Consider the following 121,896-nt stretch of genomic DNA (forward strand, 5'->3'; position numbering starts at 1 on the left):
CGGCTGATATGCTTAACTTTCTAGAGCCTGGCTCCCCGAAATGTGGTCCATGGACCAGTAGCACCGTCTGGGAGCTTGATAGAAATGCAGTCTCAAGCCCCACCCAGACTGCATTGTAACAAGATTTCCCTGGGATTCCTGGGCACGTTAAATTCCGAGGAGCCCTAGTCTAGGCTATTTGAACTCAGCCCAAGAAAGGAGGCCCAGGGGTCTCCTAGGGACACAAGGTGAGAATATACAGGCAGAAGAACAAGGATAGGAGCTGGGGAACGGGCAGTATTTGGAACTTAGCCTGTCTGTGTGTGTGTGTCTCCACACGGGTTACTCTGTCTGTTTCTTTGACTGACTGCTCCTATCCCCGCTTTTTTCTGCCTGTTCATCAGTCTACATGGGCCTCAAACAGCTACTCCAGTCCCTGAGTCTACGGAACCCTCCAGCTTCAGAGACCACTACCAAGTGAAACCCAGGCCTTGGGTGTCTCTCTTTGCTCATTTTCTGCACAGAGATCTTGATTGCTCAGACTCCTGGATCAGGCATCCAGCCAGCTGTGGCCAGGGAGTGAAGGGGTTATGCGGTGCCTACATGGTAGCCGGGGCCACCCTGAAGCTGTGCTCTGTGGGATGGGAGGAGAGGCTAAGCTGGAAGGGAAGGCAGGTGAGGAAAGCAACCAGTAGCTCGGCTATAGTGACTGCCTTTCCTTCATACCTCAAGCTGCGGCCTTAAAAAGTCCCATGTACCGACACAGTGCTTCAAGCAAAATACGTGTCCAATTGTCAGAGGACTGGGGATGGGCAAACACATGCTAAAACCAGAAAACCAGACCTGTTGCTGTTGAGCTGATTCCGACTCATGGCAACCCCACGTGTGCAGAGTAGAACTGTACTCCACAGGGTTTTCATGGCAATGACCTTTTGGAAACTGATTGCCAGGCCTTTTTTCTGAAGTGCCTCTGGGTAGTTTCAAACTGCCAAACTTTTGGTTAGTAGCCAAGCACTTAGCTGTTTGTGCCACTCCAAATACATGCTAAAACACATGAAATGCACACCACAGACACAGGGAGCCTTCCCACACTGGCCCTGCCCTCATGGAGCTTCCCCCCCTGCCATACTCTTGGTCTAAAAACAACAGAAAAAGCAAACCTGTTGCCGTCAAGTCAATTCCAACTGATAGTGACCCTATAGGACAGAGCAGAACTGCCCCATAGAGTTTCCAGGGAGTGCCTGGTGGATTCGAACAGCCAATATTTTGGTTAGCAGCCATAGCACTTAACCACTATGCCACCAGTGTTTCCACTCTTGGTCTAGGTCCCTGAATTTCATCCTTGGAATCTCAGATTGGGAGGAATCTTAGAAAAGACTTCCTTGGTCCAGTGAGTTTGAGAAACCCTGTTTACAACGGCCTCCTTTTAGAGAATCACAAGCTCAGCAGCTCACTAAAGCCTCAAACAAGTCCTGTAGAGAAGCCATCTGTCTCCCTTTGGTTAAGTTAGGGTTGCCCAAAGTTTCCCATGGATTTGTTCCTTTCACACAAATAGTACCGTATCACAAAACCAGTGTCCAGTGGAACCCACTTTGGGAAATGTTTATCTGGTCCAAGCCTTCCTTGGATTTTTTAGATGGGGAAGCTGGGTGCAGTAATTAGAATTAAATTGACTGCATGTAACTGAGAGACAAAGGCTTAAACGACAGGAGTTACTTTCTGTCTTTTGTAAAAGAAGTCCAGAAGTAGACAAAGACTGGTACTGTGACTGTAAGGACTTCTCCGATGAGCCCAGGACAGAGCAGGGAGGCGGGGTCAGGGAGAAGATCAAGGCTTTGCTGAGGAGGAGCTCGCGTGGGTCTGGGGGTCACGGTGAGGCTGGACTAGCTTTCTCCCTCCTCCAGCCTTCCCTGGGAAGCCTGCTCTCTGAACTTGCTTAGATACCCTACACCTGGGAAGAATCGTCGGCACAAAAATTCAATTCAGTTCATCATAAAGAAAACAAAAATCCTCACAACTGGACCAATGAGCAACATCATGATAAATAGAGAAAAGATTGAAGTTGTCAAGGATTTCATTTTACTTGGATCCACAATCAACGGTCATGGAAGCAGCAGTCAAGAAGTCAAAAGACGCATTACATTGGACAAATCTGCTGCAAAGGACCTCTTCAAAGTGTTGAAGAGCAAAGATGTCACCTTGAAGACTAAGGTGCGCCTGACCCAAGCCATGGTATTTTCAATCACATAATATGCATGTGAAAGCTGGACAACGAATAAGGAAGACTGAAGAAGAGTTGACGCCTTTGAATTGTGGTGTTGGCGAAGAATATTGAATGTACCATGGACTGCCCAAAGGACGAACAAATCTGTCATAGAAGAGGTACAACCAGAATGCTTCTTAGAAGCAAGGATGGTGAGACTGCATCTTACATACTTTGGACACGTTGTCAGGAGGGATCAATCCCTGCAGAAGGACATCATGCTTGGCAGAGTACAGGGTCAGTGGAAAAGAGGAAGACCCTCAATAAGGTGGATTGACACAGTGGCTACAACAATGAGTTCAAGCATAGCAATGATTGTAAGGATGGTGCAGGACCAGGCAGTGTTTCGTTCTGCTGTGCACAGGGTCGCTATGAGTCAGAACCGACTCGACGGCACCTAACAACAACAACAACATCACTTAGAGATGACTCAACTGTTGTCTTCTGGCTTCTCTTTCCTTTCCTATCCAATAGAGTGGCTGGGGACCCCATCCCTCGTTCTGTGGGTAGCCCAGCCCCCACCCCTCATCTGCAAGGGCTGATGCTCGGGGCCTGGCTTTTCTCCTGCTCCCTCTCGCTCCCGTCCTTCCTTCCTGCTGGAGATCTCCGCCTGGCAGAATGCCTGTGGCCTGTGTTGAGCTGCTTTGCTGATTCCTTCATTCTGTCCTTCGACACTGACCCCGGGATGGGGTTAGGCTTTGGCTGAGGGTCCGGGGTGGTGCGATGATGTTTAGCATAGAGAGAGAAATGGATGGCAACCACCAATTTCGTATTCGATCTCACTGTCCTGAAAATTAATGGGCTGCTCCCCATCTTACTAAATGAGTCACTTCTTAGGCCCTTGTCTACCCCGTCCTCTCTCTTACTGTTTCCCTTGAGACCCTGCTCTTCCCGTCCCTGTTAATTTCTCATGCAGAGCAATTTCACTCTCTCGTCCTTACCCAACCCAGCTCCTAGGCCACTTACCGCTACCAGGGGCTGTGGAGTTGACTCTGACTCATGGCGACCCAATATATGTTAGAGTAGAACTGAGCTCCATAGGGTTGTCAATGGCTGGTTTTTTGAAAGTAGATCGCAAGGCCTTTCTTCCGAGGCACCTTGGGGGGGACTTGAATCTTCAACCTTTTGCTTAGCAGCCAAATGTGTTTGCACCAGCCAGGGACTTCCCTAGACCATTCAGCAGTGCCCAAACTCTCCAGGTAACAATGAAATACAACTCTAGAGACCTCCCAGGATCCATCAGAGACTCTAAAATTAATTTTTTTCTTTACCATAACCCAGATGGTATTCTTGGGAGCCTCTTATTGACCAAAGCACACCCGGGCTGAGTTGAGGCAAGGTGGGATACTCTCATTCCATATAGAGAGCCTACTATGGGCAGTGCTGGGTTTGGGACTGCATGCAGAGTTGTGTTAGGCAAGACCCCTGGCCTCAAAGAGTCTAGAAGGGAAATTTAGCTCCACTATTAAGAAAATAGGAGCCTTGGCAGCACAGTGGTTAAGAGGTTGGCTGGTAACCAAAAGGTTGGCCGTTCAAATCTACCAGCTGCTCCTTGGAAACCCTATGGAGCAGTTCTACTCTATCCTATAGGGTCACTATGAGTTGGCATCAACTCAACAGCACCTAACAACAATAATTCCTTATTTGGGGGGCCGTCTGGTACATTGCAGGATATTAAGCAGCAACCCTGGCTTCTTCCTGCTAGATGCCTCCAGATATTGTTTTTTTTTTTTGTTTTTATTTTATTAAAAAATAAGGAAGTGCCAAGTAGAGACGCACACGCACAGAGAGAAAGAGAGAGAGGGAAAGAGAAAGAGAGAAGCCTTGGCCACTCCGGGTGGCAGAGCTCTTTGGGTTGGAAGGCGAAGATAGGTTTCTTCTAGGGGGTGGCATTTGAAAGGAGCCAGATCAGACGGCTCAACTTGGGGACAAGCATGGGGGCAGCCAACCAGAGTGATTTTTCTTTAAGTCTCCCAGCTCCACATCTGACAGATTTCACCTAAACCAGCCTTCCTAAATCTCAAGCCCCATGAAACCAGTTTCTGGTATAATCTCTCTCTCTTATCTCCTCCTTGCCTTCATTTCCCATTCTCATCCCCCAAAGGATGGGAAATCTTCAAAGGGAGAGACGTGTCACTGCAAGTATACAGCCCAAGAAATGGGCCAGATAAATTATTAAAACACATAGAAAGACAGCGAGTCGTGGGGCGGGAAGCCCATGGAGGCCGAGTAGCCACCCCAGGTGGAGGGCATGCTGGTGGCTTCTGGGGAGGCCCCTGCTCAGAGGTTTCTCATGCCAGGGCCAGGTGGGGGTCACCATTCCAATAGTGGCCAAGTCCCAAGCGTCTGCGGGGCTGGGAAGGGCCAGGCCAAAGGTGGAGGGGGCCTTTGTGTCTGGGCTGGACTTTTGGGACTTACTTCCTCCAAAACCCAAACTGGTAACTGCAGTGTTTTAGTTGTTGCTTTTATCTCTTTTTGAACTGTAAAAAGAAATTCCCAAGGGGAAAAGGGGATGCTTTTTTTCTCACAAAAGGAGAAAGCAACTACCGGTTTAAGGAAGTAACCAACTTTCTAAGCACTCTGAGAAAGACCTCTCAGGGTGTTGCTTTGATTCAGATGCACCTTGGCACAGGTGGGGGTGGGGGGAAGAAAGACAAACAGCCCCCCTCAACTGAATTCTATTTCCTCTTGAGGGGATTCTGTGGGAAGGCTCCTGAACCTCCACCTCCCTCTCCCTCCTGACCCCCATTAGCCTGTTCTTTTCACTTTCCTGCATCTCTGGGTTTCTCAGCTTCAGCACTGTTGACGTTTTGGGCTGCCTAATTCCTTGTTAAGGAGCCCTGGTGGTAAAACAGGAGCCCTGGTGGCACCGTGGTTAAAATGCTTGGCTGCGAACCCTAAGGTTAGTGGTTTGAACCCACCAGCTATTCAGTGGGAGAAAGATGTGGCAGTTTGCTCCCATGAAGATTACAGCCTTGGAAACACTATGGGGCAGTTCTGCTCTGTCCTATAGGGTCACTATGAGTCAGAATCGATTCAATGGCAGTAGGTTTTGTTGGTGGGTTGGTGGTGCAATGGTTAGGTACTGGGCTGCTAATAGAAGGGTCGGTAGTCCAAACCCATTCAGTCTCCGTTGGAGAAAAGACCTGGAGATCTGCTCCCATAAAGATTCCAACCTAGGAAACCCTATGAGGCAGTTCTACTCTGTCACGTGGGGTCACTATGAGTCAGAATCAACTTGATAACACCTGACAACAATTCCTTGTTCAAGGGGCCGGTCTGGTGCATTGTAGAGTATTAAGAAGCAACTCTGGCCTCTGCCCACTAGACGCTTCCAGATATTGCTAAATGTCCCCTGTGGCAAATCTGCTCTCTAGAGAACCACTCTAGCTGGTGCTGCCTTCTAACTTGCCACACTAGCTACCTGTTCATTGCATTTGTTGTTTTTGCCTATCTCCCCTCCACTGAGCGTGAGCTCCACAAGAATGGGAATCCTTGTCTCTTTTTTACACTGATGTATTTTAAGCTCCTAAAACAGGGCCTGTCACCTAAACCAAAACCAAGCCTGATGCCGTTGGGTCAATTCCGACTCATAGCGACCCTAGAGGACAGAGTAGAACTGCCCCCATAGAGTTTCCAAGGAGCGCCTGGTGGATTTGAACTGCCAACCTTTTGGTCAGTAGGCGTAGGTCTTAACCACTATACCACCTGGGTTTCCATTTGCAGTCCCAGCACTCTTCAAATGAAACCACCCTGCTAACACCATTAATTCAACTGCTCATAACATCAGCCTTGATTTCCATCGAAAAGGATGTGTGAAGAAGGAAGTTTGGAGCATGCAAGTAAAACACTGTTGGATGAAGAGATTTATGTCTCTGGAGGGCATTGCAATCCCGAATTTCTGTTTGGGACCCATAGAAGCTCCAGAGCTGTCCTGTCCAATACAGTAGGCAGTAGCCACCCAGAGATGCCTCAGAACACAGGCCTGGTGATCTGCCTCCGAAAGGTCACCTCCTTGAAAACCCCATGGAGCAGTTCTACAGGCACACAGGGCATCAATATGAGTTGTAATCAACTGGACAGCTACTAACAACAACAACAGCCACATACGAGGTTCCTTGGTGGTGCAAATGGTTTGCTTTTGGCTTCTAACAGAAAGGTTGGTGGTTTGAGTCCACCCAGTGGTGCTGTGGAAGAATGACCTGGCAATTTACTTCTGTAAGGTTACAGCTATTGAGAACCTTATGGTACGAAGTTCTACCCGGGAACATGTGGGGTGGTCATGAGTTGGAATTGACTGGACCTCCATGGGTTTGGTTCTGGTTTTTCGCCACATATGACCATTAAGCACATGCAATGTGGCTAGTTGACATGTGCTCAAGTGTAAAATACACTCCGGATTTCAAACATTTAGTGCAAAGAATATAAAATACCATGTTGAAATTATAGTATTTTGTATCAATTAGGTTAAAAAAAAAAACAAAAACATTGTCATAGAGTTGATTCTGACTTATAGTGACCCTATAAGGCAGAATGGAACTGCCCCATAGGGTTTCCAAGGCACTGGGTTTTAATCTTTATGAAAGCCGACTGCCACGTCTTTCTTCCATGGAGACACCAGTGGGTTCAAACCACTAACCTGTCCGTTAGCAGCCTAGCACTTTAACCATTGTGCCACCAGGGCTCTTTACATATTGGCTTAAACCCAGACCCACTTATGGCTTAGATAGACTATATTATTAAAATTATTATCACTTGTTTCTTTTTACGGAAACCCTGGTGGTGTAGTGGTTAAGCGCTACCGCTACTAACCAAAGGGTCGGCAGTTCAAATCCACCAGGCGTTCCTTGGAAGCTGTATGGGGCAGTTCTACTCTGTCCTATAAGGTCGCTATGCGTCGGAATCGACTCAACGGCAATGGGTTTGGTTTTTGGTTTTGGTTTCTTTTTAACGTGGCTATTTTTTACTAGAATATTTACAATGGCATATGTGTCCCACATGATATTTCTATTGGACAGGGCTGCTCTGGGGGTAGGCAAAAGGAGCAGAATTGAGCCTCCATTTTACAGATCATAAGACGGAGGGTCACAGAGAGCACTCATTCAAGGGGCAGAGCTGGTCCCCCCACTTTGAGCTCGGAGTTTTCTTTTCCCACGTCCAGGGACCCAAAGTGAACCTGACAACAGACCCACGGTGTACCTGGCATTGCAAGCATTCTGTCCGAGAACCACAAAGGTGGGGTGGAGCCCCTTGATGTCGCCCTCCCCTCCGCAGAGACCTCCCCAGACAAAACAAACAAGCCCTTGGGTCTGCCGAATTGCAGCGGGGAGCGGAAACCAAAGAAGATCAAAGACCCAGCGGCTACCCCCTTCAGGGCTGCGCAGCTGGCAGCGTGCCCCAATCCCAGGCGGGCACCCACAGCCCAGGGACCAGGGGATCTGAGCCATTGGCTGACAACTCGGGGATTTTGGACACTTGTCACCAGGAGCGGGCTGTACTCACAACTGGCCCAAGGCGCGGCGAGAGGATGGATTGGGGCCAGAGGAGCTTCCTCTGGGTTTCCAAATGAAAAGCCAGAGAAGGCAGGGGTGGGAGCTGGGGCGGATAATAAGTGAACACTTTCTGCAGAAGGCAGATCATGGAAAGGCTGGGAAGCAGCAATGCAGTAGGCGCGCAGTAGCTCCTGTTTCCTTTCCCAGCCTCAGTTCCCCACCTGTACATTGGGGCCGCGGAGTCCTGCCCTGCTGACTTCCAGGAAATGGAGCGCGGAGGAAAGGCACAGCACTTTTTGGCAGGGGATGTTCTAGGCTCGGCAAGACCCAAGGGGGGGTCTGTCCCAATAACGCCTCCTGGCCAGTGCTTCCCTACCCGGGTCCCCAACCCCCGGCCCCAGCCAGAAGTAGCAGCCTGCGGGGGGGCGCTGTGTTGGCCCCACCACCCTCGCGTTGCGCTGCGCCCCGCCCCTGCCCGCGGCCCCGCCCCGAGCCCGCCCCCTCCGCGGCCCGCCTCGCCTTTGATGCGCCGCGCCCGGCCAATGGGCGCGCGGGGAGGCGCGGGTCTCGGCGGCGGGCTGGGGGTGGGCGCGCCCCGGCGTCAGTAGGGCCGCGGTTACGGCGGCAGGACGCGTCTCGGTGCTGCCTCGGGCTTCGCTCGGCTCGGGGGCTGCTCCGGGAGGAGAGCGAGACCAGGCGCGCCGCCGGGCCCGGGGGCCGGGCGCATGGCTTAGGGGTGCCCCCGGCCGCCGCGCCCCCAGCATGGGGAAACTTCACTCCAAGCCGGGTCAGTGCCCCCGCCGCGCGCGCCTGTTCCCGGGCTCCCGCCTCCCTCGCCAGCGCGATCGCTAACTCTCTCCCTCTCCTTTCTTTCCGGCTCCCGCCGCCGCCGCCGCCGCGCGCGATGTGCCTTCAGCCGCCGTGTGCAAGCGCAGGGAGAGCCCGGAAGGTAGGGGCGCGCTGGGCGCGGACCCGGGGGACGGACTGGGGACGCACCGCAGACGGCGGCGGAACGGCTCAGTCCCCCGGATCTTATTACCAGGGCCATCCCCCTCCTCAACTGCGGCCGCCGGTCCCAGAAACCCGCTGCCGAAGCAGCATCCGTACCCCCTTCTCTGTCCCTCAGACCCTGTCCCCGAGGTCCAGCGCTTCTGACCCGCAATCCCTCCCCCCTCCCGTGGTCCCCTCCCTCGGCGCCCACTGTTCTCGCTCTTCTGACCCCCAAACTCCTCCTCCCTGGGTCCTCCCCCCCGCACTCCTTTCTGGGTCCCTGCTCCTGGAGCTTTCCTGAACCCCCTTTTGATCACCTGCGTGTCCTTCTCTCGGATTCTGCCCCAGTTTTCCAGCCCCCTCCGGGCCCCCGATGTCTTTGCTTTCCTTTGCCGCGCCCACCCTCTCCCTCCCCTCTCGGGTAACTTTCGGCCCGGGGGCCAGACTCAGGGGCTGCGTGTCGTCCTCGCCCCAGGTGACAGCTTCGCGGTGAGCGCCGCCTGGGCTCGGAAAGGCATCGAAGAGTGGATCGGGAGGCAGCGCTGCCCCAGCGTCGGCCCGGGACCCAGACCGCTGCGAGCAGCGGGCACTGTCGGCAGAGGCACCCGGGTACGATCCCTACCCCACCCCATCCCTCCAACCCTCCCAGCTTCAGACCTGGATCTCCATCTCCACCCACCCCAACTTATAAGCACCCTTTCTGGAACAGCTTCTGGGAGCAAAACTCTCTTCTCAGCTGCTGGCTGCCGTGCCGCACTCACAGGGCCCTGTGCCCTCATGCCTCGGGGTTGGCCTGGGCTGGCTCTAGGGGAGGGGCTGGTGCAGGTCCAGCTGATGGAGGAAGCTCGGTGCTGGAGGGATTTGGGGGCCTGTTCAGACTTCTACCTTGATTTCTGTGGCCAACATTCAAAGGTGGGTTTGGAGATGAGCTAGGGAGAGAGGAGGTACCCAAGGGTGGCCCCAGGATCTTGTGGCTGCCTCTGGAATGTGTTCCAGGTGCCTGTGGCATTCATCAGTGCCACCTGCCCAGGAGTTTCAGTAGAGCAAATTGCGATCTAGGTGGCAGGACTCTGGGGGCTCCGGGATCTGGTAGAACCCTTAGCTTGGCTCACAAGGGGAGAGAGAGCCTCATTCCACTATGGCCTGGGCTCACCCCTGAGCCTTCACTCAGTGGGTCTGGCCAGTGGGTCCTTGAGTTGTTCTGGCTGGGGGAAGGGGGGGGAGTAGGTGTGACCCGGAGCCAGCAAGTCCAGCCCCAGCTCCTGGCCTGGCACTGGTGTTCACAGATGTCCTCTGAGCTCTGGAGCTCTGTACAGGGTGGTCTGTGTGGAACTCTAGCAAGCCAAGGATCAAAGGATGAATCAACTATTTGATGTGACACTTAATTTTTACTTCGAGGGGGTTAGAACAGACTGAGTCTCAGGTCTGGTTAGCTCTTTGGTCTTGTCTGTGAGCTCAGGAGGAGCTGGGTGGAGCCTTCAGATGTGTGTATATATTTGGACAGAGGGCTCAGCTGCAGGGGCCGGTAATGGGAGGTGGGCCTGTGGGTAAAGCTGATTCTGGTGCGTGTATGAAATTAGCTTCTATCTCTTTCTCTACTGCCACTCATCCGTGGGGCCTTTCTCTTCTCAGTTCTCTCCATCTGTTGGTTGGGTTGGAACTGGGGCTGCTGTCCTGGATGGGGGCGTGGCATTTGGGGTCCTTTAAAAACAGAACTACAGACTTCTCCTCCCCCACCATTTCTTGTTGTTGTTCTTCTACTTTATTTAAAGCCCAATGAAAATGATCCCATTTAGCTGTATGGACAAACGCGTTTATAGCTCAAGATGGAGGTCAACTGAGTGGATTCCCATTAATCACGTTTCGGGTTTTTTGCAGCCTGTTTATTTTTACAAAGTATTCTTGCAGACTGACATTTATTTGCAGTTCTTTTTTTTTTTCTTTTTTCCTTTCCTAAACTGCCAGGCAGCTCGCTCCATGCTGGAGGGGAAACTTGAAATAGAGCGAGGGCTTACTTCAATTGACTTTTATCTTCAAAGCCATAACAAATGTTACCCGCATGTTTTTGGTGGGTCTCCTTGGCATTCAGTCCGGGAGGATGGGAGGGAGGAGGAAGGAAGGAGAGGAAAACAAAAGTCCTTCGTTTTTAATTAAATAGTAGTGTTCTCAGCAAGAGGAACGTGAGCCAGTAAAAGTTGCCATTGGGAGGATGAGGGAGGGTGGGCAGGGGGCCTCAGCTTAAGTCTGTGGCTTTGGTGAAGTCACGGAATTTTGTTGCCTGGTTTCCCCCAGCTGAGGACACTAGGATAGTGCTTGCCTGTCCCCTCCCTACCTCCCCTCCTCTCTCAGGGAAACACTGAGTGGTCATTAATGTTTGTTCAAAGCACTTTTGAAGATGTGAGGCTCAGAGCCATGGGCGTGACATTTGTTAGGCGGTTGGAGGGTGGGCCTAGCCATCAAAGATGTTGTGTGTGTGGGGGGGGGAGGGCAAACCATGCCTCCTGGAGAGCATCCTTGGTGAGGGGACCCGGACGCCTGGGTTTTCACCAGCCCTGGCCCAAGATGGCCCAGTTACTGAGTTCACAGAGGTGGGGTTGGCAAGGCTGGCCCCAGGTTCCCTCTGAGGGGTGGACAGGGTGAGCTGAAATACAATGGCCTCTCCCAAGGTGCCTTGCAGCACTGCTGAGACCTGCAAGGCCATTTTATGTGGTACCTGGAGGGGTATTTTTAGTCTAAATAGTTCTGTATTTCTTTTGCCAGAAAAAAATAAGTAGGACATCAAACCCATGATTTCACGGGTATTATTGCTGAGGATAAAGCTAAGCTGAAAGAGAGTCAATTTAAAGTCAATTCAGAGAAAAATATGACATAGGCAGTAGCCCAGGTGGGCAGGATTGTGAAGGTGGGAGGTGGGCAGGATTGTGAGGGTGGGAGGTGGGCAGGATTGTGAAGGTGGGAGGTGGTCAGAATGGTGAAGGTGGGAAGTGGGCAGGATTGTGAGGGTGGGAGGTGGTCAGAGTTGTGAAGGTGGGAGCAGAGTGCCCAGTGTTTGGGAAACACCAAGATACCGAACAGGCCAGCAGTGGGCAGCCTTCAGTCTGGCTTAATTTCCTTGATTCCTACCAGGACGGAAAGGGTGGCTGGCAGGTTCTTCTGTTAGATCATCAGTAAGTAGGAGGGTGTGGCCTCCAAAGTCTGCTGGGTTCCAGGGGCTGGCAGAGGTCCCCAACAAGCCCTACATCTGTCTTGCGAATGGCTTCTGTCTCCATTTTTTCATCAAGCCTTCCACCAAAGTAGCTGGGGATAGTTCAGTGGCACATCCAACTTGCATTACTATTGTTGCACTGATTGTTGTTGTTGTTGTTAGCTGCCATCGGGTTGGGCCCGACTCATGGTGACCCCACAGACAACAAAACGAAACACTGCCTGATCCTGCGACATCCCCGTGATTGGTTGCAGATGGGACTGTTGTGGTCCACAGGGTTTTTACTGGCTGATTTTCGGTAGTAGATAGCCAGGCCTTTCTTCCTAGTCTGTCTTAGTCTGGAAGTGCCTCTGAAACCTGTTCGACATCATGGCAACGCCCAAGCCTCCACTGACAGATGGGTGGTGGCCGTGAATGAGGTACATTGGGCAGGAATCAAACCCAGGTCTCCTGCATGAAAGGCAAGCATTCTACCACTGAACCACCAATTGTAGTGATTAAAACAAAAAACAAAAACCAAACAAACCCGTTGCTGTCAAATTGATTCCGACTGCTATTTATTAACTGCCTGTGTGTGCACATTTCGTACATGATCTTAATCCTCCCCATAACCCTCTAAAGTTGCCAGCCAGCTGGTATGGACTATTTTTCTCCTCTTTGGAGCACTTTCCAGGAAGAAAGGAAATCATGTGTGGCAAAGCCTCGTGTCAGTAATTCCCTAGAAGTGGCATGTGGACCAGCTGCGAGCACTTTGGGGTGAGCTGGCTGTGGGGCAGGTAGAATTGGGAGGAGCCCCTGCTTGCCTTCTTCCTCCCTGATGGGGTCTGGAGACCTTGGTAAGTGGTCAGCATGCAGGCCGTAAACGAAACCTGCCCTCCTGCATGCAAAAATAAGTGAGGTCAGGCTCTGCCACAACAGCTGTGTCACTTCCTATAGCATTTTACCTTTGCATGCCTCAGTTACCTCATCTGTAAAATGGGTGCAGTAATATCCTCATCCCTGTCAGGGTTATGCCAGATAACTCTTCAAAAAGAACAGAACCTGGGAAGAGTGGTGCTGGAAGGTTCACTGAAAGGCTGGTAGGGTGACAGTGGGAAGGAAGGCTCTAAGCAGGGAGAGTTAGAGCTCAGGCTAAGGCTTGAGCTGCTACTCTTTCCACGTGCACACGTGCGCTCCAAGGGAATATGAGCCCCCAGGAGAAAAATAGTGAGAAATGTGAGTACTTCGAAAGACAGAAGGAGCCCTGGTAAAGTGTTCGGCTGCTAACTGAAAGGTTGGCGGTTTGAACCCACCCAGCTGCTCCATGGGAGAAAGACCTGGTGATCTATCTGCTCCCATAAAGATTTCAGCCTAGAACTCTATGAGGCAGTTCCAGTGTGTCACATGGGATCGCTATGAGTTGAAATTGACTTGATGCCACCTAACAACAACAGAAACCCTGGTGGCATAGTGGTTGAGTTCAGCTGCTAACCAAAAGGTCAGCAGTTCGAATCCACCAGGCACTCCTTGGAAACCCTATGGGGCAGTTCTACTCTGTCCCCTAGGGCCGCTATGAGTCGGAATCGACTTGAGGGCAATAGGTTGTTTTTTTGTAACGACAACAGCAATGATATGAAAGGCAATAAACTGAACAGTTTATATGCCAGAAAACAATTCACGCTAAACAGAATTAGAAATTAAAACAAGCCTAATAATATCAGCGAGATACAGGGGTACCTTGCGCACATGAAATACCACAGGCAGTTACATAGGAAAACCAGGTGGAAGTGCTGGATATAGAAAACACAATGGGCAAAACAAAAAAGCCTAATGGATTGAGTCGCATAGTGGACACAGATGTTGGACAGGAAAACACTTGGAGAGACAGAAACCTGGGTGCCTGTGTGCACACTCACGTGGCATGTCCATACCTGTGCACATACAAACGTGTACAACCATATTGAAAACAGTCCCCTCCCCGCCCCCCAGCTTGGCCCTTTTGTTCTTTTATAGCAGAGCTGCATGAAGAAATAAGCTGGAAGCCACAGCCAGGCAAGCCTGCCTCTGGATCAAAGGCGGCTGCCAGGCGGTTTGGTAATTTGATTAGGGGGCACCCAGCGCGTTTTGATATTTGGGAGAGATTAGAAAGGTGCAGGCCCGGTTGGAGCCCGCGTGGACTGAGCGTGCTGGGTGATGAGATTGGAAGCTGGCCCAGCTGCTACCCGAGTGCCGGATTCCAGGGGAATTACCCTTGAATGATACCAGTTGGCACAATTAAAAGGCCCCATGTCTTCACCATATGGAAAGTGTTAGACCTCCTTACGTGGTTTCAAAGCTATGTGCCGGGAGGTGGACTTGACATTTGAGGTAAAGCATAAATTAAATATTTGGTGTTTTAGAATTAAAAGATGATTTGCTTTGAGGCTGGTAGAGGACCTGGGGTCGAGGTATTCAGGCCCCTGCTCGCTGGCAGCCTGGAGTTCTCCATGGAGTGTCTTTTCTGCCCACGGGCACCCTGGCCAGCCTCACAGCCCCACCTTGGAGTGTTCTTTATCCCTGGGGAATGGGAAGGAGAGATGGGGAAAGCTGGAGCTGGGCAAAATGCCAGGTGAGACTTCTGGCTTTCATAGGCCCGGTTCCCTAGGATGGTGGGTGGTGGGCAAAATTGTCGTGTTCTGAGTACTTTAATTCCTTTCTGTGATGTGGTCTCTGGCAGAGGCTTCTAGAAGTGTCTTGCCTGCCCTCTGAAGCTTTTCTTCTTTGAGAAGGAGGCTGGTTCCCCCTGAGTCAGGCCCGCATGCATGTTCTCTTCCCTAGATTTCAGGGATAGCTCCGCTACTGTCACATTTCATGAGGATGTCATAAGCCCAGGGAGATGCTAAACCAGGAGGCAATGGCCCTGTGTTCCACAGCGTCATAGAACTTGGGGGCCTTTTCATTCCCTCACCTGGTGAGGATGTCAGGAATGAGGAGACAAGGTAGACAGAGAGAGAGTGGCCTTCCTTTAAGAAGCTCTTTGTACCAGGAACCTCAACCACCACCGAGGGACCAGATTGTCCCTGAGCATTTAAAACATCAAGGCTGGGCCATTGAGCAATAAAAGAGTCATTTCCTGAGTGAACCGTCTTCACTGTGGTATCCCTGGGGCACATGGTAGACCTCATGATGTATTTGCTGAATGAATGAATCAGAGTAGAAGATAGATGAGGCCACCGTTCCTGCCCCTTCCCCCACATCCTCTTCCCCAGCCAGCTTTTCTCCTTTTATTCCTGCTTGTAAATTCCCTCTTCCTCAAGATCCCACTGTCCCAAGTAGAAGTAGGCATTTTTCTTCAGTCACTATTAATTACTAGCTCCCTAACTGTGTTAGGCACAGGGGATGTGGTAGAGAATAAAAGAGACGTGGTCCCTGACTTCTGGTAGCTTCCAGTCTAATAAAGGAGACAAAGATGAAGCAAATGAACAGGCCCATTAATAGACAATGGATGGCACAAACTGTTAAGCCTAAGGGTTGGTGGTTTGAACTCACCCACAGGCATCTTGGAAGACAGGCCTAGCGATGTGCTTCTGAAAGGTCACACTCTTGAAATCCCTACTGAGCAGTTCTACTCTGCACACATGGGGTTGCTGTAAGCTGGAATTGACTCGACGACAACTAATAACAACAACCTTTGTGAGAAGCACCCTGAAGGCAGCAGGCAGGATGTGCTGGAAAAGCAATGGGCAGGAAGAGGTGGTTTTGAAGCAAAGACCTGAAGGACACTGAGGAAGAAAGTGTGGGAAGAGGGAATGGCATTTTGCAGGGAAAGCTGCGTGAGGCTCCAGGCTTGTTCTTGTTCGCGGAAAATTGGTGGTGACTGGGGTTTGCCGGGAGGCCTGTGTGTGGAACCCGGGCCAGGTGGTCGAGAAGGGACTGTGGGCTCCAAGTGGCTGTGCGGCCCTGCGGGCACAGGTGAGGTGGAGACTTGGAATGTGGCAGTCTTCCCTGGTTCTCAGTCTTTCTGAAAAGTCCTTCCCATCAGCTGCTCTTGGCACGTTTGAGCTACCTGTCTCTCTGAGCAGGTGTTTGGAGCAGGGTGGGTGTTCAGTGTGCTGCCTGACTGGTGAGCATGCTCCTGAGAGCTGATGAATGCGGAGAGTCATATTCAGGGATTCGGGGCACTATCCTAGCAGTCTGAATGGGTTGGTGGCCTCGCTGCTTCTGGGAAGAGAAGGGTTGCTGTAGGGCCAGGAAACCAGCCGTTGTGCAGTGTTGGGGGCAGGAGGGATGGACTGGCTGCTCAAGGGCAGAGGGAGGCACCAAGGGCTGGGGAACTAGAGCCAGTGACTCGCCAATCCCAGAGAGGACCCATCCTGCCCCAGAGCTGCTGTGAGCCTATGCCTCAGGGGAGAGGGTCGTTTACCTTTGTTTACCAGATTTGTCTGAGAAAGGTGAGTATGAAGTGACCCTCTGGTCAGGGGGCTAGGGCAGTGGTCCACACAGGAGCTCTGAGGCGCTGGTGAGTCAGGTAGCCCAGAATCCTCCCAGCTCCAGTGTTCTTCTTGTTGCACCTGGATCCCTGGCTGTGGATTCCCAACGTGCTCCAGTTTAGAAACTTCTGGAATTTTTAGGTCGCTGGTTGGATTCCAGAGCAGGCACTTCCGGCTGCCTCCCCAACTTCTCTCTCTCCCTCACTCACACATGTTCTTTTTGTGGCTCTCGTGTCTCACAGACATTCTTTCTGTTCCTCTCTCTCTCTCCCCCTCCCCCCCCCCCCCCGCCGGGAAGGAAAAAATTCAGAGTCTCACAAACAAAATATCTGCCATTCCATCTGAGGGAGAACTGAGGCAGGAGCCCAGAATATCCTGGAAGGAACTCCAGAGAGCTGAAGGCCTCAGTTGTTTAATCTGGAGGGAGGTCTTTGATGTCACCCTGCTCGTTTATCCTGGGAAGCTGCCTGCTTCTTTATGGTCAGCTTCAGACTCTCCGCTTGAAGAATGGCCGAGATCCTTCAGGGGCTGGAGGAAAAGCCTCTTCACTCCCCAAAGGGCAGGACTGGTGACGCCTGCTGCTCCAGCCAAGCCCAGGTGGGGTAGAGAGCCTTTTCCAAACAAGCACTTCCAGAGACATAAGTAATTCTTTGATAACTTCGCAGGAAAGCAGAGGGGGCTGTTTATCCATGTGGGTACCAGTCACTGGGCTCTGCTTCCACTGATGTCATCCTCCTCAGAAAGGCACACGCACACGCCTGGCTGGCACGCTCGGCCCACCGAGGTGTATTCCTGGGTGTGTTTTTTTTATAGGGCTCTGAGGAATTGGTCTGGGCTTCATTCCTCTTGTTGAGCCACACAGGCGGTGGCGTATGTGCTTGGCCGTCCGTGTGGCTGACACCTTCTAGGGGAGCCAGGGGTACTGGGTAGACTTCAAAGTGGTATGGCAGCAGCTGAGGGCTCTCCTTCTCACCTCGGTTTTTCCAGCAGAGCGGTAGGATGAAATTATTCATTATAATTAAGCAGCCTTCTGTTGACTGCATTCTATTTAAGTCTTTCATGCATTTCTGTCACCACATATACCCAGTGCCGTCGCCACATATAGTATCTCCTTAAGGCCAGGCGTGCGTTTGCTCTGTGAACAGGGCACAGGCTTTGTTCTCATGGAGTTTACAGTCTAGTCAGAAAAGATAAGTATTTTTACAATCCAGTTTTACAGTTTCAGTTGTGATATGTGCTTTGAAGGAGTACTGGGTGATTTGAGAGCATATAAAGGGGCTCAGACCTAACCTGGGTGTTATCCATTCCACAAATATTTGAGAGCCCGCTATATGCCAAGCCTTTTGCATAGGGTATTGTGGAAATGATAAGGGCTAGGACATAGGTCCTGCCTCACAGAAGTTAGAGCTTAGTGGGAGGAGTATGAATTGCCTCTCATTTATTTTTCTTATCTTATTGCATTGGTTAGAATCTCTTGTATACTGTTTAGTAACCATTAGGTGTGATGTTTGTTTAGGTAAGAAAACTTTCCTCGACTCCTAACTTGTTAGTATTTTTAAAATCAGGAGTAGTTATTAAATTTTATCAAATGTTGTTGGGGTATCAATTGAGCTGATCAGTCTTTGCTAATACATGATTTCCACGTACGATTTACATGGCTAGATTTCCTGGTGTTCACCTTTCTCTGCACTACTGAACTAAGTATTCCTTTGTTGTGATAGATTACCTTTTTAAAATGCTGCTGGACTTGGCTTGCTAATATTTTATTTTGGACTTTTCACCAATATTCATAAGTAGATTGACTCGTAGTTTGGGAAGACAGATACTGAGAAATGAAGATCATGTGAAGGGAATGTTGGAGGATGTTTTGGGGGCCCTGAGAGTTTACAGCACGTGGTGCCAACTGGTCTAGAGTCAGAGTGGTCTCAGGGGAAATGGAGTTTAAGCTGAGGCCCCAAGGACATATGGGGGAGAGGAGGGTGGTGGTGAGCAGAGCAAGGAGGGGAAATATAATGGAAATATGAGTGTCTGGGCAGAAGGACCAGCAGCATGTGAGAAAGCCCTGCGGGTCGTCTGAACTGCTGATTGAGGTTTGTTTGTAACCTCTGGCTGCTGGAAAAGGATCACTGCGTGGGCCTGGCGGGCTTCTCAGCCTTGTCATGAGGCTTGGTCTTGTCCAGAGGGCTGACAACTGTCAGGCCCTATGTGAGGGGCCAGCAGGATGGAGGTGTACTCCCTGGTCTTGTGGAGTCTCATGTGGGGCAAGGAAGGAGGAGTGTGAAGACAGGCTTTTTGTTATAAAAATACTTGCAGGAAAAAGTGAATTCAGGTAATTGTGTTCTGTGGGCTCAGAAAGGGAATCTGCAATGTCTTCTCTGGGCCAGGCACAGTGCTTGGTTCTTGGGAGTCATCCAGGGGACCCTTAAGGAGACCAAAGGTGGGCGAGGGACCAGGAGAAGTAAAATAGAAGGTAAGACTGTACCAGATGGTGGTTAAAGAGCCAGATGTCCTGGGTTCAAATCCTGCTATCACCATTTTATAACTATGGGATCTTGGGCACGGTGCTGGACTCATCTCAGTCAGGGGCCTGGCAGGAAGCAGATGCACTCCAGGTAGCTTCAATGAAGAGGCTGCAATGAAAGGACGGTTTCCAGAGGTGTGGGCAGGGCAGGGTAACCAGAACTCTCACGGGATGTTGAGGTACCCAGAGACTAGCCACGGTGGCACATTGTTACCACCCCTGGGGCAGAAGGGTCAGGGGAGGAAATGTTACTGGATCCCTGCTGGCAGGGCAGAAACCAAACCAATAGCCAAACCCATTGCCACTGAGTCAGTTCTGACTCATAGTGACCCTATAGGATAAAGTAGAACTGCCACGTAGGGTTTCCAAGGAGCAGCTGGTGGATTCCAACTGCCAACCTTTTGGTTAGTAGCTGAGATCAATCCCTCTATGATGATAGCCTCCAGTTTTCTGCTGGTGCCTCCCATTGGCTGAATCCAGAGTCCAGAGGAAAAGAAAACTCAGTGAATTGGGGCACAGAACAGGACAGAGAAGGGCGGAGAATGGGTGGGGAAAGAGGCAGTAGAATAATCAACTCCATGCCTAAGGTTTTCCCATCTGTAAACCACTATGGGTGGTTATGAGGACTCAGATTGTACAGTTTTATACCTGCCTGGCACATAGTAGGTGCTCTATAAAAGTTATTCAAGTTCTGAACCCGTAATAGAGGCACAGGAGTCTGGAGATCTGGGAAGGACTTTTTGAAGGAGATGGCATGTGAGCAGGACTTGAAAGGATGGGAAGACTGAGATGAGGGTAAGAAATCCAGGGACCTGCAGGGGCCAGAGAGGTCATAGAAGTGAATGCAGCAGACCGGGTGGGAGACAGTTGGGAGGGGTGAAGACTGTGGTGTCCTGGAGAGCAGAGACATCCTGTCTCAAGGGGACCGTGCCACTCCACCCCAGCCAACAGTTGCCACACGAGAGTATGGCTCTGGTGTTGCCACATCTTCTGGTCTTTAACAGAATCCAGCAATGTGGATTTTTATGTGCAATCTTTCCAATTTAAAAACTATTGTCAACCAATTTGAGTAGACCAAGGACAACACTTTAGCGTGCTGCATTTGGCCTGTAGTCCCCGGCTTGTGATTGTCGATTCGTTGTTGGGTGCTGTCGAGTTGATTTTTGACTCATAGCGACCCCATGTGACAGAGTAGAACTGCCCCAGAGGGTGTTCTAGGCTGCAGTCTTTACGAGAGCAGGTTGCCAGGTCTTTTCTTCTGTGGAGCGTCTGGGTTGTTCGAACCGATTAACCGTTGCACCACGCGGTGTTGCTGATCTACACCTGTACAATTTGGGGGAGGGGTATTGGTGTGTTAGTGATAATACATAACCAACCAATCAACCAGTTGCTGTCCAGTCGATCCCAACTCATGGCGACTACGCGTGTGTCACAGTAGAACTGTGTGACTTAGGGTTTTCCTGACTGTGACCTTTTGGAAGCAGATCGCCAGACCTTTCTTCGGAGGCACCCCTGAGTGGATTTGAACCACCGGCCTCTTGGTTGGTAGCTAAGTGTGTCACTATTTGCACCACTCAGGGACTCCACAGTATAGTACATACAAGTGAGCATTGTATGTGCTGAGCATTGTGCCCAGCGCGGTACATACAGTCTGCTGTGGAACCTTGCGGTTGCTATGAGTCGGAATCGACTCAATGGCAGTGAGTTTTGGTTTTTATTGCATAGATGAGGAGCAAAGCTCAGCATTCGCCTGGCCGGGGAGAGGTGGGTAAGGCTGCACTTGAGGCAGAGGGTGCAGTCTGAGCAAAGGCCTGGTGCCGGGAAGTAAGGGCACTGTGTTTTGGTTGACTGGAGAACGGTATGGGAGGGGAAGGCGGTGTAAGCACAGTAAAGATGTGGTTTGGGCCACTTTAAACTGTTGTCGGGTGCCGTTGAGTTGATTTTCAACTCATAGCCACCCATAGGGTTTTCTAGGCTATAATCTTTATGGGAGCAGACCACCAGCTCTTTCTCCGGAGGAGCCCCCTGGCTGGGTTCTAAATGCCAACCTTTTGGTTTGCAGCTGAGCACTTATCTTGTACCACTTTATACTGAGGACCAGCATATGCATACAGTTGGTGCCAGAGGTGTGGTTAGAGCTTCAGAATCAGACTTCCGGGTTCTAAGTCCCAGCTCCACTTCTCTCCAGCTGGGTGGCCTTGAGCCAAGTGGCGGCTCATGTCTGATGCTCAGTCTCCACATCTGTGAAATGGGTAGATAGTTCCCACCTCCTGGGGTAGGTCTAAGGGTGGCACATCCAGGAGGATAAAGCAGGTGTGTCTCCTTTCGCTGCTTTCTGGTGTAGTTTGCCAGTGATCATTTGGCTACCTCTATCATTTTTTTTTTTTTTTTTAATCATTTAATTTTTTTTTTTTTAATTTTTATCGTGTGGTAAGTGGGATGAAGGTAAAAACGCGGTTTGGTGAGGGAGTTTGTGGGGGAGCTTCTATTCAGATTGGGGAGTGATGTTTAAGTTGCTGAGACCCAAAGGATAAATAGGAGGTAGCCAGGTGATGGAAGGTCTGGTAAAGCATCCCAGGCAAAGGCTACGGGAAGTGGAAAGGCCGGAAGGAACGATGGGGGCATAGAGGAAGTCTTCAACCCACTGTGGGCGTCTGACTGGAGACCAGACTCCAGTCTCTGAGCTGTTAGGTCAGAGATCTGTGCTCAGCAGAGAGACGGGGTGCCTGTGTATGTGTGTGGTGGGGGGCGTGCAGCCCTTGCCTGTCCACGGCCCACCTCCTTCCATGAAGTGTCGTTGAGATCTGTGAACTGGGTCCTCGCCTCTCTGTGGGCTGGGGTAGTGGCAGGACCTCTCAAGCACAAAAACATGTCCTCCTGGAGCTGATTGGCTTGCTGCCTGCTTCCCGCCCCCTGGCCCGGCCTTGAGCACAGAGCTGGGTCCCTGGAGAGGGTGGGCAGAATATAAAGAGACCTGTTTGCAAGATGGGCCTGTCCATCCTGAGGCCACAGGTGAGCCCCGGGGAAGGCCACAGCCTTTCAAATGGACTTGGCCAAAGATGTTTTTCCAACTTCAGAGGGCTGCGCAGGCTGGCAGGCACCTGGCAGAGAGGCCTTGGCTTGTGGTGGCTCCACTGAGTGGGTTTGGGGGTGCTAGTTTGGGGGTGTCACGCCCACTCCGAGCCTGGCTTCCAGAGGGATCCTTGTTGTGGGACAGTCTTAGACCTTGACTCCATTGGTTTACCCGTCTTCTCCCAGATTATTTAGACTGATTTCGAAAGCGAAAAAGATGAATGAAGAAAACTACAGAACCAGGAACAAAGTTGCTTTTTCAGTGGGCGCTGGAGCCTTCCTCCTCTCTCTCCTGCCCTGGAGAGTCTGAAGGAGCACGCTGGCTTGCCCAGCCCTTGGCTGGGGCCCCCTCTCTCGCCTGTATGCTCATTTTGTCTACAAAGTGTGCACTGTGTGCTGAGCCTCACACTGAACCGTGAGTGCGGCAGTCGGAGGAGGGGCAGGTAACAACATTGTATTTTCGACTCATAGCAACTCCAGGAGACAGAGCAGAACTGTCCCATGGGGTTTTCTAGGCTGTGATTTTTGTGGGAGCAGATCACCAGGTCTTTCTCTCATGGAGCTACTGGGTGAGTTCGAACCGCCAATCTTTGGGTTAGCAGCCGAACGCTTAGCAGTTGGGCCACCAGTGCTCCTTCATAACAATGTAGTTACTGTTGACCGAGTTTCAAATCTGGGCCAAGAGCTCTCTGTGTGTTACACCACTCAGTTCTCACAACGCCTTGATGAAGCAGGTACTATTTTTACCCCCATTTTATTGATGGAGAAACTGAGGCTTTAAAGGAGTGTACCTCCTTACTCAAAGTCACTTGACTTGGAAGTGATGGAACAGGATTCAAATTCAGATCAGTCTGACTCTAGAGCCATCTTAAAGCAGTATATACATATAAAAAAACCGAACCCATTGCGGTTGAGTTGATTCCGGCTCATAGAGACCCTATAGGACAGAGTAGAACTGCCCCGTAGGGTTTCTGAGAAGCGGCTGGTAGATTCAAACTCCCGGCCTTTTGGTTGGCAGCCAAGCTCTTAGCCATTGCGCCGCCAGAGCTGTTAAATCAGTATAGACAAGCTCTTTTTTAACTGTATGTTACAAACCATTTGTAGCTCATGAGATCAATTTAGTGATCAGCATTAGAAAAAAATGAAATAGGAATAAAAATATGAGAGATTTTGGTGAGGGTATTAAAATATTGTTCATGTAACTTTTTGTTTTAGTTAAAATACATGCACACACAGACACGTAGATCTAAACCTGTGTATACAGAGACCCCTCACAAAATGTAATTCTATTGTGAGTCATCAACATGTTAGAAAAACACTGATGTTTATTTCATCAGGTGCAGGCTCTATGCCTCAATGCCTGGTTTCAAGCCCTAGGTCTACCTCTCACTAGCTGCGTGACCTGGGGCAAGTTCCCTAACCTTTCTGCACCTCTGTTTTCTTTCTTGGCCTCGTGACCTTTTGGTTTGTTGACAATTGTCTGGGGTGTATACTCCCAGGACTACCAGGGTTGCTTTCTTGCTCACCCACTCCCTTTGCTTAGGGGACGAAAGAAATGCGAAGTCCTTTGGGGGCCCTGTGACCTCTTGTCTGAGAAGCCGGTATCTGAGAGTGAACAGCAACAGCTGCATCCTGGGAGGAAGACATGGCAGAATCTTTGGGGTCTGGGCAAAGCACTGTGCTAGGAATTCTGACCCCTGAGGGTGGCCCTGGTTTAGCCACTGGGTAGCTATGGTGACCTGTCTTGGCTTTTGCTTCCTTCTCTCAGAAACGTGCTGCTGAAAAGGAGAATGCATTGGTTATCTGTGGAGCCCTGGTGGTACAGTGGTTAAGAGCTTGGCTGCTAACCAAAATGGTGGTGGTTCGAATCCACCAACCGCTCCTTGGAAACCCTCTGGGACAGTTCTACTCTGTCCTATAGGGTCACTTAGTCAAATTGACTCGATGGCAGCGAGTTTTCTTTTTTTGTTGGTTTTTAGTTATCTATTGCTGCATAACATATTACTCCCAAACTCAGCGATTTAGCCATTTTATTATTTGCTTGAGATTCTGGGCAGGGCTCGGTGAGGGCAGCTTGTCTATGCTGTATTAATATAGTTGGGGTAGCTCAAACAGCCAGGGGTGACTGTAACAGCTCCAGTTGGGCCATATGCCTGGGGCCTCAGTTCTCTTCCGTGTGGCCTCCCCACATGGTTAGTTTGAGCTTCCTCATGGCTTGGTGGTCTTGGGGTAATCAGATTTCTTACATGTTGGCTGGCTTCCCCCAGAGTGTAAAAGTGGAAACTGCCAGGCCTTGTTAAGACTTAGGCCTGGAATTAGCAGAAGCACATTCTCTTAGTTAAAGCAAGTCACAGGTCCAGCCCAGATTTAGGGGAAGGGAGTGCACAAGGGTGTAAATACTGGGAGACAGGATTCATTGCGGCAGTCAGAGCAGTTAGCAAGAGGGGTGTGGTCTCTCGGTAAGAATGTTACTGAAAGGCTGAGTAGAAAAAGAACTGAAAGATGTCCATTGGATTAGGATCCTGGTGGTCATAGTTGAGTTTGGCAGGAGCTGCCTTAGTGGAGTGATAACAGAGGGTCAGGACCCTTTGCTCATTGCCATCAAGTCGATTCCAACTCATCATGACCCTACAAGACAGAGTAGAACTGCCTTGTAGAGTTACCAAGGGACAGCTGGTAGATTCGAACTACTGACCTTTTGGCTAGCAGCCATAGCTCTCAACCACTGCGCCACCAGGGCTCCATGAAGGTCATGAAGAGGCTAGGAAGTACTTTGCACCTGAGCAGAACCACATACTTACAAGAATGTTCATGACTGCATTATTTTTAAGAATGAAAAATGTGTGACAACTCTGATGTCCTTCACTAGGGGACGGGTTCATGAACAGTGGTATGGCCATTTCGTGGGTCACTCTGCAGCTGGTCAGACCAGGCTGAGGGAGGCCTGTGCGTGCCAACAGAGAGGAGGCCCCGAAATACCGTTGACTGACAAAGGCAAGTGCAAAACATAAGTACAACGTGATCCTGTTTTGTGCAATATACCAAAGTCTATTTGGAGCTATGTCTGCATGTATTTGTAGGTGCACAGAGAAAGATCTAGAAGGATACAGTATCAAAGGCTGTTTTACTGAGAGCACAGTGATTAAGAGCTCGGCTGCTAACCAAAAGGTCAGCAGTTCAAATCCACCAGCCGCCCCTTGGAAACCCTATGGGGCAGTTCTACTCTGTCCTCTAGGGTCACTATGAGTCGAAATCAACTCAATGGCAACAGGTTTTTGTTTTTGCTTTTTGTAGAGTGGTGGTGGAGGGGGATGAGGAGGGAGACAATTTCATTTTTTACTTTATTCATTTCTATTTTTTATATTGTTTGGCATTTTTTTTCCCCAATAAGCATGTGCTACTTTTATATTTTTCAAAAAGTCAACATATAGATGTATTTTTTTATTGTGCTTTAAGTGAAAGCTTACAAATTAAGTCAGTCTCTCATACAAAAATTTATATACACCTTGCTATGTACTCCTGGAAACCCTGGTGGCGTAGTGGTTAAGTGCTACGGCTGTTAACCAAAAGGTTGGCAATTCAAATCCACCAGGCACTCGTTGGAAACTCTATAGGGCAGTTCTACTCTGTCCTATAGGGTCACTATGAGTCAGAATTGACTCCACGGCAATGGGTTTGGCTTTTTTTTTTTTAATGTACTCCTAGCTGCTCTCCCCGTAATGAGACAGCACACCCCTCCTCTCTACCCTGTATTCCCCATGTCCATTCAGTCAGCTCCTTCCTGTCCCCCTCTGCCTTCTCATCTCCCCTCCAGACAGGAGCTGCCCACATAGTCTCATGTGTCTACTTGAACCAAGAAGCTCATTCCTCACCAGCATCATTTTCTGTCTTATAGTCTAGTCCAAGCCCTGTCTGAGGAGTTGAAAAAGCCAGTATATTTTAAGGGAGAGTTCATGCATAGGCAACTCTTTGGAGAGAAGCTTTCCAGTAAGAGGTGGAGACAGAAAACAGTACCTGGTGAGGGAGTGTGGGGCTGGGAAGGATTCAGGGTGTGCCCGGAGGACCACTTACATCTGAACCTCCTGGGTGCTTATTAAAATGCAGAGTCCTTGGGTCCCATCTTTGCTGTTAGCTGCTGTCGAGTCTATTCTGACTCGTGGCGACCCCATGTGTGCAGAGTAGAACCGCACTCCATAGGGCTTTCAAGGCCGGAACCTTTTGGAAGCACATCGCCAGGACTTATTTCAAGATGCCCCTGGGTGGGTTTGAATCACCAGTCTTTTGGTCAGAAGTCCAGCACTTAACCACTTGTAGCGCCTGGGAACTCTTTAGGTCTCATCTCCGCCTTCTGAATCAGAATCTCTCTGCTACTGGGTGGGGACTGCTGGCTGGACCGTGTACAAAAGCAGGTGGCGGGAAGGATGTAGGAGAAGGATGGGCTGAGGTGGGGATGGCAGTCCCCACATATGGAATTTTGGGGATTCGATAAGCAGCCCTGTGGAGAAGCCCAGCACGACTCTTGGCCCATGACAAGCTCTCAGTGAGTGTTTCTGTCTCCCTCTTCCCATTTCCCCATGGCTGTGGCTACTTCAACCAGAAAGTGGATTTAGAACTTTCCCGTCAATTATTGATACCTGGGTTGTCTTTAAAGGGCTGCCAGGACCCTCCTTTTATAGCCGGAAGGACGAAGGGGATGTTCAAAGGCCCTCTAGAGCAGAGCTGTCTGATAGAACTTCCGGTGATGATCCACTATCCGATATAGTAACCCTTAGCCACCTGTGGATATTGAGCACTTGAAATCTGGTTAGTGCAACTGAGAAACTGGATTTTAAATTTTATTTTGTTTTAAGGAGTTTGAATGTAAAGTTAAATCGCCTCATGAAACTGGTGGCTAATGCGTTGGGCAACAGAGCTGTGGAGCAGTACAGCACTGCAGGGCTTCGTACTAAACCCCACCTCGAGGGGCGGCTGAAGGAGTTATTTGCGGCAGGTAGTGGTGGAAAGAAAGCTCTCCTCCCCAGGGAATGCTGGTTAAACCCTCCTGGGAGCCTTTCCATCGCCCCCTTCTTGGAGGCATGGTTTTGATCACGCTTGGAGGGAGAGCGGGCTGGCTGGCCATCATGGCAGTCACTGATGAAAAAGATTGTGGGGTTTCTTTTAGGTAGGCGGGTCAGAGCGCCTTTTCCTGGTGTCACAAATTGGGGCTGTCTTAGCCTTTTTAACACTGGAGGCTCTGCATGGCAACTGCTTCAGGGCATCTTGGGTGAGGGCTCACCCCCTTGGCTCTGGTCTGGGGCTCTGGGAGGCAAAAACACACAGTCAAGGCTGGATTTAGCAGCCTGAGGGGACTATCTCTTCTCCAGAAGGAACAGCCAGTATTTGCCCCGGGGCTTGATGGTTCGCGAGGGTCTTGGGTGGCGCAAATTGCTTGTGCTCAGTCGTTAACCTAGAGGTTGGCAGTTTGAGTCTACCCAGCGGCACTGCGGAAGAAAGGCCTGGCAGTCTGCCTCCACAAAACTGGCAGCCAAGAAAACCCTTTGGAGCTTGGTTCTACTCTGTAACACTTGGGGTCACTATGGGTTGGGATTGACTTGACAGCAGTACCCTCCACATCTGCTATTCGCCCAGGTCAATGTTATTACTCTGGGAAAACTGAGGTCAGACTGCAGACCCCATGGGCCAGGCCCTGTGCAGCTCACCAGTGTGTCTGCAGGGACTCCTGCGCTGCTTGGCACATGGTAGATGCTCAGTGAACATTTGCTGAGTGAATGAGGCCCTGAGAGGCTAGCTGCTTGGCCAGGGGTCACCCAGCTGCAGAGGGTGTTGAGTTCAGGTCCTGTCCCTCCAAATCGCTTTTCTCAAAGAGACACTCTGCTATGTGCCTTTGAAGAGAGCCTCTGCTTGCTTCTCCCCACTCTTCAGAAAGGGTTCTCAGTGTTTTCCTTTTGGCAAATTAAGTCATGCACGTGGTAAAAATAAAAAGAAAGCAAATTCTGAACAGTGCTAAAGGGTGTACAATAAGAAGGTAGCCCTACTCTGATGCCTCGTGAGGCCATAAGACCGCTTTGGGAATCTGTGGAATCTAATGGGGGTCTCCTTTCCCAAATAAATATTTTTACATCTTTGACTCCAATTTCAGGGCATGCAGAGCCCCAGACTATTTTTGTTTGTTTTTTATTTCATTATTTAATTTTCTTTTTCCCCACTATGTGAATCTTCTCCCAATTCCAGAGGGCACAGAGCTTCGGACCTGGGTTTCAGACCTGGGCTTATCCTGAACTGTGTTGATGATGGGCCTTAGTTTCTTCACCTGTAAAGTGGGGAAAAGAATACCCACCTCTTGGAGGTATTTCAAGGGTTAAATGAAATAATATGCATAAGCAATGTAAGAGCTTTGCATACAGTAAGCACTCAGTAAACCCACTTGCTGGCCTGGTTAGGCCTCCGGCCTGCTGCTATGTGTTCTAGCACAATCCCAGCAAACCCACCTCCGTCTCTGGGCCTTAAAACAGCACCTGGAAGGGGCTCAGTTGCTGTTTGATGAATGAAGAGATTCAGAGAAAAATCTCATTTGTTCTCTCTGGAGTCTCCATTTACAGATGGGGAAACTGAGGCCTGGAGAGGTTTCAGTGACTTGTCCAGGCATCTTGGGGTCCATGTGGGTGAGTTGTGAGTCCCTTTACACTCTGATCATAGGACACCCACATTTACCTTATAAGCTGCACCTCCACCCCAGCCAAGGACAGGCCATCGGTGACTGCTCACCTGATGACCAGGACAGCCCGAGAGGGTCCCTCGTCTCTGCAGAGTCTTCCCAGCCCCGAGCCCCAGCCAGTGGTGCTACTGCCTGCTGGCTGGCTGGACTCCGGGTCTGGGGTGGTGGGTATTGTTGTAGCAGAAATGCGAACTGGTGCTGTGCTTTGAATGTATTAAGACACAAACTCCCTGTGGTTAACAGCAAATTAATCACAGCGTTGAGGAGGTACTGTCTCGGGTAGACATGACTTCATGAGCTTGTCATAAAGTCTGTCCCGCCATATTTCACTCTCCAAGATTTTTGACTTTCAGAAAAGGAACCACAGATAGAGTTACCAAGTTTTACAGAAATATTTTTACTGGGCAGAAGATTGCTTTATGGCGAGAGCCAGTTATTTCAGGAGACGAGCAAAGAGCCCTTTCTTCTCACGTTCTGTAGGAGGAAAATATTATGCTAGGAAGCCTGCTTCTTGGAGAGGCTGGTGGAGAGGCTGGGCCTGTGTTTCTGGAGTCGGGGAGTGGGTGGCATGAGATGCCGGGGGGGGGTGGGGGGAGGCCCTGAGCATGTCCCCACCCTCCAGAGAGATGAGGAGACCTTCTCTCCATCCTCCCTGGAGGTTTTGGGCTTGTTTTACAGGCAGAAGGAAGCTGAAAGGTGTGAACAGGGAAGGGAGGTGGCCCAAGGTGGGTTTTAACCTGGAATGAGGGTCAGAAGGAGGAAGAAACCAGGGTGATATGGCAGAGTGTGAGGCCCCGCTAGGTGCGGCGGTGGCTTGGCTTTCCTGGCTGTGGACTCTGGGTCTTCCCCTCTCTGAGCCTCCGTTTTCCATTTGTACACTGGGGATAACAGCAGTACCTGCCTCTTGGGCTTGTTTTGAGGCTTAAATAAGATCATCCTTGTCAAACACTTAGGAGCCTCTGGGTGGCGCAAATTGTTAAGCATTCAACTACTAGCTGGATGGTTGGCAGTTCGAACCCATGCAGAGGCTCCTTGGAAGACAGGTCTGGCAATCTGCTTCTGAAAGGTCACAGCCTTGCAAACCCTGTGGAGTAGTTCTACTGTCACATGTGGGGTCCCCGTGGGTTGGAATTGACTCAGTGGCAACTAACAGCAACAGCAACCTGTCAAGCACTTAGTCCTTTGCTCAGCCCATGTTATTGATGGTGATCTTTGGAGACCGAGGATCTGCATTCTCCGTCCACATGCCTGAGCTAACTCCCCAGCTCATCTCTGCAGCTTCCTTGGCTTGTCTTTGAGTGCAGCAGGCATGTTTCCTGAGCCCCGAGTGAAGACTTCTGATAAAACAGTGGGATATTGGAAACCTGGGCTGCCTGAACAAGTTGGGATTTATGGGCCTCATTCTTTAAGCTGCAGTCGGTACCTCAGTTCATGGAAGGGTCTGTTCTCTCCTGGAAATTAGGGGAAAAAAATATTGGCTTGATTGTACCCAAGGAGGATGGTTTTGACCTTTGCAGATTAAGACTTTGTTCTTTCTTCCCCTCTCACTCGCCGTGGGAGAAGGATGCCTGCCAAAAGTTTTGTTTGTGTCTGGAGCAGCCGTGTGCCTGATAAGGATACAGCCTCGTTGCTGCTTTCTTGCTTCTGACCGTAATCCTTTTTAAGTTGGATGGTTGGAGAGGGCTGATTTATTTCCTCCTCTTCCCCACCGCCCTTTCGTTATTTAGAATGTGAGGGAGAGTTTATCTTGTGCTTTGAGAGATCTATCGTTTCAGCTTTGGAATGGCATCCAAGTTTACAGAATGGAGTCCTAGTGCCCAGAGCCTTCTGGTAAATATTTTGGGAAGTTGGATTCCTCTGGCATTATGGCCCTGGGTTGGGCAGTGGGTGTGTTTCCATGACTTGGGGATAGAACTTGGACATTCTTATATACTGTCCTGCATATGGACTTCATGCTAACGCATCAGAGTACCTAGGATCCCTACCTCTTGTCCTGGCTCCGAGGCTCTGCTGGTGCTGCGCCTTCCACCTGGAATCCACCCATTGTCTCCTCACTCTCTGCGTGCACACATGCCCCATCTTCATCCTTGGAACTCGCTTATTTCTTCCTTCTCCTGCTACCCCCGTGGTCCATCCACCCCAAGCTGAAACCTCTCCCAGGGCTGCCCACCTGGCTCCTAAAGACATGTTCTGCCTCCTCTGTTCTGCTGTATGTTGGCCAAGGCTTTGAAGGTGGATCTGTGGGCCCCGGCAACAACCATGATCTTTCAAGCCTCAGCCTCTTCATCAATAAAATGGGGACGGTAATAATAGAACCCGCCTCCTAGGGTGACGGCGAGGATTAAAAGATAATGGATGGGAAGCCTCAGGGCCTGGTTGGCTTAGTAAAACCAACCAGTTGTCATTGAGTCAACTCCGACTCATGGCAACCGTATAGATGTCAGAGTAAACGTGTGTGCTGTAGGGCTTTCAGTGGTTGATTTTTCAGAAGTAGATAGCCAGGCCTTTCTTCCAGGATGCCTCTGGGTGAAATCAGACTGTCGATGTTTCAGTTGGCAGCTGAGCACGTTAACTGTTTGTCTCACCCAGGGACTCTCGTGTGCTCAGTAGAGCCTGGTTAATATTTCACGTCCTTGGGTGGTGCAAATGGTTAAGCACTGGACTACTAACCAAAAGGCTGGAGGTTCAAACCCACCCAGAGGCGCCCCGAAAGACAGACCTGGTGATCTGCTTCCAAACGGTCACAGCCTTGAAAACCCTATGGAGCATAGCTCTACTCTACGCACATGGGGTCACCATGAGGCGGAATCAACTCCAGGGCAACTAACGAGAAAAGCTCCCTTTTTAGATTATAAGCTGCTTGAGGGCAGAGGCCAGTTCTTATTCATCTTTGTATCCCCTGCAGAGCGTACTGTCTTGCCCATAGCAGACCTTGAGAACAAATGAAGCGCAACCCACCCCATAGAAGTGGGGTTGACTCTACTGTCTGGAGGGTGCTTCAAATGGAGAAAGTCCCTCAGGGTGCAGGGTTCCTGGCTTGATTTTCAAGAGCTCTGGGGAAGATAAACAATATTGCTAAAGCTTCCCTTTTAGCCGAGCAGGTTCGGTGGGGTGGGTGGTGTCCAGAACAGTTGCCACTATACACATGCGGCTACTGAGCACCTGAAAGATGGCTGGTCTGGATTGTAAAGACACACCAGATTTCAAAAAAATAAAATTTCTCATAAATAATTTTACGTTGATTACATACACTGATAATATTTGGAAATGGTGCTGTTTTGGATATAGGGGTTAAATAATATGTATTATTAAAATTAGTTCCACCTGTTTCTGTTTCTTAACGTGGCTACTAGGAAATTATAATTACACACGTGGCTCGCATTCTCTTTCTATTGGCCAGTGCTGGTTTAGAGTCCGCGGCATGCATTCCCAATAAGGGTGGTACTGCTCCCAGGAGGTTAGAACTGGTTTGGGGGAGGGGGGACAAAAAATATTACTCTTTTTAGGTATAAAGCAAAGACATATGTTTGTTATATAAACAGATTCACAGTATATCTGCGGTACTAAAATTTCATGGTGAGATGATTGGGAAAACAATGTCTAAATAGGCTCCTTGTTGTTAGTTGCCATTGAACTGGCCCCTGACTCATGGCGACCCCATACACAACGGAACGAAACACTGCCTGATCCTGCACCATTGCCACGATCAGTTGGGGTTTGGACCGTTGTGATCCATAGGGTTTTCACTGGCTGATTTTTAGAAGTAGATTGCTGGGACTTTCTTTCTAGTCTGTCTTAGTCTGGAAACTTCGCTGAAACCCGTTCAGCATCATAGCAACATGCAAGTCTTTGCTGACAGATGGCTGGGAGCTGTGCGTGAGGTGTGTTGGTTGGGAATTGAACCCAGGTCTCCCGCGTGGTAGGCGAGAACTCTACTACTGAGCCACCAATGTGATAGAAAGCAGTAGGGAGGTAATAACAAAAAAGAAGTTGAGAAACAGCTGCTGTACAGCAAGGACTCCAGAGACAGCAGGCCTGATTCAGATGTTGGCTCTGCCACTTACTAGCTCTGTGATCGTGGGTGAGTTCCTTAACCTCTTTGTGCCTTTGTTTCCTCATCTGTAAAATGGGAGTAAAAATGGTGCTCACCCCACAGGCTGTTGTGCAGATTAAATGAGAATGGTGTTGAAACACTTAGCATAGTACCTGGCAAACAGAAAACAGGCAATAAATACAACGGTTGTTATTAATATTAGTATGTAATGAGCAAGGCTTCTGGAGGCAGAACAGGGTAGGACTTTATTTCTAAAATTTTTCATAAGGTCTCTTAGCTTCAGTTTTTTTCATCTGGAAAATGTGTTGCCGGAGGGACCGTAACATATGTACAGCACTTTGTACTGAGTGTGGAGCGTGGCGGACAGGTATTTGAGCGATGTTTGTCCACCTTGAGTTCTCACCCTGCAACTATGCCAGCACCAGGTGGTGCGGGGTGTTATGCACTGAGGGCTGGCCGGTGGTGGCCTCAGCTGGGCTCATTGCAGGCCATGCTGGCTTTGTGGGTGTCCAGCTGTCAGGGCCAGGCTAGAGCTGTGCTGGACACCTTCGCCCTGGGGCTGCCTTCAAAGGGAGAACTGGGGAGTGGAGGGTGGAACGAGGAGGAAGAGACTGTCCGTTGACTGCCCAACACAGACAACTGGATTAAAAGTCCCTTTCAAGGCCTTGGAAATTGTCAGTGACATGGGCCCTGGCCCAGGGACTGCAGACAGCCTCGCCACTCACCTGTTTGTCAGGCCAGAAACCTGGGGGTCATTCCCGACTCCTTTCCCTCCCTCAACTGAATGGCCAACAGATGGACAACTTTTGTCAGTTCTGTGATTCAGTGAATATCAAATTTGTCCACTGCTTGCCCTCGCCCCCATCCTAGTCTAAGCCACCATTATATCACACCTGGAGGATTCCAGCAGCCTCTGAATTTATCTTCCATTATTTCATCCAGGCTGATCTTATAGTGCCCAATGGGATCATGTCATTCTCCTACTTAAATCCCTACAGTGACTTCCCATGGCTCTTAGAAGACTATCTAGAATCCTTTTCATAGTCTGTAAGAGTGTACACATCCTGCCTTTGCCCACCTCTCAGCCCCAACTGCTTAGCCTCCTCACTTGCTCTGTTCCAGCTACTCTGGTCTATTTTGAACACACCCATCAAGCTCCCACCTCAGGGCCTTTGCACATGCTGTTCCCTCTGCTTGAGATGCTGTCTACTCTACCTAGTTATCATTTACTCATCCTTCAGGACTCCGGCTCCAGGTCTCTTCCTCAGAGCAGCCTTCCCTGAGGCCCCAGCAGAATCAGTGGTTCCAGCTCTTGTTCCTTCTCTTGTCCCTGCTCCTTCCACTTCCTCGAAGCATTCATCACCATGGGTCGTTAGCGATTTATTCATATGGTAATTGAATTATTGCTCACCCCCCAGAGTCAACCCCATGGTGATAGGCAGGTATTGCCAGTAAACCCTGGGGCCCCAGCCAGGTACAGGGCCTGACACATAGTCAAACCAAAAAAACCAAATGCGTTGCTGTCGAGTTGATTCTTGTGGGATGAAATTGCTTTGCTGTGTTCTTTGGGCAAGTCCCTTCCTTCCTCTGGGCCCCAGTTATCCTATCTGTAAAACGGGGGTGGAATTGGGGGGTGGGGTTTGGACTCGGGCACTTCTAAGTTGCGTCCATCTTGAATTTTTTTGGAATTAAGCAGTGCTCTTTCGTCGACTCCATGTTGCTCAGGGCTGGCTGGAAGACTGGGCGTGGGAGGCCTGTTTGCTTATCCCTTCCTTTGGGTCCTAGCTGGCTTTCCCCATCAGTAAAATGGGAATGCCCCCTTCTTTAAAGAGTTGAAGAGCAAAGATGTCACCTTGAAGACTAAGGTGCGCCTGACCCAAGCCATGGTATTTTCAATCGCATCATATTCGTGTGAAAGCTGGACAATGAATAAGGAAGACTGAAGAAGAATTGACGCCTTGAATTGTGGTGCTGGCGAAGAATATTGAATATACCCTGGGCTGCCAAAAGAACAAATAAATCTGTCTTAGAAGAAGTACAATCAGAATGCTCCTTAGAAGCAAGGATGGCGAGACTGCATCTTACATAGTTTGGACATGTTTTCAGGAGGGATCAGTCCCTGGAGAAGGACATCATGCTTGGCAAAGTACAGGGTCAGCGGAAAAGAGGAAGACCCTCAAGGAGATGGATTGACACAGTGGCTGCAATGATGAGTTCAAGCATAACAACGATTGTAAGTATGGTGCAGGTCCAGGCAGTGTTTCATTCTGTTGTGCATAGGGTCACTATGAGTCGGAACCGACTCGATGGCACCTAACAACAACAACTTGGGGCATTGTGTGAATTCAGTAAGATCTTGCGTATGAACCCATATGGCCTGCAGACCAGGTGTTCCGTAAAAGCTGCTCTTATTAATGGCTAATAATTGTTTCCTCCAAGATTGCTTGGAAGGAGATAGAAGAAGGAAAAGTTTTCCTGGAACTCTCCCTCTCTTTTCCCAAAGGTCTTTGTCATTCCCTTCCTAGCTGGAAAACCCCTCTACCACCCTGCAGCACCATCCATTGCTATCCTCCCATTGCCTCTTCTGCACCCCATCTGGCTGCCAGGTAACTCAGTAGTTACTTCAGCAAAAGGGTAGCTTTGGAGACTTCCTTCTGCTGGAATTGCTCTGTGGATGGGTGGACATTCCCTTCCCTCCTGGGCCCAGGGGCTATGGCTAAGGGTGCTCTGCCGGCTGCTGTTGGGGGAAGAGCCCAGAGGGTCCTTTCTGGGGCCAGATCAGGATTCATCCTGGTGCCTGCCCCACACAACCTCCCCTTGTGTCTCAGGGCTGGGAGTGGTCCGGTCCGGAGAGCCCTTTGGAATGGGAGATGCTTTGCAGATGCACAGCTTCCTGGGGGATTAACACCCTCTCCCTGCACACCCTCTCCCTGCACAGCCTCGGAGCCCTCCCAAGTTTTTCTGGCAACTGTTCCTAGACTGCTGCCTCTCGTGTGTCAGAATGACCTGGGGAGACTGAATAAACAAATAACTTTGGGTTTCACCTCTGGCGGAAGGTGTCTGGGAACCCTTATGGAAACAGGTCAGGCCTGCCTCAACCACAGGAAGTCCCAAAGGAGCTTTGGGGTTTGGGGGAGGGTTGCTGGGTGGGCACAGACAACAGCTGTCGACTACGTCTGTCTGGGTGTGGCCCAGAGGTCTTTATTTTTAACACATATACAAATACATATACACATGTATAGTCCTTATATACATACAAGGACGAAGGACAAGTATATACATATACAGTCCTTATGTACATACAAGGACGAAGCACATGTATACACATATACAGTCCTTATGTACATACAAGGATGAAGGACATGTATACACATATATAGTCCTTATGTACATATAAGAACTGTATATACTTATGCAGTCCTTATATGAATATATAGACTAAGGTGTGCCTGACTCAAGCTGTGGTGTTTTCCATTGCCTCATATGCATACGAAAGCTGGACAGTGAATAAGGAAGACCGAAGCAGAATTGATGTCTTTGCATTATGGTGTTGGCAAAGAATATTGAATATACCATGGACTGCTAGGAGAACGAACAAATCTGTCTTTGAAGAAGTATAGCCAGAATGCTCCTTAGAAGCAAGGATGGCACAACTGTATCTCACATATTTTGGACGTGTTAGTAGGAGGGACCAGTCCCTATAGAAGGACATTATGCTTGGTAAAGTAGAGGGTCAGTGAAAAAGAGGAAGACCTTCAACGAGATGGACTGACATGGTGGCTGCAACAATGGGCTAAAACATAACAAAGATTGTGAGCATGGCACAGGACCAAGCAATGTTTGTTCTGTTGTCCATAGGGTCGCTATGGGTTGGAACCAACTTGACGGCACCTAACAACAGCATACGTATACACATATGTGTATGTATGTATATACATATATTAATTTTTAAATTAATTATTTGCACTTTATCAAGACCTTTTGAAGTAGGCATTCTCACTCCCATTTTACAGGTGATAAAACTGAGGTTTTGAGTGACGAGGTAACTCCTTCTAGGTCACGTGAGTACTGAGTAATGAACTGGGATTCAAGCTCAGGGCTGCCTATGCTCTGTCTACCTTACCTTTGCCTCTCTTGGGACTCAGTTGCCTCACCTGTAAAATGGGTATACCACACTTGGCTTGCCTGCTTACTGAGGGCACCTGACAGCGCTTGGAGATGGGGCCAGGGGATTGGAAACTGGTGTGTGTGAGTCACCTCTCTCAACTGACGGTGAGCTCCTTGAAGTGAGGACCTGGGGCTGAGGTGTCCTGGGAGAGCCTGTTTGGCTTGGCCGATGTTTCCGAGGGACGTCCCCTGAGCCAGGCCTGGCAAAAACCCAGCGTGCTAAATGCTGGGCCTTACTTGGGGCCCTGGCTGACCAGACACAGCCGTTTTCCCCCAGGGACTAATTTTAGGATTCCTCAGGTCTTGGCCCAGCTCATCCTGTATTTGGAACGGCTTCATTTTGTCCCTCCTGCTGTGACGACCAAAGGCCCAGCCACAGCCGAATGGCCTTCCTGACTGGACTCCACTCTCCTCTGGCTTGAACCGACCTGTCAAGAGTTCATTAGCTGCTGGGTTTGCAGGCCAGGCCCCCAGCATGCAGGGGGCGCTGTGCTTGGGGTGTGCCAGGAGCCAGGGCCCCCTCCTCAAGGCCCTGCCTTGCTGCTGTCTCAGGCAGTGCCCTCTGAGGGAGGTTCTGGGGTTTTCTTTGGCTCTTGGTTAGCACATGGCTCCCTTTCCCTTTTCTTCTGAGCCCTGTAAAAATAAAAAGTTAAAAGACCCTAAAGTTTGAACAGTAAAACCAAATACATGAAACCAAGCTGTTTCCATGTGGGGCCATGGGCTGTGAACACCCAAGTTTGAAACTTCCTCTCCTTGGAATTTGTGGAAGCCTTGGAAACTTTTTCTTTTCCCTTTTAAACATCAGAATTGGCTCAGGACATTCTTTAAAAGCGTAACCCTGGTGCTTCTCACAGCTTGATTTAATACAGCTTGAATACAATAGTAGCTTCTGAACCCAGCTCTCTTCAGAGAGAGCTGGAAAGTTGTTTCATGACACCAGTAAGTAGGTTTTTTTTTTTTTTTTCCTTGAGCCAAGAAGTATATTCTAAGATTTATTAGGTTCTTCTCCACTGCCCTCCCCCTAGTAACCCAGATTTTAGCTTGAAGTAAAGGAAACTTGCTTAGAACAAGTTCTTAACTAGGAGCAAGAAGTTACAGGGCCAGTCCTCTGGGAGAATGTTGCCACAACGATTCACCAGGACCCAGAGGCCACCTGTTGCTACAGGCCGGCAGTCCACAAGTATTTGCTTCATAGGCCAGACCCAGCTGGAGGCCAGGGCTCTGGGACGCCAGCGAGAGGGTCATTGTACTTCTTGCGGGAAGGGGGTGAGGCAGGGATAGACAGGTTGGAAAATCTCTCAGCTTTACCTACATACAAAGGGAGGTTTGTCAGTGTGTGTTCCTGGGAGAGGGCTTTTGAAAAGTGGCTTGACAGGTGATGTCCTGACAGTGTTCCCCCAGAAATAACTTGGATTCCTTACCGGCTCCTTTGTTGTGGCGCCTCACAGCCTAGGGCCTCTTCCCAGGGCTGTGGGGTTGGAGTTTGGCCTTTAGGGAGCTCAGGGGCTTGATGGTTGGGAAATGGGTTACGTCCTTTCTCTTTTCTGCCTGGACTTAGCTGAGGGCTTGGTGGAGGTTGGAGGTTGCAGCTGGTGACCGTCATTCGTGTTTTCTGGCTCTCACTGCATAAAAATATTTTTTTAATTAGTTGCCAAAATTTAAAATTGAGACATTTCACATAAAAATTCAGATATGAGAGGATGGACGATCTGTAAACACCAGGCTTGAATTCTGGCGTGGTCCTTATTCCGTGCTTTAGAGCAGGGGTTTTCAACGGGGGTCGGGGGTTGGAGGGAGCAGTTGGCAATGGCTAGAGACGTTGTTGATTGTCATGACTGGAGGGTGGGGATGCTATTGGCATCTAGTGGGTAGAGGCCAGGGATGCTGCTAAACATCCTACAATGCCCAGGACAGCCCCCCACAACAAAGACTTATCTGGCCCCAAATGATTATAGTGCCATGGATGAAAAACCCTGTTGTAGTAGAGTGTGAGGATGCCACCTGACCACAGAGCCTGCCGAGCCCACCGCTGGCTTCTAGAAGAATCTGAGTTCATGGGATTGATCCCTAGTTTATGGACTTATTTGTGCCTTTTGTTCCAAGTTGGAACTAGATGCTAATTTGCAACATTGGACTCAAGCATAACAACGATTGTGAGGATGGTACAGGACTGATTAGTGTTTTGTTCTGTTGCACGTGGGGTTGCTATGAGTCAGAACCGACTCAATGGCACCTAACAACAACAACACCCCAAGGGCTCTGCCGTGACCGGAACAAGCCCTGGACACATGGGCGCCTGGTGGCTAGCAGATGCGTGTTCTGCTGAGCAAGCCCCTGAATGGAGCGCTGCTGGGAGGAGAAGCTACTGAAACCCCCAGCCAGATGACATGGTGGCATCGGGCTGTTCCCTCTCCTCACCTCCCCAGATGCCAAGAAGGTGCAACCCCCGCAATGGTAATACTTCCTGGTTTAAATATTGATCATTCATGATCAATAAGATGATTAATCCACAGTCAAATTGCTGTGATCAAGTGAAGCTTGTTCCGGGGTGGAAGCCGTGCCTATTCATGGTAACATTACTGATTGCTCTTTGTGGAGAGAGATGGGCTTAGAGACCTAGGTTTGGGTTAAGATCCTTCTGAATATATTCAGGAGACCCCAGAATTTGGTCCAGGAAGGCTACAGGTTGGTGATGGATGGCTACCGTTGGCTCCCTGCAGAGAGTGTTGGGGGACGCAACCTCCACCTTCAAGAGGTACAGCGTAGTGGGGAGGTGGCCTGTGCCTGGTGGCTGGACAAGGCCTAAGGTGGTGCAAGGAGAAAGGAGAGGCTGGTGGATGGAACACCAACTTTATGGTCCTGTGGGCTGTGCCTGCCTTTGTCGGTTCCTCAGGTGGGCTTCCTGGTTTTGTTACTTTTGGCTTGAGCACTGATCCCATTTCTTAAAGGAACCTTAGGGAGTGGTATCATGATACCATGATGGGTCCCCTGGATGGACCCATCACTCTGGGCTCCCGCTGTGTGCTGGGCTTACCTCCTCCCACATGTGCAGGGGCCAGCCTCATTTCAGATGGGGAAACTGAGACCCAGGCAGAGGAGGGGGACCAATGGCAGGTGACAGCATCTGATTAATGAGATTGCAAATTGGTAGCCGGCTCCCAACCTGCAGGGATGTTTTATTTGACCCACTTGGTGGCGCAATGGTTAAGAGTTTGGCTGTTAACCAAAAGGTCGGCAGTTGGACTCCACCAGCTGCTCCTTAGAAACTCTATGGGGCGGTTCTACTCTGTCCTAAAGGGTCGCTATGAGTTGGAATCAACTCGACAGCAACGGGTTTGGTGGTTTCTACTCAAGTAAAAAAAAAAAAAAAAAATTGAACCAACATTTAAAGATGGGGAGTTTCACTTAGAAATCCAGATTTCTGACTTCTTTCTAAAAACTGGAAAAGCTGATAGCACTGATGTCACCTTCGTAGCCTGACCCCACTCAGCTGGAGCTGCATCTGGCTACCCCTTGGGCAGGGCATGTGCCCCCCAGAGCCCCACCGTGCCCACAAATCCTGTTTCTTTCTCCATTTCCTTTCATCACTGCTCTTGGACATTTTTTTCTCAGATATATTTCTTGTATACAAACATTTCTATTTCTCTGATAGAAAAAAAATTTTTTCATGACCAAAGGTGGGGGGAAAATATGGACCAAGATGGTTGTTTGTTTTACAGAAAATAGGACAGAGTATATTTCTTCCTGAAGATGAAGAACGTTTCTGTGTGCTTCTCGTGCAAATATTAAACCTGGCTCACTTCGTTTATTTAAGTGACTTAGCTTTTGACCTCTGTCGTATCTGATGTGTTTCTTCCCATAGGACCAAAACAAACAAAAAGAACCTGTTGCCATCGAGGTGATGCCAACACATAGGGACCCTATAGGGCAGAGTAGAACTGTCCTATAGGCTTTCCAAGGAATAGCTCGTGGGTTCAAACTGCCAACCCTTTGGTTAGCAGCTGACTGCTTAACCATTGTGCCACCAGGGCTCTATCCCATTGGACAGTATTTCCCAAATATACTAGGGATTCTGGGGGGAAAAGATTATATGCTAAAATAAGTTTGGGAAACTGTGGCTACAACAGCCAATTAAACAAGTTTTTTTTTTACTGCAGGATTTCTCAGAGCTTTCATTGTGCTAATGTGCATTACAAATCTTGAATTGAATGTGGTGGCGTAGTGATTAAGCGCTACAGCTGCTAACCAAAAAGTCGGCAGTTCAAATCCACGAGGTGCTCCTTGGAAACTCTATGGGACAGTTCTACTCTGTCCTGTAGGGTCGCTATGAGTCGGAGTCATCTTGACATCAACAGGCTTGGTTTTGGGTTTTAGCGTACCTTCAGTTTATCGACCAGGTTCCCAAGCTTCTCTGTCTGGCCAGGGAACCCTTTGGGAAGCAGTGCTGTAGAGTTCGAGTCCTCTCTCTCTCTCTCTCTCGGATGCTCTCTCTCGCATTCACTCACTACGTGTATTGTGCTCCTTGTGTGTGCCTGCTGCTATACCAGGTTCACTGAGGGCCACCCAAAGATGCAGGCTCTGCCTTTGTGAAGGCTCTGTCTGCCGCCAACTGCTTATTGAGATTTCAAGTCCTGCTTGCCGTGTGGCACCCGTGCTACTTGCTCCGAAGCAGCTTGGCTTGAGCGAGCTGGCTCAACAGCAAGTGCTTGCTACCTGTGGTGGGTTTGTGGCCGTGGGGCCTTTGTGGGCTTCCGCAGAGCTGAGGATTTCTTCTTCTGATCCAGGATGAAGTTGGGCTAATTTGCGATAGCTGTCAGTCACTGTGAGGCCGGAGGAATGGGATCGGGGCGGGCAGAATTGTGTGTGTAGGCATGCTTGCCCTGGGTCACTATTAGCCTTAATTTGAGAAGTTCTGTGCCTTAGTTGGAAACCCTGGTGGCGTAGTGGTTAAGTGCTACGGCTGCTAACCAAAGGGTCAGCAGTTTGAATCTATCAGGCGCTCCTTGGAACTCTTTGGGGCAGTTCTACTCTGTCTTATAGGGTCGCTATGAGTCGGAATCGACTCGACTGCACTGGGTTTGGTTTGGTGTCTTAGTTAGGAGCCCCGGTGGTGCAGTGGTTAAACGCTCAGCTGCTAATCGAAAGGTTGGTGGTTCGAACCCACCAGCTGCTCCGTGGGAAAAAGATGTGGTAAACTGCTTCCGTAAAGATTATAGCCTTGGGAACCTTATGGGGCACCTCTACTCTGTCCTGTAGGGTCACTGTGAGTTGTACTTGAAAGCAACGGGTTTGAGTTTGGTTTTTGGTGTCTTGGTTATCTAATCCACTAACCTACTGCCGTCGAGTCGATTCCGATCTATAACAGTAATACTACAAGTGGGTGGCTCTAATGAACAGAAATTTATTTTTTCACAGTTTAGGGGGCTAGAAGTCCAAATTCAGGGTGCCAACTCTAGGGAAAGGCTTTCTCTCTATCAGCTCTGGGTCCTTGTGTCCTTCAGCTTCTCTTCCTCTGTTCCTTGGCAATCTTCTTGTGGCCTGTATCCCTCTTCTCTTTGGGCTTCCTTCTCTGTGTCTTACCTACTCTTTTTATATCACAAAGGTGATAGGTTTAAGACACACTCTACACTGATATGGTCTCATTAACACAACAAAGAAATTCCTATTCCCAAGTGGGATTACATTCACAAGCTTACAACACATGTTTTGGGGGGACAGGCAGGGTAGTTCTAGAAGCTGAGTACAGAAAGCTCAAGGATTTTGTGCCCAGGACCCGTAGCAAGGACTGGCTGTTGGGGGTGATGGGGAGACTGCCTGCCCTGTTGGTGTCCCTGAGCGTGCTGTGAAGTGTTTCCTGCACAGTCAGATGCTCTTGTCTCTCTGCCCAGCCGTAGTAACACAGCTCCTGGACCAGATGCCAGCCTTGGTTGCTGAGCGGCCTGGGCTGCTCCCGAGAAGGCAGAATGCGGGGCTCGGCCAAGGATGTCGCGCCTAATTAGCCCATTAGAGCCGATGGGCCACAGATCGTGAATTTGGAGCCATCAGCTAATTATGCCTTGAATGCGATTTAGTTAAACGATTAAGGGCTCTCCCAGGCCACCCTGTCTACAGCAGCCCCCCAGGCTTCCGCCTAGAGCCTCAGCCAAAAAGAGATTCTTTCCTATCCTAGGCGAGAGCTGCCCCTTCCCTGGCCTGAGGGAGTCCAGAGCTCACAGATGCCCACTTCCGGCCTGAGGTCTTTGCAGAGAGCGTGCCTACCTCATACCTTCTGGGCATCCCCCAGTGCGTGAGGATGGGAACCGGGCCATTCAGCCGTCATCCCACAAATTCGTTCTTAAAGGGGTCTCAGGGTGACGCAGCAAGAATCCTGGGGTTCAAAGGCTGCTGCCTTGGATTTGGTGTTCATCCACGAACTGTCTGTGGCTCTGGGGGGAACATGCCATTTGGTTATTCAGTGCATATGCTGCCGGCCCATCCCAGGCCTGCTGCCAAGTGTGGATGAGGGTATAAAATATAGTATGGTCCACTTCAGGATACGGGCTGCCTCTGGCTTTGGCTGGATAGAGTGTTAGGCTGAGAGGCTGCCAATGGGTGGTCAGAGGGTGTGGTGGATTAAAATGGCTGCAGCTTCTTCCTTTTCCCTTCCTTTGAAAGGCAGAGTCTATTCTCCTACCTTGAATCTGGCCAGGCCCTGCGACTGCTTTAACCAGTAGAATCCAGTGGAAGCGATACTTAAGGAGGCTGGAAGCTTCTGCTTGTGTGCCTTTGAGAGCCCTGAGCTGCCATATGAGAAGTCCAGCCACTTTGCTGGAGAGACCATGTGGAGCGGTCATGTAGCGAGGCCACGTGGAGAAGCTTCATGGCATGGAGAGAGCAAGGCCCTGAGACAGAATGGAGCCCGAGAGAGGCCCAGCTCTCCCAGTGGCCCAGCTGAGCCGGCCTTCCAGCCATCCCTGTAGGGATGTCAGACATGGAGTGAACCATATTGGCTCTTCCAGCCAGTTAAGCTCCCACTGACCGCAACCTACCCTCCATCTGACTGCAGCCACACAAGAGACCCCAAGAGCGGTCTGGCCTGTCAACCTGCTGAGTCATGTGAGATTATAAGGTGGTGGTTTTAAGGCACTAAGTCCGGGGTGGTTTGTTATACAGCAGTGGGAAACGGAAACAGAGGTGTAGCTTCACGGCACGGTGGCAGGGAAGAGAGAGAATATGTCCCTGGCACGTGGCGGAGCATTGTCTCATAAGCGTGTATGGGCGAAGGAGCAGGGCGGTGAGGCTGTCCGCCTAGGTGACACGGTGCAGGGTGTGATGGAGGGAGGAGGGCTGGGACTGCAGATATGGCTTGAGGCCTTCTTGGTTGTTGTTAAGGGTTCTAGGACTCAAAGCCTGATCTAAACCCAAATCAACATTGACAATCCCTCATTCAAGGCAAGTCCCTTACTTTAAATGGGTTTCTTGTGCAATGGAGTGTTTACCCTGTTAATTCTCAGGAGGTTTTTTCCCCTATGCTGAAAGAGAATGGGCAATATATTTGGTGTATCAGGTAGCTATTGTATAACAAACCATTCCAAAACCTAGTGACTTAGGGTAAGTTACTTCACACTCAACAAAGGACTGGCTGGGCAGTTTTACTGAGCTGGGCCTGGCTCAGTTGGTCTGGGCTGGACTGGCTTATGCTTTTGGGTCAGCTGGCGGGTCAGGTGGGAACTGCCTGTTCTAGAATAGTATTGGGATCAGTGGATCCCCTTCACGGAATGTAGAAGGCCCAGGCATTTTTCATCCCAGTGGCAGGGGACCAAGAGAGGAAGTAGAAATCCCAAGTGCCTTGTCAAGTCCCTGCTTGCATCACATGCGGTATTGTTCCATTGGCCAAGCAAGTGACATGGCTAAGCCCAGAGTCAGTGTGGAAGGGTACCACCAAAGATGTGGATTCAGGAGATGTGAATAAATGGGGGCTGTGAATGCAAACAACCCACCACAGTGGAGTTGAGGGGCCTTTCTCTGCCCACAGGCCCTGGAATGGGATCGCATCCTGCCTTTGCCACTTTGCAAATATGTGACTTTGGACCTTACTCAGCCTGTGTCCCAGTTTGTTCATCTGTTAAATGGGCATAATCATAGAAGAAATGTTGCAAGTGTTTGAAAAGAGGATAAATGTGAAGCACATGGCACAATGCCTGGCACATAGTACTAGTACCAATTGCCATCGAGTCAATTCTGACTCGTGGCACATAATAAGCATTGGCGAATGTTAGCAATTATTACAATTATCAGCCAACTTATAAGTGACCCTAGGTCATAGGCATGGAGTCCCTGGGTGACCCAAATAGTTAAGTGATCAGCTACTAATTGAAAGATTGGTGGTTCAAACCCACCCAGAGGGGCCTTGAAAGAAGGGTCTAACATTTCCTTCTGGAAGGTCACAGCCTCGAAAACCCTATGAAGCACAGTTCTACCCTGCAACACATGGAGTTGCCGTGTGTCAGAAGAGACCCGATGGCAGCTGGTAAGGCCATAGGCACAGGGATGATTGTTAGCTATTGGAGACTGGCTGCTTTCTCCTCTTTGGCTTCCATGGATAAACAGGGGGTCTGTTTCATCTAGGGTGGCCCTGGCCGAGCCCACTGCCCTCTGACCGTGGACAGCAGGGACCCCTTGACCCCACCGTTATCCAGTAGCAACTGTGCATCCAGGTGCTCTGGGCTGTAGTCTGCAGATGGGTGACGAGTCCAAGGTGTCCAGACTGAGGGTCCCAGACATGCACCCGGTGTGCACGGCTGGCTGCACAGAGCCTCTGGTTAGATGGACTTCCTGTGGGGTCCAGGCAGTGGCATTTTCCTGGCCCCCTGAAGAGCCGGGGCGCTGCCAGATTCGGGTTGTGCTGCTCTGAAGTACAGGAAGGTTTGTTTTGTTTCTTTTCCCTCAAAACTTGGCCTTCCATGGGATTTTCTTCTGGTCCTTGAGAAGGCCACGATGGAGATGGGTGAGTGAGGAAATGTGTTATTAGACTCAGACCGTGGCCACATGGTGCCTGCCACCATTCAGGCCTACTTTCCTGAGGGACCAAGAGGCGGCCAATGGAACAGTAGCAAATGTGGTGCAAGCAGGGACTTGATAAGGCATTTGGGATTTCCACTTCCTCTCTTGGTCCCCTGCCAGCATCCCTCACTGGAGTTTGTACCAAATATGTGGGCTGGGCTGGGGCCGGGGACACTAGCAGGGCCAGGTTCATCTCCTTGGTGGGAGTGGACGAGAAGGCGCCCCAGCAGCTGGGCCGTGTCAGCTTTGTGGAGATGTGCTCCCTACCAGCCAAGGAATTCTGGGCTTAAGTCTGAGATGGGGCTTCTTTGGAAGCACATCCTGGGCCCTGGAAGAATCTGAGAGCCTGGGCAGCAGGCCCAGTTGGGACGTGGGGCTGGAATGACGGGAACTGAAGGCTGGCCTGACTTCTAAGGCCTGTGGAGCTGGCTCTCCGGAGGCCTCACTGCTTCCAAGATTCAACTGCCAAGCTTTTATCCAGGCAGCTCCTTCCCCTCTTCCCCAGCCCTGCCTTCTTCCTCCTTTAGGGTCTCATGTCCCCTCGTCTCTGTACTTCAGTGCCCTGGGCTGGACAGTGTGGTCTGGGCTGATTTTTTCCTGTTCTCCCCAATTAGAATTTGATAATGGTGATAAAAGCAATGACCGAGAAACAACAGTGATAACCAGTTACTAGTTCGTGCCAAGTAAATCCCAGCTTATGGCGACCCATGTGTTTCAGAGTGGGACTCTGCTCCATAGGGTTTTCAGTGGCTGACTTTTCGGAAGTAGATTGCCAGGCCCTTCTTTTGAGGCACCTCTGGGTGGATTCAAACTGCCAACCTTTTGATTAGCAGCAGAGCGCTTAACTGTTTACGCCACCCAGGAACTCCACAGTGACAAGAGCTCCCATTAGTTAAGAGACGTGTGTGTGCCACAGACATGCTGAGTGCTTTATGGTCATTATTTCTTTGAGTCTTTGTGCCCCGACAAATTCACCACTCGTTTGTATTACAAGTGTGTTTTTGTCCACTTTGGGTTTTTATTTATGAAATTCAGTGCTTACCATGTATCGGGCACTGTTCCAAGTACACTTTAAATACTAACTTTATAAGAAGTCAAGCAGGGCACTATTACTGTCTTCACGTACTGGATACAGAACCTGAGGTCCCAGAGTGGTCAGTCTACATGTGGAGCTGGGATTTGAACCTGGCAGTTGGGCTCGTACCCTTGGCCATGCTGTCTCCAGGCAATATGCCAGCCTCCTATCTCTGTGAAAAGCATTGTAGAAGACAAGTTCCCATTAGGGTTTTTCATTTTCACCTTGTTCTTCCATAAGCACAGCAAAGATTGCGGTTGTTTGTGGATGCCATTGAGGGGGTCTAATTAATTAAGGTGTTGGCCCATTGGGGAGTGTTTGGGGGACGTCTTCAGGGGTTCCCTGTTTGAGAAAGCTTGGAACACTGGGACATAGAGGCATCTTCTTAATGGGGAGGTGTCTCCCCACTTCCTCACCCATTCCTGCCAGGAGTCAAAAACCACCATGCACCATGTGTCTGGGATCCAGGATGAGGTAGATGCTTGGGCCACATCTCTTCAAGTTCTTTGAAGGATTTAGAGGCTTCCTAGGCTCCAGTGGGCCACAGCTCTCCACAGCCATCCCTTAGTGGGAGAGGGGAGCACATCCACCGTCTGGGCCTCCCAGCAGGTATAGAAAATATCTTCCTGGTCTTGGGATTGGAGAAGACAGTCCAAGCCATCAAACCTAGCTCCTTCATGAGTAGGAATCCTCTCTAGCACATCAAACACAGGAGATCACCTAGCCTCTGCTTGCATGACTCCTGTGATGGGGCGCTCACTACCCTGAGAGACCTCTTCCTATGTTGGATGGCTTCAGCTACTAGAAGGATGGAGATTTGGGGCCTTTGCTACCATTGGTCCTGCTCTGCTTTCAAGCAGCACCCAGAATTGGCCTTATCCTTCTGCCAAAGGATGGTCCTTCCCCTGTCTGAAGGCAGGAAGCTGTCTCTTTCACCCTCTCTCACAGGCCAGTTTGGGTCCTCACCTGCTCCATGAATTCTCACCCCTTCACTGTTGTACCGTCAGCTCTGCCACTGTGAAGTTGTGGGCCCTGGAGTAAGTTGCTGGGCCTCTCTGTGTCTTACTTCCCTTATCTGTAAAATGGGATAGCAGTAGTCTCTACCTCAGGCTTCTTGTGAGGATTAAATAATCTATGTAAAATATAAAAAACAGGGATTGGTACATGCTAAGTAAGTAAATAGCAGCTCTAATTATGCAGTCATCCTTCTGGTCATCTCTAGACCAGGGCTTCTCAAATGAATGCACGTGGATTACCTGGGGATCGTGTAAAAACGCAGGTTATGATTTAGTAGGTCAGGTGGAGCCTGAGATTCTGCATTTCTAACAACTTCCTAGACTCTGGAGCCTGCTGGTCCTCACCCAAACTTAGACCAGCAAGGCTAGTGTATCCATGTGTTTCTTTTCATGTGAAACTTCAGGCAACATCTATCCTGTTCCAATGCTAGTGGAATCATCACCTCCCATGATAAAGCTGTAATACATCTATTAATGTAGCCTAACATTGTATTAAGGAGTCCCGGGGGCACAATGAGCCCTGGTGGTGTGATGGTTAAAGTGCTGGGCTGCTAGCTGGAAGGTCGGCAGTTCGAACCCACCAGCTGCTCTGCAGGAGAAAGATGTGGCGGTCTGCTTCCGTAAAGATTTATAGCCTTGGGAACCCTATGAGGCACTTCTGCTCTGTCCAGGGGTTCTGACTTGATGGCAGTGGGTGTTTTTTATGGGGTGGGGTGGGGTTGGTGGCGCAGTGGTTAAGTGCTTGGCTGTTAACTGAAAGGTTGGCAGTTCAAACCCACCAGCAGCTCTGCAGGTGGAAAGGTCTGGTTCTCTGCTTCTGTAAAGATTACAGTTTAGGAAACCCCGTGGGGGCATTTCTCTTCTGTCTTACAGGACTCTCACGAGTCCAAATGGACTCAATGGCAAACAACAACATTGTGTCACTTAGGGGGAAAAAAGTATCATCTGAGATGTCAAGGTAGCTTTCCTCCTCTGGCATCTGGGTCTGAACAGTGATTTAAGGAAGAATGGGCTGCAGTTTGCATACATCTTGATGGATCCGAAGGAACCAGGAGGGATCGGGGAGAGGTGCCTTGCCTCTGAACTTCCCTCTGCTCACCGGACCTGGGATGGTGACTGAGCCTGGAGCTGAATCACTCACTTGAATCCCTGGGGTACCGTACAGCAGGTTCCCTTAGGGCCAGTGGGACGGTGAGGGCAGCGGGTGTGGGGGAGGGGTCGGCGCCCCGACTGAGGAGGCTCCCTGTTGTGCTGGAAACTTCCCTGAAAGGAAGCACCTATACCCATTTGTACTTTGCTTATGGCTCAGTTCATTCCACTTGTATATCTAACAGAGGCACAGTTTTTCTTAAAGATTTAAATGCTAATTTCACGTTAAATTCACATAAACAGTTGGAGCTGAGAATACAAATTTAGAATGAAAGAGCAAATACACTAACAGCAGATATAATAGTTATCAGCTTATCACCACGCTTGCTACCGAGCCTCTTCCAAAGCGATGGTGTTGACACTACACCTTTAGCCCATTGCCTCCTTGTTTCTGTATTTGACCCAGTGGGCTGAGGTCTATTCCAGGCTAAAATGGAGAGGCAGTTCTGCAGATGGTTAGAGCACAGGGCTGCCACTACATAGCCATTTAACTGCTCTGTGTCTCAGTTTCCTCATCTGTAGAATAGGCAGAATAGCGGTGGCTACCTCCTGGTCATTGTGACAATGAAATGAGTTAATAAACACAGAAGCACTCAGGACAATGACCGGCCCAGAGTAAGTGCTGCACACTATTTGGTCCCTTCCTGTTTTTCTGTCATCTTACCATGCCTAAAAGAATTCTAGCGTCTTCATAGAATCCCAGCATCAAGGATCCTGGTTACCCACTGGCTGATTCTTTTTTTTTTTTTCTCTTATTGTGTTTTAGGTGAAAGTTTGCAGTGCAAATAAGTTTCTCATTCAAAAATTTATACACAAATTGTTTTGTGACATTGGTTGCAGTCCCTGCAATATGTCAGCACTCCCGCCATCCCTTTCCACCCTGGGGTCTCCATGTCCATTCGTCCAGTTTTCCTGTCCCTTCCTGCTAGTTAATTCTTGGCAAGCCTTGGACTTCACTGCTTCTCTCAGGATGAATCATCTTCTAAGATGATTCAAGCTCAAGCCACTGGTCTTCAGGTAAACCCATTGCTGTCAAGTTGATTTTGACTCAGAGACATTGTAGGACAGAGTAGAACTGCCGCACAGGGTTTCCAAGAGTGGCTGGTGGATTCAAACTGTTGATCTTTTGGTTAGCAGCTGAGTTCTTAACCATTGCACCACCAGGGCTCCTGTCTTCAGGTAGAGTTTCTTATTTATTTATTCGAAAGCTCTTTAGTATAGAAAATGTTAACCATACATTAGAAAGAATGTTGTGTTGAGTCTCCATGAACCGGTCATCATCCAGTACAGTAACCATCAGCTTTCTTGACTTCCTTTGTAAGCATTAAACTTCACTGGTTGCATAAGAGAGCTTTTTAAGCCCATGCTTTCTTGCTGGGTTTTCGTTTGGGTTTGCTCTTATTCAGTCCGGTGTCCCCCATGGCTCTTGCTCTGGAAACCCTGAGTGGCTAGCTCACAGCTTACTCCCTTGGCATGGCCATATACCACCCTACTCGAAGGCACTTTTAATAGAGAGATGTGCCTTGCTAGCACTGCCCTACAATTAGTGGGCCACCTGGAGGGTTCATCTCCTGGGAAATGGTGGATCAAGCCTGGGCGGTTGCTGCTCCCTTGTAAAGGCAGCTGGCAAAGGAATCATTTGGAGCCTCAGTTGAATGCTCTTTTGACCTTGTATCATGGGTGACCCACGGTGCAGGTCTAGACTTACCATTTTTGGAAGAGGCCTGACCTTTTCTAGGACTGTTGGGCCCACCCTCACCTCCTTGTATTGATCCTTCTGTGTTTGTACAGATAACACAAGAACATAGCAATACCTCATGTGAGACTGGCACGCGTCCAATGGAAGAAACAAAAATACCCACATACCCTCATACCTCCCTGTGTGTTAAAACCAAATGTGCTGAAGGTATTCTGAAACATTCTTTCTTCTTTCATATTGTTGTTGTTGTTAGCTGCCATCGCGCAATGGTAGGAAACACTGCCCGGCCCTGTGCCATCTCCGCGATTGGTTGTGGGTCAGACCGCTGGTTTTCGTAGGGTTCACACTGGCTGGTTTTCAGAAGGAGATTGCCAGGCCTTTCTTTCTAGTCTGCGGTAGTCTAGAAGCTCTGCTGAACCCTTGTCAGGATCATAGCAACACGCAGACCTCCATCGTTGGACGGGTGGTGGCTGCACGTGAGGTGCATTGGCCGGGAATCAAACCCGGGTCTGTGCATGGAAGCCAAGAATTCTATCACTGAATCGCCACTGCCCCTCTTTTATATTACAAGTGAGTTTTTATGTGTATTAAGTTACCTTTTATTTTTATTTATTTAACAAACACTTGATAGAGCTTCAGATGAGCCAGGCACTGTTCTAAGTGCTTTATAGATATCATCTGATTTAATCCTCACTACAACTTCGTGAGGTAGATGTTACTATTTCCCCAGGATACAGATGAAGAAAGTGAGGCACAAAAAGTTTAACAACTTGCCCGGCATCACACAGTTGGTAAGCGACAGAGCTAAGACCCAAACCCCAGGCGGTCTGGGGCAGAGCCTGGGCGCCACACCACCTGGCGGTGCTGCTTGCTCTTTGTGGCACCATTTTGAGTTCATGGCTGTTAGGATGCACTCTGTTTTAAAATTAACCTGATAATTTTTCATTTTTGAGGCGTAAGTGGTCAGGCGAGGATGCTGAGGACCTTGCTATTTGCTGTTCTCAGTCCGTGAGGTGAGGCCTGTGTCTTTCCAGGACTCTGTCATGGCAGGGGTGGGTTGAGAGGGGTGGGAGGTGGCAGCAGGGCAGCCCAGCCAGCCACCTTCCCCTCCTCCCAAGGGCACCCCTCTCTCTGTCTGTAGCTGTAGCCACCCTTGGCCCACAACCTCTATGGCTCCCATGAGACAGGAAGGATGTTTGAGGCTGGGAGAGCTGGGTGCTGGGCTGATCCAGAATCTGGTTGAGGGAAGGATTCAGATTCTTCACATTTCTTTCCTTCTCCCCAAAGCACTTTTGCCCCCTGAGACAAGCAGTTCCAAAAGACTTTGTGGGTGGGTAACGGGAGTCCCTGAGTGGTACAAATGGTTAATGCACTTGGCTGCTAACTGAAAGGTTGGTGGTTCGAGTTCACCAGGAGGTGCCTCAGGAGAAAGGCTGGGTGATTTCCTTCTGAAAGAGCAGCGCTTGAAAGCCCTGCGGGGCACAGTTCTACTCTGACACACATGGGGTTGCCACGAGTTGCATTGACTAGAGGGCAACTGGTGTGGTTTGGTTTTTTGGATGGCCCTATGGGGTGGCCTGAAGATAGCAGAGGAAGGACGGAGGTCAGAGCCTGGCTGAATGACCCAGGAACTCATGGACTGTCATAGCAGGAAAGCCTTTGGAGACCCCCTCCTTGCCCTACTGCCTCCTTTTGTACATATGGGTAAACTGAGGGCAGGCTTTTTTCGTCTCCCACATTGGCACTGGGTTTTTTGGGTTTAAAGCTACTTATTTCCCAGTGAGCAGGACAGGGCAGGTAGGGTAAGACTACAGCAGGATTCGAGTTGGTCAGAAGTAGGGAGCCATTGAGGACTCCAGAGCAGGAGAGGGATCCTGGGAAAATACAGAAGTAGTGTTCCATCTGGGTTGGGGTGTGAGCCAGGGAGCTGGGGTGGCAGATCACCCCCCACATAGATGACCTCAGGCTGCGGGCCTGGATGAACTCAGAGATTAGGTGGGAGCTCCCTGGTGTGGGCCAGGGGAGTTGTGGGAGGGGACGAGGCTGCATCAAGGGGGCCGAGAGACCTGAGGGGCCACTGTCTGTTCACAAGTAGAACAGCCTGGGCTGTGTGTGGGACGTGTGGCTTTGGTCTCAGTTGGGAGAGGCCCTTTGCACCTGCCTGATTTGCATTCTGGGCAGTGACTTGGCTGCTGCTGAGGACAGAGCTGGCTGAGGCCGCAGGGAGACGCCAGGCTTGCGTTTTGAGCAGGAGCCAGGTCTGGATTCTGGAATAGGCAGCCGGCCCAGGTCCAGTCCACGCTGGCCCCAGATCAATGAAAGCTGTCGGGGCCTGCTCATTGCTGCCGCCGCGCTGCCGCCTGGGGGCTGCCGAACTGGGCTGGGCCTTCTGGGGCCGCTGTCCCTGGAGTTAGTTACTGGCTCCAAGAATGTTATCAGCATGTTCGGGGCCCACCAGGGGCAGGTCCTACCCCTGCCCCATGCCCTCCCCACCCTGGGATTCATGTCCCATTTGTCCCGGCTTGACATTTCACCCAGGATGGCTTTGTCAACACACAGAGAAAACACAGAACCTCGGAGAGAAGGAAAAGCTGTTTATTTTTGGGCTGCTGTTTTATGTGTCCCAGGCACTGTGCCAGGTCTGCGGAGTCGTTAGTAACGAGGAAGAAATGTATGGTCCCTGTCTGTGACGAGTTTTTCTAGCCAAGTGGCAGGACTGCTGGTGATTGGCAAGTGGTAGACATACAGAGCACTAAGGGCTAGAATGGGGGGAAACACAGGCATCCGGGGGCACAGAGTGGGGGACCCTGCTGAGTGTGGGGGGCCCAGGACAGCTTCTCCGAGAGGGGACATTAAACCTGAGGCCTGATGAATGAATTGGGAGGTAGCTGGAAAAAGAGAGTGGGGGGAGTGCCCTGGGCAGAGGGCAGTGACAGGGAGGAGGGGGGTGGGCAGAAGGGAAGGCACTTAGGTGGGTGGGGTGGGGAGCGTGGGGAGATGAGTGGGGATGGGCAGGTCACTTGTCGGAAGGGCGACCACATGGGCCATTTACGTGACAGTTCTGATCACTCCTGTTGTCCTGGCCTTGTTACTAATCACATCTTGGCTGCTCACTGAAAGGTTGGAGGTTCAAGTCTATTCAGAGGTGCCTCAGAAGATAGGCCTGGTGATCTGCTTCCAAGAAGTCAGCCACGGAAAACCCTGTGGAACACAGTTCTACTCTGACACACATTGGTCACTATGAGTTGGGGTCGACTCAGTGGTGACTGGTGGTTTACCCTTAAGAGTGTCCTGATTTGGGGCAATAGAATTATATGGTCACCCCAGATATAGGTATTAGTATCTTCGTTTTAAGGAACCCTGGTGGCACAAAGGTTAAGTGCCAGCCGAAAGGTTGGCAGTTGGAGCCCTCCAGCAGCTCCACAGGAGGAGAGACCTGGAGATCTGCTCCCCTAAAGATTACCGCCTCGAAAGCCCTATGGGGCAGTTCTGCTGTGTCCTGTAGGGTCACTGTGAGTCAGGATCAACCCAATGGCACACAGCAACAACACCACCCTCGTTTTACAGATGACAAAATTAACTTGCAGAGACATGATTATGGGACAGAGCTGGGATGGGAACTGAGCCTGTCTGACTTGAAAGCCCAGGGGTAAATGATCCAACCATAGTTCTACACCACCTTCCATGGTGAAGGATAAAGTTAGAGACCTATGCATATGCAATTTAAATATTCTCTGCATGGACTCCGTGCCCAATATTGTGTTAGGGGTAGGTGGGGTGAGAGGAAGCCAGACTGTACAGTACTCATTCGGTAGCTCGTGGCAGAAAACAAGCTCAAATTGGCATAGGCTTAGTGTTCGAGTAATTGAAAAGTCAAGGGGGGAATATGAGCTTGAGGTATGGTTTGATCCAGGTGCTCAAATGATGTTGTCAGGACCTCTTTTCTCTTGCTTCACCTCCTGGCCCTGTTTTCCTTTATGTTGGCTTTTTCCTTAGACAGCATCTCCCTGTGAGGAGGTAAAATATTCTTGGCAGTGTCAGCTTCCCCCTCTCATATCTCAACAATGTCAGCAGAAAGAGAGTTTTTTGTTCAGCAGATATCCTGGAATTAAATCTTTTGGCCTGGCTTGGATCATGTGCCCAGTCTTCACCAATCACCATGGCTGGGGATGTGCAGAGTTCTGATTGGTTAGACATAGGTCATATGCTAGCCCTGACCTATCCTTATAGCCGGGGATGTATGGAGCTCTTATTGGTCAGGCCTGGATCATGTGCCCAGTCTTCACCAATCACCATTGCTGGGGATGTACAGAGTTCTGATTGGTTAGACATAGGTCATATGCTAGCCCTGATCTATCCATGTGGCCGGGGATGTACGGAGCTCTTATTGGCCAGGCCTGGATCATGCGTCCATATTCAGGGGTGAAATCAGCCCTGCCCACACCACGTGGTTGAGAGTGGTAGTGGAAGGGTAGCGATTCCAGATAAAATACAAGAAGCCCAGCTAAATTTGAATATCAGATAAATAACAAGTAATTTTTTATATGTCTCAAATATTGCATGGGACATACTAAAAAAGTATATGTTTATCTGAGATTCAAACTTAACTGAAGGCTCTATATTTTTATTTTCTAAATCTAGCAAGCCTTTGAAGGGATGGCTTTCCATGGAAAATCAGTGTTACCAGAAGAAGGAGGAGTGGGTGCTGAGGGGGTGGCATCCAAATCATAGGTGGCCACTGCCCAGGCAAAGACAGGGACAGAGACCATTTCTTCAGACTTGGATTCCTCCTGAAGGCCTGCAGGTCTGTGAAGTCAGCCCTGAGAGGTGTGATGGTCAGTGAGAGAAATGTTTGGTGGAGGTGCTCAGAAAGGACTTCCTGTATTTGAATTAGGCCCCAGGAGATGGGTGAGAGGCACTCTTGAAGTGGGGGCTAGAGGGTGGGTGCAGGAGGTGGGTGGGAGAAATATCCATCTCCACCTGCCTGCTGATCAGGCCAGAGCCCTGCCAGAAGAGCCCTTGACCCCTTATCTCACTGGAGTGGCCTGGGTGTGTCCATCACTTTCCTGCTCTAGACCAGTGTCCATCTGCTAGATCATTTGAGACAGACTAACCAGCTTGCTATCCGTTGGCCCGTCTGTTCCCTGTGAATTTGACAGATATGCCAGGATGCCTGCAACTACCCAGGTAGCTCAGTGGAGTGCTGCCTTATGTTAGGGACCACAGAAACAGAGCCTGAGACAAGGATGGTGTACAAGTGATTTATTACGGCCATTCTCCCAGTCAGACCAGTACAGGAGGGGAAGAAACAGAACTGAAGAGAGGAAGGGTGCAATTCCAGGCAAAACCTTGGCCTGTGCCTGACCCTGCAGGGGTCTCTGGCGTATAAATTGTGCCCCTGAGTTTGTCCTGGCTGGAGGATGGGCTTTCATTTTCCTGCACAAAGCAGTCATTGCTAACAGCCACCTGGTAGAGAAGGGGGCTTTCTGTTTTCTGAGCCTGCAGACAGAGCCTAGGGCAGTCCCCACACGTGTTGAAAGGGAAAGCCCATCAGAGGGGGGAGCACACGGAAATGGTGAGAGGGATGTGAGGGCATCTGCGTGCAGGTGGAGATGGCTCCGGGGAGCTGAGCCACAAGTAAGAGGGTTTGGAGGAGTTGGGGAAGTCCGGCATGCTGTAAGCACCTCTTGGGAGTTTCCAGTGCACCTGGTTCATAAAGGCTGGAGAGTCCTGCAGTAAAGACTCCTTTCCCCACCCTCTCTGCACCACAGGACTCCGCTCACAGAAACAGCAGTCTGAAGATTTGGGGTTGTTGACTCAGAGGCTTCAGTGGGGTTCTAGACCCCGAGGGAACCGATCGGAGGGCTTTTTTGCTGCCTGTTATGAATTGAACTGTGTCCCCCAAAAATATGTGTTGGAATCCTAACCTGTGGAAGGAGCCCTGGTGACACAATGGTTAAGTGCTCAGCTGCTAACCAAAAGACTGGCGGTTCTGACCCACCCACTGGCTCCGCAGGAGAAAGGCCTGGCAGTCTGCTCCCATAAAGATTAAGCCAAGAAAACACAATGGGACAGTTCTACTCTGTCACCTGGAGTTGCTACGAGTCAAAACCATTTCCATGGTAACTAACAACAACAACATACCTGTTCATGTAATCCCATTTGGGGGTAGGAGTTTCTTTGTTATGTTAATGAGACCCTATCAATGTAAGCTATATCTTAATCCAAATGACTTTTGAGGTATCAAAAGAGCAGATTAGACCCAGAGAGGGTGTCTAACCTGGGGGAAGAAGATGCCATGGGGAGGTCACCAAGGAACCCAGAGACTGAGCCAAGGACCTTCCCCAGAGCTGACAGAGAAAGCTTTCCCTTAGAGCCAGTGTCCTGGACTCTAGCCTCCTGAACTGTGAGCAGCTGAAGTGCCTGTTCTTTAAAGCTACCGCTTGTGGTGTGTCTGATACAGCAGTAGCAGCAAACTAGGACACTGGCTGCTCTGGGTGCTCTGGATTCTGACTGTGGCGGTGCCATTCTGGGCTTTGTGACCCTGACCGATAGACCCCTTTTCGAGGCCTCAGTTTCCCCATCTGTACTCTGAGAACTCAGTTTCCCCATCTGTACTTCTTAACTGGAAGTTCACACGTGGGCTTGCAGGAGTGAGCTTCATGACCCCCTGATGTTCAACGTGCAATTTCATCTATTTTATCATTTTCTGAGGAGACCTTCTCAGAGGGGTTGGGCCTCTGTGCGGGTCGGAACCTGAGCTCTGGTCTGGTCCCAGCACTTGTGGTCCAAGAGACCTTATGGGCTTGTTCCCCTGCCTCGTGCTGCAGAGGCTCTCGGCCTGTTCATCCAGGAAGGACAAGCTGGTGCCATGTCTGAGAGCCCTGGCCTTCCTCTCAGGAGGCCGTGGTCCTTGCCAGCTGCACCTCTTTCTTGCCTCCCCTTTCACAGCCTTAGACTCCTTACCTTTAAAAAGGGGTCATAGCCCCCTTGCTGACCTCTTAGGGTTGTTGGGCAAGTCGCATAACCAGAGGACTGGTGGGACAAGGTGCAGGTGTGATGGGTAGAGTCCTTGTCGTGAACCCCTCTCACTCCCAGCCCTAACATCCGTAAGTTTTCATTGCTGGCTGCACAGGGCGGCCCCACCAGCAGCCTCTCCCAGACGACTATGGACTTCCCAGCTGGCCACCCTGTGCCAACAGGGGTCCTTGGCATTGGTCATAGGGGCAGACAGCTGCCTTCTGGATCCCCACAAGCTTATCTTGAGATCTTTGGTTGCCGGCGAACGGGAACAGTAGAATTTGGTGTGCTGTGGTTGGGATGGGGGAGAGAGAGTTGCCCCCCTCCCAGCGGTAGCCAGGTTTGACATGCTCAGCTGGCTTCACGCCATTTTCTGGAATCAAAGCTTTGTCTGTGTACACAACCACAGAGGGTCTTGCCAGTCCCCTGGCTTCCTATGCATGTACGGCTGAGAGCAGTGAGAAGCAGGCAGGTTCCCTGCGGGGGCCCTTGCTGGCGGGTGGGGAGATTCTGCCTGCCTCTTCTTGGCCTGAGTGGCTGTGGAGGGGAGGAATGGGTTCTGGGGTTCAAGGAGCCCGGAGCTTCTCACTTTCCCTCCCAGCTGCGATCAGAAAGCTACCTGTTTCACTGGACAGTTGCAGAGAGTTGCAAGATTCGCCAGGAGCCTTGTAGCAGACTTCTGTAAGCAAGCCCTTCTAGAACCCACGTGGGTGTCCACTTGTGTTTGCTTCAATGTGTTTGTTTCAAAATGCTTTGCTGTTGTTTGTTATATGCTGTTATTTCTGATTGTGGAAGTAATAATGCATGCTTATGGCGCACAGTCTGAGGACTTGGAGTCCAGTGCTCGGCGACAATCCCTGGGAGCATTTTGGCGCCTGTTTCTCTAGACACGTCCCTCTGACTACGATGCACGCAGACACATGCCGATAATTTTAGGATGGAATTGCATTCTCTCTGCTGTTCAGCAACTGCTTTTCTCTTTCAAGAAAATGCGGGGAATGTTTTTCCGAGTCAGTAAATATAGAGCTGCATTTGGTCGTCCAGTACGTACTCATCGAGCACCCCCTCTGTCAGGCATTGACGCAGGGGAGGTCAGATGGTAGCAAGCGCCAAAGAGAAAAATAAGGCAGGGAAGAGGGAGAGGCGATGGAGGAGGGGCCTGCAAGTTTGAATAGAGTGCTTTGAGAAGACCTCATCCAGGTGAAAGTGAGCAGAACCTGAAGGAGGAGAGGGAGGGAGGGAATATTCAGGGAAAAAGAATTCCAAGCAGAGGGACCAGCAAGTGCAAAGGCCCTGAGGTAGGGCGTGCTGAGCTTCTTCAAGAAACAGTAAGGAAGCCAGTGTGGCTGGAGCAGAGTAAGCAAAAGGGACTAATTGATGAGTCAGGGAGGTAACGGGGGCTGGCAGATTGTGTGGGGCTTTGTAGGGCATTGGTAGGGCTTTGGAAAATTGAGGGGAGGTACAAGCAAGGGTAGAAGCAGAGAATAGAGAACTACTGCTATAACTTGGTGAGAGAGGACGGTGGCCCAGAGCACAGGTAGACGTGGAGCAGGCGAGAGCTTGTTGGCTTCAGAGTCTGTTTTGAAGGTGGAGCCAACAGGATGTACTGATGGATCGGATGGAACGTCTGAAAGAGAAGAGTCAAGGATGGCTCTGGGGTTTTTGGCATGACCTGCTGGGATGACAGAACTGTCATTTTTGAATACAGGGAAGTCAGGGAGGACAAGTTCGGGGAGGCCAGGAGTTTGAAATGCCTGGTAGGTGTCTTGTGGAGGTGCCAAGGAGGCAGTGGGGTCATGTCAGTCTTTCTAATGGAGTAGCAGCTTTTTAAAAGTTCAGTTTATTTTTAGTCACGTTCTTGGTTAAAAAGAGATGAAAGCAGAGAAGGCCTGAGCGCAGTGTATTCCAACAGTCCAGAACGCTGGAGAGTGAAAGGGACAGCTCCGCAGCTCCCGTTCGTTCCATGCCCCGCGGGCTATCACTGCTGTTAAGTGTTGTGTGTCTGTCCAGAGCTGTTCTGTGTGCAGACAGGTGGGGACTATGTGCCTTTTTTTGTTTATTAACACAGCAGAATAGGACTCCCGGCTCTGTTCCTCACTTGCTCCCCACCATCAGTGCTCTGCCGACCCTGGTAGCCCCTGCTCCTGGACAGCACCTCTAATTTTTCTTGGTTCTTTCATGAGCGCCTTCTTATGGGACCCTCCTGGCCCTCCTGTGCTGCAGGCAGGGCAGGCTTGTGCCCCCATTTTACAGATGTGGCCTCTGAGACCTGTCAACACAGGTCTAGTGACGCGTAAAGCTAAGTCTCAGAGTAAGCTAAGTATTCTGGTTGCCCAGGGATGTGACCCTGATTCTGCCCAATTGAGGGCCGATGCCTGTGAAGGCTTTGAAGGAGAGGCAGCATTTGCGCTGGTTCAGAGGGAGCAGTCAGACTTGCCCTGGCAGGGCAGGGAGGAGGGCTGTCCAGGCACAGGAGGCAGCACAGGCCAGGGCTGGGAGGCTCATGACAGGTGGCCCAGCCATGAGGGGAGAGGTGAGAAGTTTCTCTAGGCTGCGTTATGGGGGCGGGAGGCAGGTGGAGAAGGGGGCTAGGAGATGAGAAAGGGAGGCCCAGTGGTGGCCTAGGATCAGGAAGATGATGTCTGCAAGCTGTTTTCTCCAGAGAGCTCAAAGGAATGGGGTGGACTGTGTGTGGTGTCTGTGTGTATGGATGTGTGTGTGTATGGGTGTGTGTATATGGGCATGTATGTTTATGGGTGTATGTGTCTGTATGGGTGTGTGTGTATGGGCATGTGTGTGTATGGGTTTGTGTGTATGGGTGTGTGTATGGACGTGTGCGTGTATAGGTGTCCATGTGTATGGGCATGTATGTGTGTGTGTATAGGTGTGTGTGTGTATGGGCATGTATGTATGTGTGTATAGGGGTGTGTGTGTGGGCTGTATGTGTATGGGTGTGTATGTGTGTGTATAGGTGTGTGTACACACACGTACACATGTGTGCACAGCAGGACGATCCAAGAGACTGGCCCAAACCATTGTTCTCCTTGCCTCTTTGCTGATACCTCTCCAGAAAATGAAGACTCCTGGGATATACAAAATGAGGGTCTTATTACACCTATTTCTGAAGTTAGGAAAAGCAGGAAGCCCCAGTGCTTCACTCGCCAAGGCTGTGGGCGAGGAAACCCGGCCTCCCAGGTCTCCAGACCAGCCTGGTTTCCAGTGGGGCTGGCCCAGCCTGGGCAGGAGAGCTCATCCATCCCCTGCAGCCAGGGGGGTCTGGGCTGGGGGCACCACTCTTGGTCCACAGATGACAGTGCCGTCTGTCATAAGCAGCCTGGCTCTTGGCCGCCCTGCTCAGCAGGGCACACATGCTGGACCCTGGCAGCAGACCCAGGGCCTGTCCCAGGGCCAGGAGCTGCTGGCAGGAACAGCCCCAGCTGCTTGGGGATCACAGTCACACCACAGCCTTTCTGCCTCTCATTATCAGCACTTGGCTCTCTGGCACAGCGGTTAGCAGTGTGGTGAGTTAGCAGTGCAGGAGGTTAGCAATCTCCATGATCCTTGTAATATTTGAACCCATTGTTGAGGCTATTGTGTTAGTCTATCTCACTGAAGGTTTCCCTCATTTCGCTGCCCCTCTGCTTTACCAAACAGGATGTCCTTTTCTTAGTGATTGGTCTTTCCTGATGATATGTCCAAAGTAAGTGAGCCAAAGTCTCACCACCCTCACTTAAGTAGCATTCTGGCTGTATTTCTTCTAAGGCTGATTTCTTCGTTCTTTTGGCAGTCCATGGTATATTCGGTATTCTTTGCCAGCACCCCAATTTGAATGCATCAGTTCTTCTGTCTTCCTTTTTTGCTGTCCAATTTTTGCGTACGTATGAGGCTGTTGAAAAGACTATGGTGACTTGGCTCAGGTGCACCTTAGTCATCAAAGTGACTTCTTTGCTCTTTAGAACTTTAAAGCAGTGTTTGGTAGCACATTTGCCCAGTGCAATATGTCATTTGATTTCTTGACTGCAGCTTCCATGGATGTTGATTGTTGATCCAAGTAGAATGAGATCTTTGACAACTTCCGTTTTTTCCATTGTCTCATTTTACTTTCACAGGGGCCCTACTCGGCAGGTGAGTAAACTGAGGTGCAGACAAGCGAAAATAATTTGTATAAGGCCACACATTGTGAAGTACAGGAAACAAGGCTGAAACCCAGATCTGACTGGCAACTTGGGGGAGTCCATTCACTTCTCTAAGCCTCCATTTCCTCCTGGCCAAAGCGGAGAGAGCGACAGTGCCAACCCAGCTCGTAGGGTTGTTGGGGGTGATTAGTTAGTAACACACCTAAAATGCTTAGCAGAGCACTTGGCATATGGCATGTACTTACTAAATGCTGGCTATTATCTCCAAGTCCTTTATATTCGTGACTTCAGTTACCCCCACGCTTCTACAATCTCGTGGAATCTTGGTCTCCGCTGCAGAAACTTCTCTGAACACTAGTAGGAGAATTCCAGTCAAGCCAACAGCAAACTCTTGAAGCCCCAGGTCTGCCCAGCCCTGGACAGTCTGCCCTGCACTGGGTCATCTCCTCCTGAAAGCTCTGACTGCCAATAGTTTGAGATTAGGGAGGATTCTGGGTAATGCCAGGCTTTACTGTTTTCTGTAGGTCTTGGTCTTTTTTTTTTTTTTTTTCTTTTCTATTGGCAGCCATTTTTCCCCCATGGCCAGAAATCACAATCCAGAAACATAAGCCTTAGGGGAGCAGCTGCACTGGGTGGGCAGAGCGTCCCTTGGGCCGTGAGAGTGCTTTTTCGTCTGTCCTCACCTGCTGTCTGCCTTGCTCTGGTTTCCCCCCTCCCCCTCTCCATCTTCCTACCTGTGGGAACCAACCTGACCTCTTCAGAGGCAGAGGACTTTCATCTTGGGCTCTTTAAATCTTGTCGGTCCCAAAGCATGGTCTACCTGCTTCTGAGGGCATGGGGTTTGAGGTGGTAAGGGGGTAGATATCTTGTATTTTAATGGTTTTGTATTTAATATGAATTGCATAGATAAGGAGCCCTGGTGGCCCGGTGGTAAAGAGCACGGTTGCTAACCAAAATATTAGCACTTCAAATCCACCAGCCACTCCTTGGAAACGTATGGGGCAGCTCCACTCTGTCCTGTGGGGTCGCTATGAGTCAGAATCAACTCGATGGCAACAGGTTCTTTTTTTGCGGGGGCTGGGGGGGAGGTTATATAGATAAAAAATAGCTTTAGGATATCACACCCATGATTTCACTGATCTTATTGCTTATGGCAAGAATAGGTTAAAAAGAGAGCGAGACAATTTACAGAGAAGTGTTCGGTAATACCACCACTTGTCTATCAGCTTATGATACTGTGGTGGCTTGCATATTGTTATGATCTTGGAAGCTTTCCCACTGGTATTTTAAATATCAGCAGGGTCACCCATGGTGAACAGGTTTCGCTGGAGCTTCCAGACTAAGACAGGCTAGGAGGAAAGTCTTGGTAATCTACTTCTGAAAACTAGCCAGTGAAAACCTTATGGATCACAACAGAATATTGTCCAATATAGTGCTGGAAGATGAGCTGCTTAGATTGGAAGGCACTCAGAACAGACAGTGGTGGAAACAATGGACTCAAGCACACCAACAGTCCTGAAGATGGTGTGGGACTGGGCAACATTTCGTTCTGTTGTACATGGGGTTGTCATGAGTTGGCGCCAACTCCATGGCACCTAATAACAATTAAGTAATAATAGCATCCCGGGAGGGACTGAAGCTTGGAAGAAAGCGAGGTTGCTGAGGTGACATCCCAGGAAGTGGACTTTGCTGGCCCATTTCTGGTCCCCATCGTGGCTGGCTGTGTTTCTAGAACAGGAACAGGGAAGACCCATCTTTGGGAGTTATTTGCACCCCGTCGGGCCTGGGGCCTGAGGCCTGGAGGAAGGGAACATGGTGGCTTTAGAAGGTCTGATGTCCTTCCTGCTACACCCTGCCATTCTGCTCTCTGCTGGCCATTCACCTTCCTGATAGATAGCAAATCCCCAAGCTCAGAAGACAAGGTCTAGCTGAAGTCCGCAGGATATGGGGAGCAGAAGGCTCAGGGCTGCTGTTCCCCAAAAGAAACAGCAGGGATGTACAGTTAGGAGCACATTGGTTACATCTCAAGCAGATGAAAAATAGTGAGAACTCTGAGGAATTTTAATTGCCGCTCCGTCTTTGGAGTCATGAAGGCCTGGTCTTTGGGGACGCAACTGGCAAGCCAGCTCTGCATCCACAGCCCTTGGAGCCTACCTTCCCCTGCCCCCCACCCCTCAGCTCGCTTGGCTCTCAGAGTTGAGCTGGGCTGGGGCGGAGGCTTGTGGTGGTGGCCTCAGCACAGCTGGGCTGCGGAAGCTTCTGTCCTTCCTCTGGCTTCCGTGCTCGACTGGAAGTCTTGGATTTGGGTTTTAGGCGACCCTGTATTGGCTCTGGAGTCCGTGGGTGGTGCAAGCAGTTAACATGCTGAGCTGCTAACTGAAAGGTTGGAGGTTCAAGTTCACCCAGAGGCACCTCAGAAGACATGCCTAGCAATCTGCTTCCAAAGAATCAGCCATCGAAAACCGTATGTAGCACAGTTCTACCCCAACACACATAGAGTCGCCATGAGTCAGGCTGACTTGGCAGCAACTGGTTTGGTGTTGGTTCAGGTTGCTGTGAGAATCAGAGCTTTTAGTTTCCAGTAAGAGCTACCCTGTCTGAATTGTTATAAGCAACGAGGCCTTTTTTTTTTTTTCTAAATTGAACTTTAGATGAAGGTTTACAGTTAGTACACACATTGTTGTGTGACATTGTTTAACAACCCCACGACATGTCAACACTTTCCCTTCTCAACCCTGCATTACCTATTACCAGCTTTCCTGTTCCCTCCTGCCTCCTAGTCCCTGCGCCATGGCTGGTGCACCCCTTTAGTCTTGTTTTGTTCCGTGGGCCTGTTCAATCTTTGGCTGAAGAGTGAACTCCAGGAGTGACCTCATTACTCAGCTGAAAGGGTGTCCAGGGGCCATACTCTCAGGGTTTCTTTAGTCTCTGTCAGGCCAGCAAGTCGGTCTTTCTTTCTGATTTAGAATTTTGTTCTGCATTTTTGTCTAGCTCATTTTTCTCTATTGTGATCCCTGTCAGAGCAGTGAGTGGTGGTAGCTGGGCACCATCTAGCTGTACAGGACTCAGTCTGGTGGAGGCCGTGGTAGACATGGTCCATTAGTCCTTTGGACTAATCTTTCCCTTATATCTTTAGTTTTCTTCATTCTTCCTTCCTCCTGAAGGGATGAGACCAGTGGAGTATCCTAGATGGCTACTCACAGGCTTTTAAGACCCCAGATGCTACTCACCAAAGTAGAATGTAGAAAATTTTCTCTATAAACTATGTTATGCCATTTGAGCTAGATGTGCCCTGAGATCGTAGTTCCCACAGCCCTCAGCCCAGCAATTTGGTCCCTCAGGGAGTTTGGATGTGTCTATGGAGCTACCATGCCGTTGCCTTGTACAGGTTGTGCTGGCTTCCCCAGTATTGTGTTCTGTCTTACCTTTCACCAAAGTTACCACTTATATGTTGTCTGTTAAGTATTTTTCCAGCCCCGTCCCTCCCCTCCCTCGTAACCATCAAAGATTATTTCTTTTTGTACGTAAACCTTTTCATGAGTTTTTACAGTAGTAGTCTCATAGGATATTTGTCCTTTTGTGATTGACTTATTTCACTCAGCATAATGCCTTCCACATTCATCCATGTTATGAGATGCTTCACAGATTCATCATTGGTCTTTATCATGGCATAATACTCCATTGTGTGTATGTGCCACAGTTTATCCATTCATCTGCTGATGGGCATCTAGGTTGTTTCTGTCTTTTTGCCATTGTGAACAATGCTGCAGTGAACATAAAAAAAAAAAAAAGTTGTTTCTGTCTTTTTGCCATTGTGAACAATGCTGCAGTGAACATGGGTGTACATATATCTATTCGTGTGACAACTCTTATTTCTCTAAGATCTATTCCTAGGAGTGGGATTGTTGGATCATATAACATTTCTATTTCTAGCTTTCTAAGGAAGTGCCATATCATTTGCCAAAATGGTTGTATCATTTTGCATTCCCACCAGCAGTGCATAAGAGTTCCAATCTCCCCGCAGCCTCTCCAACATTTGTTATGTTATTTTCTGTTTTATTGATTCATGCCAGTAATGCTGGGGTAAGATGGTATCTCACTATAGTTTTAATTTGCATTTCTTTGATGGCTAGAGATCGTGAGCATTTCCTCATGTGTCTGTTGACTGCTTGAATGTCTTCTTTGGTGAAGTGCCTGTTCATTTCCTTTGCCCATTTTTTAATTAGATTATTTATTTGTCTTTTTGTTGTAGAGGTGTTGGATTTTCTTGTAGATTTCAGAGATTAGACCTTTATCTGATTTGTAATAGCCAATTTTTTTTCCCCAGTCTGTAGGTTCTCTTTTTACTCTTTTGGTGAAGTGTTTTGATGAGCATAAGTGTTTAATTTTTAGTAGATCCCAGTTATCTAGCTTATTCTCTGGAGCTTGTGTGTGGGTCATTGTGGTTTGTAGCCGTGTATTAGGGCCTGTAGTATTGATACTGTTTTTTCTTCTATGAACTTCATAGTTTTTGGCTTTATATTTAGGTCTTTGATTCATTTTGAGTTAGTTTTTATATACGGTGTGAGGTTTGGGTCCTTTTTCTTTTTTTTTGCACATGGACATCTAGTTTTGCCGGCACCATTTGTTAAAAAGATTGTCTTTTCCCCATTTGATGGATTTTGGGCCCTTGTCGAAGGTCAAGCGACCATAGGCGGATGGATTTACATCTGGGTTCTCAATTCCATTGGTCAGTATATCTGTTGCTGTACCAGTACCAGGCTGCTTTGACTACTGTAGCTGTATAGTAGGTTCCGAGGTCAGGTAGTGAGAGCCCTTCTACTTTATTCTTCTTCAGTAACCCATTCCCATTGCCGTCGAGTTCATTTAGTACTTTGCTTATCTGGGGCTTCTTTCGCTTCCATATAAAGTTAATGATAAGTTTTTCCATCTCTTTAAAGAAAATTGTTGGTATTTGGATTGGGATTGCATTGTATTTGTAAATTGCTTTGGGTAGAATTGTCACTTTCACAATGTTGAGTCTACCTATCTATGAGCATGGTATGTTTTTTCCATTTATGTAGATCTCTTTTGGTTTCTTGCAGTAGTGTTTTGTAGTTTTCCTTGTATAGATCTTTTACATCCCTGGTTAGATTTATTCCAAAGAATTTTATTTTTTTTAGGGGCTGTTATAAATGGTATTGTTTTCCTGATTTCCTTTTCATCATTCTCTTTATTGGTGTATAGGAATCCACCCAATTTTTATGTATCGTATCTGGCTACTCTGCTGAATCTTTCTATTAGCTCCAGTAGTTTTCTGCAATGAGGGCATTTTAGTGTCTTCTGTAACCAGCCCATTCCCAGGAAAGGCGGGTAAGCGTGGAGCTGGCTTCAGGGTTCCTCCAACAGATATTAAGTGCATAAGACCTGACGATTTGCTCCCGTAAAGATTACAGCCTAAGAAACCCTATGGGGCAGTTCTACTCTGTCACATAGGGCGGCTATGAGTCAGAATCCACTCGATGGCACCCAGCAACAATAATAATTATGTCAGGAAGGAGCCCTGGTGGTGCAATGATTAAGCACAAGACTGCTAACTGAAAGGTTGGTGGTTCAAACTTACCCAGCCCCTCTGCAGGAGAAAGACCTAGTGATCTGCTCCTATAAGGATCACAGCCTAGAAAACCCCAGTGGGGCAGTTCTACCCTGTCACATGGAGTTGCTGTGAATCAAAAATTGACTCAACGGCACCCAACAACAATAACAACTATGTCAGGGACTGTTCTAGATCTTGGGGACTCATAGGAGAGCAAAACAGACCCATATCCCTGTCTTCGGGAACCTACTTCTGGAGACAGTGGGACCTGAGGGCTTGACCACGAGCCTCCCGTCTAGGTGCCAGCCTTTGCCTCAGTCTGTATGCTTCCTTCTCAAGCGAGGTGTCTCTAGGAAGCTGGAGACACAGCCCTGGCCTTAGAGAGGTTTCCTGCCAGCTCCCATAAGAAAAACCCCAGGGAAGGATTGTAATTGTCTGAGTTGCAGCTGGGGGGGGGGGCATGGTGGGAGCTGGGCAGGCAGACCGTGGCCACCATCAGGTCAGCTGTGGCTGAGGAAGGCTGGATGTCCACAGGGAGTGGCTGAGGGCTCTGCCCACATTTTCACTCCTTAAAGGGGAGACGTCATTTCGCTTTCCTTGTGGTCTGGGTTCTGATGATATTCATGGGGAGGAACGAGTTTGTTTTTCTTGAATACCTTGCCTTTCCCCCTTCTTCCTGACCTTTGGACCATGATTATATTGCAGCACTGGTTTGCATGTTATATATGGCTGGGGGGCGGGGTGGTGAGTCCCGGCACTATTGACTGGCCATGCTAGTGGGCAAAGTGGGCTCCGGAAGCCAGAGAAAGCCCTCAGGTTAGAGGCACAAGTTAGAGACATGGAAACTGAGGCCCAGAAAGTGGTTTTTCTCCTGGTCTCTTGTTTCCTGGGTGTAGCCCTGGAGAAAAACTCTCCCTCACTGCTGGAATTGGCCTGGGACCCCAGAAGACCTGGGCTTGAGGGAACCGTGAGCATCATCTTGACCCATGGGCCGTTCTGGAGAAGAGGAGGCTGAGGCCTGGGGCTTTGAACCTGGCTCTGCCACCTGCTCTGTGAGACTTTGGATGAGTTACCATCTCCTGGCTAAGCCTCAGCTTTCTCTTTTAAAGTGGGTTATTGCATAGGGTTTTAATAGCCCAAGTAACATGCATATATTCATCTGTTACAAATTAGAACAGTTCAGATCACCTCCTCTGCCTCCTCTGTGTTCCCCCTCCCCTCCCTAGAGCTAACCGTGGCTGTCTTTTTCTATCTAGTTCCCTCCAAGTAGATGACTCCATGGTCCATGTGTATGTTTAAACCAGTTGCCTATTGAGTTGACCTGACTTATGGTGACCGTATGTGTGTCAAAGTGGAACTCGGCTCCATAGGGTTTTTAAAGGTGGATTTTTTTGGAAGTAGATCACCAGGCCATTCTTCTGAGGTGCCTCTGGGTGGATTTGAGCCTCCAACCTTTTGGTTACCAGCTGAGCGCGTTAACTGTTGCACCACCTAGGGACTCTGTGTATGTTTAGTGCCTTCTCAGATGTACAAGTAGCATCATGCTCCTTGTGTCTTCCTATACCTTGTCTTTTCACTCGCATCAGGCTTTCCTGGTCTACCTTGTTCTTTTAACCCCCTGTGTAGGATTCCGCTGCACAGATGTACGCCGTTTCCTCTGATGGGCGTTCAGGGTATTTTTGATTGCTGGTTGCCACAAACATCACAGCAGTTGACCGTGCCTTCTGGTGCACACGGGTGTGATGCCTGAGAGTGGACTTGACCGTGCCTCCTGGTGCACACGTGTGTGATGTCTGAGAATGGACTTGACCATGGCTCCTGGTGCACACGTGTGTGATGTCTGAGAGTGGACTTGACCATGCCTCCTGGTGCACACGTGTGTGATGTCTGAGAGTGGACTTGACCATGCCTCCTGGTGCACACGTGTGTGATGTCTGAGAGTGGACTTGACCATGCCTCCTGGTGCACACGTGTGTGATGCCTGAGAGTGGACTTGACCATGCCTCGTGGTGCACATGTGTGTGATATCTGAGAGTGGACTTGACCATGCCTTGTGGTGCACATGTGTGTGATACCTGAGAGTGGACTTGACTATGCCTCATGGTGCACACGTGTGTGATGTCTGAGAGTGGACTTGACCATGCCTCGTGGTGCACATGTGTGTGATGCCTGAGAGTGGACTTGACCGTGCCTCCTGGCACACACGTGTGTGATGTCTGAGAGTGGACACTGAGATGTGGACTTGACCGTGCCTCCTGGCACACACGTGTGTGATGTCTGAGAATGGACTTGACCATGCCTCCTGGTGCACACGTGTGTGATGTCTGAGAGTGGACTTGACCATGCCTCCTGGTGCACACGTGTGTGATGTCTGAGAGTGGACTTGACCATGCCTCCTGGTGCACATGTGTGTGATATCTGAGAGTGGACTTGACCATGTCTCTTGGTGCACACGTGTGTGATGCCTGAGAGTGGACTTGACTATGCCTCATGGTGCACATGTGTGTGATGTCTGAGAGTGGACTTGACCGTGCCTCGTGGTGCACGTTTGTGATGCCTGAGAGTGGACTTGACCGTGCCTCCTGGTGCACACGTGTGTGATGTCTGAGAGTGAACACTGAGATGTGGACTTGACTGTGCCTCCTGGTGTACACGTGTGTGATGTCTGAGAGTGAACACTGAGATGTGAACTTGACCATGCCTTCTGGTGCACACATGTGTGATGTCTGAGAGTACACACTGAGACGGGCACTTGCTGGCTTCAGGTTCTTGTGATGCTAGCATGTGAGAATGTTCCCGAGCACGTTGGAGGCAGGCACTGCATGAGGAGGAGACAGTCATGTTTAGCGCCCCCCTGTTTTGCATCAGACTCCATCCTCAGTTTTTTGTCTACATTTTCTCATTGATGCTTCTTTGACATCTGCATCCCCATTTTACAGAAGAGGAGAAGGGGGGTCAAGAGGTTAAGTCCCACATCCCATGTGTCACTCAGGTTCCAAGTGCAGGACTGGCTTGTAGCCCTGCCGCCCTGACATCTGGGTTACTTGGGATGCCAAGGAATGGAGCATCCCGGCCCTGTCAGTTTGTCATATTGTGGTGGCTTGGTGTTGTTGAGATACTGGAAGCTGTGCCACCGATCTTTCAAATCCCAGCAGGGTCACCTGTGGTGGGCAGGTTACAGCGGAGCTTCCAGACTAAGACAGACGAGGAAGAAAGGCCTGGCGATCTTCTGAAAATCAGGCCGTGAAAACCCTGTGGAATACAACAGAACACTGATATAGTGCTGGAAGAGGCAAACCAGGCAACATTTTGTTCTGTTACACATAAGGTGACCATGACTCAGTGGACTCAAAGGCAACTAACAACAAGCCCTGCCTCTGGGGCGCGGCCGTGAGGAAGACAGCTCACTCTGTGTGAGGCCAGCCCCCATGGCGCCAGTTCCCTGGGAACTGGCCGGCTGCATCTGTGCAGTGCTAGGAAGAGAGCTTGTCAGGAATTTCCTGGGGCCGCTCTGGGGCCGGCCGCCTGGGTGTAAGGGTTCCAAGGACGGCCTGGGTCCTCTCCCCCACCCTTCTCTGTCTCTCCTACCCCGGAATGTCCCAGCTCCATGCATTCTTAGAATCTGTAAGTTGTGCTGTGTTTTGTGGGCACCAGGAGTTTCCTTTGAACCCCTGGGGCACCAACATCTGTTAGCTCTTAGAGAACAGAAAGATTGACAAAGAGCTGCTGGGGCAGGTGGGTGGGGGAAGATATTAAATTCAGGAGTCCAAAGTCTCAAACACAAAGAGGAAAAACCCAACCAGACTCCAGCTCGCTCCCCAAGGCCCAGCTTTGAAGTGGTTTTCCAGTCCCTGAGGCCTTATAAGGCACTGTGCCTGTGATGCTGGGCTCTGGGGTGGTGTTGGCCTCACACCCAGCATGCCCGGAGGAGCTGGCCTGTCTTCCTGGGGCCCTGAGTGGGGCAGAGGAGGGGCTCTGAGGGCCAGCAAAGGAGGCAGTGCTGGGACTCATGAGGGAGGCAGGTGGGCTCAGTCCTTTGGTCTGAGGGGCCGCCAAGCCTGGTCACAGGGCAGGTAGAGTTGGGGGATCTGGGTGATCTAGGAAGGTCTTGGTCAGAACTTGGAGCAGAGACTGAGGCTGACCATCCGGACAGCCAGAGGGAAGGAAGTCTGGTGTGACGAGGAGACAAAGGAAGCCATGAAGGCAGGTCGCTGCATACTAAGCCACATGCCTGGATGCTCCCTATAGCGCAGTGGTGAAGGGTGTGGACCCCAGATCCCAGTCTGCGTTCCGTCCCGTCTCTGTCACTTACTAGCTGTGTGACCTTGGGCAAGACACTTAACCTCACCGTGCCTCAATTTTCTCATCTGTAGAGTGGGGACAAAAATGGTGCTACCTCAAAGGATTGCCATGAGATTAAATGCAAAGTACTAAAAACAATGCCTCGGGCAGGATGGGGGCTCTTTATAGAGATCTGTAAGGGCACCTTGGGTCTAGTGAGTCAGCTTCTTTCAGGAAAGTTCTGGTAGCCATTTGATAATAACAGTAGAAGAAGTAATATATTTTTTTTTTTTTTACTGATTTAGTGAACCTTGATTGTGGCACCAGGTGCAATGCTAAGTAAGCACTTTATAGACAATAGATTACTCAATCCTCAAAACACCCTGCAATTCATTAGCGCTATCGTCCTTGTAGACAGATGCAGAAACTGAGGAGTGTTGGAGCTGAAGTTCTTTTACCCAGATGATGCAGCATGTAGCAACAGAGCTGGGATTTGAACCAAGGTCTAGCCAACGCCAGGTCCGGGGCTCCCAGTGGGGCTCATGGCTGTCTCTGGGCCTGAGACTCCCTGCAGCTCCCACCTTCCTGCAGGATGGCACTAAAGGCCTAGCCTTGGACCTGGCATGTAGGGCTCCTGGCCAGGGCTGGGCCTGAGGCAGGGCCAGTCCCAAACCTAGTGGGGAGAGCTGTGGGAACCTTAAGTCCTGCTAGACTTGGCCGCTGACCCCACTAGAGCTGCTGGCTGGGTGATTTTTCTTGCTCTTCTTTAAATGTGATCCCTCGCAAGTGCCAGGACTCTGGGTCACCCTGCCCCATGCCCACGGGAGCTCTGACCCTACTTCACGAGGTCGGCACTGGCACTTGGAGGGCCTGGCTGGAATCTGGGCTCTGCCCCTTGCTCGCCTCTGATCCAGAGCAGGCTGCCTGGCCTCTTGGAGCCTCTCCTCATTGAAAACACAGTCCCGTTCCAGGGGCTTTTGTGAGCACTCCATTGGTTAGTGTCCTGCATGCCACGAGTGCTTGGGAATGACGGGGTGACTGTCGTTAGCATTATTTTCCTGTCTCATATGGTCCGTGAGGGTTGGGGACACGTTCTTTATAGAAAAAAATGGTAACAATTATACCTCGCACACAGCAGTTTTTGCAAGTCATTTTTGTGAGTATTGATTCCTTGAGAGGCAGAAAGAGCAAGGTTGCAAGGACGATTTAAGAAGTTAACATATCATATAAGTACACACATTTATATATAGATAGCACTTAGCGAGGACAGTGGAGGTTCAGTGGCAGAATTCCATTCCCAGCCAACGCACCTCGTGCACAGCCACCACCAGGGCTGGATTACCCAATAAGCAAGGTAGGCAAGGGCCCACTGGTGCCTTCCCACCAATCTGCTGTGCACCACTTCGTTTGTCCCCCACTACATCCGAGATGTGGTGAAACCCATGTGAAATTGCTCCCACAGATTAGTGAGTGAATACAATCAAGCCTGCACAGTACCTTGCTCAGTGCAAACTGGTGTGTACCGTGCTTCCTGGTTAATCCACCACTGGCCACCACCTGCCTCTCAGTGGAGGCTTGTGTGCTGCTGTGATGCTGAACAGGTTTCAGTGGAGCTTCCAGACTAAGACTAGGAAGAGAGGCCTGGTGATCTACTTCCAAAAATCAGCCAATGAAAAGTCTATGGAGTACAATGGTCTGATCCACAATTGGGATGTTGTGCACAGGGTCACCATGAACTGGGATCCACTTGATGGCAGCTAACAACAACATAATGCTCAGCGAGGTGCCTGGCTAGGAAATGCACAATGAGTGTTAGCTGTCTTATTATTGTCGTGATTTATTCCTGTGCCGTTTTTACACATGAGTAGACTGAGGCTGCAAGAAGGCAGTGGCTGGTCCCAGGGGCAAGAGTGAGGGAGGCGGTGGAGCCATGACTTGAACCTGTGTCTGGTTCGACATCCCATGCTGCCTCTGGTCTAGCAATTCTGAGCTTGAGGATTGTGGACACAAGCTCTGAGCTTGGTGGGAGATGTGAATTTTGAGCATTTCCCCTACACAGTGCTTCAGCAGACCATGGAGCTGGAGGTTTTCAGTGTTATACTGAGCAGGGCACAGTTTAGTGGTGAGGGGCCAACCCCAGAACTTGCCTGGACTCTGCTTTGTGAGTATGTCAAGAGCTTCATCCTCCAGACAGTTCTCCTTAAGGAGTGCTAAAGTCGTCATCAGAATGATGACTGGACTGCGCCACACACTGTGAGGCAGCATCGTTACAGGGGTCCCAGACGACTGTCTTCTTGGTGGTGACGTTTTGAGTCTTTAAATTCCTCCAACTGTGCCAGCAAAAAGACGCTAGGCCTCAGAAGGCTGTTGGACCTGCATGGTGCAGTCAGGGTGGTGGCCACGGTCATAGCGAGCTACCTCTGTGCAGAAGACCTCAGTGTGAGGTGGCCTTGTTTATTCCCTTGAAGACAGTCACCCGCACCTGTCGGGAAGCGCCGTCGGCCTGCCTTTCAGGGGAGGTGGCATTCGTCTTCCTCTGGCATGAAAGATCTGGTTTAATTGGCTGCCGGGGCGTCCCTGCCATCTAATGATGCCACCGGAGCGCATCCTTTTGCTGTCACCGTCTCCCAGTCTTCTGTCAACTCCGGCTCTGTTAACACAAACAACCAGTTTACAAGCCCAGGAAATGTTCGGTGATTATAATAATTGGCGGAGGAGGAGAGAGAAGCCCTCTGACTGGAGGAATCAAGTAGCTGGTTTTGAAGTTCGATGGGGCCCTGGGAGTCTGAATGACCACGTTTCACCAACCTTTAAGAAAGAGTGTGTAATGCCCCGGAACATTCTGAAAGAAGGGAGAGAACAGAGAAGACCCACCCTAACCCAGAAAAGGTTAGCTGCTTGTCTTAAAACACAAATACAAACGCAGGATACCACCAGCTGTGTCCAGTTGATGATATCAGCTCTACAGAGCATCGTTTTTCTTCTTCCATCAAGACGAGCACTGAGCTTTCTTTAAAGATCTGAGATATTGGATTTCCCCTCCACCCCCAAGGAGAGGGTTCTTTTTTTTTTTTTTTTCTCCTACTGTCACTTTTTTAAAATAAAGAGAATTTTGTGAAGGCGGCTGAGTTTGGGCTCTTCTTACAGCTTGTGATTCTGTGATTGGAGAGTTGCTGCCATGGCGTCATTCTGGGCATCAAGAGGGAAACGGGGGGTCTGACCTCCCAAACCGCTTTCTTCCCTCAGAGAGGAACCATTCCTAAAGAAGGTTATTTGGAACACAACTCCCATGAGATGCTTTTGAAAAACAAACCTCCCTGGTCTAAATAGGTGTGGGGACTGCAGCATAGCTCTTGGGGAGCCTCAGTGGCTATTAGCACAGTTAAAGCCCTGATAGGTTCTGCAGAAAGAAACGAAGAAAACCGTTACTGTCAAGTCGACTCCCACTCATGGCGACCCACGTGTGTCAGAGTAGAACTGTGCTCACAGGGCTTTCAATGGCTGATTTCTTGGAAGCAGATCTCCAGGCCTTTCTTCTGAGGCACCTCTGGGTGGACTTGAGCCTCCAACCTTTCAGTTAGCAACTGAGAGTGTTAACTGGCTTGTACCACCCAGGGACTTCCCCTGCAGTAAGGGACGTTGTTTAACTTTGTTTAAGGCAATCTTCCTTGATCACAGGACTTTTTTTGGCAGAATGCCTATGTAAACACAGAACACAGATTGATAAGCTCCGGTCTAGCCTTTTCTCAGTCTAGAGCCTTCCTGCTGGGGATGGGTCAGAGAGATGGGATATTTGTCTGGTGACATCCTGGAAATTTCCCAGCCTGTGACACCAACCAAACTTCCTTTGCCATCCGGATGGCATGTGAGCAGCAGTCTGACCAGGCTGCTTGGAAGAAGCCCTGCCACGTGCAATGCGATGTCGAGCGTGTTTAACACATGCGTGGGACCGGGCAGGGCATGTGCCCCGAACAGGCTAGTTTCCTGGAGGTGTGTGCATCCATGAGATGTGGGAGTGTCTTTGAAGGTCAGCTGGGGTGCAAGCATGTGGCTTCCAGAATGTTCTGCTGGAGAGTTAGGGTTTTATGGTAAGAGCAGAAGTCCTTTTGTCTTCTTTATAAACCTACCAGACAGTGGCCCAGGACTCTCCGTTGGAGGAAGAATCCAAGTTGAGGCCTCTTCTGGGGCCTACGGGGAAGGCTTCAGGTCGGGTTCTGTGTCCAAGCTGGCTCAAGGGGATGGATCAGGGACATTTTCTGATTTTGTCTTTGCAGACCCCAGGTAGAGGGTGGAGCCATCTTTCTAAGGGATAAGGAGGTCCTGTGTAGTGTTTCTTGGAGGGCTGTAGGCTGAGAAAACTTACTTCCTAAAAAGCACTGTGATAACCAATTTTTTAAGTGGCTACATCTCAGTTGACCTAAATTCCCACCAGAAAAATCAGAACAAGATGCTTGCTTCCTTGTGACCTGTGATACTGACCTTGAATGTCCCAAAGCTGTGTTCCTGCCTGACCGTGACAATGCCTTAATGTCCCTGCTTTGTCTTCTCCTAGGAGCTCACGGGCGAAGTCTTCAGAGAAACACTAAGCGAGGAGGAGGAGGAGGACTTTCGGCTGGAAGGTACTTGGAGTCAGTTGCTCTCTTCCTGGAGCAGTGAGGTGGCGGGAGGCGGTGTGTGGTCTGCCACTTGCCCCTTGTACTCTCCAGAAAACCTGCACACAAAGCTGATGAAAAGGACTCTGACTCTTGGTGAGGGGTTGGGGTGGGGTGGGATGGGCATGAGGAGTAGAGGGAAGGGCAGCACTTCACAGGTCCAAGCACTGATTGGAGCCAGCCCACCCTTGCGTACACCCTGGCTCCTCTCTGTATTAGCTGTAGGACCTTGGACAAGTTGTTTAACCTCAGCTAACACCTTCTGGGGATAATAATAGGAGCTACCTTCTAGGGCTGTGTGTGAAGCCCCTCATTATATAAAGTAGCTATTTTGTTTCTCAGTGTTTCCATTCACATCACTCACATGGTGCCCAAGTGTGTACACATGCACGCACGCACATGCACACACACGTGCACACACACTCGCATGCACACACACGCATACTCACACACACACGTACCAGCCAGCCTCTCCCCTCTCTCCTCTGTAGCTCTCACCCCTTCTTTTCTTCAAGAGTCTGTGCCATGTTATAGAAAGATGCTAGAAGAGAGGGTTGGCTGGCCGCTGGCCAGCTGGTTTGACTTTTGGGCAAGCCACATCACCTTTCTGAGCCTTAGTTTCCACATCAGTAGACCAGGAATAAGGGCTTTTTCCCTGCTTAACTCCCAGATTGCGGGTAAGGAGCAGACGGCATCTGGAGCTGAAGTGTTTGCTGAATGGAATAGCGTTTCCCTTTTTTATTCAGAATCAGAGAATCACCAAACTAGAACAGCCAGAGGATGGTGAAGGCAGCTCTGCTGAGGCAGGGGTGGGCAGCTGGCCGGAGAGCTGGGAGGCCATGGACCAGCAGTCACTGGGGGATCCAGACCTTGGGGTCCTGCAGGGCCTCGAGAGGAGAGCAGACAGTGCCAGGAGGCTCTCAAGGGGAGCCTGGGCCATACCTGAAGATTGTGACAACATCTGGCCTGAGAGCTGTTAGAAATGTAGAATCTCTGGCTTCAGCCCAGACATCCTGGATCAGAATCTACATGCTAACAAGTTGCCCAAATGATTCGTATACACACTCAAACACTGAGTCTGAGAAGCCCTGTTGTAGGACATTCTCTCAGTTGCTCAGAAGTTGGAGGCAGGCTGGGGATCCATGTTTCTATCAAGCACGATATCACAGTGGACTAAAGATATCACAGTGGACTAAACTTCGTTCAGATATGAGCAGGTCTCATGGGCAGAAAGCCCTGTCCAGCCTGTGGGGTATTTCCCGTGAACATGTTTGCTTGTGGACCTGGTGCTTTCACTCAGGGGTGCAGTGGCTGTGATTTTCACCATTCCCCGAGCTCCCCCAAGTCTCGGCTGTCATCCTTGGCTCTGTGGATAGATGCCAGGATTTGGTGCCTAGAAAAGTTCTGTAGAATATAGGTCCTGGGAATTGACACTGATTCATGGATGTTCACACTTATTCCATTTATCTCTTGATTCACTCGTTCATATGGTGACTTATCGGCCAGTTCATTCTTTTGTCCACCCATCACCCATTTGCTATCCACCCACCCACCCACTTATCTATTTATCTACCCATCTACCCACCCAGACACAAATCCATAACCCATCCATCCAGCACTCTTATCCATCCATCCATCCATCCATCCATCCATCCATCCATCCATCCATCCATCCATCCATCCATCCATCCATCCATCCATCCATCCATCCATCCATCCATCCATCCATCCACCCATCCACCCATCCACCCATCCACCCATCCACCCATCCACCCACCCACCCACCCACCCACCCACCCACCCATCCACCCATCCACCCATCCACCCACCCATCCACCCCTCTGTCCATGGTGTACTTGCTCATCTGCCTACTCTTCCCTCTGCCAGCCATCCCTCATCGCTCGTCCATCAACCAACCATCCTCCTCCATCTTCCATCTCCCTCCTTAATCCATTTAACCATCTTCCATTTATCATCCTTCTATTGTTCTATCTGACTTGCCACCTAAGGAGCCCTGATGGCTCAATGGTTAAAAACTTGGTTGCTAACCAAAAGGTCAGTGGTTCGAACCCACCAGCTGCTCTGTGGCAGAAAGATGTGGCAGTCTACTTTTGTAAAGATTTACAGCCTTCAAAACCCTATAGGGCAGTTCTACTCTGTCCTATAGGGTGGCTGTGAGCCAGAATTCACTTGGCAGCAGTGGGTTGGTTTTGGTTTGGTCTTTCCATCTATCCATCATTTATTAGACCATAGATTGGAGTTGAAAACTAAGTCCTTTTCTATCCCATTGTGGCTAAGCCTGAAATCACATAGTTGGTTTCAAATGAGATGTCTTTAGCTATGAATAGATGTGAAACAGCCTGCCCACAGAACCCACCTCCCTCTGAAAGGGAGAGTCACTTGCTCAATGTCTGTGTTCAAAGCATGAGCCCTGTTACAGTGAAGCAGAAGGAGCACTGGCCTAAGAGCCCAAAGACCTAGCTCCTCCCCCGACTCTGGCAGCGACTTGCTGTGTGATCTTGGGCAGGCCCCTTCCTCTCGGAGCCAGCTGTGCCCCTCTGTAACATGGTGAGCAAGGATGTGGAGCTAGACTTAGTGGGCAGTCAGAATGTGGGCAACATGTAGGGAGGATGAACCACTGTGTAGGGTGGCACTTACAAACATAGGTGGATGGATTGGAGATAAATAGGAGGTGCCTGAGGGTCCCAGCACCTGTCAAGGAAAGGGCGCGTTGTTGGCAGGCACTTGGCCTGACGCTGCAGATACCCGCCAGGTGGTGGCAGCCTGGGTGCCTTGCCAGTTGCAAATGGTGTCCAGGCATATCAGTGCCACCATGATGAGGGAGGAGCTTGGGAGCCACTAGCCTGCCTCAGTTTCCCAGCTAGGGGTTGGTCTAGGCTGCTGGCAGTCAAACTTTTCAGTCCCCTTTTTCAAACAAAAGCTTACCCAGGAGCACAAAATATAAGGTAGATAAAACAGGTTGCAGAAAGATGCATACAGTATGATATCTTTTATATTGAAAAAAAAAGCACTACCCTGCATTTTCCCCAGGTGCCGTAAAAACCAGTTTCCACCAAGTCAGTCTTGACTCATGGTGACCCCACGTGTGTCCAAGCAGAACTGTGCTCCTCCATAGGGTTTTCAGAAGATCACCAGGCCTTTCTGAGGTGCCTCTGGGTGGTCTGGAACTGCCAGCCTTTTGGTTATTAGCCAGGTAGGTTAACCATTTGCACCACTCAGGGACTTTTTAGATACCATGTATATAATTTTGTAGAGAGAGATCTAGAAAGACAGTAACAGTGATTCCTTCTGGACCTGGGAGAAGATTAAAATTGGAAAGCATAGCCAAAGAGGACTTCAGCATTATCTGTAATTAATGTTTTAATTTTTACAAGAAGATGTAATCTTGTATCCCTGGTGAAGTTAAAATTAGTGGTAGAATTAAACAGTAAAGACAATAAATAAATAAACAAAGCAGGTAAGCGTGGAGCTGCCCTGGTTTGGGCCACTTGGGGGCCTGGACCTGCCTGCTGGACCCCCGAGGTTCCTTGGAGGGACTCTGGGCCCAGTGACACTTGGCGCAGAAGTCTGAGCCCAACCACCCTAGGACAGGGGACGTGGCTGTGGATGGTAGCCACCACACGGCAGGGCCTGGTGAGACGGGTGCTGGCTGAGTCCTGGCCATGGAGAGCCATCTCCTGCCTGGGGTCGTGGGGCTGTGGGCGTCCCTCTGTGCTACCAGCCAAGGGAGAGAAAGTGGAACCCCGAATCTCTTTTTTGTCTTCCCTTTGGCCAGGTGCTTTGCCTGTTGGCAGGCTGGAGGGCTGTTTAAGGGAGAAAAAAGGCCATCTGAAGCCTGAAGATAAAAAGAAGTCTTTTAGCCATCCCAGGAGAGGATGGCTTTAGCTCCCGTGTTGTTATGTAAAGCCGGCCCTAATCCAGCCATCTTAACCGCCTTAACTGGCCAGCTGGGAGCGCAAGGGCTGGGAGATTAAGGCCAGGCTTGGTGAGAGGGCTGGGGCTGCAGAGCTCCTTTTGAACTGTGGAAAGAACAGAGTAAACATCAAAAGCCCCAGGCTGGGTGAGCTGCCTGGGTGTGGCAGGGGTGGGGAGGTGAGGCTTGTAGGGGGAGCAGGGGAGAAGGACCCTCCCTCTGCTGACCACAGGGATATGAGGACAGAGGAGGTCGGCCCCCACTCACCTCCAGCATCCACCTGGCTTCCCCGCCACCTGGTGGGCAAGACGCCCGGTGGTGACAGCCTGTGGCTTGTGCCCTCAGGTGGAAATTGGTGCCAGGCCTGTTTGGCAGACCCATGTCACCCTGAGTGGCCTCCAGGAAACGCCAAGTCCAAGGGTGCCTTCCTTACCCATCGCCCTGCAACCACTGCCCCATCCCCACTTCCTGACTTCCCACTGAAAACCTTCCATTGAAAAAGACCACAAATGGTTGCAAGCCCCTTCTCTCTGGCTGCCCTTCTCTGCCTGTCTACCCAGTGCTGTCCCTGCCCCTGACCAGCCTCTTCACTCACTCCTGTCTCACCCTCGAGTCTGCACACTGCCCCCAGCACCCCTGAGTGCCTCTTTCTTGTCTCCTGGCCTCTTTGCTTGGGGTGAAAGCAGGCAGTGTGCAGCCGGCTTGGCATTCTCTGTAGAAAGTTGACTCTACAGCACCCAGTCCAGGCTGCTGGCCCTACTTCTCATGAAAGAGGCTCACAAAGCCATTGAAGTCAGGCAACCCCACCCCTCGGGGGCGCAGCCCAGTCCACCCAGTCACTGCTGCTGGCCTGGCCTTGTTTGCCCAGTGGTCCCCTCTCCACTGGCCTGACCCTGTGTGGACCTGCAGAGCCTGTGGGTCAGCTGTGTTCCCCAGCCACGCAGGGCAGTGGCATCAGGACCAAGACCCGGGGGGCAGCAAAGCTGGGAGCTCACAGCTTGCCAGCCCCAAACTCTGCCTGCATTGTCAGTCCATGAGGGGCTCCCTCCTTCCTTTATTCTGACTGTGGGAATTTGCATAGGCTTTTAAAGTCAGACCCCTGCTCCAGCCTGGCTTTACCACAACTCACTGTGTGACCTTGGGAAAGCCACTTAACGTCTCTGTGCTTCAGTTTCCTCATTGGAGGCCGTCTTAGCCCTTATTCTTCAGGGTTATCATGAAGACAGCGAGGTAATTCATATAAACCCTGGTCCATATATTACAGAGCAAGATGTCACGACCACTACAAGTTGCCATTGAGTTGACTCCAACTCGTGGTGACCCCATGTGTGTCAGGGTAGAACCGTGCTCAACAGGATTTTCAGTGGCTGGTTTTTCAGGAGTAGATCACCAAGCCTTTCTCTCGAGGTGCCTCTGGGTAACCTCGAACCTCTAACCTTCATTTAGCAGCCGAGCATGTTAACCATTTGCATCACCCAGAGGCTTCTGTTATTTCATAGGGTCCAGTTTTCTTTTAGAGATGCCAATCTGTGTTTATAATGATTTACCTGGTCTAGATCAAAGCAAATCTATTTTCAAAGTTTCTTTAGTCCTATGAGAACCCCTGAATTTTTCCTTGTGCCCCTAAGTACATGACACAGGTCTGGCATGCTGTAAGTGCTCAATTAATACTTACTGGAAGAATGAAGGAAACCCTGGTGGCATAGTGGTTAAGTGCTACAGCTGTTAACCAAGAGGTTGGCAGTTCAAATCTGCCAGGTGCTCCTTGGAAACTCTATGGGGGCAGTTCTCCTCTGTCCTACAGGGTCGCTATGAGTTGGAATCGACTCGACAGCAGTGCGTGTGTGGTGGTGAGAAGAATGAAAGTTGGTCCTATGAAGTCACTGAAGTCAGGTAGCTTCTCTCCTTGGGAGGCCTTTAGTCCCCTCACTCGTCCTATGAGAACTGAGGCCCAGAGAGGAGAGGTGACATGTCCAAGGTCACACGCAAACTGAGGAGAGAACCCCAACTTGTTCAACATGTGTTTACTGAATTCCTGCTCACATGGGGGTCCCTGCTGTCAGGGTGCTCTTGTGAGGGAGGAGGTGGTTAGTAAAGAAGTCAGCAAATAAGCACACACGTTTCCAGTGCTCATCAAAGAGGTAAAACACCCAGTGAGAAAGTGGCATTTCAGCTGGGATACAGATTCCAGGAAGAAGTCAGCCATGGGAGGACACAGAGGGAGGGCAACTGGGAGGAATGAGCAAAACCCCAAGATGGAAGGAGCTTGGTGTTTGGGGAAGAACAGAAAGGAGGCCAGTGTGTTAGGAGGAGACATGAGGGAATGAGGGTGCAGTGGTCAGCCAGGGTCAGACCACACACTTTTGAAGAGAAACCATTGGAGAGTTTCAGGCAGGTGAGTGCTAGACCCTGACTTCCATTTTAACGAGAGAATTATGGCTCCAGGAAGGGTGGATGTGTGGGAGGGGAGGGAGGAGGGGATGTGAGAGCAAGCGGAGGAGGTGATTGCAATAGTGCAGGCGAGAGAGGCTGAGCACTGGCCTAGGGTGGGAGCTGTGGGGCTAGAGAGAAGTGGACGGGTCTGGGACATGCGGAGGGTGGAGGGTGGCGGAGGGGCAGTGGTAGTTCAGTGGTAGACTTCCATTCTTGCCTTCCATGCGGCAGACCTGGGCTTGACTCCCGGCCAATGCACCTCAAGCACAGCTCACAGCCGTCTGTCTCTGGAGGCTTGTGTGTTGCTATGATGCTGGATAGGTTTCAATGGAGCTTCCAGACTAAGATAAACTAGGAAGAAAGGCCTGGAGATGTACTTCTGGATATCAGGCAATGAAAACCGTATGGATCACAACAGTTCGCTCCACAATTCATCATGGAAATGGCACAGGACTGGGCAGTGTTTTGTTTGTGGGATCGCCACGAGTCGGGGGTGACTTGATGGTGGTCAGCAACAACAACAGAAGGTGGTGGGATTGAGGATGTGCATGAGGGAAAGAACCTTAGACTTCCGGCTTAAGAAACTGAGGAAACTAAAGTGGTGTCATCCCTGAGGTGGAGGCTATGGCAGGTGACAACCAAGCTTCTGCTTTCAGACATGTTGGTTTTGAGATGCCACTGTGACATCCGTGTAGAGATGCTGAGTAGACAGATACCCGAGTCTGGAGTTCAGGGGCGGCTGGGCTAGAGAGAGAATCAGGACTCCTCCTCAGGAAGTAGCTGTTGCTGGTTCTTCAGGCCTCTCGGGCAGCCGTAGGGCTGGCTGGTTGCTTCCCTGAAAGTGTGAAAGGACGAGAAGTTCACTGATCAGCAGCAGGGACCCCAGCCTGAGGGGGCAGGCAGGCCACACCCGCTGGCTTCTCTCCCCTCAGTTCAGAGCCTGTCCTGTCAGGGAGTGTCAGCCGGCCCTGACTCCACTCTGCTGCAGTCCCCCAGAAGCCCGAGTTTCCGTGTGGTGACAGAGAGAACAAGCAGACTTTGTTACCTAGGCGGTTTCTCTCAAGTCTGTTCTTCATAAAAGCTCAGCTTGAACAGTGGAAATTCTGACTTGTGTCAGATACTGAGGAGGCTTTAATAGTTTCAAGTAGCTTGGGGTTAGATTTTAAAAGTTGCATTTCATCATATGTTTTAACTTGGGTGGGGATGGGGGAAGAATGGAAGGGACATGATATTTTTAGCCCAGAGAAGGTTTTTTCCTTCTCCCTCTCTGGGCGTTTCTCCCTCCCTCTCTGAACAGATGTTCCGTGTCTCAATCCTGTTCAAACCTCAAAGCGGAGTGGCCATCAACCTTGTGCTCTGATGAGAAAAAAAGGCCAGAATGCTATTTCCCCTCAGCCACGACTGGTCCTTAAGTGAAATCTACTAACAGTAAAATGCAGCCTGGGGAGAAAAAGAATCCCAGTGGCATTTCTGTACCCAGGAAGGGGTAGACGCCCACTGGTGGCAGAAGCCAGCAGCCACCCTAGAGAGTACTGCACTGAGTAAATTACTGTTTTGGTTTTGTTCTTGTCATTGTTTTTCCTGAAAAGCAGGAGCTCCAAGTGATGGATTAGTTAAGTCAGGATCCTATGAGTTTTTTTTTTTTTGAAACACAATTCAAACTTGCTTAAGTTGGAATTAAAAAATCCCAGGATAGGTCTTGCTCGAAAAGGCCTCACTGGATCCAGGAGCTCAAGTCATGCTGTAAACACACACACACACACACACACATTGATACACACACTCGTACACATGCACGCTTACTCACACACATGCATACTGTCACACACACATACATACTCATTCACACTAACACACATACATACTCCACACTCACACACACACACACGCTCACACACACACATTCGCACATACACACACTCTCTTCATCTCTTTCTCTCACTGCCTGTCTTTCCCTCTCCATCATCTCTCCCTCTGCCCTCCTGTGTTAGCCTCTCCCCCTAAGGTGCCAAAGATGGTTACCACCAGCTCTGGGCTGTCATGTCCTATAAGCTCAGCAATCCCAGGAGAAAGAGAGCATGCAAGTCTCAATATTTCTTGCAGAAGATTGACTCTCACCTTACTGACCAGAGTGGATTCAGGCTTATACAATTTTGGGGGTTCTTTTTAAAGAAAAAGAATACATGATTCTTTTATTCTTTTATGACCATGAACGACATGTATGTATCCTGCTGAACCTAAATAAATATATCTGTTGCTCAACTTCCCCTTAGTGAAACCCCAAAAACGCCTGTATTCAGCCCACACCACCTGATACAAGGGGAAAAATGGAAAAGAGACATATAGCTTCACAATAAAGCCTCCTTTGGTACTGACCTAGGACCGGCCATGTGGCCATCAGGATGAAATGAGCTGGGTCAGGCCTGGGTACACGCCTGACGCTGGTGTGGGATCCACCCTCCACAAACCCTGCGGATTGAGGGTGGGGGAGGAGTGGCTCCTCAAAAGGAAACCGCTGTGCTATTCTCAGAAGAATGGGGATGGTTGCTGGACAGGCAGGAACAGGTGTCAACTCTTGTGGTGTGACAGGGTGGGGAGAGCAGTGCCCGGGAGCAGGAACCTGGCACTTTGGTTCTGTTTCCACACCTGGGTTCAAATCCCAGTTCTGCTACTTACTGTTGTTTCTTGGTTTAAAAAAATTATTATTATGCACTAGGCGCTCCTTGGAAACCCAATGGGGCAGTTCTACTCTGTCCTTTAAGGTCGCTATGAGTCGGAATTGACTTGACGACAATGGGTGTTTTTTTTTTTTTTTTCTTTTTGCGACCAGAAAAAAAACCCATCGCCCTTGAGTCAATTCCGACTCATAATGTATTGTATGTTGGGACTAAAGTAGAAAGAGTCAGACAATTAAGTGAGTAATGAGAATAATGATATAATATAGGCACACCTAGTGGGGACACAGCTGCTAACTGAAAGGTTGGTGGTTCAAGTCTACCCAGACGTGCCTCGGAAGAAAGCCCTGACAATTTGCTTCCAAAAAATCAGCCATCGAAAATCCTGTGGAACGTAGTTTAACTGCGACACACATGGGGTCACCACGAGTTGGAATCAACTTGAGGACACCTGTTTTTTTTTTGTTTTAGCAGGGACACCTAACCTAGCCCTTCAGGGCATGAGGGCTTGCTTCCCAGAGAAAGAGAAGCTTAAACTGAAGACTCGGAATGAGCAGAAGTTGGAGAAACGAAAATACTGTTCTTGGCAGGGATGACAGTGTGAGAGCATGGGAGGGTCAGAAAATGGAAGGAAGTTCCATGAAGACATAGGGCAGAGAAGCAGCAGAGCCGGTGCCGTGGTCGGCCTCAGAAGACCACGTGGAAGGCTTTGAGCTCAACCTTAGTGGAAAGGGAGCTAGCTAGTGGAGGATTTTAGCAAGTCCCAGATGGGGCAAACGCTTTGTGCTTGACTATTAAACTAAAGGTTAGCAGTTTGAACCCACCCAGCTGTGCTGCGGATGAAAGTCCTGGTAATCTGTTTCCGTAAATATTGTTGTCTCACGCCATCAAATCTATTCCCACCGAGGGCAACAGCCGAGAAACCCCTATGGAGCAGTTCTACTCTGTAACACATGGGGTCGCCATGAGTTGGAATCAACTCAAAGGCAGTGGATTTGGTTTGGCTTCTGGGCGGTGCAAAAGGTTGGCAGTTTGAGTCTACCCAGGGGTACCTTGGAAGAAAAGCCTGGTGATCTACTTCCAAAAAATCAGCCATTAAAAGCCCTATGGAGCACAGTTCAACTCGGACACACACGGGGTTGCCATGAGTTTGAATCGACTTGATGGTACCTGGTTGGAGGGTTTTATGGAGGAAGACGACTTCATCAGTTTTGCTTTGTAAGCTTAGTTTCCTCTGCTGTAAAATGAGAATAGTAACACGCTCCTCGTGGAGTTAGGAGGATTTAATGAAATAAGGCGTGTAACAGATGAGCGTCCTGTCATCCCCTAAATGTGCACTGGCAACTAGTGACTTCCCCAGCAGCATCCCCAGAGCAGCCCGCCCATGTGTGTGCTTGCGTTGACAAACAGGTTTGTGCATCTCCAGAATCCTCGGCCCCTAATGACAGCCTGGTACAGATTATGCAAGAAACCATTTGGCCTGGAATGTGTATGTGATATCTTTCTCTTTTTACTGGCAGCAGATTTCCCTGTCTAATTATATTCGGCATAGGCTAATATTAAAGTTCGTTTGCATTCCCTCGAACAGCTGCTGTCAGAGGGTCGGGGACTCAGAAACATCCTGGCAAGCCACCCTGAGACTCCAATATTTGTGGCAGATAATCTGTACGTGGACAATTGAGAAATAACTGTGGATACGTTAGGGCGAGTGTCCAGCCTCCAGCAAGGAAGCTCTGGCTTGTGTTAAATCTTACGCTGTATCAACTGAGAAGGGTTTGCCAGGTAACTGGGCTGAGAGAGGTGTCCACCAGGCATTGAAGTATTAGCAATTTCTGGTCTTTAGTGGGGCGAATTCAGTCATAACTGTGTTTCAAATTTCAGTCTCTTCCAAAGTTTAACATCAACCAGGCCTTTCTGGATTGTGTTAAGATTAGCTGACATTGGTTGATAGCATCCAGGGTTTGGATTTTAGCCTAAGTATGGGATTCAGGAATAGACCAACCCCTTTTCAACCATCCCTTCTTCCCATGCCAGTTCCCAACCTCAGCCGAGCCAGAACTTAATGTGTGTTTGTTATGCAGCCAGCCTTATCCCACCTGTAGGATTTGGTGCATTTCAGAAGACTACCGTGGAATGCCTGCTCTGAGCGTGTATGGAATGTACCAGGCACCGTGGACAGGCCTGGAGCAGTAGCAAGATGGGCCTCAACGCTCAAGAACAGTTACAGTCTAGCTGAGCAGATAGGTCCCTGGGTGGCGAAGTTTGTGCTTGACTACTAACCGAAGGAGCCCTGGTAGAGTAGTGCTTAAGAGCTAGGCTGCTAACTGAAAGATCGGCGGTTCGAACCCACCAGCCACTTCACAGGAGAAAGTTGTGCCAGTCTGCTTCCGTAAAGATTTACAGCTTTGGAAACCCTATGGGCCAGTTCTACTCTGGCCTGTAGGGTCGCTAAGAGTCTGAACTGACTGGATGGCAGTGGCTTTGCTTTTCACTAACCTAAAGGTTGGTGGCTTGAACCCACCCAGGCGAGGAGACCTGCTTTCGTAAAGATTACAGCTGAGAAAACCCTATGGAACAGTTCTACTCTGCAACCCGTGGAGTCACCATGAGGCTGAATGAACTTGACAGCAATAGGTTTTTAGCTGGGCAGATGTGGCAGGCGCCTGTGTAGCGGTCAGAAGAACCCCATAGGATGGTGCAGAATATACTGCTGGATGGAGTGAGAGTAGACGGCACCCTGCTAGCTCCGAAGTGCACTTGTGCAGACTCGCAAAAGGTGCCCGTCCTCAAGACACTTTTCTGCCGTCTGTCTGGAAATGTGATAAGCAATACACAAATCTCTGATGTCCGTCTCTTGAACAGTGCCTCCTGGAGCTGGACAATGCACACAGGTCAGCAACTCCCAAGTAACCCCAGGGGAAGAGCCCTGAGGTGCTCATCCCATTGCCAGGCTGCATAGGAGGGTGGGGCTGTGGGGGGCTGGGGCTGCTTTATTTCACAGCCCTTCTTTTCCTGCTGTTTGGGTGGCACCAGCTGTCAACAGCTCTGGCTGGGTGGCCTGTGCCATCCTGCTGCCTGGGTCACTGCTCTTTGCCAGAGTAAACAGTACAGAGAAAGTGACCGTGGCTCTACCAGCATGCGGTCCCAAACCAGCCGCTGACGCCTCCCATCGGGCCAGCCTGGGGGTGGGACGCCAGACCCGTGAGTGATCAAAGCCTCCACATTCAGGTATTTCCTCACTTTCCCCAGTGGACAGCCAAGCACACTCTTCTTCCCCGCCCCCCTTTTTTTTTAACTGGGGGAGGGGAGAGGGAAAAGCCTGTCTTTGATCTCTGCGGAGGAAAAAAGTCTGTTCTATTCAGGCTTTTGGCTAACACAACAAACAGTGTTTAAAATTTAACTTTGCTTAATTAATTAGTAATTCTGTTTAATGCTGTCTGATCTCCCTCCAAAAGGTATTTTGAAGCTTGGGAAGGGAACATCAAAGGGAGCCGGGTGAAGATGGTCAAGTAATGCATTTAATCTGGCAGTTGCTGGGGGTGGAGAGATGCCAGGTTGGGAGCTAGTGTGGGAGAGAGCTGTCATTTGGTAAATACCGCGAATCGGCTCCTCGTGGCTGCGGTGTGAGGAGGGGCCGGGGTTGGCTTTCCAAAGAAGGAGCTCCACACACCGCCCCCAGAATCCTTTGGGCTGACAGTGGGTTTTCAGGAAGCAGAGTTGACATTTTCTTTCTTCCAAGGCCACTGTGGACGGTTGAGCAGGTTGGGTACTGCACAAGGGTTTCCAGTTGAGCAGGCGAGTAGTGGCTGAAATCCAGCCTTCGCTTGCCTCCTTGGACATGCACCCTGGGTTTTTTGTTTGTTTGTTTAGGGAGAGGAGGGAGTGCTGCATTCACCTAAAGCAGCAGTCCACACAGGTTTCTGTAAAGGGCCACGGCTTCGTGGGCCATAGGGTCTCTGCAGCAACTACTTAGCTCTGCCATTATAGAGCGAAAGCAGCCCTAGGCAGTTTCTATGTGTGTGTCTGTGTCCCAGTAAAACTTTATTTACAAAAACAGGTGGTTGGCCGCGTTTGGCCCTTGGGTTGTAGGTTGCCCACCCCTGCCCTCAGTCATCCGAAGGTGCTTCATAGGCAGCTGTGAGATTTTGCTTTTCTCCTAACTCCATCTTTTCCTTCTGTTCCCTTCCTTTGTCTTCCACCTTTTCTCCTGCTTTCCTTTCTTCCTTCAAGTTTGCAGCATCCCCTCTTCTGACTATGACTTTGCAATTGAAAGAGCAATCCCAGTTCCCCTGAAATTATGCCTCCCAAAAATAATTGCTGGGGGAAAAAATGGCTGGGCTGAGCAGGAGTAAGGGACAGAGAATGGGATGGAACTCTAAAGCCCGTCTTGACGGAGTGACCTGGACAGCCTGCACCAGGCACCCTTCACCTCTTCTGGCTGTCAATGAGCTTTGCTGTCTGAAGATAGATGGCTGAAGAGTGATTTGTCCTTTCCAGGGATGGCTGGGGGCCAATGGCAGTTTGACTCTGTTTGGTTTCAGGTGTGGCTGGAGAAGGAAGGTCCCCGGGTCTCTGCCTCTGCGTAGTTTCTGACTGGTTCTCTTCCTCCTCTTCTGGCCATTGGGCAGGAGACAGCAAGAGAACAAAAAGCCTTTTTTGGTGGGGACAGGAGGGGAGCTGAGTAGCCTCTTTCCTGGCCCCCAGGGTCTCAGAGCAGCAGTCCTGCTGCCCATCTGTGCTGGAACAGGCACCCCAGTGGGCTCGGTGACCACAGAGCAGTGTGGGTATCTGAGCTGGGGCAGGAGACGGACCCGCTGGTGAAGAGGGCAGTGTAGACCCTGCTTATCTTTGGATAAGATGTATGAAGAGAGTGAGGAGTTGAGGGGAGTTCCCACCTCCCTGGGTGAGGAGAAAGGAAGGAAGGGAGGCCAGGGAGGACCTGAGGGAGAACAGGCTCTCGCGTACATGGCGAGAATCAGGGAGTTGCTCCCGAGAAGGAGCAAGTAGGGACAGAGGTTTCTTTTTTTTTGGGGTTTTATCAAGTGGAACTTGAAAGTGAACTTGAAGGTGGTTTTCTGATAACTTCCCTTTGAACTTGAAGTTTGGTTTCGATAAGGCTGGCCGGCTTGCATCTCCAGCCAGGACCTCTGCTGAGGGAGGCAGCAGCTTTGAAGATGGAGCTGTGCTTTGTTTTTCTTTCATCCTTTTTTTTTTTCCCCTGGGGGGTGAATGGAGGACGTTATAGGCCACGATATCACTGTGATTTCTCCAGTGGGACAGTTTTGGCGTGAGGATGGTTGTCTGGATCTGTGCTGTCACCTGGGGACCATGGCTCATCTATGTGCTTTGTAGTGCCAGCATTTATTGCACACTTACTGCGTGCCGGCCACTGTGCTAAGTAAGCATGTTTCTCGCTGCATCCTTCCAACAGTCCCATGAAGAACCCTTTTATCCGCATTTTGCAGATGAGTGGGCTGAGGTCTGGAAAAGCTGATCGCCTTGCCCAAGTCTGTCCAGGACAGTCCGTGGTGGATTCAGGAAATGAACCCAGCTGTCTGAGCCTGAATGTGCCCTCCCAGTCTCATGCTGCACCCATAGAGAATTCTGGAAACTTCTAGGCTGAGGGCTTCACTTAGTGCTGGGAATGGGAAGAGACCTAGCTCCCTGACTCATTCAGACAAGCCTCTCGACCTTTTTGCCTCATTTTATTATCTTTCCAGTGGGGATGACAGCAGTGCCCACTGCTCTGTAACCTGGCTGGCCCGTGATGGCAGCAGTCTTGGTCCAGCAGGGCATGGGTAGATTTGGGATGGAGGAGTCAGGGGTGGCCCAGGCCATGTGCTTGGCTGTCCTTGGGCCACTGGCTAATCACCCACCCACCTTCTCTGGGGTTTGGCGTCCTACCTTCGAGTGGGACTTGGGGACTGGATGGGACACCTTCTGCCATTGAGCTGTTTGCTTGGGAGAAACAAGGAGGGCAGGACTTTGCTTTCTCGATGACATCAGAAGCAGTCAGTGTCAGTAGCTTCCCCCGACAACCACCAGCAGTGGGGATGCCAAGTGTCCCCAACCTTGAGGTCTTTCGAGGAGTCAGATTTTTTTTAAGGCTTGTTCCCCACTGGCCTTCTTCTGCTAACCCCTTCTCTCTATTCCAGGGGAGGAGCTGGGGTTCGTGGTCAGGGTTGGGGCCTCGAGCTAGGCTCTTGACAGCACTGGGGAGTTGTGGCCTGGGCATGGGGGGCAGTGCATGATGGAGGCACCCTGCATACCACTGTGAGTTCTCAAGGTGAAGAGAGGGAATGGGCACCGGCTGGGTCAGCAAGGGCGAAGCGGGTGGAATTGCCGGGCCGGGTCCCTCAGGTGCAGCTGGCATGGCCTTCCTATCCCCACCTGTCTGGACTGGTGACCCAGAGTCTCCATATCTTCATCTTCTTCCCCTCCCCAACCTGCTCCCCACCTCACCCTGCTCCCTGCTCACCCCGCTCCCTGTGTGTATTTGAGACAATGCCTGTGTAACCATTTGTATGGCAAAAGCCCCACTTCTGAGAAAACTTGGTGTCTTCGTTTTCTAGGGCCACTGTAACAGAAATACCATAAGGGGGTGGCATTAGAGAATGGAAATTTATGTTCTCACCGTTCTGGAGGCTAAAGCCCAAGCCAGGGTCTCAGCTGTGTTGATTCCCTCCTTGTTGGCAGCCTTGGGCGTTCCAGGTTCCTTGCCTTGTAGACAGTCCTCATGTGACATCTGTGTTCCCCAGTGAGCGCCATACCTGTCTCTGTATCTATGCTGCTCTTTACTCAGAAGTGACTAGGTTTAGGATCCACCCTACACTGGTATGACCTTAACTGATTACATTAGATTGCATTGTGGAAGGCGATTACATTATGTTACATCCACAGTTACAGGGGACACGATTCAATCCATAACACTTCACTGACCTGATTCGTAAGAGTAAATAGGGGTGAGGGCATCATTCTCCTGTCGGCTGCTCACAGCCAGAACCCCTGAGCCCTGGGCTCTCAGCCGTTCACAGCCATCACTTATGGATCCACACAAGCACCCCCCTGAGGAGGCGATTATTATCATCCCCACTTTACAGATGGGAAAACCAAGACGTCTAGGGAAGCTATGGGACCTGCCAGGGTCATACATAGTGCAGGGAGGGTTAGAACAGGTGGACTCCCCACCCTCCAGACTGGCTTGTCTCCCTCAAAGCAGGCTGAGAGAGGCACCGGGACTCCTGAGCCAAGCCATCAATGGCCTAAGCCTTTCTCACTCGAACCCCACTACTTGGGTTCAAATCCTAGTTCTGTCATTCTCTAGCAAAGCACTTCGCCTCTCCGTGCCTCAGTGCCCCTGTTTGGAAAAGGGAGTTAATAGAGGCATGATGGTTCAGTTGTAGAATTCTTACCTTCCATGTGGGAGACCCGGGTTCAATACCCGGCCAATGTACCTAATACACAGCCACCACCCTTCTCAGTGGAGGCTTGTGTGCTGCTATGATGCTGAACAGGTTTCAGCGGAGCTTCCAGACCGTAAGTCGGGGCCAACTCAGTGGCGGCTAACATGAACAACGATGAGTATATAGGTATGTTACTTAAAATACAGTGACTGCCTCACAGGGTTGCAGTGAAGACTGAGCAAGTCTGTGAATGCGAGTGTTGACTAGCACTCTGCAAGGCACTGCCTGGTTTTTACACACAGTGGCCGCCAAGGTGAGGGGCACACTGGGAAGTGCCCTGGGGCCCACAGGACAAGGGCCCACCGGGAGACCTGAGGGACTGGGGACCACTTCTGGGTCCTTATCTGCAAAGCTGGGTTGTGTGGGTGTGGTGGGGGTGGGAGTGGGGAGGTGCACAGCCCCCCACCTAGTTTGCTGGCCTGGTGGCCTCATTTCTCCAGGCTCCTGGCTTTCCAAAAAATCCAGCCATGCCTTGATCTCTGGTTGAGGCAGCTGCCCAGGGGTCTCAGCTCCTCTCGTGTCCCCTGGGTGACCTCGATGCCCTCAGGTGGGTATGGGGGAATGGGGGAAGGTCCCTCAGGTAGGATCGTACTTGTCAAGGAGGACCACAGAAGTCACTGCCCCAGGAAAGCTGTGCGAGTCTAATGAGAGGGTAGCTGTGAACAGGCTCTGGAAAAGCCAGGCCCCCAGGCAAACCCAAGTCCCCTTTGTCAGGAAGAGGCAAACTAGCAGAAGGGCAAATTAGTCTTGTGGGAAATTTCAAGATTTGATGAAATTTTGTTGGCTGGGTCCTAGGTAAAGGAAGGTGGGTGCTACCCCGAACCCCGCTCCTGTGACCTCTTGGGAGGGTCTCATAGGAATATAGTGTCAGTAGGTGACAAGCTTTCATACCTACCTCCTGCTGCTCCTGGAGGGATGCATGAAGGCCTGAGACTTTTGGTGGAGGGAATGGACTCTCTGGGTGAGCAGACCCTGAAAAAAGGCCTGTATTGGAGCAGAGCGAGCTAACTCTCACACATACCATTGTGTGTGTGTCTTTGCGTTTGTGTATGCGTGCGCATGTACGGGTATGTACCCCCGTGCCCTTCACCAGCCCAGCTGAGCCCAGTTGCTGCAGCCCCTCCTGATCACCCACCAGTGTCTTTGAGCAGGCCAGAGTATCAGCATGCAAGGCAGTGAGACTGAAGAAAATGGGCCATGCTTCCCAAGCTCTCCCCTGTGGTCCACAGAGTCCCCCTGTCCTTTGGCCCCACACTGCTGTGTGTGGCTGTACATCTCTGGATGGCACCTGGGCTGAAGGCTGCTTCTCTGAGCTGGGAATTGGGTGCAGAGAGCGGGCCTGAGTGGCTGGTGTGGACGTGTCCTGAGGGGATCGCCCGTGGGTAGCCCCCGGCAAGACGAGTGGCCAGAGAGATTTAGACACCAGCAAACTGGCTGGGCAGGAACAGAACCCAGCACCCAGGCGGGAATGTCCTCACACCAGGCCTGGGGACAGAGCCACAGGCGAGTGCAGCTTCATCTGGACAGCTGGACGTGGGGAGCCCCTCCTGCCATGGTGGAGGCACAGTGATCTCCTCCTCATGCCTCCTCACTTGTCCCCACAGTGGCCCTGCCGCCAGAGAAGACCGACGGGCCGGGCAGTGCAGACGAGAAGAAGATGGAGAAAGTGGGTGAGCCCTGCCCAGCCTCCAAGAAGCAGCTCAAGTTTGAAGTAAGTTTCCTTTCCCAGTGCTGGGCCCTGGTTTTTTCTCCTCAGGTTGGTGCTTTGGCAGAGGGACGCTGAGGCCCATCCAGATGTGAGGGCCCATGTGTGAGAGGTATCACCTCCACTGGCTCAGCACAGGCCCCCAGGGACCCTCAGCCTATCTCCTGGCCTCTCCAGGTGCTGAGGACCCTGCTGAGCTGTGGCCTGGTGACCTGGGAGGAAGGGCATGGGAGTGGGCAAGGGGAAACATGGTTCTGAGCCCCAGAGCTGCTGTTAGCCTGTTGTGTGACCACCTTCCTCTCTGGGCCTCAGTTTCCTTGTTGGTGAAACCTACCCTTCCAGCCCCTGAGGCTGCTCTGGAAACCACACGGGGCTTTCAGGTAGGGACGGGATGATCAGGTGGCAGATCTCTGGCACTACCCGGGCCTCAGTTTCCCTGTGTGGTCAGTGAGAGAGATGGCCTGGGGTACAAGAATGTGTTCAGTCTGTCCTCCGCTGCCCACCAACCCCAACAGTGTATTAAGCTCCTTTGAGCCCTGATGGCGCAGTGGTTAAGAGCTCAGCTGCCAACCAAAAGGTCGGCAGTTCGAATCCACGAGTTGCTCCTTGGAAACCGTATGGGGCAGCTCTACTCTGTCCTGTAGAGTCGCTGTGAGTCGGAATTGACTGCATGGCAACGGGTTTTGGTTTATGCACCAAGCACAGTCAGTACCAGGTCCAGAGAGACACCCAAGTGAGCCCCAGCCCTGCCTGCCTGGAGCTGACCACCTTCTCCCTGCCTCTTTCTCCCTCCCTCCTCCCCTCTCTTCTTTCCTTTCTGAGGAATAGCTCTGGAGCCAGTAGGCCCAGGTTCAAATCCTGGCTGTGCCACTTCGGGCAGGTCCTTTAATGTGTCCACTGCCTTGTCCAGCCCACCTGTGAAGTGGGGAGAGTCACTGTGTCAGCCTCAGAGGGGAGTTGTGAAGATGATGAGTTAGTGCATCTCAAGTGCCTTGAGGGTCCTCTGGTACCCAGGAAGCACTTCCATTCCTCCTTCCGACACTGTGAACAGCACCTGGTGGTTGCCAGGGGATGTGGGCATGCCCCTGCCCGCACGGGGGTGTGCATGGTGTGACCAGGGGCCAGGGGAGGCAACGGGCAGCCCCAGGAACTGCGAGGTGGGGATGTGACCGGATGTGAGCACCCAGAAGGCAATCACCTGCGTTAGGTAAGGAGCTGTCAAGTCTAGACTCTGTGCAGAGTCCGAGGAGCCCAGTGGCGTAGTGGTTAAGAACTCAGCCGCTGACCAACAAGTCAGCAGTTCAAATTCACCACGTGCTTCTTGGAAACCCTGTCAGGCAGCTCTACTCTGTCCTATAGGGTCGCTCTGAGTCAGAATCTACTGTATGGCAACAGGTTTGGTTTCAGGTTTTGGCGTGTTGCCCAGAGGAGGGAGCTGTAGCTGCAGCCGAGGGTGGAGGTAGGCATCCGAGCTGAGTCTTGGTGTATAGGAGGGGGGTTTGTGAGAGGAGGATGTGCAGGGGGACATTTAGGGTAAGGAGGCCACTTCAGACCCACGAGGGATGTGGGCACGTGGTGAAAGATGACACCGAAAGGGGGCAAGACGGTCACCAGGGGCCCTGGATGCAGGAGCTGAGGGGCGACAGGCCAGCCAACAGCTAATTGAGGGCCTAGGTTGCTAGCTTCTTCCAGGAGCCACTTCCCCCATATCCTGAGCCCACCAGGTCCCTACAGGGTCTTCTGGGGGCAGAGCCAAGCAGCCAAGGGAAAGCCTAGACCTAGACCCCTCGCTTCCCTGGAAGCCTGAGGGGGTCTTTCTGGAGAGGAGCTGGCAGGCTGCCTGGGACTCAGCAATGGTCCCTGAGGAGGACTCACCTGAGAAGTCCAGGTGGGGTAGGAGGCGAGATGACATACGCGTGACAGAGGTGGGAAAAGGTGGGGGGGGGTCACTCAATTCATGTTTCTGAAATTCAAGCCAGAGGGGTCTTGTGGAGCCAAGCGGAGGGGCCAGAGGGAGGGAAGCAGGTGACCGCTGTGTGTGTGCGTGTGTGTGTGTGTGTAGGCACGTGGGTACTGTCTCAGATAAAACGGTGCCTCTGAGAGCAGAGCAGACACTTGGCAGGTATCAGACGGGCATATTACAACTGAGGGAAGGCTGACTTTGAACTCAGCGTGGGTTGGCCTGAGGACTGCTGGAGGGAAATGGCTTGAAGCTACAGAAGTCAGGGGCAGGGACATCGTGCTGGGGCACACTCCTGCCAGCATTCGGAGGCCAGGTACCTTCCCCTCTCTGGGGGGCTGAGCCTGTCCTCATGCCTGGCCAGCTGGGGCACCAGCTCTATGGCAGAGGAGGGGGAGGCAGGCAGAGCAAGGTATGGAAGAAGATTCAGTGAATCTCGGGGATCTTAAAGACCATTTGCAGAGCCTCTTGACTCAAACAGCCATCCTTTCTAGAACTCTCTGTCTGATGCTTAGCCAGCCTCTGCATACATGTCTTCAGTGATGGGAGCTCAAAACTCCCAGATCAGATTCTTTGTGGTTAAACCTTTCTGATTGATATGAATAACCAAAAAACCAAACTGTGGAGTTGATTCTGACTCATAGCAACCTACAGGACAAGGTAGAACTGCCCCATAGGGTTTCCAAGGAACACCTGGTAGATTACAACTGCTGACCTTTTGGTTAGCAGCCGTAGCTCTTAACTATTCTACCACCAGGGCTCCTATGAATAAGGATAATAAAATTATTGTTATATTAATAATCGTTGCAGCAAAGACAGTAAGAGCTACCACCATTAACTGGGCTTTCCTATGTGCCAGACACTGGGCTTAGCAGTCTGCCTACTCCTTGTCTCCAGTTCCCCAAAGCAGAACCTGAGACAAGGGCTTGGGAGCAGGCAGTGTACTGGAGATGATGCCACAAAGCAGGAACAAAGGAGCAGGGAAAGAGGAAAGCCAGTAAGAGGGAGTTAACGGGTACGGGCCTGCCACGGGCAGCTGGGGCTCATTCCTGCTGGGGACCTTCTGAGGAGCCCTATAGGATCTTTGTAGATTGTCCCATGGGGGATGAGAGGCTGGGGAATTTACCCATCCCTCACTCATTCTGGACTACCTCTGGGGGCATGAAATCCTGGATCCTTAGGCTGCTCTTGGGGAGAGAAGCAGGAGCTTGAGGTAGGAGGCCTAGAAGTATTCACCACAGCTGCAGAGAAACTCTGAGGTGGGCTCAGGTGACATGGGACAGACAGGACATTTAATCCTCTTAGCAACCTTATGGGATAGATACTGTCATTTTCCATAATTTATACAGGGGAAACTGAGGCACAGAGAAGCACAGTGACATGCCCAGAGTCACGTAGCTGTGAAGGACCGAGCAGGGGCTGGGACTTGGGCCGACTCTAGAGCTCTGGCTGTGGTGCCCATTCTCTCCTGCCTTCCTGTTCAGGTGGCCATCCTGGGAGTCTGGCCTGGGCTTGCTAAGGAGCAGTTCCCTCTTGTCTTCCAGTAGCATCTAGCCCTTGGTCCCAGTTCAACCTTCGGGAGACCACAATGCCCCTCTCACCTCCTCCTCCTCTTGTGTCTGGCACCCTCACTCCCCAGGCCAGGCCTGCCTCTGGGCCGGGCACCCAGCACCCTAGCCAGTAGGTGACCATGCACGCCCGTCTGTTTGTGCCCCAGGAGCTGCAGTGTGATGTGTCTGTGGAGGAGGACAGCCGGCAGGAGTGGACTTTCACCCTCTACGACTTTGACAACAATGGCAAGGTCACCCGAGAGGTGAGTGCCTGCACAACCGCCTGCCACTCCCTCACCCTCGGGCACAGGACCAGGTCCAACTTCCTTGGGTACCCCTGCCACCACTGTCCCTCCTCCCTGAGGCCTGCCCTGGTTCCAGAACCCTCCTTTAATGGACGGCTGTAGTGGACAGTGGCTGTGTAGGGAGCCGACGGGGAGATGAAGGGAGCGAGGCTGCTGGGAACTTCAGGGGGACCTGGAGGGACATTCCAGAGGTACTGGGGATGAAGGGAAGTGACAGAGAAAGGAGCGGCTGGGGGCACTGTTCCCACCAGGGAAGGGCAGAGGGCAGGCCCAGAGCCCCAAGGCTTCTCTAGGGAGGGACCCCAGGCCCTGTGGAGTCCTGCCCAGCTCCCTTCTCTCTTGGATCTTGGAGCCCTAGGCCTGGGGCTGGGACCACCCCAGGCCACTTCCTCACCTCAACCATTCTGCCCTGGAGCTGCAGGACTGAGGGGACATACAGTGCCTCCCTCCCTTGGTACAGGAATGAACCCCCCAACCACCTTAAGTGCTTGCCACTCTGCGGGTCACTGAAGGGCCTCCAGCCTCTCTGCTCGTGGCCACCTCACAGCCTGTCCCTCTGCGTGTCTGTGTGTCTGGCCCCCTCATTCTCCCACACCCCTCTCACCTTTCTCCATGCCTGGTCTCTGCATGTTGAGCACCACTGTGCGCCCAGGCCCGGTACTGGGTGTGGAGGACACAGAGCGGAACATAGCAGACACAGTTCCTAACCTCAAGGCTCTGACAGTCTGATGAGGGGGGCCACCCTAAACAACCACAGGGTAATCAAAAGCTGGGGTGTGTGCTGTGGAGGAAGTAAACAGGAAGATGAGGCAGAGACTAGCAGGAGCAGTCAGGGAGGGAGGCCTCTTGGAGGAGGCAACCCGGGAGCTGAGGTGTGACTTCTGCAGAGAGAATGCTGGGCCCCTGGGGAGCATTTAAGGAGCTGAAGGAGGCTGGTGCACCAGCTGCCTGGGACCCTGGATTTGATTCCAGTTTCTACTGTAAGCCACTGGAGGGTGTTTTAAGTAGGGGCGTGGCTTGGTTGTGTTACTGCTGAGTCTCTGCCTCCCTTTGGCCCTGGGCCTTGGCATCATCCCTTTACCACCTTGTTTCTCTCTCCCCCTCCCTCCCTAATTTCCTCTCCCTCCCCAGGCAGCCCTCACTGCAGGTGTGTGGCCTGTGGCAGATCCGAGGCTCTGAGGTCAGCATGGCTGGGCCCCATGCCCAGCCTCCCTTCTGGCCTGTGAGGGCTCCAGGGCTGTTCTCAGAGAGAGTTGTTGAAGCTTCGCTGTCATATCTCCCTATCCCACTTCAGAGCTGAGTATTTCTTCTCTGTGGATAGTGCAGAAGTTGGCCTTTACGGCACCAGAGGAAGTGGACTATCTAGGGTATTGCACTGGGCCTGGGCATGTGGCGCTACTGAGGGATTTCCTCAAGCATGGCAAAGTGTTAGTTAAAAAATTAACAAGCTTGGCTTGTATTTTTAAGCTGATATTTCAGTAAAGTCATCTAAAAGGAGGGTGTCAGATACGTGGACAGGGGCATAGTTTTAGGGCTTGCCTTTGGCTCCATTTCCTGTAGATGCACCACTAGCTGTACCAAACCGCTCAGTAGTGTCACGCGCCCGGGGATGGTGTAATACCTGCCATACCCTAGATACACCCCTGTCAGAGGAGAGGCCTGGCTAAAAAAGGCCACCTCCCCCTCAGACTGAGGTTTAGACGATGTTAGAACTGGTTGGGGAGGAAGCTATGACTGGCTTTTATTCACTCAGGACTCTGGGGTGTAGGTGACAGAAACCCAGCTTACTTATTCCTGTGAGTAAAAACACGGGAATATAGTGGTTCCTGTAGCTGGAATTCCATCTGGGGGCACTGACTTCACAAGGCCCAGGATCTTCCAGACTTGGTCCTCTCCATGGCTATTTGCTCTGTATTTCTTTGTTATTATGCAGGCTCTCCCCTTGGTGGTAGCAATTTGATGGCCAGCAGTTCTAACCCATATCCCATCCTCTCCGAAACCCTCAAAGTGAGTGTCAACAAAAGCCCCAGAACCCAAGCTCATTGGCTCTGACTGCGTCATGTGTCCAGCTCTGAGCCAGTCATTTTTGCCCTGGGTTTGCAGTGCTTTAATTGGCTGAGCCTGGGTCATGTGCTCATCCTGGAGCTGGGGAAAAGTTATTTGACACACAAAACACTTAGACTGAGAGTGAGGGGCGTCTCGCAACATAAAGTCAGGGAGCCATCATCAGAAAAATGGGGATTGGATTCTGGGCAGGCAAAGCCCCTAGAAGGGCCTGGTGCTTTGGAAACTATGGAGACCCATCCTGGTTTGGGGACCCCTCTCTGGAGGCAGGTTATGGCTTAATTGACATATGAAGTCCACTCCACTGATGCTAGTGCCAGCAATGATGTAGATAAGGGGGTTGGGGCTATTCAGTTACAGACGGCGGGCAGCAGACAGCAAAAGCCTTAGACATTCGCTTACCCAACCCTGACTGAGCACTGCCTTTCTGCCAGCTCTGTGCTTCTTGACAGGGTCCCATCTGCTAATGGAGCCATGCCCATTTTGTGGGAGGGGATATTGTTGTTCAAGGATCAGTGAGCCACCGTTCTACCCCGTTTGGGAAATGGCAGCTGTGATATGATTATCTCAGCAAGGAAATGCATCACAGGTTTGTTAGCTGCTGTCCAGTCACCCTGACTCATGGCGACCCCATGCACAACCAAAAGAAATGCTGCCCAGTCCTGCACCATCCCCATGGTCAGTTGTGGATGGGACCATAGTGATCCACAGTGTTTTTGTTGGCTGATTTTTGGAAGTAGATGGCCAGGCCTTTCTTCCTAGTCTGCCTTAGTCCAGAAGCTCTACTGAAATGTGTTCAGCATCACAGCAACACGCAGACCTCCGCTGGCAGATGGGTGGTGGCTGCGCATGAGGTGCATTGGCCGGGAATGGAACCTAGGTCTCCCGCATGGAAGGTGCCAGTTCTACCACTGAACCACCACTGGCTGCTCAGGCGGGCAGGCTGGGCCCTGGGGGTGTAGCAGTGGCGACTCCTTCTCATCTTAGATGTGCACCAGCGGAGAAGACACAGCTCCTCATAGCTGCCTTCTGGATTCCTTTCTGCTCAGAAGGTGCTGACGATAAAAGGGTTTGTCCCCCACCTGGGAGACTCTGCAGAAGCCTGTGGCAGACAGGTTTTCTGATGCTGCATGTCTGTCCCCCAGAGGAAACAAGGAACCGAGGGTTTGGGAGGAAGGTGCCCCAGCCTGGCCCGGGAACTTTTCTTCTTCTTACGAGGAGTGAGGAGGTTGGTGTCAAGTCACTGGAGGACCCAGCCTGGTGTTTCCCCTGAAGCCACTCCTCAAACCTGGCTCTAAGTGCTGTCCCCGTCCATGCTTTCTGGCCACCGGTGCACATGTTCCTGTGTGCGGGGAGCAGGCTCACACCTCCCACGGCATCCCCAGCCCGGAGCCAGCATTGGGGCTGATTTTCCAACTTGGAAAAAAGTACCTGTTTATCCTCCAGGCTCTCTTTCATGCAGTGAATATCTATGGGCACCAGCTGGTATGTGCCAGCTGTGTGCACCCAGTGGGGCTGGTTTTCAAGCTGGGATCATCAAAGCATACCTGTCTCTTGACCCTGAATCAGCCGGGACCTGCTGGGCTCATACCCAGGGCCCTAGGCCTCCCAAGGTGTGTGAAACAAGTTGTGAGTCGTCAGTGTCCTGCTCTGTAAAATGGACCTAACAGTGCCTCCTTCATGGGCTTCCCAAGATGGTGAGAGAGAGCAGGTACACATGGCTGTACCAAGAAGCTCTGTCCAGGAAAGGAGAAGAGGGGAGTGGAGGGCCCTCTGCAGAGCTCTCCAGAAGAGCTGGGGTCCCTGAGTGAGTGGCAAGTAAGTAGCTAGAGCCTGTATTTCTAACTGGTGGGCCCCACAATCCCGGTATGGCCCTGAGAAGATTTAATGGAAGATTCTGGATTTCTGGCTTCTCTGAGGTGACTGTCAGCCCACATTGCCACAAAGCAAGTACCCCTAGTTGGCCCTCACCCTTCCTTACCCATCGTCATAGTTATCCAGTGCTGCTGTAACAAAAATACCACAAATGGGTGGGTTGGAAGAACAGAAATTTGTCGTCTCATGATTTGAGAGGCTAGAAGTTGAAAACAGGGCATCCGCTCTAGGGTAGGGCCCTGCCTTGTTGGTGGCCCCAGGCGTTCCTTGGCTTGTAAATGGTTCCTCACCTGGTCTCTTCTCATGTGTGTGCACACCTGTGTCTCTTCTGCTCTTTTTATTACACCATTCACAAGGGATTAGGTTTAGGACCCACTCTACTCTGGTATGACTCATTGACATAACGAAGAAACCCTTATTTCCAAATGCGTACAGGGGTTAGGACTTCAACAGGACTTTTGGGGGGATGCAATTCAGTATGTAACACCCGTCCTCATACCTGCCTGGCCTTGGCAGCCTCTGCTGCCTCTGTCTAAAGGGCTGATACTCCTCTGCTGAGGAGGAAGAGACTCAAGATGGCAGAGGGGATGGTAAAAGGAGGGGGAGGGGCGAGTCTGTTTGTTCCGTGTTCATGAAGAATCACGGGGCAGCTAGCTAACTGAACATCTGTGGGCCTGATCCATAGAGAGCTAGAAAATATCTTCTTCAGAGGTTCCCAGTGTCTTTTAAAGCAGGAAGCCTCTCCTCAGACAGACTACCTTAGCAGATGCCCAGAACAAAAGGAGGTCTGGCAAGGCAGGTCATCCCCACCCCTCAAATCAGGAGCCCCTAAGGCACCTCAGCAGCTTTGGCATTCTGTGGCGCGTGGTCCGGAGACACCGTTCTGGTTGACAGGTAACTGAGGCCCAGAGCCAAGGTGCGATTTGGTCATGTTCTCACAGAATAGTTTATCTTTTAAGGACACACATGTAGTTTTCCATTTTTTTTGTTCAGAATATGCTCATGACACCTGAAGCAGATGTTGCTGATGCCCTCCCCCATGTTCCCTGGGCCCACCTCTAAGTTCACCTGTTGCTGGGGTGGACGGTGTTCACCATAAGGGCTTTCTCTGGTGCCTGGGTGTCCCCTCAGCTCTCGCTGGGAAGCCTAGAAGTTTAGGGGGTGAAGCAACCATGGGGGCAACCCTCAGCCAGTGAAGGATGAGACTGTTTCCAGTTGTGTTCCACACTGTCCCTGGAGCACCCCAGCTGGACTGAGCTCCAGATGCCCATGGCAGTAACTCACTCATTCAGTTATTCTTTTTCTTCTTGAATTTTGGTGAATGTATACGCAGGCAAAGATACACCATTTCAACAATTTCTACATGTATAACTCAGTGACATTGGTTACGTTCTTCAAGTTGTGCTACCATTCTTGCTATCCTTTTCCACGTTATTCTACCACTGTTATCTTAAACTCACTGCCCCCTGAGCTTTCCATCCAACCTTTCAAATTGCAATTGTCAATTTGATCTTATACGTTGTTGTTGTTGTCAGGTGCCTTCAAGTCAGTTCTGACTCAGATTGACCCTGTGTATAACAGAGCGAAATACCGCCTGGTCCTGCACCACCCGTACAGTCATTGCTATGCTTGAGCCAATTGTTGCAGCCACTGTGTCAACCCATCTTGTTGAGGGTCTTCCTCTTTTTCACTGGCCCTCTACTTCACCAAGTGTGATGTCCTTCTCCAGGGACTGATCCCGCCTGATAACATGTCAAAAGTATGTGAGACGTAGTCTCACCATCCTTGCTACTAAGGAACATACTGGTTGTACTTCTTTCAGGGCAGATTTGTTCGTTCTTTTGGCAGTCCATGGTATATTCAATATTCTTTGCCAACACCACAATTCAAAGGTGTCACTTCTTCGGTCTTCCTTATTTATTGTCCAGCTTTCCCGTACATATGAGGCAATTGAAAACACCATGGCTTGGGTCAGGTGCACCTTAGTCTTCAAGGTGACATCTTTGCTCTTCAACACTTTAAAGAGGTCCTTTGCAGCAGATTTACCCAAAGCAATACATCTTTTGATTTCTTGACTGCTGCTTGCATGGCTGTTGATTGTGGATCCAAGTAAAATGAGATCCTTGACAACTGCAGTCTATTCTCCGTTTATCATGATGTTGCTCATTGGTCCAGTTGTGAGGATTTTTGTTTTCTTTATGCTGAGGTGTAATCCATACTGAAGGCTGTGGTCTCTGATCTTCATCAGTAAGTGCTTCAAGTCCTCTTCACTTTCAGCAAGCAGGGTTGTGTCATTTGCATAACACAGGTTGCTAATGAGTCTTCCTCCAATCCTGATGCCCCGTTCTTCTTCATACAGTCCAGCTTCTTCAATTACTTGCTTAGCATACAGATTGAATAGGTATTAAGAGGATACAACCCTGATGAACACCTTTCTTGATTTTAGACCATGCACTATCCCCTTGCTCTGTTCCCACGATGCCTTTTGATTCATGTACAGATTCCTCATGAGCACAATTAAGTGTTCTGGAATTCCCATTCTTCAAAATGCTACCCATAATTTATTATGATCCACACAGTCAAATGCCTTTGCATAGTCATTAAAACACAGGTAAAAAATTTTTTGGTATTCTCTGCTTTCAGCCAGGATCCATCTCACATCAGCAATGATATCCCTGGTTCCACATCCTCTTCTGAATCCATCTTGAATTTCTGGCAGTTCCCTGTCGATATACTGCTGCAGTCACTTTTGAATGATCCTCAGCAAAATTTTACTTGCGTGTGATATTAATGATATTGTTCAATAATTTCTGCATTCAGTTGGATCACCTTTCTTGGGAATAGACATAAGTATGGATCTCTCCCAGTCGGTTGGCCAGGTAGCTGTCTTCCAAATTTCTTGGCATAGAGGAGTGAGCACTTCCAGTGCTGTATCTATTTGTTGAAACATCTGAATTAGTATTCCATCAATTCCTGGAGCCTTGTTTTTTGCCAGTGTCTTCAGTGCAGCTTGGATCCCTTCCCTCAGTACCATTGGTTCGTGATCATATACTACCTCCTGAAATGGTTGAACGTCGACCAATTCTTTTTGGTATAGTGACTCTGTGTATTCCTTCCATCTTCTTTTGATGTTTCTTGCATTGTTTAATAGTTTCCCTATAAAATCCTTCAGTACTGCAACTTGAAGCTTGAATTTTTTCTTAAATTCTTTCAGCTTGAGAAATACCAAGAGTATCCTTCCTTTTTGGTTTTCTACCTCCAGGTCTTCGCACATGTCCTTATAATACTTTGTCTTTTCAAGTGGCCCTTTGAAATCTTCTGTTCAGTGCTTTTAATTCATCATTTCTTCCTTTTGCTTTAGCTAGTCTATGTTCTAGAACAAGTTTCAGAGTCTCTTCTGACATCCATTTTGGTCTTTTCTTTCTTTCTTGTCTTTTTAATGACCTCTTGCTTTCTTCATGTATGATTTCATTCCACAACTCATTTGGTCTTCAGTCATTAGTGTTAAACATGTCAAACCTATTCTTGAGATGGTCTCTAATTCAAGCGGGATATGCTCAAGGTTGCACTTTGGTTCCCGTGAACTTGTAATTTTCTTCAGCTTCAACTTGAACTTGCATATGAGCAGTTGATGATCTTTTCCACAGTCGGCCCCTGGCCTTGTTCTGACTGATGATACTGAGCTTTTCCATCATCTCTTTCCACAAATGTAGCCAATTTGATTCGTTTGTATTCCGTCCAGCGAGGTCCACATGTATAGTCACCATTTCTGTTGGTGAAAAAAGGTATTTGCAATGAAGAAGTCATTGGTCTTGCAAAATTCTATCATGCAACCTCTGGCATCGTTTCTATCACCAAGGCCATATTTTCCAACTACCAATCCTTCTTCTTTGTCTCCAACTTTCACATTCCAATCACCAGCGATTATCAATGCATCTTGATTGCATGTTTGATCAATTTCAGACTGCAGAAGTGGGTAAAATTCTTCAATTTCTTCATCTTTGGCCTCAGTGGTTAGTGTATAAGTTCCAATAATAGTCGTATTAACTGGTTTTCCTTGTAGGCGTGTGGATATTATCCTATCATTGACATCATTGTACTTCCAGATGGATCTTAAAATGTTCTCTTTGATGATGAATGCAATACCACTCCTCTTCAATTTGTCATTCTTGGCATAGCAGACCATATGATTGTCTGATTCCAAATGGCCAATAACAGTCCATTTCAGCTCACTAATGACTAGGATATCGATGTTTATGTGTTCCATTTCATTTTTGACGATTTCCAATTTTCCTAGATTCATACTTCATACATTCCAGGGTCTGATTATTAATGGATGTTTGCAGCTGTTTCTTCTCAATTTGAGTTGTGCCATATTACCAAATGAAGGTCTTAAAAGCTTGATTCCATCTGCATTGATAAGGTCGACTCTACTTTGAGGAGGCAGCTCTTCCCCAGTTGTATTTTGAATGCCTTCCAACCTGAGAGGCTCATCTTCTGGCACTATATCAGACAATGTCCCACTGCTATTCATAAGGTTTTCACTGGCTAATTCTTTTCAGAAGTAGACCACGGAGTATTTCTTCCTAGTCTGTCTTAGCCTGAAACCTCAGCTGAAACCTGGCTGCCATGGCTGACCCTGATGGTATTTCATACCAGTGCATAGCTTCCAGCATCTCAGCAACACGCAAGCTCCACAATATGACAAACTGACAGAGAGAGAGAGTGAGAGATAATATACATAATAATAGTAGATAAGTGGTAACTTGGGTGAAGGGTAAGACAGAACACAATACTGGGGAAGTCAGCACAACTTGACCAGGGCAAGGTCACAGAAGCTTCGCAGACACATCCAAACGCCCTGCAAAACCTAGCTACTGGGCTGAGGGCTGGGGACCATGGTCTTAGGGGACGTGTATCTAAATTGGCATAATATAGTCTATAAAGAAAATGTTCTACATCCAACTGTGGTGAGTAGTGACTGGGGTCTGCAGGTGGCCATCAAAATACATCTACTGGACCGATCCCAGCTGGAGCAGAGGAGAATGAAGCAGACCAAAGACACAAGGGAAAGATTAGTCCAAAGGACTAATGGACCACAACTACCACAAGCTCCACCAGACTGAGCCCAGAACAACTAGATGGTGCCTGGTTACCACTACAGCCTGCTCTGGCAGGGATCACAATAGAGGGTCCTAGACAGAGCAGGTGAAAAATGTAGAATGATTAGACAAGTCTATAGGGCCAACAATAACACACATGGGGGACATGCTTCATAGTTCAAACATGTATACGAGACTAATGGGTATACCAGCCCAAATGCAAAGATGAGAAGGCAGGAAGGAACAGGAAAACTGGACAAATGGCAACAGGGAAACTGGGGTGAAGAAGGGGAGAGTGTTGACACATTTCAGGGTTGGCAATCAATGTCATAAAACAATTTGTGTATTTGCTGTTTAATAAGAAACTAATTTGCAATGTGAATTTTCACCTAAATCACACACACACACACACACAAAAAGCATAATGCTCAAAGCCGACATAGTTTACTAATTAAAATAAGCAGTTTTTGGGTTCAAACAATACTTCAGGGAATAGTTTTAAGGTTTAAAGTTTAAAGATTATCTCAGTGTAATATTTTTAGGGGCTTAGAACATTCAGTGATGGTAGCTGGGCGCCATCCAGTTCTTCTGATCTCATGGCAAAGGAGGCCATCGTTCATGGAGGCAACCAAACGTGTATTCAAATTTCCTCCTCTGATTCCTGATTCTCCTTCTTTCTCTGTCGCTTCAGGTGCATGGAGACCAATTTTTGTACCTCGGATGGCTGCTTGCTGGCTTTTGAGGCCCCAGTCCCTATGCAATGAACTAGGAGGTAGAACAGAAGTATTGAGAAACAATATTAGGCTAGTCGATTGGGATGCCCCTCAAAATCATGTCCCTAAATCTTCAAGTGAAGAAAACAAATCCTGTGAGGTGTTTGGTTGTGCATCAACAACCTCAGCAGCTGCCCCCCCACACACATTTTTGGGGTAAAATATATATAACACAATATTTGCCAACTCAACATTGTTCAGGTGTATAGCTTTATGATATCAACTACATTAATCCATTGTGCAGCCATCACCCTTAATAGATGCTGAATTTCCCATTACCATAAACAGAAACTCACTGCTCCCCAAGCAGTGGCTCCCCTCTCCCCCTCCCTCCCGCCCCTGGTAACCACTAATAAACTTGGTCTGTATATATTTGCCTATTCTTGTCATTTTATATAAGTGAGATTATTTCCCTGCTCCCTTACCCCCGTTCCCTAGAATCTTCTCCCAAGTTAACCTGCCCCATAAAAGTGTTTGCCTTAAGCTGTGCTTTGGGGGAGCCCGAGCAGTTTCGACACTTCAGGGTAAACCAGCCCTGAGATCCCTGCGTGTGCAATGCACTGTGGCTGAGGCCAGGTGTGGGTTTGTGCTTCCCTCCCCTCCCAGGACATCACCAGCTTGCTGCACACCATCTACGAGGTGGTGGATTCCTCCGTCAACCACTCCCCAACGTCAAGCAAGACGCTGCGGGTGAAGCTCACGGTGGCCCCTGATGGGAGCCAGAGCAAGAAGGGCATGCTTCTCAACCCTGCTGGTGAGGGCCTAGACCCTTAGACACTCCACCCTACCCCCGCTCAGGAAGAATCAAAGCCCTGCCTGGGAGGAGCCAAAGGGAGTCCTGGGGGGCTTTCCTGGGAGCTGCTTTGTGGATGAAATGGGGTTTGAGTTGGTCCTTGAGGGCATAGAATTTGGATAGGCAAGAGAAGGGAAGGGATTCCACATGGAAGGACCTGCTGTGTCAGTGGGAATGGGTACAGCTGGCAGCCAGGAGGCCTCCTGAGCTACAGCAAAGGCTTGTGTGGCAATGAGGGCTGAGGAGTTTGGGGGAGGAGGTCAGGGGGACCCATGACTGTGAGGCCCCTCTATTCGGTCCCAGCTCAGAGAACCCTTCCCACACAACCGTTCTGAAGCTGCAGTGGATACGTTTTCAGGCGTTGGGCAGCACAGAAAACCTGGCAGGTCCAGGAGGCTGGTGGGCACAGGAACAAACTGTTTACGGGGTGTTTCTGGGGCTTCTCGGGGGGTTCAGACCTACAGAGCATGCGGCCCAGAGCGGAGACCAAGCCCGCCGAGGAGCTGCGAAGCTGGGAGAAGAAGCAGCGAGCCCCACTCAGGTACGGTGGGCACGGGCAGAGGTGGCAGCCCAGTGCAGGTGAGCAGGTACTGAGCACCAGCTGTGTACCTCTGTCTAAGCGACTCCAGGGCAGAAGGCTGTCTTCAGGGGACCAACAACTTCAGAGTCACAGACTTGCAAATCAAACTCTAGTTTGAAAAAATAACTGACTAAAATGCTGTGAACCAGATATGTGTTGGAATTCAGAATTTTTGGGGGTTTTAGAAAGGGGCTCCTGATGTACTTCCCACATATTATATGTGGGGTCTGGGCAACACCTCAGCTAGGGAGACTTAATACTCACATTGAGTGAGCTCAAGACCGAAACTACCTTCACACCCACCGAGGGCCAGCTTTTCCACCCAACAAGTTAAGAAAAATAATTCGGTTTTCAGGCTTTTGGACTTCAGAATTTCAGATAAAGATTGTGAAGCCGCAATAACAGTACCACCTGTCACTCTTACTTCTTTAACTGGGAGGAAAAAAAGGAGGAAGGGAGGGAGGAAAGGAAGTAGAGCCTATTTAAAGAAACACATGGAGTGGTTAACAGTGATGTCATGTAAGCGGTGTGAGGACATGCAGACACGTGGTGGAAATGCTGAGGGATGACTGGTGTTTGAGAAGCACTGGCGTGGGGCAAGACAGGGTTCAAGCAGGGCATGGTGTGAATACAGGTGTCGGAGACTGCTTGTGTGCTGGGGTGGGTGGGGGTAAGGCAGGGAGGTGGGGTGGGCAGATCATGGAGAGCCTTGAATGGGTAGGGCAGGGAGCCCAGTGTCCTGCAATTGGGTTAGGAAGCCACTGGCAGCACCTCTGCCTGCCCCCCCCACCCATTGGCAAGACCCATTCTGGCCTTGAGGTGGGCTATGGCATTGGCCAACCTCAACTGCAACAGTTTAGAGGGCTTCTGCTGTCCACACGCCCTGGGGAACCTGGCTGGGGGTGAGGATGTCTGCCTGCGGTGGGTGCACACGGTTTGAAGCCTGGCCTTGGGGCATCCTTACATTTTGGCCACTAACCCCTCACATTTGCTGTGGGTCATTCCTCCCAGAAGCCCCAGGGAGGCCGGGCAGTGGTCTTTATTGCTATTGCTAGAGGAGGAAACTGAGGCACAGAGAGTAAGCAGAAGTGACTATTACTTCCCCACCCCCTTCCTAAGACCCAGAGGAAATTAATGAAGGGTCCAGAAGGGCTTGTCCATAGCCTGTGGGGCTGCCCTGACCCGATGGCCAGCGCTCACCAGCTCTCTTCCTTCCCCACGTAGGTTCCAGGGTGACAGCCACCTGGAGCAGTCTGGCTGCTACCACCACTGTGTTGATGAGAACATTGAGAGGAGAAACCACTACTTAGATCTCGCTGGGATAGAAAACTACACGTCCCAGTTTGGGCCAGGTAAGGGAGTTCCTGCATCTTCCCAGGTGGGGTGAGGGGGGCGTGGCTGAGCAAGGAGGCAGGACCTGTGGGCGTGGTCACTGTCGGTGGTGGGGAGACACGTAGCCTTTGGACGGGTTAAAGAGTCCTGGAAGAGGTTGACAGAAAAAGCATTTTTGAAATTAAAGTAATACATGCATAAAGTTGAACAAAGTCAAATAGTATCCCGGGGCTGTCCTGTCCCAGCCTATCCCCAGCCCTGCTCCCCAAGGTGACCACTTGGGCCTCTCTTTGCTGTTTCTCCAGGGGACCTCAGTATCTCTAAGCCTAGGCTGCTCTGTCTCCGTGAGCTCTGCACACCCGCTGTTGACCTCTTACTAAGATGCATGAAGACGTAGCTCACTCACCTTCTCCCCCCAGCTTCCCTCTCCCCATCCTTCTAATCCGTTTAATTCTCTCTGGGTTACTGCTACACATTTAAGGAATATACCCACAGATTCTTTGTTGTTCCAATGACCTTAGACAGTTATCGGCCTCTCTCTGTCTTTTCCCGCCACTCTCTTGGAAGGAGAATTTGTTATTCTTGAAGACCTAATATTTAGGTCTTCACTTAACAGATGGGAAAACCAGAGTCTCATCTCCATGTGGGTTCCTCACAGGCATGGAGCACTCCAGGAGGGCAGCTCTGATAAAGAACAGCTGGCATTGATCAGTCCTGGAGGACTGGGGGGGGTGATTTCTGAGGTACAGTTGGTGCTCATGAAAACATTTGCTGGCTTGGTTCCTAGGCTCCCCTTCAGTGGCCCAGAAGTCAGAACTGCCCCCCCGCACCTCCAACCCCACTCGGTCTCGCTCCCACGAGCCGGAAGCCATCCACGGCCCACACCGAAAGCCCCAAGGCGCGGACCCTGGCTCCTTCCACTTCCTTGACACCCCGTTCGCCAAGGTCTCTGAAGTCCAGCAGCGGCTCCGGGGCACCCAAGACGGAAGCAAGCACTTTGTGAGGTCCCCCAAGGCCCAAGGCAAGAGCATGGGTGCGGGCCACGCAGCCAGAGGGGCAAGAAGCAAACCCCCTGTGGGGCCCGCCGGCTCCTCGGTGTCCCCCTCTGCCCACCTGGCCACCAGCCCAACCCTCCTCCCCACCCTGGCACCCCTCGGGCACAAGAAACACAAGCACCGAGCCAAGGAGAGCCAGCAGGGGTGCCGGGGCCTGCAGCCCCCGCTGGCGGTGGGCGGCACGGTGGTGGGGCGGGAGCACTTGAGGGAGCTGCCCACCGTGGTGGTATACGAGAGCCAGGCCGGGCAGGCCGTCCAGAGACATGAGCACCACCACCACCACGAACACCACCACCATTACCACCACTTTTACCAGACCTAGGCCCCTCCACCCCACCTCTCCCCTGCCATATGAAGGAACACCCCTCCCCCAATGCCCCCAAGGCATTATTATTCTATTAATTATTGTTATTATGATTATTGTTATTAATAATTATTGTTACTCCACTAATATTCCGCTAGCCTCCATGTAGAAGGTATATGGAAACACAGAACTAAACTTTTATTTATATGTTGTGGGGACTGCATTACTGACTCTGGGTTTGGAAGCGGCCTGTCCATGGCAAGGGGTCCCTCAGTTTCCTGGTGGATCTCCCCTTCCCAACCTCCCATGCAAGCCTTCGGCCAGAACTCAGCCCCCACCTCAGTCTCTCCCAGGAGAGTACCCTTACCTGGCCTGGCTTCCAGAGACCCTTGGAATCTCCGAGAAGACAAACAGCTGCTACCTCTTAGTATTGTTCTGAGTTTATTGTGCCCTTACCTGGTTGTAATGTGCTACGAGGGGTTTCTGTGGACTGCAGACGTGTGACTGCCTTACTGTTGTGTTTTTCTGTGCCAACCTAGAGACCTTCGCTGTCCTTTTCAGAGAGATCCAACCCTTGCCCCAAACCAGCCCCATCTCTTCTGCTACGCACAACAGGAAAATCCACTTCTCCTCCTCCTTCCCGCTTCTCTTTTCTTCTTTAGAAGGAATCACACACACATCTTTGAGACTATCTGAGAAACCAGCCTTCTCACGTTGGAAACCACTGGAGGGAGAACCGACCACACCAGCAAGCGTGGTTTTCCAAGATCCAGCCATTGTGTGTTGCTGGTTGTGACTGAGGACATGGGGACCTCGTGTTTTACTGCTGGCAAATATATATGTACCTACCAGGTTCTCAGCCAGAGCTTTCTGTATCTGTAGATAGCAGCCATCTGTCTGTTTCTATGTATCTTTCTATAAATATACACTCTCAGGTACCTTTTCTGTGTGGAGGAATCAGTGGTTTGCTTCTCTGGAGACTCACCTGAGCCCAGAGGTGAGCCTGGGCGCCTCCTGTTGGGGCTGGCTGTCCATCAGCTACGAGTGGCCACTTGCTGCTCTCAGAGCTCCTTTCTCAGGGGTTGAGGTCTGACAGATTTTGGAGACACTTGCTGGAGTTCAGAAGCTTGGAGGGAAATGGGGGCAGTGACCAGAGTTGGGGCCTGGAGTAGTGTCCTCTGCAGAGCAAGATTCTGTCTGGCCAGGATCTGGCGATCCAAGAAAAAAGACCACTGCTGACCAGTTGTGGTGCCAGCAAAAACAGAGGGACGCTCAGATTGGGTGATTTGAGGAGAATTTGACAGAGGGAATATCTGCAGAATGTGGGCAGAACCTGAGAGGGTGCAGGATTTGGGGGCTAACACTGTAGGGCGTCACTCCCACCCCTGAGCCTGAGGAGGTGAGGGAGGGAGTTATCTGCACAGGGTTGGGGCTGGGGCCTTCCACTGAGGGATACAGTCATCCGAGGGGACCCTGGGGGAAAATTAATCTCCTTCCCCCTCTGAATCCTGTGCTGGCATCATTGGCTGAAGCCACTGGGAGCCAGAGGACAGGGGAGCCCATGGGTGTGGCCACATGGGCAGCTCCCTCCTCCCGCCCCAGGGCAGAGAGTGGATCTGGAGGGACCCAAAAAGAAAAAGTGACTCCAGCCGACTTCCTTTCTGCTCATCTCTCTCCCAGCTGGGCTCCTCCTTTCCAGAGCCTCTGTTTTGTTTTAATGTGGTTAGTGAAGAGTCATTTTTGAAGATAGTGGGCATAGCTGTTGTCACCGTATTTATTTTGTTAATTAATGACGAGCCTGGGATGGGATGCTGCCGTTTAGTCCTCACGGCAACCCCATGAGGAAGGTACCAGAAGCTCAGGGAGCACGTCTGAGGCTCAGGGAGGTTAAGTGACTTGCTTGAGACCACACAGTAGTACAGAGCTGGCACTCTCCTCTTCTGCATGACCCCTTCACCAGAGACTTCTGGTTGGGCAGCACCGTTTTGGGTAGTGGCCTGTCAGGATCCAGCTCAAACTGAATGTCACCAAAACAGGGGAGAGCAGGGACAGGAGATAGGACCCAGGGATGTGAAGGAAGCGGAGACTGGCTGGTTCTCATCCCCCTCTCTTTCTGGATTTATACTTCTACCCCGACAGGTTGCCAGAAGGAAAGAATCTCACACTAGCTCCAGCCAGGGCCAGCCCAGGGAAGGGTTCTGATTGGCTAGGCTTAGATCCGTTACCCATCTCTGGACCAATCACCGTGGCCCATCTGGGGTCACATGTCTACCTTGAGGTAAGTGGGTGGGTTCTGTATCAGAAGGACATGGTGGAGGGGTACTGAGCAGAGCGAAATAAATGCTGCCTCAGGCCCGGAATTGCTGCAACCATCCCCGCTCCCAGGGAGCCTCTGTGAGAGCATTTCCTCAGCCTCTGAGAGGAGGCCCTCTGCTGCCTCCCCCAGTGCCATGCCTGTCAGAATTCCATTAATTTTTTGGTAACCGGAATTTACCTAATTTTAATAATCATTTTTTAAAGTAGTAACACAGCATGTAAAAGATTCAAATACTACAAAAAGGTCGATAATAAAAAGTAAACTTCCCTCCATCCCAGACCGTCCAGCATCCTTCAGCTTACCCCCATGTTACCAGCTTCTTGGGGGCCTTTCCCAAGCTGTTCATTCTAGCGTGGTGGTTGGGAGCACAAGCTTTAGTGTTCGCTGCCTGGGCTCAAATACTGACTTGCTCTTTCAGTAGCTCTGTGCTATAGGGTCGTTATGAGTTGGAATCGACTCGATGGCAGTGGGTTTGGTGCTTCAAGTGAAATGCTTTACCCTTCGACGCCTCGGTGTCCTCTTTGTAACAAAACCCAAACTCGTTGCTGTGGAATGGATTCCAACTCACAGCAACCCCGAGTGTTACGGAGTGGAATCGAGCTACATAGGGTGGTCTTGACTGTGATCTTTATAGGAGCAGATCACCAAAACTTTCTCCCATGGAGCCACTGTGTTGGCTCCAACCACCAGCTTTTCTGTGAGTAGCTGAACGAACCATTTTGCACCCCCCGGGGACATTTAAAAGTACTGTGAAAGTGTTAGCTGTCATTATTTACAAAAGTACAGGCATTTAGATAAAGTAGCTCCTCGTTGTTATTAGGTGCCATGGAGTCGGTTCCGACTCATAGAGACCCTGTGCACAACAGAACAAAACACTGCCCGGTCCTGCACCCTCCTTAAAATCGTTGTTATGCTTGAGCTCATTGTTGCAGCCACTGTGTCAATCCACCTCATTGAGGGTCTTCCTCTTTTCCACTGACCCTGTACTCTGCCAAGCATGATGTCTTTCTCCAGGGACTGATCCCTCCTGACAACATGTCCAAGGTAAGTAAGACGTAGTCTCGCCATCCTTGCTTCTAAGGAGCATTCTGGTTGCACTTCTTCCAAGACAGATTTGTTCGTTCTTTTGGCAGTCCACGGCATGTTCAATATTCTTCGCCAACACCACAATTCAAAGACGTCAATTATTCGGTCTTCCTTATTCATTGTCCAGCTTTCACATGCATAAGGTACAATTGAAAATACCATGGCTTGGGTCAGGTGCACCTTAGTCTTCAAGGTGACATCTTTGCTTTTCAACACATTGAAGAGGTCCTTTGCAGCTGATTTACCCAATGCAATGCATCGTTTGATTTCTTGACTGCTGCTTCCATGGGTGTTGATTGTGGATCCAAATCAAATGAAATCCTTGACAACTTCAATCTATTCTCCGTTTATCATGATGTTGCTTATTGGCCCAGTTGTGAGGATTTTTGTTTTCTTTATGTTGAGGTGTAATCCATACTGAAGGCTATGGTCTCTGACCTTCATTAGTAAGTGCTTCAAGTCCTTTTCACTTTCAGCAAGCAAGGTTGTGTCATCTGCATAACACAGGTTGTTAATGAGTCTTCCTCCAATCCTGATGCCCCATCCTTCTTCATATAGTCCAGCTTCTTGGATTATTTGCTCAGCATACCCATTGAATAGGTATGGTGAAAGAATACAACCCTGACGCACACCAGTCAGTACCCCCTTCTGTCCAAACAACTGCTTCTTGATCTATGTAAAGGTTCCTCATGAGCACAATTAAGTGTTCTGGAATTCCCATTCTTCGAAATGTTATCCATAGTTTGTTATGATCCACACAGTCAAATAGCTTTGTGTAGTCAGTAAAACACAGGTAAACATCCTTCTGGTATTCTCTGCTTTCAGCCAGGATCCATCTGACATCAGCAATGACATCCCTGGTTCCACGTCTTCTTCTGAAACTGGCCTGAATTTCTGGCAGTTCGCTGTGGATATACTGCTGCAGCCACTTTTGAATGATCTTCAGCAAAATTTTGCTTGCGTGTGATATTAATGATACTGTTCTATAATTTCTGTATTCGGTTGGATCACCTTTCTTGGGAATAGGCATAAATATGGATCTCTTACAGTCAGTTGGCCAGGAAGCTGTCTTCCATATTTCTTGGCATACACGAGTGCACACCTACAGTGCTGCATCCGTTTGTTGAAACATCATTTCAACAAAATGATTCCTCATTTAAATTGTATTAATTTTTGAAATATTTCAAACGGGAAGTTTAAAACAGAAAGTTGGGTAACAGAAACTGGACTCACCACCCAGATCTTACAAATGCTGACATTTTGCAATATTTATTTCAGATCTATTTTTAAGAAAGAAAACTCTGCAGTTCCTGCTTAATCCCCTTCCCTCCCTGCCCTTTTATTTTTACAGGAGGAGTAGCGTAGCCTACATACCCGCACCCTCTTTCTCTCCGACCTCATGTGTTTGGAGAGCTTCCCCTCTAGGTCTTGCAGTTCTGCACCTTCCTGGCAGCTGCTCAGCCCTCTACGGCAAGGAGACCCTGCTCTCTACTTGTCCCATCTGCTCTGCTGGGCATGTAGAGCCTCGTCCTGGGCTGATACAGACCTGCTGCATTGAGGGTCCTACTTGGCTTGCCTTGGTGCCCACTGGTGGGAACACTGGTGACAGAGTCCTGGACGTGGACTTAGTGAGTCAGAGGACATGTGTGGTTTCAATTTTGTTGCCATTGTAAATGGCCTCTAAAAGGAGGCCTACCAAATGGTTACAAATGGAAGAAGAGAAAGAGGGAGGGGAGAGGGAAGAAGGAAGGAAAAAAGGAAGGGAGGGAGAGAGGGAGGAAGGAAGGAAGTTAGAAAGGGCTGACCCACTTCCTTGGTGAGGCATTGGGCACGTTTCCCTGCAGGCTGGCATGGGCGAGAGGTTTTGTCTTGTTTGCACACCTTCCAGCGCCCATCCCGGAAGAGCTGTTGTTGCCTCCCCAGCGCCCTGAGCTTTTGAGCACCGAGCCCTTGAGCACCAGATGCTGTGAGTCAGCTTCAATTCTTGGCGACCCCGTGAGTGTCAGAGTAGAACTGTACTCAACAGGGTTTTCAGTGGCTGATTTTGGGGCAGTGGGTTGCCAGGACTTTCTTCTGAGGCTCCTCTAGGCAGACTCAACCACCAACCTTTGGGTAAACTGCACTAACCAGGGACTCTGGGGCCCCTTTCAAGCCCGGAAAAGTTGTAGAGGAGACTGAAGACACACATGCGCGCGCGTGCGCGCATACACACACACACACGCAGAGGCAATCCAGTCTGTGAGGGCATGCCCCGTTTCTCCAGGGCCCAGGAGCCTGCGGATGTGTCGCTGGGCACTGAGGACATCTGGCATCTCCCGGAAGTGCTGCAGGTGGGGAGCCTGGGGGGCTTGTTCACTTCCAGCCCAGCCATGCCAATTACACCTTTTGGCAAAGGCAATAGCCCGGAGCAGTTCCTTTTGCATTTCCTTTTTTTCTCGGCATTTAGATCTCAAATCATTACTGGGCCAGAGGGAAGGCAGGCTCGGAGGTGGCGGGAGGGGGAAGGCTGCTGGCACCTCAAGCTGCGGTTCTGTCAGACGCCAGCACTAATGACCTGGCTTCTGGGAGGCCTGTCAGCATCTGAGCGAATAAAAGGAGACCCCCAAAATGTGCTCAGTGTGACATGGCCATGAACACCCCCCACCCGCCGCCCTCACCTCCTTATTGCAGGCTGGGCTTCCTGCCACAGGCAGCCACCTGGGGCACAGCATGCCCCCTAGAGAGTCCCAGCAGCCAGCAACTGCTCTCCAGCCCCTTTTGCTTTCCAAGGCCAGCTGGGCCCCTTGCCCTGCGTGAGCATGGCTGTATTGTGCAGAGCAAATGCCCAGGGCTTGGCCAAACACTTCGTGAGTCCTAAAGCTGTGCCAGGGAGCCAACCTTTTGGTTTTCGGCTGTTCACCAAAAAAGTTGGCTGTTTGAACCCACCCAGCGGCCATGCAGGAGAAACCTGGTGATCTGCTTCAAGGATTACAGCCAAGAAACCCCTATAGGGCAGTTCTACTCTATCACACAGGGTCACCGTGAGTCAGAATCGACTGGACAGCATCTTACAACAATGACAAAGCTGTGCCAAGGGCACCCTTCTGCCATCACTTCCCTTGGCCGTGCCCCTTGTTTAGGACTCTGATCTGGCTTTTTGTCTCATCACCTTTCCCAAACCAGCAGACCTCTGGACCTGACCCCTTTTCTCAGGTGTTCACACTCTTGAATGGTTTTACTAATTAATGTACTTCCCTGCAAAGGGCTTTCTACGTCTTCCTTTAGCATAAGAAGAAATCCTGGTGGCGTAGTGGTTAAGTGCTACAGCTGCTAACCAAGAGGTTGGCAGCTTGAATCCTCCAGGCGCTCCTTGGAAACTCTATGGGGCAGTTCTACTCTGTCCTGTAGGGTCACTATGAGTCGGAATCAACTCAATGGCAATGGGTTTGGTTTTATTTTTCTAGCATAAGAAGGGGAATGGGTGGGAGAACCATATTCCATTAGCAGGTGATCCTCAGGAGAACATGGCAGAGCCTGGCCTACATGCCCCATCACCGCTTACTTCCTCCCCACAGGTGGAAGGACCTGGTACCTTTTAGTCTATGAGCTAGACAAGAGGGTCCCTACCTAGACATGGGCCATGGAAGCGGCAGTCAAGATATCAAACAGTGTATTGCATCGGGCAAAACTGCTGCAAAAGACCTTTTTAAAGTGTTAAAAAGCAAAAATGTCACCTTTAGGACTAAGGTGCACCTGACTGAAGCCATGGTGTTTACAATTGCTTCGTACGCGTGTGAAAGCTGGACAATGAATAAGGAAGACCAAAGAATTGATGCCTTTGAATTGTGGTGTTGATCAAAAATATTGAATATACCACGGACTGCCAAAGAACGAACAAAGCTCCTTGGAAGAAGTATAGCCAGAATGCTCATTAGAAATGAGGATGGCAAGACTTTGTCTCATGTACTTTGGACATGCTATCAGGAAGGACCAGTCCCTGGAGAAGGATATCATGCTTGGTAAAGTAGAAAGTCAGTGTAAAAGAAGACCCTCAATGAGATGGATTGACTCAGTGACTGCAACCATGGGCTCAAGCATAACGACCATGGTGAGGATGGCTCAGGACTGGGCAGTGTTTCATTGTGTTGTACACAGGGTTGCTATGAGTCGGCACCTAACAACAACAAACCTAGACGTGACCTTAGCATAGACCGGTGGAGGCCCACTGTCCTGGTGGGAAGGGGCAGAGAGGGGTGCTCACAAGGAGTAATTCTCATTCTTTGAGTACTTTGAAATCACCTTGGGGAAAATTTTAAAAATATCAGTGCCTGGGCCCCACCTCTGATGATGCTGACTCGCTGGTCTGGGTGGGGCCCAGGCATCAAGGTGTTCTGAGCTCCCTAGGTAAGTCTCCTGTGCAGCCAGGCTTGAGAACCCAGAGCTCACATTTCCCCCAGGTGACCTCAGAGGGCCCCTTCACTGGAAATACCTGTCTTCAGGGGGCATAAGAATCTGCCTTGCACCTCACACGCAGTCACCACCCGTCTGTCAGTGGAGGTTTGCCTGTTGCTGTGATGCTGAACAGGTTTCAGCAGTTTTTTTAACTAGGAAGAAAGGCCTGGGGATCTACTTCCTAAAATCAGCCAAAGAAAACCCTAAGGATCACAACAGTCTGATCCGCATCTGATCATGGGGATGGCGTAGGACCAGGCAGCATTTCCTTCCTTTGTGCTTGGGGTCGCCATGAGTCGGGAGCTGACTTGGTGGCGGCTAACAACAACATTTTTTTTTAACAACAAGAGCTCCCAGGGAGCACACTAAATGCTGATACCCAGGCCCCCCTCCAGAGAGTGGAATTAGGTGGGTCTGGGGGCAGGCACAGGGGCAGTGTTTTTAACAAGCTCTCCACCCTAGGGAATGGCGTTTCAGCAGGTTGGTAGAACACAGTTTGCGTAGCCCAGCGGCCTGTGCCTCGGCACAAGTAAGATAGATTCCCAGTGGCTCTACTCTTAAGGAGTGTGTGTATCGAGGTGACAGCGAAGGCAGAGAACCCTCCCCCCACCAGGGACCTCCAAAAAGCTTCACAGATGTCGGAGCTAGTAGCCGTGACCAAGCCAGAGGACAGGACTAGAGGATCCAGCTGCAGTCCCAGGCACGGGCTGAGTTCTTTTCCTAGCTGCCTTATGGTTCTGGCCCCAAATGACTCACCCTCCCCTCCTTCTTGTAAAACTGTTGTGAATTGGTGACGGGTAGATTCTGACTCATAACGACCCTATAGGACAGAGTGGAACTGTCCCTACAGGGTTTCCTAGGCTGTACTCTTTATGGGACCAGATCACCAGGTCTTTTCTCCCATAGAGCTGCTGGGTGGGTTTGAACGACCACCATTTCAGTTAGTAGCTGAGCACTTAACTGTTGTGCCACCAGGGCTTCTTTATCGTACAACTACAGGCACCGAAGAGAGCCAAATTTAGTGAGACTCTAGCAGTGTCGTCAGCCCAGGCGGGCCCATGACCCTGGTAGGTGGGCCACGATCCCTTCCTTCTCTTGGGACTGTTGTGCACCATCGAGTCAATTCTGACTCACGGCGACCCCATGACACAGAGTAGAACTGCCCCATAGACGTTTCTAGGCTGTAAGGGGAGCCCTGGTGGCACAGTGGTTAAGAGCTCAGCTGCTAACCAAAAGGTCAGCAGTTCGAATCCGCCAGCCACTCCTTGGAAACCCTATGGGGCAGTTCTACTCTGTCCTTTAGGGTCGCTATGAGTCGGAATTGACTCCAAGGCAATGGGTTTTAATCTTTGAAGCGGATCTGACAGCTCTTCTGAGGGGCCACCGGGTGGGTTCAAACCACCAACCTTTTGGTTAGCAGCCAAAGATTAACCGTTGCACCACCAGAGCTCATGTGGCTCAGGACTGGGATCTGGAATTAGGGAGATGTAAGCAGCCTCTTGAAAACGTCCCTTCCCACTTTTCCCACTTGGCTGCTCCTCTGATTTGGGCCCTTGACCCCTGGAGGAGGCAATGGTGTCCTTGGGCAAGACCAGCCTTGGAGAATAG

General features: G+C 50.3%; 1 protein-coding gene across 6 annotated transcripts; it reads left to right on the top strand.

Moving 5' to 3' along the window:
• The first annotated feature begins 8,348 nt into the window (after positions 1–8,348).
• On the top strand, positions 8,349–120,432 carry NKD1 (NKD inhibitor of WNT signaling pathway 1). Of its 6 annotated transcripts, none has more exons than XR_007514572.1 (12): positions 8,349–8,521; positions 8,651–8,683; positions 9,200–9,333; positions 76,452–76,518; positions 94,661–94,767; positions 98,439–98,534; positions 108,997–109,144; positions 109,640–109,724; positions 110,988–111,115; positions 111,883–112,116; positions 112,994–118,187; positions 119,412–120,432. XR_007514572.1 is itself a non-coding variant. In XM_049863765.1 (11 exons), exons 1-11 carry the CDS (start codon positions 8,497–8,499, stop codon positions 113,248–113,250), a joined length of 1,314 nt encoding a protein of 437 aa, XP_049719722.1. In that variant the 5' UTR covers positions 8,349–8,496; the 3' UTR covers positions 113,251–120,432. The 6 variants fall into 6 exon arrangements, 2 of the variants coding, with proteins under 2 accessions (XP_049719722.1, XP_049719721.1); XR_007514573.1 differs by having other exon boundaries at positions 112,994–117,823; XR_007514571.1 differs by having other exon boundaries at positions 112,994–117,485; positions 117,702–120,432.
• The last annotated feature ends 1,464 nt before the right edge of the window (positions 120,433–121,896 follow it).

This window comes from Elephas maximus, chromosome 21 (assembly GCF_024166365.1).
Source record: "Elephas maximus indicus isolate mEleMax1 chromosome 21, mEleMax1 primary haplotype, whole genome shotgun sequence".
Lineage (NCBI taxonomy): Eukaryota > Metazoa > Chordata > Mammalia > Proboscidea > Elephantidae > Elephas > Elephas maximus.

What these genes read in the sequence shown, in the direction of transcription:
- NKD1 (XM_049863764.1), top strand. Translation starts at nt 8,497, where the DNA reads ATGGGGAAACTTCACTCCAAGCCGG. An exon ending in GGAGGACTTTCGGCTGGAAG is followed by an intron (nt 76,519 to 94,660) that starts GTACTTGGAGTC and finishes TTGTCCCCACAG; the next exon opens with TGGCCCTGCCGCCAGAGAAG. An exon ending in ATGGCAAGGTCACCCGAGAG is followed by an intron (nt 98,535 to 108,996) that starts GTGAGTGCCTGC and finishes CTCCCCTCCCAG; the next exon opens with GACATCACCAGCTTGCTGCA.